General features: G+C 39.9%; 3 protein-coding genes across 7 annotated transcripts; 2 read left to right on the plus strand and 1 right to left on the minus strand.

Annotated features, from left to right (window-relative positions):
* Positions 1-479: 479 nt before the first annotated feature.
* On the plus strand, positions 480-44901 carry JADE1 (jade family PHD finger 1). 2 transcript variants are annotated; one of them, XM_058023780.1, is made up of 11 exons: positions 480-561; positions 9497-9574; positions 23267-23349; positions 26625-26782; positions 29694-29881; positions 33791-34002; positions 35180-35347; positions 36477-36593; positions 38810-39340; positions 40922-41039; positions 41516-44901. In XM_058023780.1, exons 2-11 carry the CDS (start codon positions 9523-9525, stop codon positions 42421-42423), a joined length of 2535 nt encoding a protein of 844 aa, XP_057879763.1. In that variant the 5' UTR covers positions 480-561; positions 9497-9522; the 3' UTR covers positions 42424-44901. The 2 variants fall into 2 exon arrangements, with proteins under 2 accessions (XP_057879763.1, XP_057879762.1); XM_058023779.1 differs by lacking the exon at positions 480-561 and adding an exon at positions 817-886.
* Positions 44902-45628: 727 nt separating this feature from the next.
* On the minus strand, positions 45629-77428 carry SCLT1 (sodium channel and clathrin linker 1). 3 transcript variants are annotated; one of them, XM_058023783.1, is made up of 21 exons: positions 77314-77423; positions 73745-73812; positions 73049-73101; positions 72161-72230; positions 71298-71353; positions 70798-70930; positions 70008-70130; positions 68500-68544; positions 67132-67202; positions 64628-64718; positions 64375-64466; positions 63603-63780; positions 62555-62653; positions 62008-62079; positions 61284-61358; positions 60655-60800; positions 60171-60363; positions 58619-58815; positions 50563-50641; positions 49390-49485; positions 45629-47606 (listed from the first exon to the last, which is right to left on the minus strand). In XM_058023783.1, the coding sequence occupies exons 2-21, from the start codon at positions 73796-73798 to the stop codon at positions 47538-47540; spliced, it is 1992 nt and encodes a 663-aa protein (XP_057879766.1). In that variant the 5' UTR covers positions 73799-73812; positions 77314-77423; the 3' UTR covers positions 45629-47537. The 3 variants fall into 3 exon arrangements, with proteins under 3 accessions (XP_057879766.1, XP_057879765.1, XP_057879764.1); XM_058023782.1 differs by having other exon boundaries at positions 47550-47606; positions 49311-49485; positions 73745-73807; positions 77314-77428; XM_058023781.1 differs by having other exon boundaries at positions 47550-47606; positions 49311-49485; positions 77314-77427.
* A 324-nt stretch (positions 77429-77752) lies between these two features.
* Positions 77753-83468, plus strand: C5H4orf33 (chromosome 5 C4orf33 homolog). 2 transcript variants are annotated; one of them, XM_058023785.1, is made up of 6 exons: positions 77753-78039; positions 78606-78803; positions 80141-80201; positions 80404-80455; positions 80557-80756; positions 81609-81678. In XM_058023785.1, the coding sequence occupies exons 2-6, from the start codon at positions 78623-78625 to the stop codon at positions 81616-81618; spliced, it is 504 nt and encodes a 167-aa protein (XP_057879768.1). In that variant the 5' UTR covers positions 77753-78039; positions 78606-78622; the 3' UTR covers positions 81619-81678. The 2 variants fall into 2 exon arrangements, with proteins under 2 accessions (XP_057879768.1, XP_057879767.1); XM_058023784.1 differs by lacking the exon at positions 81609-81678 and adding an exon at positions 81733-83468 and having other exon boundaries at positions 77770-78039.
* Positions 83469-143800: the final 60332 nt, after the last annotated feature.

Raw genomic sequence — 143800 nt, forward strand, 5'->3', positions numbered from 1 at the left:
CGTGCAGTTTTATTCTTGCCCCGGCAATTATGCGCTACGCATGTGGCCACGGCGTTTAACTCTTGGTACCCTCAGTTCCTCTGCTTGACAAAATAGTGACTCACGCGTTGTGCGCGGGGAGCCAGCGCAGCGCTACCATTCCTGCTTGCGAAATCGCCTTTAAATCTTTCTGGAGAGAAGCCTTAATGGTCGCAGGGTAAGGCCAGCAGTGCCGCGGGCGGGATGCGGGTGCAGACACGTATCATTTCCCAGCCGCTCATCCGCATTTTCCAGCCCGCTGGAACACCACGGGCGGGAGCCGGGCGGCCGCGCTCCCCCGGGGGCTCCGCGGGGCGGCGGGAGCCCCGCACGGTGCGGCCGGGCCCGCCAAGAGTTAACGGCGGCTCCCCCGGGGCCGCGCCGCCGCCTCCCCACGCCGGCGCTGCATTATTATTATTACCGCTCCCCCCTTCCCCTCGCCTTCCAGTTTTGGCAGGGGATTAAAGCAGCTCCCCCCTGTGGCAGCAGTGACCCAGAAACGAGTTTGATTCACGGAGTCCTTCCTCCATAACAAGTACAAACGTCAGTCAGAGGGAATCTGTGTGTGTGTGAGAGAGAGAGTGAGTGTGTGTGTGTGTGTGCCGTGCGTGTGTGTGGCGCAGCGAGCCGCTCTCCGTGCCCGCTGCCCGAACTCATGCGGCGGCCCCGAGCCCTCCGCGCAGGGGGAGCCCGGCCGCGCCGCCCGCCCTCGCCGCCGCCGCGCCGCCGCCAGCAGGTAACCGTGCCCGCCGCAGCGCCAGCCGCGGAGCCGCCAGCACAGCCATATTTGATGGGGTTTTTTTGTCGCTCCGGAGGCGGCGGGAGAGCAGTTTCGTGCCGAAGGTCGCTGCCTAGTGGAAATAAGATAGTACGTCATTAACATGGCGCCAAGAGCCGCGCCGCTCGGTACGGGGCGAGGGGAGGCGGCCGAGTTGCGGCTCCGCTATCCCACAAGCAACTTGTGCGGGGCTGTGGCGGGGCGGAGGCGGGAGGGGAGGCAGCGCTGCCGCCCGGTGCCGGCTCCGGCTCCCTTTTTGTTCCGCTGCACCGCGCAGCTGCCCAGGTGCGGCGGCCAAGTGAGGCAGCCGCCGGTGTTCCGTGCCGTGCCGTTCTGCTCCGTGCCGTGCCGCCGGCCCTGCGCCCCAGGCGTCGCTGCAGGCTGCGCCGCGGGGGCAGCGCCGGGTATCGCCCGCCGCGGAAAGTAGGGAGCGTTGGAGCAACTTGGTAGCCAGATGGCAATGGCAGAGCGCAAGTCTTGCTCGGATAGTGATGTGTAGGAAGGGGGTGGGGGAGAGAGAGAGCCATGGCCACTGTGTGGCACCGTGTTACCCAGATGCCCACGAGAGCCGTCGCCTCTCGCCGCGGGCGGGGAGCGCTGTGCGTGGGAGAGGAGGTGTTCGGTGTGCGGGAGCAGCTTTGCTTCCCCCCCCTCCCTTTTCCCCTTCCTCCCCAGTCGCAGTTGGATTTGGCTTGTGTGGGGGAAAAATGCTGGGAAAGCATAAAAACTGTTCATCGGTGAAATTAAACAGAAGTTGCCTTTCGGAGCCGCAGCCGGTGTGCCTCCCGCTCGATGGGCGCCGGGCTGTCAGAGCTGGCCCCGTCCCCCCAGACGGGTGCGCGGTGTCTCCCGCTGGAGAGCGACTTGCCCGAGCCCCGAAGTGCACGTGTTTGAGAGTGGGAAAAGGCGGGGAAATGCGCGGGGCGGCATCGGGGCAGCGGCCGGCAGGTGCACGGCGCCCCCGGCCGCGGGGGCTGCGGCGGGAGCGGCGCGGGGGGCGCGCACAGAACTTGGGCAGGACGCGGGGGGGCCCGGCCCCTCCCGGCGCTGCCTCCCGGCCAGGCCGAGGGGCGAACCCGCGTGGCCGGGCCGGAGTTTGTGGGCGAGGGAGCGGAAAGGCGGCCGGCGGTATCGGGGCGCGACCGTAACATCGCGGGGGGAGCGCGGGGAGCGGCGGCGAACGCCCCAAGTTGCTCGGGCGGCGGTCGGGGCAGCTCGGCGGTGCGGCTCTTGCCCCGGTGCCCGGCGAGCGGGACGGAGCGGGGCTGCGGCATTGCTGTGTAACGGGCCGCTCTCCCCGGGGAGGTGAGTGCGGCTCCAGCCATCGTTCCACTTGTTCCTCTTAGACAAAGCCACCCTGCCCGGCCCTGGGCTCGCCTAGTCGCCAGCTCCCAGGAGAATTTTGGCGGTGTTCGGTTTGTGGGTTTTTTTGGGGGGGAGGGGGTGGAGGGGGTATGTTTTGTTGTTTCGGTTTTATTTGCAGAATTTTTTTTTTTTATTATTTGCTTTTCCCTTCCCGTTCGCGCCCGCCCGTTCGTTCCCGATAGGATGATTTTGGGAAGGGTGGAGGCAAAGGGTGTTTGTTTGTTTGCACCGCCTGCTGGTTGGTTTCCTGTGACAAGAGGTGATAACACAGTTTCCAGAACTGTCTGGGAGTGGGAGGAGAGACGGACAGAGAAAATGAGCTCGTCTCCGAGCCGCCGCTCCATCCGCCGTCCCGTCCGCCCCCGGGGGGAGGCGGGCGGGGAAGGTGCCGCGGCCGTTTTGGGCAGTGACAGCGCTTGGAGCCAGCGGCGGCGAGCCGGGGGCACCAAGTTTGATTTGCAGCCGTGGCCGAGCGGATTGGTGCGGCCGGCGGCGGGGAGGAGCGGCTGCCGGCAGGCAGGAGAAGGAGGGGGCGAGCCGGGCTGCTTCCCATGGCAGCTGGCCGGGAAGGTGCCACCCCCACGGGGGAGGTGTAGCCCGGCCGGGAGGCTGCTCCGTGACCTCGGTCCGCCGTGCCCCGCTGGCTCCGGGGTGGCGGGCGCGGAGCCGAGATGGGATCGCTGCGGGAGGAGGAGAAGGAGGATGAGGAGAGCCGCTCTGAGCGGCACCCGGCCGGGCAGCAGCCGGGGATCGGCGTGAGCGCGGCTTTGGAAGTGAGTCCCGAAGGCTCGGCTGCTGGCAGCCTGCGGGAAGCGGCTCCGAGCCCGCACCTGCCGCCGGCCAGCTTCTCCTGCCGGCCCTCTCCGGCTCATCGGCTCCTTCTGAGAAAGTTTATTATCTCACCCCGGTAGGTGAGAGCCGGGGCATCCTGTCAGCCCCCACACCCCTTCCCAGTGAAACAGGCCGAAATTCCAGCAGGATTTAGCGACACGTCTTAGTTGACGTTTTAATGTCAAAGGCTGAAGATGCTTTTATGCCAGCCCCATTTTTCTGAGAAACATTTAGCTGTTATTTGGAATAATTTCCTTTTAAAGCAGGTGCTGCCTTTTGACTAAGTCAGAAGCTGCCCACACTTGCAAACCTAAAACCTTCATTAAAGTTATGCCAAAATGTGCTTGTTATGATTCTATTTCTAGAGGTTTCTCACACTCAGTGGGATATTGTTGAAACAGCAAGGATTGTATGTTTTAGTGGCAGGATTTTCCCTCTGGCTTCAGATACCACTTGCTCCCTGCTTTTGAGCTATGTCTAATACATATGTTTAAAATAAAATAATAATAATAAACTCCCCTTTCCTCTCACAGCTGCAGTTTTCCCTTCCAGCTTCTCTGGTTTCATTCCCAATTCACAGAACTAGTAAAAAAATCCAAACTTCCAGTGTTTCCTCAAATGATTTCTCCATGTGTTTAGTACTGCTGCTTCATGCTCCTGTTTTCAGCTGGAGATGACCAAGGTGGAGGAGATGAACTGCAGTGGCTGCAGGTTGGGTTGCATTAATTCTTGGAACCCAGTTTATGCATTGCTCAAGATTTTGGATGGTCAGGTTCTCTCACTCCCCCACAGTTTGGGAATAATTTTCTGGCACTGCTCAGGTAGGAAGTTGACATTATGAGCTGGCTTGCACAGGTGCATAAATGAGCACATGGATTCCTTATGAGTGTTGGTTGATATGGCCAAATTGTGCTTTTTTCATGTATTGATAAATTTTGAATAGGTGTGCTGAATTTAGTAGAAATATTCCCTGTGGAGAACACTGTTGGCGTTGTTTGCCAAGTACTTCTTTGTTTCGTGAGACTTGGAAGATTTTCATCCTCCAGATTTAAGGTCTGTGACTCTTTGCACTGTGGATGGTGCTCCATAATGAAATTGAAAAGTTTTAGCTGGATATTAGTAATACAACTTATTTCTGATGTGCTTCTTTTCTTTTTTTTTTTTTTTTTGGTTTAGGTCTAGGGTAGAAGCCAAAAAGCTTCTTGTGATGTCAGGTGTCAGTGAACAAGGGGTGGTGTTATAAATATGCTATTTAAAAAGAGCCAAATAATAGAAGCCAAATGTCTGCATCTTCTACCCATTTTATTAAGCTGTGTCACACTTCACTTCCATTTGTACAATAGGTGTTCTGGAGCAATTTCTTGTGTACTAGAGATAATTAGGTCTTCATTTCATTGCAGTTAGTGGGTTACTTTGAGGAAAAGGCAGTTTTTCAGTTTTTCTTCAGGGTGTACATCTGTCATAACTCTGCTTTCTTCCCATTCTGTCTGTGCAGCTGTTCAGTGCAGTTTGTTACAGTGACACCCGTTAACATGGTTACAGTTAATTGTCTGTCAGAGTTTGAATTATACACTCTTTTACCCAGGGGTTTATGCAGCCCTTGAAAATACTTCACTAAGAATTGTGCTGTGGAAAACCTTTGACCTGAGGATGTAGATTTTCCCATGTATAATTTTTTTTTTTTACAATCTGGTTCTGTTTAGCTATTTGCATAACAAGGACTGACACACTTTACATCTTTCTCTTTGATTGCCTCTCTACTTGAGGTCAAACTGAGTGAAGATCTATGTGGGGTTATTAACTGTGCACATGGATGTGTGTGTGCACACTGTTGTCCTAGTTTCTTGGGGTGGTTTCTAGAGTTCTGCTCTTTGCATTTTTTACACTCTTATCAGTGCAACTCCAGTGACTCCAGTGTGGGAGGAAAAAGGAAAAGTCTTGGCATCAATGTCCAGTGGGGTCTTAGGGTTTTTTGGTAATTTATCTCTTGGAGAGGTAAGGATGGAGTAGCATGGTAATGACACTGCTAAAAATAGTGAATTTGCTGTGCTGTGTCAGGTTGCTGAGTCTAACCCATTGCACTGCATCTGTCATCAAATACTGGGAACTGGACAGCAAAGCTTCCATGCCTACCTGCATCTAGTTGTTTGTATAGATTGAGATGCTTGTTGCTCAGCTCCACAAGAATATGTAAATTCAAATGCTGTCGTGTGGCCTGACATTGATTATATTGTATTATTGTCCAGTCATTTCATTTGCACAGCATTTACAAGTGTTTTGAAAAAGGCTTCCCATGCTCTCCAAAATACAGAAGTCAGTTTCAGGTGGTGTAATTTTGCCTTCAAAACCAATTTGAGCAAAGGCACCATGGAAGTCCAGAGTTACATTCTTATGTTTAAAGTTTGTATCTAATCATTGAGCAAAACCCAGAGCTTGACTTGAAGGGCAAGCACGATTAAAAAGAGTGGAAAAGCAACTGGTGATGTGTTTCTGTAAAACAGAGCAGCACCTTCAGCCTCTGGAGCAGCTCAGTAGGGCATGCTCTAAGCTGTGCTTGGCCTCAGCAGTGCTGCCCTGGTGTGGCCAGCTCATCTGAGGGTGACTGGGGGCTAAAAAGGCATGGTCTGTGTCCCATTGGTGCATTTATCATGCTGGTGTGACTGCATGAAGTGCTCTTGGATGCTTTGCTGCCTATGAAATTGGAGTAACATTGCCAGCAGAATCGTGGCTGTTTCTCAAAAGCTGTGTTTGGCTGAAAGCTGGCATTAGCCTGAGCCCAGTTTGGTTTCTTCCCAGTAAATTGGTGGATGTTACACTGGTGTGTCAGGGGAAAACATCATCGGGCGTGCTGTGTTTTGGTCTGACTGATTTCTGAAAGGATGCTTCTAACAAAAAGAAACAATCCTCTTTCGAGGAAATGAAACTGAAAGTTTATATATAAGAGTTGCTGAGTTATTAGGAATTCACAGGAGTCACTGGAAACTCACAGAGAGTGTGGCTTGGTGGGGCAGCCTTTGCCAGCTTAGGGTTGTTGGACTGCAGCAGCTTTTGGAGTGCTGGGCTTTCCCTTTAGGTGAACAGTGTGTTGGGCAAGCACCCTTTTGGGCTGGTGTAAGGATTTGGGAAAATCTCAAATGTTTGATGGAAGATCCAGGGTTCACCCACAAGCACTGCTTGGCTGACTGTGTCCTTTCTTCTGAGAAAGTCACATTCTTTCTTTGGTTCATTCTGAGAAGGGGTTGGGGAGCTCGTTCTGTGGCCTGGGTGGCTGCAGAGGGTTTTTGTGGGAACTTCAGGGCTGGACAGCAATTATGTGATTGCAGGCACTTAGGAATTGAGCTCAGTCATCTGGGTGTCTCTTCCTGCCCTGCAAGTGTTGCATGCTGGGGTGCATAGCTTTTACTCCTGCTATTAAAGCTGGCCTCCAATGTTTTGTGGCTTTTATGCTTACATGGGAATTCTCTTTGCTTACAGGCATAGTGATTGTAGTGTTTTCCTGCTGGAACAGGGCAAAAACTTGGAGTATCAGTCTGCATCTAACTCACTATCCATAAGCCATGTTTGTTTTTAATGTGCACTTTTTAACATATTTCTTGTGTGACTTTGAGTCACCGCCACCACCTGACAGAAACCAGGAGCATTTCAGTCTGCATGGTTGTACGTCTTGTTAGCTGTTCCAGTGTTACCTCTAGAACATGTGTTAGATATGAACATCTGGTGGCAGCAGTTTAAAATTATTTTAGAGGTTGAAAAAAAGCTGTTCTTCTAATGACTAAAGTTCCAGGGGGTTAATCTTACAAGGTTTGAGTCTTGCTCTAAGAAGCCAAATGCTGTTTTCTCATCTGTGATTTAGCTCCCTGTAAACTCAGGTTAGGTTCAAAGATGGGAAAATGAGATCTCTTAAGTTTAATTTTTTTTCCCCACACAGATCTATAAAACAATCTCCCAGGAGTTTCATCAAATGGGATATTTCTTTTAATGTTACAATTGAGAACACAGGCTTTTCAGTGTGGCCAACTTCAGATGCCTGACTAGAGTGGACAAGCAAATTAGCTGCCTTATCTAATACTCTGTGCTCAGGAAAGTGGTTTCTGCTCTGGATTATTTCCTGAAAAGCTCTGGAGAGTGCTTAAACTGTGGGAGGTGTGATTACCACTCTTTCCTTTAAACAGCAACCAAAAAGGAGATGTTGGGTTTTTTAAAGACACGTGGTAGGAAGAAGAAGGTTCCATCTTTTTCTTTATTTTTTTTTTGAATTTGCAGAAAGTATGTTAGGAGAAGATCAACTCAAAATGCACTTGTCCAGAAATATGTGAAGGAGCAGAACTCCAAATTTTCTTGTTTGTTGCAAGTTCACGGGTGTGTCTTAGTGTACATAAACTCTGTTGTTTTGCTTATCAGTGTATTGTGCTTTTCAGTCCATATGGGAAATAAACCAAGAAATGAACCAGAAATATACAAATTACACTTTTGAGATAGAACAAATTTCCTGAATTTTCTTCCAAGTTTCCTTTACTTTGTTTATGGGAGATTTTTGCTAAGTGAATATCTTCTTTTACATTGCTGTTATTAACGTGTGAACTAACAGAACAAGTACCTTACAGATAGATATTCATCCCTCTAGTTTTGGCCTTGTAAGAACTAATTGATTTTTCAGCTCTGTTTTAGCCTGTTTTGGATCTGAATATTGGCTTTCTGTCTTTCTAAGTGACTGTATAGGAATTTGGCTCTGGATCTCTTAAATTTATACCAGATCTGTATTCAGTGGGTTTTGATGGTCCTGGCTGGTGTGGGTATTTATCCACTGGCAACATTTCCATCTCCCATCATACACACAAAGTTCTGGCCTGCTTCAAAGCAATTTTTGGAGAGAATTCTTTTAGCCCTGTAAAAGGCTGCCACTGATGATTCTTTATTCTCTGGCATCAGACACTGTATGTGAACTTTTACTCTATGAAGTGGTGACAAAAGGTCTTGGTGATGTGAACCATTCAGCTTCTTTTTAGTGAGCAAACTTTGCAGTTCAAAACTGTTACATGTTTCAGTGACAGGTGTGTTAAATCCCACTCTGAAAAGTCAGTCTGTGGGAGGGAGGCTTCCCCCCAACTCTGTTTACAGGTGTAATATGAAAAAGGAGGCAATCCTGCAATGCTCTTAGCACTGTATTAAGTTCTCTGCAAGCAGATATTTTTGTGCCTTATTGTAAATAGTGTCAGGCTTTTTTAGTTTTTTTTTTGGTTTTCTTATTTTGGGTATCAGTCTTATAAAAGTTGAAGGCATTACTGAATTTCTTACAAAAATTGAGCTGTGCTCTCAGTGAACAAAATTGGAGCAGTTAATTCTTGCACTGAAGGACCACTGCAAGGAGTTTTGTTGAGAGGGTTTGAGAAAGTCTGAGCTCACATGGAAATAAGGTTAGATTTTCTGCACTTAGCTAGAAGCAAAGGAATATTTTGGCATCTGATCTCCAAATCTGTGTGCAGAGGTGGGTATGAGGGATTTGCTGCCAGCAGAGTGCCCAGACCTTGCTGTGATACCAAGATTGATATGTGATAAGCAAAGACTCAGGGGTTTTGATGTGCATCTAGAGTCCTTGTCAGTTTAACTTATGGTGGATATGCCTTTCTGGACTTGTCTTGTCGTGTCTTTGCCTGCTCTCCAACTTGCACTTTTTTATAGCTTTTTACATGTAAATACTGACTAGCTATTTACAGTTTCCTTGTTTTTACTGAACTTGGCTTCATTCCACAGGGAATACACGTGAAAATGTCAGTGCCATGAGAACACCACTTAGAAAGATTTGGAACTTTTGGCCCACGTGCTCATGAATTTGGTATTGGTAGAAATCTGGCAATTTGGAGGAGCCTCTGAGTAATCATCTGAATAATCTTACTCCCAAAGAACAGTTAGTGTTAGGCATGGTGCTGAAATGTCCCTGCAGGAGGAAGTAACCCTCTCATCTTAGAGGGTGGTGCTTTCCAGGGCATAGATGATGCATGTTTAGTTAATCTGGGAAAACTGGGCTTGCTACTGCTGATGTTTTGTTTTTTATGTGTAAATGGATGACTTTAATCTCAGATTTCGTAAATCTGGCACTTTAAACAGGAACAAAATTGCTCCAAAAATATATTAGCCAAAGTAAATATTGACACAAGCAGGAAAAACGTTATTGTATTGCGAATCTAGTGGCAGAATAGGCAGGGGAAGTTAAGCACATTGGCTGCGGATATTTAGTGATTTTAACGCCTCTCAGGACAAAATTCAGCTTTTTGGTGGGGGGAAAGCATGGGTGGGACTGTCACTGCCACTCTCCAGTGCTGTTCACCTGCTCCTAGGATAACAGCCTAATTAAGCACCCTTGAGAGGTTCCCTGTTCATCTTTCAGCTGCTGCTGGAGTTGTTTGTTTTCCTTTGTGTGCTGTAAATGCTCGCATGCCATCAGAAGCGCAAGCTGCTGAGTGTGTGTCATTACCTGGGGTTAAGTGCTGTCTCATTGCTTCCCAGGCTGCCTGCTGTTTCCCGGGGAGATCATGAAACGACATCGGCTTCCTAGCAGCAGTGAGGACTCTGACGACAATGGCAGTAAGTGCTCCTTTGGTGGAGAGTGCAGGAGGTTACGAGCTGGAAAAACGTGTCCTAACGCAGTGCTCCATGTGCCAGAGGCATTGTGCACATTGGTTGGGCTGGGAGCGATGGGTGTTGTAATGATCTCGGTCATTGTGAGCACAGGTGGACTGCAGATCCAGGATCCCCCATTGAACTAACATTTTAGTGAACAAGATAAAACAAGAGCTAAACTGCAACATGTAGCTTTAAAGAATAAAATAAAAGAAGAGCTTTTACCAATTAAAATATGAAGCAGTTAATCTTGGAATTGAAGTTCTGAAATAGATACCATTGACTGACCTGTTACTTCTTACAGTGCTTGTTTATATTGTCATTTGCTATGCAATATAAACCTTCTGCCAAACTTGAAAAATTCTCTACAAATTCATGTCCCACAAGAAGTCAGTGGTCATCTTGGAAATCTTGGCAAGCAGCATAAATTATCATTATAAGGACAGAGTGAGCATGGAGATATCTGCCCATGGAAGTTTGCATAAGGATTTTACATTTGCTTCAGTCTTCTCACACAGTGGGCAAGTATAGTGCTTAAACTTAAGCAGAAAAGAATTACAGACCCTAAAAGTTGTTCCTCACTGCATTTGAAGATTTTCTTTGAGGAGTTGCTTACAAGAGTTTGAATTCAGCAAATCACTAATTTGGACACAGAGTATATTTATGGTTTTTAATTGTTCCTGTACTGCTGTAACTAGCACACTCTGCCGTTCAAATACGTACAGTATAAACCTTCTGTCAAACTTGAAAAATTCTCTACAAATTCATGTCCCACAAAAAGTCAGTGGTCATCTTGGAAACCTTGGCAAGCAGCATAATTTAATCATTATAAGGACAGAGTGAGCACAGAGACATCTGCTGATGTTGTCCATGCAAGTTTGCATAAGGATTTTAAATTTGCTTCAGTCTTCCCACACCCTCTTACACACTGGGCAAGTATAGTGCTTCAAGCTTAAGTAGAAAACAATAACAGAACATAAAAGTTGTTCATCACTGCATTTGAAGATTTTCTTTGAGGAATTGTTTACAAAAATTAGAATTCAGCAAATCACTGGTTTGGATACAGAACCGTATTTATGGTTTTTAACTGTTCCTGTTCTGCTTTAATTAGCACACACTGTGATATCTCTTTCTGTCTTGTGTTTGGATTCCAGGGACTGATAATCTTTCATTTAAGCAGAAAAAACAAGGGGTGGGGGGGGGAGGGGAGGGACAAAATACTATTTTGGGGAATGTGCCAAGGTGTCTTATTTGCCCAAATGAGCAAGTAGATTGCACTTGGCAATACTGCAGCCTAGCCAGTTGTCAGGGAGGTTTTTGTGGTTTTCATTTGACCTATCTGGATGCACATCTTTAAGCCTGGGGTTTTTTTTTTTCTAAAATTTCAGTCTGAAAATGATTGGGGTAGTTTCCTAGGTGCTTTTGAATGCTTCACTCTGAGAATTTACCCCTGTGGTACACTGTGGCTCCATGTGCTTCACCTGCATGCATTTCATAGGTGTGTCTGTGCTGCCTCTGCTCAGGTATGGCCAAAGCTGCCTCTCTAAACAACCCTGGGCAAACTGGTGCTGAAATCCAGTAGTAAAGGTGAAGGGATTAGAGAAGGTAAGAACTAGCAGTTTGGTTAGGAGTTCATCCAAATAAGGATTGAGCGAAATCTGTTAGAGGTGAGGAATTGGGCTTGGTTTTGGAGAGCTACCTGCAGCTGGGGGATTTTGGAAGAAGAAACCCCAAACCAATCAGACATGTTTTTATTGGTTAGAAGTTTAGTTGAGGTTATTAACATTGAAATCTGTGTACTTCCTTGAAGGTGATATGTACTTCCCAGAAACAAAGTTGTGTTTTTATTTGTAAGGTAAAGTAGCAGCGCACATGATGTCTTCCATTAAAATTTAGCTTCACCCTTTTTTCATTCCTTAGCAGCTTTATAAAATAGTGTTTCATATTATTAATCTTTATTTTCACTCTCTTAGCTATTTTCTTTAAGCCTTTGATCTCTTCATGTGCCATGTGTAACAGCTTTTACCAAATAAAATATGAAGCAGTTAATCTTGGAATTGAAGTTCTGAAATAGATACTATTGACTGACCTGTTGCTGATTACAGTGCTTGTTTGTAATGTCATTTGATGTATGACTGTTTGGAATAGAGCTATCAACTTAGTGAATTATATTTTCCACAATATCTGTTCCATAGATCATGATATAAGAAAATGAGTTTGAAAAAGAAAAGGAAACCTCTTGCCCTTTTATGATATGTCTATTTTAAAGCCTGGTTATTGCAGATAACTTCACTGAATGAATTGCATGGCAAAGGTAGTGAGATTTTAAAAGTTTTTTCAAATATTATTTGAATATATACCATTTCCTTTGCATTACACTTGTTCTTTCCTTGATTATGTTGATTATGGGTTTTTTTTGGATTTTTTTTGTTTTTTTGCCTCTTGTTACTGGGTGAATTAAGATATAGGTTCCTGCATACTCATTCTATTTCTATATACATGTTCAGAAGGAGTGTTTAATGTGGGGTCAGCACTTCCAAGGCTTTTTGTCATTCAGACTTCCCTGAAAAGACTGACTGACTTAGCTTAGGTCCTTTCCTCTTTTCCTGTTACAGGAGATACCAGTGGTTCCTTGCAACTCTATTTGAATGTCAAGGGTGTCCCCTTACAGGTTTCACCTTCACAGGATCTCTCTTGCCTTTGGTAGAATTACTGATTACTCTTCACTATGTTTGTTTCTGTATTCTTACTTTGCCAGTAGTATCTCTGATCCACTGTACTTGCAGTAGTCTTAGAAGGGGAAGCAAGTTTCTCCCCCCAAAAATATGAAAATTTCTCTTGATTTTTTTGTGGTATGTATTGAAGGCTTCAAGATTTCCCCCCCCCCCCCTCAAACAATATAAAAATTTCTACTGATTTTTTGTGGTCTGTATTGAAGGTTCCAAGTTTTTCACTGGGTGTTTTTCCTTCTCACAGTTTCCACAGCCTGACAACAATTAAATTTGACTATTCTGGAACAACAATTACATTTGACTAATCTGGGTGTTTCAAACAGACATCATCTAATTGAAAATCTGCAATTTTAGTCAATTCCTGGTTGGAATCCTGTTGGCAAATACATGCTTCCCTTTCAGTCAGTGGTGTTTCCTGACCCTCCAGTGGACTTGTTGCTTCATGGTTTTTGAGCTTAGGGCTCAGCCTTGCTCTCTCTCATCCTAAATGAGGATTGTGCCTCCAGCTGCTGCAGTTGTGCAGCTGATTTCTGCATGCTATGCTTTACTAGGCTGTGATCAGGCATCTCAGATTCATCATGAGGGTCACTGAGGAAATGTGGTTGGACTAACCTGAATGATGGTGATTTTTTGGACTAGGCTTGTGCAACCTGGAAAATATTTTGAAATCTACATTTTATTCTCTTGAGCTCAGGATCCTGAATATTTTGAATGTAATAGTAATGATGCTACTAATAATGGAATTTATTGAAAAAAAAAGGAAGTTGTTTTTCATTAGATCACTGAACTGAATCAGTTTCCTTGGTAGTCACAAGGAAACAAAGCTCATACCCAAGTGCTAAAAATAAATTATTCTGGAGATACAGTAGTTCTTCAGAGGGAGAAAAAGGTGCTCTCATCTTGTGAGATGAAAGAAGGGAGAATGGCTTTCATTTAGGGGCAAAATAGAGCAGAGAAGAAAGCTTAACAGCATGGCTACAGTCCTGGAGTATGTACATGTATTTACTGACTCATGTAAGATATTTTAGTGTGGGTGTATTTGTGGTTTTTTGCAGAATTTTAAAGACTTGCAACCTAAAGTCAGTACCCTTGCTTTCCTCATCACTTCTTTGCCCTCAGACTTGATTATTTTCGTAAAGCTAAGCTCCAAAAAGTATTTCTTTCATGTACTTCAACCTAACTACTAGAACTTGTTAAGCTGTGTCCCCTTAGAATCAGAATTCTAAATCCTCATTTCAACACAAAGCCTAAATAGCATATTTGAAGCACTGGGCAGGAGGTGTCAGTGCCAGGTTTGCCTGGCAGTTCTGAAGTGAGTCCCTGGATATCTGAGCATGTTCTCAGGGATTTCATTTTCTGAAATTAGAGGTCACTATTGAACATCTTACCCGTGAAATATAACTGAATGAAAAATGACTGCAGGCATTGCTCTGGATGTTGAACTTTTGTCTAAATACAGAGGAATGGTGTTGAGAGAGGAGGCTTGGGGAAGTGCCTAAGAGTTTTTGCTCCTGAAAGCTTTTCTTCTTTGCTCACCTGGCAGAGCTTGTTTGTTCCTGTGGCCTTCCAGATAGTGCAGTACAGCAGCTATAATGGACATTCATATTAGCCAGGCCCTTCATAAAAGCCTTGTGATGTACATGCTGCATTCTTCAAAGCCTGCAGAAAGGAGATCAGTAATGTTCACCTCAAATCCATGACACTCCTGATTTCTGGTGGCTGGCTTTGATAGTTTTTAAGCAAATTTTGTTACACTGCATTTCAGCTTGCTGCTCCGTTGCTAAACCTTCTCTTTATGGTTTGGGGTCTCACTCTAATTAAATGTTAGATAGTGAAGCTGTTTCAGCTTTCCTGCTCCGTGTTTGACACCTGGCTTTTTAGTCTCATTGGTCTGTAAATCTGCAAAGGTGGTTTGTGCTGAATATTCCATATGCTGTTTCCTGGTGAGATCAAGTTGTGCAGTGGAGGAGTTCCCATTTATAGCTTCAAGGCATTTCTTTTTTGCATAAATTGGTTTGACATGTGGACAGCTTGTTTTTGAGAAAGGTCTGAAACTCATGGGCATTTGTATGAGGGATATTGTGTGAAATCCAGGCACTCCTTGCTGTCCAAGAGAGTTTGTCTGCTGTTTTCCATGAGCAAGGAATTCAAAGCATGATTTCATTCAGACTTTGCTTGCTTTTTCATTAATTCTTGGAGGGGTTATCAATTTATCACACTCCTACATGCAGAGTGTCCAAGAGGAGAACTGAAGACACTTGCAAATGAAAAATACTTCCCAGATTTACAGAGTTTCATGTGAGTTCTGAGAAATGAAAGATTTAATACCTGTGGATTATGGAATAGAGTTCTGTAATTTAGGCAGACCCTTATTGTATCATTGCTAAACAAATGTTATTTTAAAGTTAAACGAATTTTGCCAATATCCATTGCACTGACTGAATGAGGAGAATCTTAGATTTAGAAAGGGCTTTGAATCCCAGTGGGTTCCTGTAGTGTTTGAGATGGATCCCAGGGTGCCTTCACAAAGGTTACTGAGTACATAACCTTGGGGGTGTGTGTCATTTACTGTGGAATTGCAGCTGCTGCTGGCCTGAAATGTGGCGATTGCATGTGCAGAGCTTTGTGCAGGAAGGAAGCTTTTTTTGTTTTTCATCTGAACCTGCCAGGAGGGTAAGGGATGGTGACAGAACAACAGAATGTAATGTAGTCACAGTGCTCAGAATTCGGGCAAAGCAGCAAGAGGAGTGGTCACTGTGTGCCTTTGAAAAAGGGTTGGTGAGTGATGGCAGATGGTAAGAACCAGCATCTTACTGGGAGATTAAACTCAGAGTGGGGCAGAGTGGCTTGTGCTGAAGTTGCTGGAACAATCTGGAAGAATGGTTGAAAGGCTTATCTTGCCTGATAGGGTATCACATCTGAGAAAGGGACTTGCCATAATGATCACCATCATTTGACAGGAGGAAAAGTGCCAGGAGAACAGCAGCTCTGGACAGGAGGACAGCAGGCCACAAAGCTTTTCAAGGAATTAGTAAATAAAGTCCCCTGGGAAAATGTTTTTGCAGGTGCTGGGGTCCATCAGTGCTTGTCAGTTTTTAAACACCACCTTCTAAGGGCACAGGAGCAGGCAATTCCAGCAGGCGAGGCAGAAGGCTGGGCTGAGCAGGGATGTCCTCTTGGACGTAAGCCAAAAAAGGGAGGTGCATTCTGAGTACAGCGAGGTCAGGTGACATGAGAAGAGCACAGAGATGCTGCTTGCCACTGTAGGGAGAAACTCATGTGGCCAAAGCTCACGTGGAGTTGAAGGTGGCCAGAAATGTGGGGAACAATAAAGAGTTTTGTTAAATACATCAATGGCAAAAGGCAGTATTGAAATAGCATCAGCATGTTACAGGGTGAGGATGGTCACCTCACAAACAAGAACAGGGACATGGACAAGGCATCACAGCATCCTCAAGGAACTAGCTGATGTCACTGAAAAACATTTCTTGATGATTTTTGAACAGTTTCAGGAATCCTGAGACATCCCAGCTGACTGGAAGCTGTTAAATGTCATCACAATTTTCAAGAAGTATGAGAAGGAAGATCCCAGAAACTACAGCTCTGTCAGTGTCACTTCAGTAATCATGGAAAAAATCAGTTTAATCTGGTAAAGTCATGGAAAAGATTATTTGGAGAGGTATTGAAAAACAGCTGTAGGATAATGCAACCAGCCAGCACAGCTTTGTGAGGGGAAAGTCCTGCTTGTTGAATCCTTCTACAGCAAGGTGACCTACTTGGTTGATCTAGGAAAGCCAGTAGATGCAGTCTTTTTGGAGTTGAGCAAAGTTTTGCACACTGTGTCTCATAAGATCTTTCTGGACTAGATGTCCAACACACAGCTGGATAACCCTGTCACAGAATGGGTGAGCCACTGGCTCATGGTTCAGGCACAAAGGATTATAGGGAGTGGGGTGACATCAGGGCTCCCTCCTCGCCCTGTGCTCTTCAACATCTTCCTAAATGGCCTGGACAGGGAGCTGAAAGGAATGCTAAGCAGCTGTGCCAAGGACACTTCATTGGGAGGTGCTGTCAACTCCCCGGAGGGCAAAGAGGCCCCGCAAGAGCTCAGCAGATAAGAGAGATGAGCAATCACCAACCAAATGAATGGCAATTCGGACAAGTGCAGGATTCTGCACCTGGGGTGGGGCAACCCTGGATGTACAGACAGACTGGGGAACGAGATACTGGAAAGCAGTGCCACAAAAAGGGTCCTGGGGGTCCTGTTGATGGAAAGTTGAATGTGAGTCAGCAGTGCCCTGGCAGCCAGGAGGGCAGCCCTGTCCTGGGGACATCAGGGACAGCATTGCTAGCTGGGCAAGGGAGGGGATTGTCCCCTCTGCACTGGGGCGGCCTCAGCTCCAGTGCTGGGGGCAGTTCTGGGGTGCCACAATATAATAAAGACATTAAGCCATGAGAAACCATCCAGAGAAGGTCCACAAGGATGGTGGAGGGTCTGGAAGAGTGGCTGAGATCACTTGGTCTGTTCAGCTTGCAGAGGAAGAGACTGAGGAGAGACATTGTGGTCTTCAACATCCTCGTGAGGGGAAGCAGAGGGGCAGGTACAGATCTCTTCCCTCTCATGAGCAGGGACAGGACTCAAGGAAATGGCATGAATTGAGCCAGGGGGGTTTAGGTTGGACATCAGGAGAAGGTTCTTCACCCAGAGGGTGCTTGGGCACTGGAACAGCTCCCTAGGGCAGTGTCACAGCACCAGCCTGACAGAGTTCACAAAGCATTTGAACAATGCTCTCAGGCTCATGATGTGACTCCTGGGGAGGAGTGCAGGGCCAGGAGTTGGACTCCATGATCCTGGTGGGTCCCTTCCAGCTCAGCACATTCTGTGATGCCATGATTCATTTTTGGAGAGGCATATTCATTTTTCTCTACAAGACTGCTAGATTTGAGTACACCTAAGTCCACTGGAGTTTCAAGGCCTTGACAACATCATGTTATCAGCCTGTGAATGGGAGGTGCTCAAATTGACTTTGATAACCTGTGGTAAACTTGATTTAAAACTTATGGTAAAACATGGCTACCATGGGAATTGGTCTGGGGCTCGAGTGGCACTTGGGTCTTGTGCTGAAAAAGAAGATGAGGTCAAGGAATTCCACACTGCAATAAGAGTGACCTGTGCCTGTGTGTGTTCTGAGATGCTAAAACTTGAACCCGTGCTGCTGAGGAAAGGGATGACAGGTGGTAACTTGTGTTAAAGTGCTGTGGCAGGGACCTGCAGGGATGGCTCATTATGTGTGTCAGAGACTGAGCACTTGTGCTGTGGTGCTGTAAAGCACTGCAGAGATCTCATGGATCCACACATTGTTCAGCAGCTGCAACTGGGGAGTCGTCAGCTGATGGTGAATTTCAAGGAGCATTGCTGTTGACAAGAGATAAAAGGCTATTGCTTCTTGTGTTTTGATCTTGGATGAGATTATTGTATTATAATGTGCTATAAAGATAAGGAAGATAGATGGGCAAGCCCTCCAGCACCAGGAAAGTGAGAAAGGAAATTTGGCTTTGTGAAATTCTGTCTTAGGTGGTGTTTTCTTGCATGCTGCTTTCTGAAGACTTTGGCCCAGCCAGCTCCTTCTGTGCCTAAGGTAGTGGAAACTGCCCCCAGAATAGTTTGCTTCTATTTGCTTTGTGCTGGAATTTGAGTCCAAGCAGGGAGATATTTCTAAGTGCTGCTGTAAGGAGCTGTGGGCCAGCACTAAATGGAGAGATTGAACACCTCTGTTTTCTCCCCGGGCTGTAGATCTTTGTGACAGCGTTGGCAGCAGCACCTCGTTGGTCTCAGAGTGAGCTGCAAAGCAGCACAGGCATCTGCAAGGGCTGGTGCTAAGCAGGAGTGACAGGCAGACATGGATCTGTGTCAGGGCTGCTTTGCTGTGTCGTGCTGCCTGCTGGAGCAGGGGAGCAGCAGTGGATTTACCGTGGGAGAAGTGTAAAGAAGTGAGGCTTTGAAGTGTTCAGAGGCTGCAGCAGCAGGTAGTTCTGCAGGGACACAGCTGGGTGCCTCACAGGTGGCTTTACAACAGCCTTGTGCATGATACCTAATAGCTGAGACTTCTCTGCTCATGCTGAGCAGTGTATTAGTTGTGGGGTAGAATTCCCTGGGGCTTTGAATTGTTTTATTGGTTCCAAGCAATTTTCTGTTTTGATTGGATTTTTTTTTCCTTGGGATGAAAACGTATTCTTGACAGATCATTTAATAAAATGATGCAGTTAAAATTGATTAAGTTTTTCCTTTTGGGAAGCCTGTGTTCTTCACAAGTGGGGAAAAAGAATGCACACTCCTTGATTGCTTTCTTTTATTATCAGGAGGCGTGTGTGTTACATACACCCCGTGGCAGTATTATAAGAACACTGTATTTACAGTGTGAAGTGTTCATAGCAGCTTTGGGGAACAGAAAAAAATTCCTGTTTGAGTCTGAGAAATCCTTTGCAGCACCAGTGGTGTGTTAGAGCTCTGCCTCCCTTGCTGAGGATGACACCTTTTTCATGCTTTGGGATTCCTTTTTGCTTTTTTCCTTTAAGTAGATAAATGCAAAAGGAGAACTAAGAGCAGGTAATAGGAGTAGGATCCCTCTCCCGTTGTTCTCAGTGATGAAATCCTTTTAAAACGCACAAACACATTGATTATCTGAAAGAATCTGAACTGTGAGAGAATCCAAATAATCTTGGTCTCTCTCCTAGAGTGATGATGCTCAGTAGGCTACTGTGTTCATCCACTCATGTAACTCTTAATAAGATCCCTTTTATCTCTGATGTCTAAACAATGATGGAAATGCATGTTTTGGATGTCTGTATTTGGCTTCATGCCTTGGACTTGTGTATTTTTCATATTTACTGTTTCTCACATGGCTTATGGTAGCATGGGCTCTCTTAACATCTCACTGTTTTTCCATCTGCTGAGAAACTCATTCTTCCCATGAGGTATATAATGGTATCTTACACAACTTTTATATCTTCCAAATCCCAGTGATTCAGACTTGCCTTACGATTATTGAAAAAAAATGAATTCTGTTTTACCATAACGGAGTTTAACTCTTGTCTTGATCTTTAGGTGCTTTTCTAGTCTTGGTGATCCTAATCCAGTTTGGGACTAGGCTAGTACTCTTAAAACTTGATGAACACAGTGATTTTGGATACTTAATGGAAGAGAATGATTTTGGTGAAGTGTCTGGAATCTTCCTGAAATCACTGAGCTAGCTTCATGTGCTTATTACAGTACAGAAGAGCTGTTTTTTTTTTAAATCCTGTGTTTTGTTTTGACCAGAGTAGATTCTGCCTTCTGTATAATCCAGGGGTGGTTCTGCATGCACTCAGATGTACAAATCAGATCATTAACCACTGAAGGAGGTGTAATGGGCTGTGAATTGCTGCTTTCAGTGAAGTCCCTTTTCTGGATTTAGTCTGAAAATATGGCAAGGATGCTTAATAGACAAATAACATCCTAAATTTTCCTCCTGCACTTCTATTGGTGTAGGCAGAGTGGGTGGACGGCTTATTAATGAGGGCTTTGGGAAATTCAGTGCCTTGGGCTTGGCCCTGGTGAAGACAGTGACATTTTCCCATTAGCTTTGATGGAAGCAGAATTGAAACTCTGTTTGGGATTTCAGAAGTAGTTAGATTCAATACTCTCATGGGCTGGATATTTTGCTGTCATTTGGCTGGCTCTTTCAATTTCTTCCTTTCTTGTCTAAGCAGTGGTGCTGGTTTGAATCTGAATTCAAGGCTTACAGTCTGGCTTTGTTTATTCAGTGAGTAAATGTTTTCCCTGTTGACGTGGAGCCCTTGCCAAAGGTCATCTGCTAGCTGCAGTGTGTAGTAAAACCTCAGTCCCATGAGGAATTCTTCCACTGTTTTCTCCTAGCATTTATGTAGTTTGCACTGCTCAGAAAAATCCAGCGGCCCCTTCAGTAACAGTGTTTCCACTGTGAGTTCACCAGTGTTGTGTGCAAGGAAGAGGCTGTTACAGAACTACCTGAGAAACTTTCTTTCCTTATTCAGTGGAAAAAAACCCCTTCATTATAACAAATGCTGAGGAAGGCTGGCTGTGTTTGACTTGTCTCTTAAGCATGGAAATTTTATGTAGTGTGCTTTCATACACCACTTAAAAAATCCTTTAAAGTGAAGCTCCTGTAGTTTTGATGATAAGAGTTAGTTGCCCTTTTGTGAAACGTGGAACAGTTAATTAATCCAGTGACCAAACCCTTGTGTACATGGACACAGAAGGATGCATTTAAGACACTTGTTCTGATGTGTAAGATGACACAGTGAGGAAATGGAGATGGGTGATATGGCAGGGATTGTCTTACTCCTCACCTTTGTAGCTTCTTTGTGGCATGAGAGAGACCTGGAAAAAGCTGCCCATACTCTTTTTTAATTCAGTTTATGATCAGCTGTCATCAGAGCTGAATTAAAGGACACTGGTAAAGACCCAGAAGTACATCACACTGCCACTAGACTAATTTTGCCACATGCTTGCCTTACTTGGGAACAGCTGTGTTAAAGCCTCCAGACTCATCTCTCACCCATGGCATTCACATTCCCTGAACATAATTCTTTCACCCAGGGTTTTTCTCCTGGGAAGCTGAAAGGCAGCGAGAGAGGCCTCAGAGAAAAGAAAAACAATTCTTATCTCATTTGCTTCTCCTGTGTTTTGCTCACCCGGAATTTGTTTGGAGATTGTTTACCCACAGGTGATTGTTTCACTGCATTCTACTGTGGGTTATTTTCACTCTTTGGCCAATCAGGGCCAAGCTGTGCTGGGACTCTGGAAAGAGGCACGAGTTTTCATCATTATCTTTTTAGCCTTCTGTAAGTATCCTTTCTGTATTCTTTAGTATAGTTTAGTGTAGTGTTATTTAATATAACACAGCATAATAAAGTAATAAATTGGCCTTCTGATAAGATGGAGTCACATGCATCATTCTCTCCCCTCGCTGGGGTTGCCTGCATTTACAATACTCACCAAAACTTGAATCAAACACCCCTTGCCAATACAACTTGTTGTTCCTAATTCTTTCTCTTGTGAGCAGGCTCTCTCTCCCAGGTCCAACAGTGTACAAAACCACTCAGATCCACAAAAGAACTGGAAATTTCCAGGTGCTGACTTGTGGCAGCTAGTTGGCCAGATATTAATGTCTTGCCAATGGAAAATATCAGAACCCATGAGAACTGAATAGTAATCTGTGTGGGTGTGTATGTGCTGTGTGTCTTCTAGGGAGGCTGTTGATTAAAGAAATCACTTCTGTCTGAGTGTTAAAATGTTAATATTTACATTGCTGCATTACAGGAAATAAATCTGGATTTTTTTGTCATGCATTTTAGCTGTACATCTCAGAGTTTTTGTGAGGGATTTTACTTATTCCCTTCTGACCTTAAGGAGAGTTTGAGGATGGTCTGATAGGATTCTCACAAGAAATTTGTACTCCTGCTTGTGTTTCTTCTTCAGTTTTCAAGGGAACAATTGGTAGTTAAATGATCTTGGAAGTCTGGCTTTTAATAAAATGGCAGTCAGTTATTATTTTTCTTTCTTTTTTTCCCCTTCATAGAAAGAGGGAAGTGTGCCAATAACTTCACTGTCTCTTATATTAAAACACTAATATTTGCTTAAAAGCATCCTCTCTGTATTCTTATCTCGAGAGATAAGATTTTTAGCTATTTCCTGGGAACATTGCTTCAATTTTGACCATTATGCATATTCTGTGTAATGTCTGTTATTCATTGCTGTGTTCCAGAGAGGTTTTATCAGGGCAGATTACTTAATGTAATCACTAGCTGAAAAGAGAAGACAAACAGGTAACGAAAACCAAAATGTTTTCAGTCATACCTTTCCAATTAAGATGTTGAACAGCTACTTAACTTCTACAATGGTTTGCTAACATTTTTAATAGAGAACTTATCCCATCCTGTGCTTTCTGATCCTCGAGAGGTTTCTGTGGGCTGGTGTGAGGTGGTGCTGCTCTTGCAGACTGTAGCCTTACCCATTTTACTCCTACCATGTTTATGCACAGACAGTGAAGGAATGAGCAGTGTGGGAAGCCTTTTGCATCAGTTTGCTTCAATTTGTCTACAATTAATGTCCAGATCTGCAAATTCTGAGTTAATGACATAGGACTTAGCTTCCCTATCAGATAGGGAAGTCAAGTCCTTCATCTCTGCAACCCAGAAAGATTTATTGGCTTTTTATTTTCATTGCTGCTGTGTAGTTGGCAGTGGAAAATATCTGCTGTACCTGTGAATCTTACTGTGTTGAAATTGGTTGACTTGCACAGGTATAATACATTCTGGTGTCAAAGCACTATCTTGTCAAAGGAGTGCAGATTCTTTCTCTTTTTCCTTCCCTCCTGTTACAATATTTCTGAAAGCTGACAGAGACTCCGTCAAACACTTTCAAGGCAAAAAGGTATAATTTGTTTGGAATGTAGTGGATAATTATGCAGACAAAAATCATGCAGCCACACTGGGAGATTTGCTGGGGAGAAGAAACAACAGCTTGCTCTGTGGGCTTCTGCTGTGTGCGTGTGGCAGTGCGCTTCATTTTGCAGCAGAAATCAGGTAACCAGTGTAGCTATCTAGGACATTAGCTTCAAAGAGTACATCCCAGGCTGTTGGCAGAGCTCCTGGTCAGTTATTAATCTGCAGGAAGTCATTTATTGATGCTCAGGGGGAAGGATGCTCTGAAGTGGCTTTTTTGGAATGCTGGGTGGAAGGCAGGAAAGTGCAGTGCAGCCAGGACAGGCACACCTCAGCTGGGAGATGGGAAACAAAACACACCCAGGAGAGTGACCACAGAAATTCAGGATTGAGTGGCTTTTGAAAGAGTTTCCTGGGGGTTTGTCACAGAAGCCTGCAAATTATCATTTCTGTATCCTAGGTCTGTCTACCTGGTCCCAGCATTCCAGATCTCAGCGTCGCAGGACTTCGTGCTCCAGAGATGAGGACCGCAAACCTTCTGAGGTATTTCTGGAATTTAGCTTGCATTTTGTTACATCTCTCTAAGTGTCTGTACACACAATATATCCATCCATCTTTTCTGGTAATGGATCCCTTTTTTCTCATTTACTTTTTTTTTTTATTTTTTAAATTTTTTTCCCTCCCTACATTTTGGCTGGCACATACTTCCCCTCCCTCACCCCTTCTTCCCCTCTACCCCCTGCCCTGAAGATTACAGAGTTCAGCTGTTGGCACAGCTCCTGCCAGCACCAGTTTCTATCTGTGAATTTTGTTGTAGTCTCACACCCATTCAGCATAGCTGCAGAGTCTTTCTTGTGCTATTTTAAGCATCGGGGTTTATTTGCAGCTTGATTTGTGAACAGTGGAAATTTACATTAGGTGCATTTATTTCATAGTTTGTACTGGGGCTCTGTGTGTGTGATCTTTGCTAAAGTGCTTGTCAAACTAGAAATCTGCTTCTTGACAGTTCTGTCTCGTCTAGTGCTTTGAAGAAATGCTATCAGGGGAGATAAAAATCTTTGAACTTTCCAGGTTGGATCAGCTGTTAGTAACACACAAAATGTGATCCATTTCTTTGGAAATGTTCTTGCTGAATCTTCCTGGCTTCAGGCAAAATACTACAGTGCAGACTTTGTAGAAGCTGCAAAGAAAGGATTAGCTCTGGGGGATGGAATTTCTCATTTATTGCACTTGCCCAGGACATGTATTCCTTACACATTAGTGGGTGGTGTTGAGGAAAAACTGCTTTATTAATCTCCCTAATGACAGTGTACCTGAGTCTCAGAGAAGAGTTTTCACAAGGAGAATGCCATTCAGTGTGAACTGTGCCTAGTACTGGTGGTTTCCAAACTCCTTTGCTTGTTGGCTGTTAAAGACCTTTTGTTTTTTGCCAATGTGGAGATCCCTGGTGAATTTATTCTTGTTAACAATAGATTTGTTTTCCTTAGTTACCTTTCATGCATCTCTTAGAAGTAGCCCCTTATACCTCCTTTTGAGAACCACCTTGTGAAAGGCTATCAAGAAATGATCTGAGATAATTAGGAGTCTTGCTGTTGGGTTTTTTGTGTGCTTCTGCTTTCTCCTCTCCCTTACCTTTTGCTGTCAGAATCTCTGCAGTTTTGTGCTATTCTCTTCTGTTTTCTCAGTCTGGATGAGCTTCTCTTGTGCTTCCCTTTAGCTCTGCTCTCCAGCCTCTCCCCACTGCTCTGTCCCTGCTCACTGCTGGCAGCAAAGTGACACTCAGGGACTCCCTGGGTGAAATCCTGGGCTCATTGAACTTGGTGGCAGAATTCCCACTGACTTCAGCGTGGCCAGGGTTTCACCCTTTAGCTTTGAAGTGTTCAGTGCTTCTGAGAGCCAGCGCTTCTGTAAGCTCTGCTTTCCTCCAGGCACTCTGATTGCATCAGCAGCCAGAGCAGAAAGAATGGTGTCATGGGGCCACTGGCCTGGGAAAGGAGTTTCTTGGCTGTCAGGTGCTGCATTAGCTTTGCTGCTGAGGGAGCTTTGTGACAAATTTATCCAAGAGCCTGAGTTATTTTGGCTCTGAGATTGAGCAAGGTTTGCGTCCCATTTTATATTTTTAGTCTTCTCTTAATTTGACTTTTGATTGCTTTAAGTCAAATCACTTAAAAGTGCAGAATCCCCTGGCCAGCTGTGCTTGTTTGTTTTGTGAGCCCATTTACTTTGTGGCTTACTTTTCATTTCTTGATTGAAGCCTCACAGGACTCATAATTTAATTGTTTTAAACATCTCATTATATTTCATTACCAGCATTCACCCTGTTCTTCCTATGGCAGTCTTTTTCTTTACTTTTTAATGTTGGCAGTTTTTCCTGAACATGTCAAGACAAGTGTTAAGAAAAATGTCATGATTTGATGCTATTTTAATGACAAAACCAGAGTAGAAACAGAAACATATGTAGACAGAAGTGGGACAGTATGTGTGTGTTGGGAGGGAGGAGAGGTTTTGAGATGTGGCAAGGCAAATCACACTTGAAAACATTGTCAGAAGTGTAATTAGCCATCAGATAGACTAAAATACTTCCCAAAAATCCTGAGTTTTCAGGTGTGTGATGGAAGTGGCTGCCTGGGTTGCTGTCTGTGCACATCTGGTTCTGCCTCAGCCACACACAGCAGTGAGCTGGGGCTGAGGTGACAGCATGGCCATTGCTCTGGGGCTGGGAGGATGGGTCACTTTGCCCCCTGAGCAGCCTCATAAGGAGTCTAGGAGCACTGCCCTGAAAATCCAGAGTTTTTTCTGCTGTAGCTGCAGTGTGGGGCTCTGTGGATGCTGGTTCTGACCACCACTGACTGAGAAGTCTGCAGAGAGCTCTACCTGTCATCTTCTTGTCCTGGTGGTGCTAATCTTCTTGTCACCTTGCTTTTTAACCCTCTCCTTTGAATGAGGCATGGAGTAGTTAGAAATTAGCGTTGTGGAGGTGAGGAGGGCTTTGCCTTTTGCAGGGAGCAGGAGGTGGGAAGGGCTGGAACTAGTGCCAGCAAGTGCAGGCTTGTAGCTGGGATGCCTGTGATAGCAGCACTTGGCTGAAGCTGCCATAGGAGTGAATCCCTTTTTTATTCCATTCCGTGCCTTGTTGAAGACAGCATGGGCTGCTTATTGGTGGCTGCTAACCCACAGGTTGCCAAACATCCTGCTAGCTTTAGAGCTTGATGCCTTTGCAAAGGAAAATTACAGCTGTGACACAGAGGTGTCTGGAGCTGATTGAATAAATAGCTGTGCTGAATGGGGAGCTGCCTCCAGAATTCCAGTTTGGTTTTATTTTTTATCTTTTGGGTTATTTTTATAAGTACTTGCACAAAGAGTCACCTTCTTAGAATTTCCTCTTGAGGCTGGTCATGGTGGAGTCATGCCTTGATTTCTACCACAGGGAATTTCTAGAATGTCTTGGTATGAGTCAGAGCTCCAATAATTAAAAAAAAAATTCCAAAAAGCCTGGGAGCAAAAATGAATTTTTTTTTTTGTGCTGCTTGGAGCTCCTGCAGCTTTTATTGCAGCCAGTATGGAGATGAAAGTGAGTAACACCTTTTAGAGCAAGTGTGCAGTGCAGGAGGAGCTGCAGGACGTGCAGTGCAGTTAGGTGAAATCATGCAGTCAGTATTTGTGCCCTCAGCCACCCCTTTCCCTGCCATGAAGCCAGTCCTTGTTCTGCAGTGGGCTGGTGGCACAGTGCCCTTGTGTTACCCTGAAGCTGTCAATGCTCAGTATCAAATGTCAGTGTCTCTGTTTTTGTTTTTCTCTCTTGGTGTCTTTCTTTGCAGGTGTTCAGAACGGACCTGATCACTGCCATGAAGTTACATGACTCCTTCCAGCTGAACCCTGATGAGTACTATGTGCTGGCAGATCCCTGGAGGCAGGAGTGGGAAAAGGGAGTTCAGGTGCCTGTTAGCCCAGGGACCATCCCAGAACCAGTAGCCAGGTACCATTTGGAGGAATGGGAATAAATACACACATGTTTGTGCTGCATTACCTTGGCTTCCTGAGCTTGGTTGCACAGGAAGGTCTTGGTTCTCAGAGATGAACCTGGAATCACCTTTTGGAGTGGTCAGAGAGGTCAAGAGTCAGGCCTGTTCTGCCCATGTGGAACACAAATGTCAAAGGACTGTTTTTGGCAATGGGATGTGATAAGAGAACATTAAAAATAGCTTCTATTTTTAATCCAGACTTGAGCTCACTTATCATTGCTGGAAGAGCCCTTGGCTGGTGTTCCTTCTGCTTATTTCCAAGCCATAGGTTCTTTTCAAGGAACAGTTGGACAAACCAGGCTTAAGGGCTAGAGAAAACACAGCATTTATTTTGTTTTCATAGGGCTTTTTTTGTGATTTCTTTTATTAACCTAAGAAATTGATTGTGCAACATTTCAACTGTTTTAAAAACCATCCAGATGTTCATGTAACTAAATAATGTGAGATTTTCTAGCTCTTATCCAAAAGCCCCTTATTTTCCTTGCCATGTTTGTTGCACATAGATACTATTTCCTGTTGCAAATTAAACACTGCAGTCCTAAGGGCAGGAGTGTGCTGCAGCCCGTTTTATGCTTAGTAGGGATTGGAGAAAATAAGAGCAAGGATTTTTGCCATTTAATCACTCTAGATCTCTTTGAGTCAGTCCAGACTGGCCCATAAGGCATTACCAAACAACCCACCACTGCTGGTGGGACCACAGCAGCTCAGTCCTTGATACACAGCAAAAAAAATTGTGATGATGGAGCACTGATTGCTTCTTGTAAGGTCTGTATCTGCCAGCTTTAGCCTTGGATGAAGGCCTCAGGAAAGTTTGTTAGTGTTGATTTTGTTCTGTGCAGCCCCTGCAGGGTGCCCCACTAGGAGGGGCTAACCTGCACATCAGGGAAATCTGTCCATCCTTCTTCTGAAGGATTGGACCTGGAGCTCCAAGGACAAGGTGGCATTTTGCCCTCTGCTCTGCAGTGTAGGAGATGGGAACCCTTTCCCTGCTCCACACTGAGCTGTCCCAGTCCCTGCAGAGACACACACACACACGCTGTACATGTGCACTCACACTGCCTGCTCCTCTTTGATTCCTCTTTCAGCATCTCCCAAGGCTGTGGGAGGGCCACACACTCCTGAGGAGAAATCTCCCACGGGATCCCTGCCCTGTGTCTGTCAGGAGGGGCTTTGGTGGCTATAGCAGGCCCAGGTACTCACTTGGGAGAGAGCTGTTCTCTGCCAAAGGCAATAGAGATGTTGCCCCAAGTTTAAGATGGTGAGAGGCAGGGAAAGAAGGCAGCACAGGGGTAGGTATTGGCACAGCAGGCACCACTCCTTGTTTTCTACTGTTCACCTGCTGGTCACAGGGGCCCTTTGATGCCTGGGTATTGTTCTCTTTGCTCCCTTACAGAACACTCAGAGAGCCCTGCCCTGGTGCTGCTGGAGTGCAGGAACAGCTCTGAGCCTGAGCTTGGGAGGGAAGAGGGTGGTTCTGTGCATGGAATAAGCTATAGGCAGATCATAGAGCCAAGGCTGTACGGGGAGAACATAGCAGTGAATAAAAGGCCGTGACTGGTGAGGGCAGATGAGCAGGAGACAGAAGTGAGGCTGTGTGGAGATTCACTGTGAACATGTGCTCAGAATGACAATTCAGCTCAATGACTTTCAGTCTGTAGTAGGGGTTGCCTTTTTTTTTTAACTTCTTTCTAGCAGAAATAAAGCCAGGAAGGGGAGTTGTTTTGAGGTCAGAGTCACTGTGCTTGTTTCTTCTGTGCTACTTCTGTGGCAAGGTGCTGCCCAGAGGTTATGGTTTCCACAGAGAGGTGCTCAGGAAGGAATTTATGATAAGATTTGGAGAGAAGTGCCCAGTTTAAAGTACATTGTGAATGCACAATAGTCTGTAACATTTGAACACTGTAATATGACCAGAAACAGTTTGGGCAGCGCAGCTAGGCTGGCAAGGCCATTCACATTTGTATTTTTCACAACACCTCAGAAGCTCCAAATTCAGCATTTGGCTCTTGCTCACCATTTCTCTGAAATAAGCTAGAAGAGGGGAAATAAGCTAGAAGCTTGAGGGATATGCAAGACTGAAATTGGTAGAGGATTTACAGAGATCTGTTTGTGTAAATACAGCAGCAGCAGATCAGGGTTTCTGCTGGGAGTTAACACATTGGGGACAGAATAGAGCGGGGTATGGAGGCTGTCCTACTCCTGGTGGGGTTTAGCTGTTCCCAGTGGAGAGTTGTGGCAACACAGGGTGGTGCAATCTCCTCCCTTTTGGCGCCAACACCCCAAAAATTCACCTCCAGTGGTAGTGCAGGAGGCAGGCATTTGACAGTGTGGCCTGTTGCTCCTGGAGGGACTAGGGTTGTGTTGTGAGGTGGGTTTCATCCAAGCTCAGTGTCAGTGTGTGCTGTTGACTAAGAGAAAGGGCAATGTCCTCTACTGAGATAGCCAGAAATGGTTTTTTTCATTTTTTCCTTGAATGGTCTTACGGTCAGTATTTTAGTTAAAAAAAAAAGTCTTAAGCCAGAGTTTAATGTGTGTATATATGGCAGCCACTATGTAATACAGCATCCCTGCTTTGGCTTTAAAATTTTGAATTTCAGGTAAGAGCAAGCACAGCTGTCCTCTAATATTTAATTTAATTTAAAATTCTGGCAATGAATTGGATTTTTAGACAACTCCAGATAAACTCTTACCCCAATGAGTTCTGGAAGTGCCTGGAACTGTTTTCCCACCTCAGTGGTGCCAGGTGTTTGCTGGGACAGTTAGGTGGCAGTCGCTGCTGCTTGTTGGTCACTTAGAGCAAAGAATTTGAAATTCTCTAGAGCTGAGCCTCCCAGCACTCCTCACGGCTGCCTGCCTCGTCTGTTTCAGAGTGGTGTCCGAGACAAAAGCCGTCACCTTCACACGGCCCAGGAAATTCATCGTGTCCTCGGGCGCGGAGCCGCCAGAGCTGGGCTACGTGGACATCCGGACCCTGGCAGACAGCGTGTGCCGCTACGACCTCAACGACGTGGACGTGGCATGGCTGCAGCTGGCCAATGAGGAGTTCAAAGAAATGGGTGAGCACTCAGGGATTTGCTGCCTTCTTGTTTCTTTTTGAAGTTGGCAGTCTTAAGGATAATTTCAGGGGGTACCGGTCGTCGGTTCTTTTGGGTTTGGATTGAAGGTGCTTGAGACAGTAATTTGTGTTTGGACTCAGGTGTTTATTATTTCTTACCAGTAAAACAGTCTCATTACTGTGAGTTTGGCAGCTTTTCATTAGAAGGTACAAAATAGCCAACAATCTCTTGTTACGAGGTCTTTTAAGACTAAACTAGCCAATTAAGAACTGATACTTAGTTTATTTTCCTTTTTAACCTGATAACTGATCTTTGGAAGTATGCAATGCAGACTTTTCTGCCTAATGCTACCCAATATGCTGCCCAAACCCATGAAGAAGAAACTTAGGATGACACCCTGTGCCCTCCATCTTGCTTCTATTTACAACATACTAAAAATCCCAAAATTTAAATTTCTCACTAAGTGATATACTTACACTACTCTCTATAATCTATTTCACACTTTTGTGGATTTTAGTGTGTCTTGAAGTCTAGGAAACTTTATCCATGAATGAGGGTCAAAGTCAGTGCTCCCCTGGGGGTCAGGACACTCCAGAACAGACAGAGAAATATTCCCAGTGCCCTGGGTTTCCACAGGCAGCAGTAGGAAGGAGTTGATGTATGAGGAGGTAGTAATCATGTGGGCAGAGCTGATGTGATTAAGCCCTAAGACAGATGTTGGTAACTCCTGTGTTGTATCTGCTTAGACCTGGTCAGAATCTGGTCACATGTTTTAGTTTTTTTTCTCTGCTGCTTTCCATCTCACAAAGTTCCCAGTTTGCCATCCTGGTTCTCCAAGGGAGCATGAGAGAGACCACCCTGGCAGTTTTTCCAGGTAGTCCTATTTCATTATTTTAGCTCATGGTGTTCAGTGCAGAGAAGGCAAGACAAGTTGTTTGGCAGCTTTAGAGAATCTCTGCCAGCTGAGTGGCACAAGGAATGGATCAGGGAGGAATTCCTGCACTGATTTATTGGAGGGAGCTCCCAAACCTCACTGTGACTGTGTGCTGTAGTTCCAAAACATTGTTTGGCCGAGGGAAAATGCTGTGCCAGGTAGAAGAGGTTTGGACATGTTGGTGAACACCTTTGGTTTTTGTTTTGGCCCTGTGGCACTTCCCTGCTTTGGGCTGCAGTTTAGTCAAACATGTTTTACCTGGCTGTGGCCCATTGCTGGCATGGCTGAAGAACTGGTAAACCACAAAATGACCATTTATAATTCTGTTTCTCATTCTAAACCAACACATGAAAGAAACAGGTGATGTCTTGTAAAAAGCCAGGCCTTTTTCCAGATCTCACATCAGCCCTGCTCTGGTTTAGTGTTGGGCTTAGAGGGTTTCAGTTTATGGTTCCAGAGTTTAGGTTACCTTTCCAGTTATCTTCAGGTGAACAGCAGCAGTAAGTTCCCTTGGCTTTCCTTGGGGGAAAAATGTACTTTTAATTGTTTCTTTGGTATCCTTCTATCCAGTCTGTTTTTTTGCCAAAACCAGATGAGGGCTCCTGTAGTGGAGTGTGAGCAGCACAAGAGGGGCAGATTTGTACTTCTGCAGGGAAGCCCCATTCTGCTACACCAGCATAACCTTTAAAGGTACATGCTGCACATAGCACACTGAACAGCTAGAATTTGTTGGATCTCAGGTTTTGGTGTAGTTTTTTGGGGTTTGTTTGCTCTAAATCATTACCCACTCAGTTCTGCTGTATGCAGAGGGAAGGAAATGCTCATGTCAGTACCAGGCAGTGTGTTGGGGGTCTTGAAAGATGTACATGGGTGCTTGGTCAGACACTCCACACTGCAGATACTACAAATGGGCATTTGAAAAGTGAGCTGCTTCCTGATCTGCACCTGGAGCACTTCCTTACGGTCTCCCTGGGGCCATGAGTTCCCTGTGTTTCCTTTGATCCCTGTAGGAGTGCTTCAGGTACTGAGAACATGCAGTGGTTGTTGTAAAAGGATGACTGTGAACATCTGAACAGGAGCTGCTGCTCCTGCTCCCCTTTCTGTGACCCTTGCAAATGCACAGGCCTGTCACTGTCAAATTTTCTGAAAAATCCCTTCACCAGGATTTCTTCTTCTGGGAAGTTGAGAAGCCTGAGAGAAAAATGTAAAAAATAATTATCTGATTGCTTCTCCTGTGTTTGCTGCTTTGGAATGTGGTCTGGACATTGTTTACCAACAGGTGCACATTTGATTGGTTTCATGTGAATTGTTTTTACTTAATGACCAATCACCATCAGCTGTGTCAGACTCTGAGGAGTCAGTCATGAGTTTTATCATTTATTCTTGTTAAGCCTTCTGTCTGTATCCTTTCTCTTTCTTTAGGATAGTTTAGTATAGCATTAATACAATATAATATAATAATCAGCCTTCATGGCTGAGAGCATGGAATCAGATTCATCTCTTCCCTTGTCCTGGGGACCCTAAAAACTCAACACAGGCAGTCAGTCACGTCTCCAAGGGTCACTTACAAAGTGAGAGCAGATAGGATTCAGTTGGAAGCTGGTGTAAAACCTGCCATCATCTGCTTTGCTGGTGCAGCAGTTCTGGGTTGCGGGGCAAAATCCTTTCATCAGCAGGATTTTGGATGTTCCCTCTTGCTGCTTTTCACTGCTCAGTTTGGGTAGCATGGGATGCACTGATCCCTGCTGCAAGGATTTACCTGTCAGCAAGGGAAGCTGGAAGTACTTTTGTAGAGTGTTTGTCTTCTGATCTGGAGGAGCTAGAGAGGGTTTTTATTCTTTGTTTTGTGGGACTTTTTGGCTCAGTTTTTCACAGGGAAAGCTGAAAGGAGAGTTTTCTTGTTAAAACAGCCATCCTGAGGTTGCCTTCTCCTCTCTGTACTAGTTTCAGCTAGGACAGAGCTAATTTCTTCTCAGTAGCTGTTACCAGGTGATGTGGTTTGGATTTGTTATGAGAATGGTGTTGATAACACACTGATATTTTGGGGTCTGTTCCTATCCTAAGTCAGGGTTTTTTTTTTCCTTGTTCTTTCCTTTTTTCTTTCATGCTTTGTCAGGGAGCAGGTGAGCAAAAGCAACTGGGAGGGAGCACAGCCAGGACAGGTGACCCAAACTGACCAAAGGGATGTTCTCCATGACAGAAGGTCATGCCCAGGATATAAACTGGGGGAGCTGCTTGAGAAGGGAGGCCTTTCAATTTCCAAACAAATCTGAACTATAAAATACCACAACATAATGGGTCTGTAACTGTGTGTCATGAATAATTTTCTGATGGATGCTGTTGGAAAAGAGGAAATTTCAGTTTAGATATTGCATTTAGTTATTGTCCCGTATTTTGATGCTGCTTTTATTACAGTTTCTCACTTTTTAAAACAAATTAATTTATTGTTGTAGTCTCTGATGGAGACCTCAGTTGGGATTGCATCTTGTTGGGGTTGGAACTTGTGATAAACCAACAACTGTTGTTAGAAATTGCAGATTCCCTCCAAGTATCATAGCAGGTTTTCTCATGTATTTTCTCCCCCTGCTCCATAACTTTTGGTTCAAAATACTTCCAAATCTTTCATCAAAGAGTCAACATCTGGGTGGCAGAACTGGAGCAAAAGCTCTGGTCGTTGGATGGTGCTGTCCCAGAAGGAAAAATGAGAACAAAACTAGGACAAAATCAGTCTTGGAAAGTTTTTCTTAGAATTTGAAAGATTTGGACACTCCACTTTTGTTAGTTTAATACAGTTATAAGACAACTTTGCCATTTTTTAACAGTTTCCCTGGTTTATGCTGGAACAGGCATGATTGTCTGGAACTGGAATGAAACGTGTCTGCATGGGGATTGGCTGTTCAGAAAGAAGGTGGAGCTGGTTACGGTGTTGGTTATCACTCTTTTCTTCAAGTATGTGAACAGCTGCTGTGTTTCAGGGATGCTGGAGCTGGATGAGTACACCATGGAAAGGGTGATGGAGGAGTTTGAGCAGCGCTGCTACGATAACATGAGCCACGCCATCGAGACGGAGGAAGGGCTGGGCATCGAGTACGACGAGGACGTCGTCTGTGACGTGTGCCAGTCTCCAGATGGAGAGGATGGCAATGAAATGGTGTTCTGTGACAAATGCAATATCTGTGTGCACCAGGTATGGCAGCAGCGCGGTGTCAGGTGGTAGCAAACTTTCCTAAAAAAGAGCAATCAGTAGGGACACAGGTGGGGTTTATTCCAGAGAGCTGTGCTAAGCAAGCACTGCTGTGTGTCACCTTTCTGTGGTAGTTCAGAAATGTTCTTCATGTAAAATATACAGTTTTAGCCTGTTCCCATGGATGCTTCTTACTCTGGCAAGTGCCTTCCCATCAGCCTGTCGTTCTTTCCCAACTTTAACAAGTTTCTGTTGTCATTCAGTCTTTGGAAACATTGCTGGTTGAATATGAGCCAGCAATGTGCCCTGGTGGCCAAGAAGGCCAATGGCATTAGGAATTGTGTGGCCAGCAGGAGCAGGGAGGTCATCCTCCCCCAGTACTCAGTGCTGGTGAGGCCACACCTTGAGTGCTGTGTCCAGTTCTGGCCCCTTGGTTTGGGAAGGACATTGAGATGCTTTAGTACATCCAGAGGAGGGCAATGAGGCTGGTTGGGGACTTGGAACACAAACCCTGTGAGGAACATTTGAAGGAACTGGGGTTGTTTAGCCTGGAGAAGAGGAGGCTTAGGGGTGACCTTATTGCTCTCTACACCTTCCTGAAGGGAGGCTGTACACAGCTGGGGTTGGTCTCTTCCACCAGGCAGCACTGACGGAACCAGAGGACACAGTCTCAAGCTACATCAGGGAAGGTATAGGTGGATATCGGGAAAAAACTCTTCACCAAAAAAATAAGTACTGGAATGCTCTTCCCATGGTGCTAGAATCACCATCTCTGGATATGTTTTATAAAAGACTGGACATGGCACTTGGTGCTATAGTATAGTTGAAGTGTTAGGGCATAGGTTGGACTTGATGATCTTAGAGGTCTCTTCCAACCTCAGCATTCTGTGATAAAGGACTAGGCCTGTGTACAAGTGACTATGCCACAAGATACACTGAGCAAAGTTGGTTTTTCAGACCTGTAGGGTTTCTCTGACCACATCAAACCTGCAACTTAAGTGCATTAAAGCCAATGGTAATTGGGATCGAGGGCTCCGTAAGGATGCGACCTTTTGAAAAACCTGCCCTTAATTATTTACCATCCTCCACTTTTCCCTGTGAGTAAAAATAACTCGGAGAGACGTGTGAGGCTGTGTGAAAGCATCACTGAGGTGTTTGCTGCGCTCTCTTTGCCCCACAGGCGTGCTATGGGATCCTGAAGGTGCCCGAGGGCAGCTGGCTGTGCCGCACCTGCGCGCTGGGCGTGCGGCCCAAGTGCCTGCTGTGCCCCAAGAAGGGCGGCGCCATGAAGCCCACCCGCAGTGGCACCAAGTGGGTGCACGTCAGCTGTGCTCTCTGGATCCCAGAGGTGAGTGCTGCTTGCTTCTTGGAACCCTGAATGCTGAGAATTGCAGACCTTCTGTGCTGAACCCCAAGAGAAAACTGCTTTTGACCTGAGGCGAAGTTTCCAAAATTGAATTGTAAAAATTGTAGAACTGGGATTACGGGCGTGTAGTTTGAATAGAAGTGTTTAATGTCACAGGGTGGAAAACTTAAGAGTTTAAGGTTTTAGAATATAGTAATATATATAAAGCGAGATGGAGGTTTGGTCCTTCTTCTTCACCTTCTTCTTCACCTTCTTCTTCATGGGTTTGGGTGGTTTTGTGTAATTGGACAGAAAAGTCCGCATTGCGGACTTCGAGTGGTTAGTTTTTGGGTTAAAAGTTAAAATAATTTAGGTGTCCAAATTTCTTAATTGGACAGTTTATCCTTAAAGGCCTTGTAGAGAGAGAGATACAGCTGCATTTTTTAGTTTGTTAGAGTGAAGTGCTGTAGAACTCACAGTTTGTGAGACTGTAATATAGATAAAAATTATTAAACTTCTGAGTGCAAACAGGAAATACGGTCTTGCTCATTTAATCCTGACCCTGGTAAAAAAAGAAGCAAAGACTCCACAGGTGCTGTTCCTGGGATTCTGGGAGAGGAAAAAACCTCCTTAAAGCATTATTCAACTTCAAAATGAAGCATAAAAGCTTCTTGGTTAGGTAAAAAGTCTGGCAGGGGATGATGCTTCACCTGTAAAGAAACTAATTAAATCCCCTCTGTCAATCAGAATTAGGCCTTGGAAAATGAGGCCTTTGCTGCTGGCAAAGCTCATTTAACAAGGACACCAGATACCATTTCACTTTGTAAACAGAACATTAAAGGTGAATCAGGAAAGTTTGACTATGAGAACCCACAGGAATTCTGTCAGATTCAAAGTGTTCATCCTGTATGATAATCTTAAATTGGTGGGCTTCACCTTGAAATTGGTTGGTTTGTTCACAAAGTGAGAAACTGATTTTTTTTTAAAAAAGAGTTTTAGATCCTGATTAAATGAGGAATTTGGGACACACTAAGTTATATATACAGACAAGGAATATGACTTCTTTAATAAAATTTTTTATTAGGTTAACAGTGTCATAGTCACTCCAATTTTTTGACCATTTTTCTCTTAGGTGAGCATCGGAAGCCCTGAAAAAATGGAACCCATCACAAAAGTTTCCCACATTCCCAGCAGTAGGTGGGCACTGGTGTGCAGCCTTTGTAATGAAAAAGTTGGAGCTTCTATACAGGTAATTTAACCATATAAATATCCACATGTGTTTTGTCAGTTTTTAGTAGATAGGAAATGTGTTTCTCATTGTTACTGTGGACTTCACTGACCTGATCTGCATGAGAGCATTTTACACTGGGCAGTGTTTCTTGTGCATAGTTATTTTGGGTTGTTAGCTGTAAGGCACCTGTAGACCCTTTACAGCGGAAAACCATTCAATAATCCTTTTAAGAAAAATTTAAAAATCTATAAAGACTGAGAAAACATATTACCAAACCTCAGATTTTTGAAAGAGGAGACACTGGGACAGCAGACAAGATGTTGATCTCCTTTACTTGAGAATAAATGATGAGGGAGTGTAAGGACAGGTGACCCATTTGGGGCAGTGTTGTGCTTGTGTAGGAAAAGACAGTAAAAGGTAGCTCAGCATTCTGGTGATGCTCCTCATCCTCAGAGCACTTCCAGCAGCAAAACAATCCTCAGGAAGCTCCCAGAGACAGAGAGGGATGGTACTACAGTCTCATAAGGAGGCTGAAGTAGAGCTTTTGCGTCTGGGGCTAGCCTGGTGGTCAGACCAGCATTAGGACACAAAAATGGCTCAAGTCCTACACTGTTTGAAATGAGTTTATCCCCATTTCCCCTTTCTCCTCTGCCCCACATTATTTGATTGAAGCTGCCAGGAAGAGCTGTAAATCAGCAACACAGCAGCAGTTCCAGTGAAACCTATCACAGGCCACTTCCATGTGAGGAATGTATGAAATAGTAAGTGTTAACTAGAGAAAATAAATCTGTCCACAGCATATAAATTTGCAACCATAATCCCTCCTTGCAGAGCCATCCCCTTCCTCTTGGCTGCTGTTAGGTAGCTGAAGCTGTTTTTGTCTGTTCTCCAGGCCACCTTCTGATATGTGCACAACAATTAGGAAAAGTGGCAGCTGGAAGTGTGTCAGGCTGGTCAGGGAGCAGCTGCAGTAAGCTGGGAAAAGCAAGATTGCTTATTCCCCCAGGTTCAGCAGATTTCCTCCCAGTGAGACAGGCTTTCCTCTCTTCTCCCAACAAAACATGAGCTGCAGTAAGAGCTAATTATGGCTAAAGCACTTCTCTCTACTGCCCAGTGTTCCAGTTGGGATGCTCCTGGCCTGTGTTAGTAGGAGAGGAAAGGGCAAAAGATGCTTCGGTATTTTTAAATTCCTTTTATATGTTGCTTTTATTAAAGACTGCTCATTTGAAACCTGTGCAGTTTAAACCCTGCCATACCTTTATAAGCCATCTGGCTGCTGAGCAGGAAAACCCAGAGGGGAGAGAGATTTGGCTACTTTACAAAGCACTGTGCAAACATCCCAGTGCACTGTATTGCTCTTTCAGGGTCGGTGGCTTGGGTTAAACACAGTTTTGTTTCCTAGTTAGAAACACTAATGCTCATTTCCACTTCAAATCCTGTGCACCAGAGGTGTGAGTGGCTCCAAACACACATGTATGTGTTTGTGTATACCTACATATTTATATGTATTTAAACCTTTCAGCTGGTGGCTGGTGGTATGTATGATAGAATTTTGCAAAAGGAAATGAGATATAATGGAAATGAAGTGCTAAATCAGCTGAACTAGTGCCCATCACTCTATGATGGCTGAATTCACTGAGTAGGAAGAAAAATGACAACATTTGAATTTCCTGTTCTCCTCCTCTCCAAGGTGAAGTGAAGGCTGTGAAATGAAGTAATGGTTGACAGTGATTTAATATTTGACATTATAAAATTGGGATAATGGGGAAAAAATTCCCTTTGGTTGAGGCCTTTTGGATAGCATGGATCCAGGTGCTGGGAAAGACTTTTAATTAAAACTCTCAGACTGGCCTGGAGCCACCACAATGTTTTTTCTTCCCCCTGGTGCTGGCACATTCCAAAGGCGAACGCTGTACTTCAGTAACGGTGTGCTGTGCACAAGTGGCTCTGGTGTCACTGGGAATGTTCCTCTTGTGGCTTTTTGTGCATGGAATAGTGTGCTGGGGCTGGAGGGGGGTTAAACACTCCTGTCCCTCTGGGCCACTTGATCGTTGGCTGGCCTGAAGGCACTAAGTCATGACCCCAATTAAAGGGAGCAGGGAAGCACGTGCAGCTAGAAGCAGGGCGTGGTGACAAGGTTCTTCCAAAGCAGCCCCAACTTCTCCAACAGCTCTAGGCAGTGTGGCTTCTTAACTTTTCTATTTAATTGGTTAATTGTAATTCATGTTCTCTAGTGTTCAGTGAAGAACTGCAGAACAGCCTTTCACGTCACGTGCGCCTTCGACCGCGGCTTGGAGATGAAGACCATCCTGGCAGAGAACGACGAGGTGAAGTTCAAGTCCTACTGTCCCAAGCACAGCTCCACCAAGAAAGGGGATGCTGAGACTTTGAGTGAAAGCCCAGCTCAGGAGAACAGGAATGGGATTCAGGACACCGCCCTTCCTGCCCACATGGACCCTTTCCACAGCATGGATCAAAACCAGGAGGAGGCCCACAGGGTCAGCCTCCGCAAGCAGAAGCTCCAGCAGCTGGAGGACGAGTTCTACACCTTCGTCGAGTCTTTGGAAGTGGCCAAAGTGCTGCGGCTGCCTGAGGAGCCCGTGGAATTCCTTTACCAGTACTGGAAACTGAAGAGGAAATCCAATTTCAATAAGCCTTTGATTACCCCAAAGAAGGATGAGGAGGACAATCTGGCTAAACGGGAGCAGGATGTTCTGTTCAGGAGGCTGCAGCTCTTCACACACCTCCGGCAGGACCTGGAGCGGGTAAGCCCCAGCGCTGCCCGTGCTGGCCACACTTAGCTGAGTTCCCACACTGTGCTCAGCCTGAGTGCAGCTCAGCTCAGAGCTGTGCTGTCAGGCAAGGCCATTAACACTAAATTTCTCCAGAGCACAGCAATTGCCCTTTATACACAGAGGTCAGTCACGGGGCCAGCGGGTCTTGGCGTGTAGCATTCAATCACCTGCAACTGCGCTGTCATGTTTTTGCTCGTGCCTTTTTACTGATTAACTCTGACTGTACTGCACCCCCAGCTGAAGCATTTTCAGCCTTTAAGGGCTTTCCATGCTCCTTTCACCCAGTGAAAAGGATGATGAAACTTACCTTGTTTTGCAGCAGATCTGTTTTTCTTTGGCATACCAGAGTGGTATGATCAGTGTATGTGTGGGAGGTAAATGATGTTTGATTTATTTAGGTCTTGAATGTTTGAAGAACAGTTCAATAAGATCAGTTTGGTGTTTCAATAAGTACATCTGATCCTGGATTCCTTTCTTTTTGGGGTAATTTAAGAGCTCTTAGAGCCAGAAAGAACACTGAAATTAGTTTTTCACGTCCCTGCAGCACGTGGCTCATGTGCACCATGGACTAAAGCTGGCTCAGGAGGTCCTACCTCAGTAACCTGTAGGTGAACCAGAGCCTCTCTTTCATAATACTGTCTAATCTTTAAATCAGGACAGCAGGTTCTCATGGATGTACTGCATCCTTTGTAAGGGATCTTGATGCCTAATTACTCTTACAATGAATTGCTGTAGTTCTTGATTTTTCTCCTGGTTTCAACTCCAGCCCAAGGACCTGCTGTAGCTGTTCAGATGGTCCAGATCCTAGCTGTTATCTGGGATCTTTGGTTCCTGCTCCCTGTGCTCAGGCTTTCTTGTCATCTTCTCTTTGATCAGCTAAATAATTAGAGTTTGTAACTATGTTCTCTGGATCTTAAATTACTGTGTGTGAATCCTTTAATTTCTAAATGTGATGTTAAAACAGGATACGTGATTTTAGTAATATTTTAATGTTTTATTACTCTGTTCCCACTGATTGTTCAAGATAATTTGGATTTTAAAAAAGGGACCTTTACAAAAACAAACACACTTGCTACATTTCTCCAGATCAGGCCACAGGGTTGTAATTCATAGGGCACCACCTTGCACCACTGAGAGAGGAGCCTTAGAATCATCCACCTGTGCTTCTCAGTCATTCCCTCACCTGGGAAGTATTAAATACTGAGTACATTCTAGGATTTCCAACATTTCCCTAGTTTTCATGTGTATGTGACTCAGGTGTTGGTAGAAGTTTCTTCTGTGCTGTGGTTCTCCAAATCTGATGGGATAATCTGTCAATTAAATTGCCTGTCAATTCAACAGATAATTTGTCAGTTAAACAGACTCATTCTCTAAGAATTGTGTTGAAGGCAGTTAAATTTAAATTGTGTAAATTCAAATGGTTTAAATTTTAATTGTACACCATTTATTTAAAAGGTGTGTAGTACTCCAGCTGAATTAATTCAAAACACAGGTAGGGCAATATCCTGGGAATACAATTCCTGTAAAACCCACGCCCTTGCTGTCTTCCAGGTGCGTAACCTCACTTACATGGTGACACGGAGAGAAAAAATCAAGAGATCTGTTTGCAAAGTTCAGGAACAGATATTCAACAGCTACACAAAGCAGTTGGAACAAGAAAGAGTTTCAGGTATGCCTCAGTGTTCCCTTCCTTGTGTCAGAGCACAGGGACAAGGTTTGCTTACAGGCTGTGAAGGACAAGCAGGGCCTCATTTGTTCTCATTTCATTCCCCAGAAAGATGAATACCTTCAAAATTCCTGCAGTGGCCAGATTATCCTTGAACTATTGAGTAACTAATAAACCATATTTGAGATAGCATCAGGGAGATCCACTTGCTGTTTACTTTTTGCCTCTGTCTCTGAGGACAGAGGAGTGTTAGGACTTGTGTTTGCTACAAGTGTAATTAGGAGCAGGTACAGGAAGATAAAACCATGACATAGCCACAGAGCTGTGACCTAAAAGTACAGGACAGGCAGCCAAATACCCATTTCTGATGTGAACACGTCAGGCATGAGGAGCAGAGTTAAAACAGGTACACTTCAAACTGGTGTTTATCTCCACAGCTGTGGGATTGCTTGACTTGAACTTATTTTGCTTCCATGCAGGTGTGCCTTCCTCCTTCTCCTCCATGGAAAGCACGGTGCTGTTCAACAGCCCGTCGCTGGGCCCCGACGCGCCCAAGATCGAGGACCTGAAGTGGCATTCTGCGTTCTTCAGGAAGCAGATGGGCACTTCTCTGGCCCACTCCTTGAAGAAACCCCACAAGAGGGACAGGGTAAGAGACAGGTCTGGCAATGACAGCAAATCCCTGCTGGCACAGCCCAGCCCTAGGGATGGAGGTGCAGCTCCAGGCAGCTTTTTCGGTTTTGACAAGCCCTTGGCCGAGACGCGGGTCGGGTCAGCACAGCAGAAGAACGGCGTGGTTCTAGCGGAGCACAGGAAGAGAAGGGACAACCGCCCACAGTGCGAGGGGGCCAAGGCAGAGCTGAAGGAAAAGACTCCTAAACACAACCACAAACCCCTGAGACCCACGGAACTCTCTCAGAGGCAACTGGAAAACAAAAGGGCTGTCAACCACTCGGGTGGGAGGTCAGCAGCGCCTGGCACTCGGAGGGATATAGTGCCTAAATGTAACGGGGGTCTGGTCAAAGTGAACTCCAATCAGACAGTAGTTAAAGTGCCTACCACGCCCACGAGCCCGGGGAAAAACTGGGGCGGATTCCGAATTCCAAAGAAGGGGGAGAGGCAGCAGCAGGGGGAGAGCCTGGAGGAGGCCTGCCGCCAGAACTCGGGCTACCCCTACCTGGGCAGCGTGGGCAGAGTTGCAGCCAAGGAGAGGACAAAGAGCAAGTTAAAGCCTGACAGCGAGAACGATGGCTACGTCCCCGACGCCGAAATGAGCGACTCGGAGCCCGAAGTGGCTGAGAAGAAGTGCAGGCAGCAGAGGCTCAGCCCCAGCAGCAGCATGGGCAGGAGGACGGACATCATTCGCAGGAGCATCCTGGCCACCTGACTGCACACAGGGTGGGGACACCAGAGTCGCACTGCCTGCAAGCCAACTTCACCTTACCCATCGGTGGGAGAGAGGAGCATCCTTAGAGCTACAGACTGACAGAATGGAAGCCCATTTTTCCTGAGTTGTATAAGTATGTTTACATGCACTTAAAGCTGTTTTAAGCTCTTTGATTTTGTTTTGTGTTTTTGTTTTGTTTTTTTCCTCTCTCTGCCCCATCCACACCCCCTCACCCTTCCCATTTCTGTGAGAAGGGTGAATCTCCCTAATTTGCAACTTTCTTGAGTAAGCATAAGAGTGACATTGCTACTAAAACAGGAGTTGGGATGCACACAACTCACAAAAATCTTTTACAAGGGGCTGGGGGAAGGCAGAAGGAATCAGGCTGCATTCATCCCTTCTAGCTAAAAGGCACTGAAAATTTTACTCCCTCCCCCTGACTTCTGGAAAAGCACAAGCTCTTAATTTAACTCGTGCGTATTGAATGGAAGATGGTTGTTAGGCCATCCTGCACTGCACTGGTAAGTCCCATGACAAATGCTCCCCATCCCTGGGCAGGGGCTGCTCTCTCTCCTCTCTTTGCAGAATGTGTTCTGTTGTGTTCAGTTGGAGCACGGGTGGCAGCTCAAACCCCTCCCTATGCTCCAGAGTTTACATGTCAATGATGACCAGGCACAGCCAGTTGTTGCACTGGAGGAGGAAGAGGAGGAGGAAGGGGCAGGGCTTGAGATGGGGACTGACACAAAGGATGTTCCCAAATGGCTCAGTTCTGAGCAAGGGGCAGGTCTGGGGGTTCCAGCACTCCATGGAATAACCTGTCACCCATGGTCAGGCATCTGCCTTAGGGAGTGTGATGACAATTCCTGACAGAAATTTTCTATGGCACTAGGCAGGAGGATTTCCCAAAGGCCACCACAGATGCACTAATGATATGTACTGGGAGAGTCAGGCTTATGACACTAAAAGGTTGCTTTAAATGGACACAAATATATATTTTTAAATAGAATAAAACTCAAAGGCAATACATTGTGATTAGCTCTTTACAGTCAAGCAAAGAATAAACTATTTCATTCTATGATGGATTAGATTTGATGGAAAAGGGAACTTGTATTCTGACTGTGTACTTTTTTAATAATTGCAAGTGGCAATAATGAGTAAGCTGTGAGCAATAACATGAACAGGTTGTGAGGATACTGTTGTTTTGTACTGAGTGCACACACTGCAGTGGAGCATTAAGAGCCTGTCCATTCTGGAATTTTTCATAGATGTAGGAGAGGTATGTACTGGTGAAAAAGCAGCAGCAGCAATGTGTTAAAGACAGGCATAAAGAACCTCCTTCTCCTCCCCTTTCCCACTCCCAGCCTGCTGTTATGGCATCCACTCACCATGGAATGCCTGACCCTTGCCTCCCCAGGAGGGAGCACTGACAACACAGAATTCCTCTGCCATAGGACTGAGGATTCAATTAGAAAGAAAAAAAGGCTTAACACCCCATCTTGCTATGCAAGTTAATGTTATCAATTAAATATTTCACCAGAATGCATCCCTCTTTTAAAACTCTGAAGTCTTAACCTTTTGAGCAAGGGGAATTTTATGTAAGATAATACACTTTCAAAATCCTGTTGCTGGTCCCAAGAATAAAAGACATGATTTACAGAGGTGAAAGTCAGGCAGGGCACTGGTGACTGAGGATACATAGCCATGTCTTCAAAGTATAAACAGGAGACAGAGAAAAGGTAAAAGCCAGTAAGTTCTACTCAACATCCAGCAACATTCTCCAGACAGGCACTGGTATTTTCTGTAAGAAAGAAGCTCATGACCACACAGGAATTGTCAAGCCATAGATGAAATAGCCTAAATTTGGATTCTGAGTAAACCTTTAACCTCACCCCCTTGGACAGAGGTACCTTGTTAATTTGCACTATATGATGATACTTGTGTTGTGCAGAGTGAATGCCTTAGCTGCTGTGTGCCCTGGCACTGAGGGCAGGAAGCTTTGGGAGGTTTCCAGTGGAGCTGACCCCAAACCAAAAAGGCTGTGGTACGAGCAGCTCTGTAGGTTCCTTTTGTCCCTGTGCTTAGCCCTCAGCAGGAGGTGCTGCAGGTACTGCAGTGACAAACCCACCCCTGTGTTTTACTGGGATTTGCTGGATTTCTCTTTCCAAGTGTGACCTTTCCTTGTGCTGACTGACCAAGAGATCTTTGATATGATCCGTGTGTTCTGTCCAACCGTAGGCTAGCTGAACGTCTGTAGAGTTGCCTGGAATGCCATTTGTTAGGTTATAAACTCACACAGATCTAAATGAAGGGTTCATGTTGTGTACAAATCTTGATTTCAGAAGTTTGAGACAATTGTGATGACGTTTGTAAAACTTGTACAGATTTTTCACTATGTGCCTAGCTTTGGTGTCCATTCAGCTGAAATTAATTAAAAAAAAGGTGCATGAAGAGAAACAGAAATAAAAAAATATATGTAGAGATGACTATTTTATATTACATGGCCCAATCCTGTATTTATTTTCTCCCTTTTTTGAAGTATTTCTAAAGACCTAGTTGAAACAGCTGTATTTTTTGTTAAAATATTCAGTAGAATTGTGCCTTTTGTCTGTATGTGAATAAATGCTGTACATTTTTGCAGTATCCTTGGCAGCAGTGGTTTAGACCTCCCTGTATTTGTATTTGGGTTCTTACAAAAACACTTCACTGCAATGGTCTGAACAGCTTTCATGGATTAGTACTGGTATCACCATGCACATTGCAACTGCAAGATTTTGTAAATTTTTAAGGTTTTTAAGGTTATTTGTTACTGACAGTTGTGCCCATCCCATCAGCAGCACACTGAGTGGTTTTCCCCCTGGCATCCTCACAGAGATGCTGCTTACCTCAAATTATTTACATTTGTAGACAGAGGATGTCCTTGCACAGTCCATGATCTCTGTACTTGTTCCACTGGAAAAGGAACCTGAGGTTTGAACCTGTGGATCTTTGGGATAATCAGGCTGAAAGTTCATCCATACTCTGAACTGGCTGGGGTAATGCATTACTGAGGGAACATTTTCTTGTACAGCAGGATTTCCAGATGAGGATTGCTTTAAATTCCAGGTGCAGAAACATGGAATGGACTTGGTGCTGAGCAAGAAAAGGCTGTGAAAGGACACCCTGAGCAATCCATCTTGAAAAAAACAGATCTCCCAATTTAGGAGCAGCTTCCTCTAGCCACCTCAGGGAAATAAAGGAGGTGTTGGGTGTGTGATCAGCTCCATGTCACCACATTCCTCTCTGTGACCAGGACAGAAATCTTTTCCTTTGCTGTGTCATCTGCGGGAATTGCTCTGCTGCCCCTGGCTTTGTGTCACCCCTGCAGTTCCTGTTCTGGCAAACAGCCACCAGGCAGGAGCTGCACCCCAAGGTGAAATGAATATTCCCATAATTAACATGGAAGCCTGCAGGTGCCCTTCTGGGCCTCCAGGAACAAATACCCAAATCCTGAGGAGTGCCTGCCCCTTCCAGCCGGGTTTCACTTCACAGCCAGAGCCTGCCTTTGAGCAGTGAAGGGGATTAATGGCTCCCACAAAATCTTCCAGGTGGCCTGTCGTCATCTCAGCTGTGCATTATGCAAATGGAAACAAGGTGCCTGCCACTTGCCTGCCTCTGTATCACTCTGCTGATGGATGAAAACCTCACCCAAACAGACACTTGGAGCGTCTGAAAAATGTATCCGTGTTGTTTTGGAGAATCTTCCACATCTTTTAACCAAAATTGAGATTTAGAGATTGCAGTGGATACAGGCATCTATCAAGAAGAAAGAGCAACCACTCTAGGAACTAGTGGCATTCCCTGCAGCAAGCAGGAATTGTTTCTGAGGGTGGATCCATCTTGCAGGCTCTACCTGAACAGCCAAGATTTCAGGAGGCTGCACAAAGTCTTGTCTCCACAGGGGGGATCTGCTCAACTCTGTCCTCTGAAATGCAAACATGGTGAAGGTCCACTGCCATGGACACAAATGAGACATTTCCATCAAGTACTACCCAGCAGCTGAATGAGAGGTCAGAAACCAGAACTGCACTCTTCACATTGAAGTGGAAGGACAAGCAATTATGTCAGTCAAGGCCAAGATGTGAGCACTTCAAAATCAGTGCAACACCTATCAAATGCTTGTACTATATGCCAAAAGAGAAAATGGACTTTGGCTGTAATTGTATAATGATAGCTATGACCTGTCTCAACTATCAAAAATCCCCATGTACAAGAGGATTCCCACATCTTGGCATCTGTACAGCTGAAACCCACTATTGCAAAGGGCATAAGGGCTGGGTGACTTCACCCTGGTGCAAATTGAAGTAAGAGAATGGAATTTCCCAGATACGTCCAAACCAAGGGAGCAGACCAACAGAAAAGCAAGGAATTGTAAAAGAATTATGAAATTAATAGTACATTAAGAAGAAAAAGCACAACTGTAGGAAGATGACAGAGCTTAGGAATGAGCTGAGTAGCCACAGCAGCATTTTCATTATCACCTGCACCTTAGGGCAATCAAACCAAACCAAACTGAATTCTTTACACTGGAAGGCAACAGAGGCATCATGCAGCTCAAACAATGGACCAACCAAAGAGCAACTCTGGCACTCAAACACTGACCAACCAGAGAGCAACTCTGGCACTCATGCTGTAATGAGTCTAATTATAATTCACAAAGGATCTTCAAACTGTTCCCAAGTTACCTGCACTATACAGAACAATTAAAAAGATACTGACTGCACATGAGCAAAGTCAAGATGAATTTCAACAGAAGTGTTATGTACTCCCTGTACACAATCTTGTCACAGTTGGAGCTACTGGATTTTAGACCAAAAACCCTGAATGTGCCACAGCACTGTGCCAGATTTTTTCATTTGCTACATTAAAGGACTTGAATGACAACATTTTGCAGACTTCTTCCAATCTTTATTGTCCATACAGAGACAGGATCTTCATCCACTCCTTTTCTTACCAGAATTTGTTTTACAAGCCTTGCTGCGCTTTTGACTGTAGTGCTCCAATATGAAGTTTCTCCAGCAACCCTCCTAACTCCCAACATGAGTGGGAGTTGATAAAGGAATGATAAAAACATGTGTTTAAATAGTTTCCAGATCCAGATCCTTCAGGGAAGCAGCTTTTTTATTCTGTGTAGTTAGCAGGCTGAGCTGTAATGAAACAGAAGCAGGTGATAGCTTCATAATAATTCTTTGTAGGATCAAAGTAAGAGTAACAGTAGAACTTCCATACTGAATGTGTCATGAAGGAGGGGGAACAAGCACAGGCAGTGTGAATTTGGGATAAACAGCAGAATTTACAATGTACTCTGTAGATGACTACTGCTTTTGTCTTGTTTCAGACCCCAGAGAATACAAGATGATAGGTAGCAGGAACTCACTTTAAAAGACACCTACAGGATAGGTGTTTTAAATTTGTGCAAACATTGTCTTGTACGTTTTATCTTTCTTACTGAGTCACTATTACTTCAGAATAAGCTAGGATTTACAGTCAGTGAACTGACCACAATACAAGTGTAATTTCTAGGCTCCCTCCTAGTCCAGCTCTATATCTGATACAATTTTACAGTGAAGGTGGATAATGTAGTGAAGACACACAATGAAGAAAGCAGCCCTCAGCCTGCAGGTTAGGAATAGAGAGAATCATTGCTCTGATGGAATTCACATGTGAACATTCAGCCCTCTGGGGCCTAGGAGAGAATAAATACCCAGACTCAGAAGAGGGGACATTCTTGCAGCACTACTGGAGACCTTGAGCAGGGACAGTGCCAGTATGTGTTTTTTTTTGGGGTGGAGAGAAAAAGGAAGGGGCTTGGCACAGCAGTTCTGAAGTCTGGCAACAGCATTTGGGCTGCACAACATCAAATCTCTTTGTTATCCTTGAGAGAAACCTGGTGAGGAACAGCTAATTACCAATGTTTCCAGGAACAGCAAGACCTCTTCCTCTGTGGGCACCAAGGCCAGGAGTTTATTCCCTTGAAATGTGACATAAGGATGTTTGGGATTTTATGGGAAGACAGCATCTTAGAAGCATTAGAGCTAAACAGACCCACATAACAAACAGGAGGTTAAAAAAAAAAAAAAATTCATCTTTCAGAGCAAATCTTTAGCAGCTGAATAGACCTTGTCATGACAGAGAGCATTTAGAGCCAGGACCCACAGCTTATGTTATGACAGCTTGGCAGCTATGCCCATTTATTCACTGCTGTTGAGAAAAAAAATGCCATTTGTCCTAACTGAGCAATTTAGGTCAGCCAAACATCTCTCCTCTCTGCAGCTCACATGGGGTCACCCACATTAACAAGCTGTAATTTGCAAATGGTTTTCCTAAATCACTGTAAAAAAAAAAGCAGGAGGCAGAAAGACCATCTTTACTTAATAGGAGGCCAACTTGAGTAATGAACTTCCTTGGCACAAAAACTGAACTCAGTGTATAAACCACTGTGGGATTTGCTTCAAGTTGTACAGCTGAAACACTATGGAAAAACTGAATACCAAGAGGGATCCACTCTCTCTCCGTTACCTCTCCAATGGCCTGGAAAGAAACAAGCATTTCCTACTCTGTCTGCACAATTTTTACCGCTGCAGGAGCTGCTGCAGCTGTTGCACACAGCCAGTGGTAACTGCAGTGGGTGCACCCCAGCAAACAGGAGCTACAGTTATTTAAAGTTTTTTTTGTCTTTGCTAACTTGCCATGTACACCTTCATTCACACATTTTGAACCTTGCAGGTTTCATTCATATCAAATTCCACAAACAAACCTAAGCTGTCAAATCAACATCCTGTCAGAAGGTGACATGTCCAAAATCCAAGCTTGTTAAAGTCGTGTTGGTAATAATGCTCATGAGTGATCACCTCTGCCTCAGGAATGATGCACGGTGAGTACTTTTGCACATTCCAAGTGCCTGGATAAGACTTTTTGTGGGCTGGGTACCTGCTGGGATGCTGTGGCTGCTCTCTGTTCTGCCTGGCTCAGCCGCCTCTGCAGCCTGTCGATGTATTCCCGATACTCCATCATCAGTGTCTCATCCTGTGGAAACACAATCTCTCATCACACTGCCAAGTTCTTTTTCACTGAAGCCACTCATTCACTGGATAAAGTAGCAAAAAGAAGCTTAGCACAAGAGGAGTTTCAGAAGTGGAACTGTTTTTCCCTTACAATAAAAGCCTGAGGACAAACTGCTGACACATTATAGAGAATTTCCAGCTCAAATGTGACATCATCTGACTTTTCCAATCAATCAATCAGCAGGGGAACTTTTACTCATTTCACCACCTTGAAGCAAGATGGATTAAGGCTAACATTTTAATTCTGGCTATTTAATCCATGCAACTTTACAAAGTAAATGTTTTAGCTATTTAGCTCAGAAGAAAGAGGAATACAGTAGATAATACAAATGGAATGATAAACCTGCTACAGATCTCCTCTCTTCCCTTCAAAGGGTCAGTAAAAAGCCTTTCTTAAACAGCCTTTACTCACTTCTCATATCATTTTTGTCCTCTAAATAACACAGCACTACAAAAAAAAAAAAAAAAAAAAAAGCAAGAGAGAAGGACTTACCCTGGATAGAACTGGATGTTATCCCAGATTTATAAGGCTGACAGGAAAGCCCTTTCCTAAAGTGCCCATTAATTATTGAACAATGCACATTCCAAAACAGCCCTGCCCTTCATCTTTAATGGATAATGCTTTTAGCTATATTCATATATGGACACAGAATGTAAATTCCGCATACACACAGCATGTGGAGAACTTGGTATCTGAATGTGCCACATTATCCATAATCCCTGTGTGCCTGGGATTCACAGGCAGAAGTCCAGAAACATTTCCTGAAATTTGTCCAGAATTGCTAGATCAGTCACTTAGACAGAAAGATGATTTCCTCTTTCACTTCTGTAATTTGAGAGTAAAGTTCATTTGTCCTTCTGCCATTGGAACACGTCAGTCAGCAAGAACACAGTGAGGCTTCCCAACTGTTACTGCCTATCCCTGTCAAAAATCCTTAATTTTCTCTAAGCCATCAACATAACTCACCTAAATAGGTTTCTGCTAAGATCTTAAGTGTATGCACACTGAAAGTAGCTGTCACATCAGTCATTATCTTACCTCAGTTACCTTCTCATTTGCTATTTCCAGCTGGGAAATGAGCTCCTGGCTACGGAGTTTTTGTTGACGCAGCTCACTTCTGGGAATCACAAGAAAAGATGCTGATTGGCAAACAGAGGTACTTCAGTTATTGGAATGTCATTTCATAGATAGTTCCCTGAATTGTGGAGGCTTGTGGTGGGTTTTAATTGCAGGGTTACTCTTGAACCACCCATTTCAAAAGCAGCACACAGCACTTCTTCATGCTGTGCATTCAAAAGTGTAATGGCAGAGGAACAAGATGCATTTGTTGGAATCAGCAAGACTTTGTCAAGAGCACTTGACATTTTACAGGGTTTTTTTCCCCTGTTTATTGAGTCTTATTTTGGAGGCATGCTATCTAGTATGCAATAAATATAAGCTACATTTTGCACAGTAAGTTCAATATTGAGATTAACATTCTAATTAGTGTTCCATAACCAGACCTCAGTGTAGGCATTTTTAAAGGTGCTTTGAAGTACCTAAAAATAAATCATTCCATACTTTTGAGACAGACAACAATGTGACACTTAGTGAGGAAAAGGAAAATACCACCTACTTCAAAGCAGTCTTTTTACTTTTATACTGAATGAATTTTAGTGATCTTCAGTTTACACAGTATTGAAGACAAAAAACATCTGGGTTATGACAGACAATCTCTGAGCTAGTGCCTAAAGGAAACAGTTATAGCCTTCTATGAGGACAAGAAGAAGGATGACTAAAGACACAACTCCAGTAATTTTGGCCAGGGAAAGATGCAAACCTAAGTGAGCTGTTCTAACCTCTGACCAGTCTCTACCACCTCACCTGTTGCTCAGACTGCATGGGAAGCTAAAGCCTTTATTCTTTTTGAGGGAATGGAGGTACGGCAGCAGATACTTTAACCTCAGGTTTTCACCTTAAAGTCTGCTATTTTAATGATGGTACTTGGTTCTCAACAGTGATTTGCTTTTATAAACTTTTAAACTTAGTACTTTGTAAAAGTTTGAAAACTGATACATGGCATTTGAAATACAAGGTTGCAATATATGTGTAACATAATGTCACCACTACAGCTGGTAAGGAATTTCCACTCACCTGTTCTCAACCCACCATCTCAATCTCTTCCACCAGTCCCAAAAAATATCACAAGAGCTTCAACAACTTTGAACTTAGAAATGAAAGTCCATAGGCAGAAACTTCAAGGTTGTTAAACAGTTAAAACCACATCTATAGGTTATACCTGTTATCACATGTGAGCACTTGATATAAAAGTAAGGATTAAGATTGCAGGATCAAGTGCTAGTGTGTAACACTGTTTTTGTAATTTGTCCTCTGTAATTAGTACCAAGCATCAAATGAGGCATTTTCAATATAGGAGACCAATTTTTAGATGTCCTAAAAATTGTGAGTTACTGAAAGGAGCCTGTCTCCTGTGCTTGTGCTGAGGTGTGGAATTAGCATGCTTAGCAGCACAGACCATAAACAGAGTTTACAGGCTCATACACAGCTGTGATCAAGAAATTATTTTTATAATGAGATCACACTGAACACTTATTTAAAAGGAAACAGTTTAACCTTGTAAGCATCAGGAAATGTGATGGCTATTGAGCCAGACAGTTGATTCATTCTGAGTGTTAGCCCTCCCCCAAACACAACTTATGAGACCTCAATATTAGAATTGAGCAATAACCCCAACTGCTGGATAATTACAGCAGCCCCCACTGCACATTGTGCTAAGTGAGTAGGAAACAAAAGGTGAGCTTGCAGCACTTCAGCAGACGGGTGATAAATCCACCAGCTGCAGCAAGTGCTTTCTGCAAAGCTCTCATGACAAATATAGCATGTGCCAGCTGTTTTTTTGGTTGAATTATACTATAATATGCTTCAGTTACTCTTAGTAATTATGAATTTTGTATCCTGCCAGTACCTGCAGCTGTCTCTCATCCTGGTAAGATTTTTTTTCTTTAATTAACATCTTAAAATAAGCAGCTATGGCTGCCAAACATTGCACAAGTGCAGCCAAGAATAATGTTTCAGAAAAAGAGGCAACTTCCTCATCTCAAGATGCCATGCAATTCACTCCCTCTACTAAGGAGAAAGCATTCATGGCTAACACTTCATATATTGCCACCAAAAAAGGTCATTCCTCAGAGGCAGACTATTTTCAATCACAGAAAAGATAAAAACAGAGAACTCCAAACCCCACACATGCCTACTGATGAGTCAGGGACTCCAGCTATGACAAAGAAATGTGTCAGAGGCAAAAACTGGAACAAAGACACCCAAAATAGCTGCAGTCAGATGGCTTAAGCTAAGCAAAGTCTTTAAATATAAAAACAATATAGCAAGGATTCCCTTTTAAGTACTGACAATTATCATGCAAGTGACTATTAAGGAAATTAAGCCATTCTGTATAGTTACTCAAATTAATGGGTTTATGCTACAAGTGTTTTTTATCCCCCCCCCCCAAAAGTTATATCTTGCTACACAATAATGGCAGATGAATGAGATTATTAATTTGTTTGTTCACATTGTATATTGTTACTGCATTTTATTACTTCTGTAGTTAGAGTTCAGATTTTAAAGCTCCTCAAATGCAGTGTTTCATGGAAGCAAACCTACACCCTGTATAGTTTAAGCCAATGTTTATAAATTGTTTCATGCACTGTTTTTTAGAGGAACAGACCTGTGTACACCTATTTCTACTCCTATTCAAGGTGAACTGAGCAGTCATCCATGTGTCTGACAGGCCAAAGCAATATCCATGGCAAGTTGAGAGAACTGTCAGTTTCCTGTCAGGTTTTTAAGTTAGGGGATTGACCTTTCTCCCTGTCTGCAGTTGTCCAGATCTAGCCCACTTGAAGGGCATTCTGGGATGATTCAGTCATTGGATTCAATAGAAAACTTTGTTTATCCATGTGAATCTTATTGCTCCAACCAGAATCATGTTCAACAAAAATAAGCTCCTGGTGTTGGCCACTGCTGCAGAGTCTGGCAAGGGTTTATTTGCTTACCTGCAAAATTCTCTATTTACCCCAAATTTTCATTCTCAGGGTAAGGACATAAAAAGCTACAAAAAATACTGATATTGCAAAAAATAAATGCCAATGAGATGGCAGATATGATTAACCATCTTTTGCATTTATGCATTTATGTACAGACCTGTAAAGGTGGGCTTTACAGAACAAATCAATCATCTTCCCTTATGTTTAAAACTTGCAAAGTCTGTCACTTCATTTTATTTGAGCAGATGCTGGCAGACTGAATTACCCTGGTTTTGCCTGAATTCTGCTGTCAGAACTGTCTCTTTCAACCCTTCCCACTCTACCCTCTGTTCTGCTGTTACTGAGTTTATTTCCTTCCAATTTACAAATTTCCTAAACATCCCTTTGGTATTGTTGATTCCACTTCCTATGTGCTGTGTCATTTCTTCTTCTCAGCTGAAGTCTGAAGAGCTACAGAGCTTCACAGGGATGCTGTAAAGCAACAAGAGCAGTCTCATCCAGATGTGGCCAGATGTGGAACCATTCTTCTGGATTATAGTGCTTCACTCAATGCAAGAGCCTTTAAAATCTTGTGTGTGCTTTCCTCACTTCTTTCAAAGGTAAATTCTTTCAAATGAAGACAAGAAAAGTATTGGCATTGAGTTTTTTACCATGGCTGTCAAAGGCAGATCACCTTAAATTTTTGGGACATTCCCACTGAGAGCCTAAAGCTTTATAATTGGAAGCTCTGCACCCTGTAGGTCAGCAATAACAGCAACATGGATTGTTTCTAGTTCTTATCAAATTCAACAGCCATTTGTGGAGAAGTGACACTGGAGATCAAAATGGCTTTTTCAACACTAAGTCTGATTTGGTTATTTGGATTACATGGACAAAAATCCACATATACAGGACCAGGGGAAAGAATCAGTTAATCTGATTAACATAAAATACTTAAATTATTCACCAAGACTTAAAAGATCTTTTCATGTCATGAAAGAAGTTTGACAGTTTTATAAAACTTCTATACTTCTGTTTTCCAATTAAATTCCTATAAAGAATATGAAGGATGACTTTTTTTTACAACTTTTTGCAATGATCACTCACTTTATACTATTTTACTACTATTTTATAATTGAAAGCATTTGCTGGCTAAGTTCACTTCAGTACATATTAGCAGTCCAAGTACATTTACCATGGATGCAATCAGGGGTCAGAGCAGTTTGGTTTCTGACTCTGCCAGAGCAGCCACTGTGGGAATAAAGGGAATAAACTTGGCAGTGAGTTGTTGGCTATGCTGCCAAGAGAAAAGTTTGTATCTGGAATGATGACCTGTATGACAAGGAACAGTGACCTCCTTAGACACCTTCAGGGTTGACTGGGACAATGAAAGTGAAGCAAAAGTGGCTCCTTGCCCTTCTGCAAGGTGAAGATGAGGTCTGTTACCCAGAAATTCTCCTTAAGATGCATGCAGCAGGTTAGGATGCTCAGAGGCAAGAAAGCTTCTCATAAATGAAGACTGTAATACACTTGTATGAAGGAAATGTAAATGTAATTTAGTCTACAAGTACTCAGTACACTGCCTCCAGTTTCAGCCCTGGATCTGAATTCCAAGTTCAGTTTTATCAGCAACAGTTCCATGTTTAACTTGAATGAGACCCAAAGGTCCAGAAAAGCACAGTATAATTTTCAGTGAAGCTTGGAAGGATCAATTTACTTATCAACACTTCTATCTACAGTTTTTTCACTGATCCACTAGATTCTTAGGTTGTTTACATAATATGCTCTACCATTACAGTTTGCAAAATTTACTTTTACTTCTTAATTTTTTTTTCAGATCAAAACCCTAACATTCACTAGTGCTGCTTCATTCTTTAGAATTATTTAATGCTTCCTTTGTGCATATGGATTACACCTCACCAACAAAACCCTGCAGACCTAGAACATGACAAATGAGCAGCACAGAATGTGGTAAAGTTAGCAGCTGCTGCTGGTCAGTTTAATAAAAAGCCAAAAATGCTTCAGTCACCTTCACATGGGAAATGAAAGCAATGAGGACAGGACTGGAAAACCACCCTGACTTTGAGGCAAAGGAATGGGAAACACCTACACCAACAAATGGGACACTGAGTCAGTGTTTATGGGAGCTGCACTACCAGCAGCCTCCTGGTGCAATGCAATCCAAAATGCTTCCCCCACACACATGGAAAGGACTTGGTTAGGAAGTTTATAACTTCCTAAAAAACCACTCAGCTATAAAACACATTAGCATGCTGCAAGAGTAATGATTCTTGTTAAAAACTGTATTTTTGTTAAAAAATTGAATTCTGCTAGATGTCACCAACACACCCTCTGCATTTGCTCACCTATTTACAGGGATCCTTTGTTCCCTTGGACCCCACCACGAGGCTTGGTGAGAACATTTCCTGCATTAGCCTCAAGAGACCTTTCAAACACAGCATTTAATTAACAATAGATTAATTAATCTATTACCAGTATCAGTCTTATTTTGTGTTGTTAATGAAATTTCCCCGATAAATGCATTTGCTGCAAAATTATTGTGCTTTTTAAATAATCAGCAACTTGATTTTAGTTCCCAACACAGTAAGAAGCTACTTGCTGTTCTGTACCTGCAGTCAAAATGTTATTGTGATAGATGAAAAGAAATATGATAATTATACATTTATAGTATAAGCAAGGACTGTTGTGCTGAATAATTACTACAATGTAAATTCTGGAGCTGATTTTCATACCAACTGCATTCTGCACTACATTGCTGAGTGTCTGGCATATAGGGTGAAAAAACAAGCTGGCTTTAAAATTTCCAGATAATACTGATAAGGGTCAGTCAGACTACTTGTCACCATGATATCAGAGCATCAGTGCACAGATTTAACATCAAATTCCAGAAACCTTCCTGTTTCTGTTGCCAGCTTCCTTGCCAGGTAGAGCAAATGCCTAACAAAGACTTTTATTTCTAGTTTGTCCATTATGAAAAGGCATAACACACAAAACCATATCATAAAGTAACTGACTTAGCTTTTAGATTTGCACCAAAATAGCTACTGAAGTCACATAAATAGGGACATTTTCAAGATTTATTACCCACTTTTCATCCAGGTTCACAAAGCAGACTTCCTTGTATTTTCTATGTCAGCATTTTGCTGCAGATAAATAAGGTCTAAATCTTTTGGTCTGCTGTAACAACATTTTAACACTGAACAGTAAAGATTTTAGAGGGAAAACAGCTATATCACAGATAACTTTAATTATTTTGGAAGTCTGCAGTTTTCTCCTTTTAAGTGGAACTTGCTGAACCACATCCAGGATGTAGTGATGAACCCAGATGCTCAGCTGTGAAGTTTTGTATTTTGATTCACAGAAAATAAACTACAAGTTTGAGAGCTGAAATTTACCTTAGCATGAAAGATTGCAAAATAATTTTCTTCTCCAGTTACTGCATTTGCAAAAGAAGCTAAAAAAGTATCAGTAAGAGCCAGGTAATTACATAGAGTGAAGCTACACCACTAGAACTGTCAGTGAATCAGCTCCCAGTGTCTCACAAACAGGCTCAATGCTCTTGTCTTCTGAAAGAGGCTTTTCCCTTTCCTAAAGAACTGTTTAATAATAACCTTTGCAAAATGCAGGATGTTTTAGTGGAAAGTAAAGCCAGCCTGTACCTGAACAGATAAGGTTAAAAGCCCCCTGTAACTGTTTGCTTAGGGAAGGAAAAGATGAGCATGTATTTCACTGCAAAGGTGGATATCCAGGTTAACAGTAGTGGCAAAGTAGATTTTCCTGGCTTGTGTTTAGAGCTGGGTTCTAATTCCACTCACACCACTGGAATTCTGACAGCCAAGCTATGCTTCAGGAACTGTAACTACAGAAATTGCATGGGGTACTGGAAATATGAGTGAAGCTGAGAATTGTGAAGTATTACATTAATGATAAAACATGAAAAAACCCCAGGACTACCCCAAAGGAAAGGAAAGGTAGAATTCACAGGTTCCCAGTTTTAATAGGGAAAAGCTTAGCTTCCATGTTAACATGATAGCAAAGCAACTTCTAAAATCACTCTCAGCAAAGAACCACATGAGTGAATCACTTTAAGTGATTAAAGGGCTGCTTCAAATTTATCAAGTTAACAGAGATACACAACCTGAATTCTTCTTCTCAAATCTACTGAAAGATAATGCAGTGTTATATTCCTTTCTAACTACTTTAATTTTAAAGAAATTACACTAATGAAATAAGGCTTCCTATTTTAGCAGTTATTGTGGACCAGTGTGTCAACCTCCTCCAAGTTTTAAGCACTTTTGAAGAAGAGGAGATCTTGAGGACATAAACTTCTCTGCAGTTCTATAAAAACACCAGGCTGATTTAATCTCAAATTAATAGCCTACTTGAGCTAACTGTCAGCATTTCCTGAGCCTAGAAATGAAGCACAGGGGACACTTGCAAAACTGAAAATATTCTTGTATTCTGCACTGCAAAATACAAGCATCAGCTTAGAAATATGGGTGAATTAAGAGAAAAGTTATGCAAATTATATTATGTATAAGTTATACAAATGCACAAAGTTTCTATTGTATTTTTTTCTCAGGAGAATCACACAACCCATTTTTATCTTCATTTATAACAGCAACTGTGCAGTAGAGCACATTAGATGTACATTCCAAGAGGTTTTTGTCCAGTTTATTTTACAAGTCTGGAGATTCACTCCACAACTGATGTTATGGCTTTTCTGAAGAGGTACAGAAGTTCTCATAATCTGAAGTTAAAATTGTCTGAATTGAATGTGCTGTATCTTAAAGGAGAAAAATGAAAAGTAATATATTCCATTTGCTTTTTGTCATTACAAAATCTTACACATTATCTACAAGATAATGAAACAATTAAAGTTTTTCTTCAGTGCTGACTTCAGAGAGCATCACAGTTTAGATCACTTTGTTTTGATGCAAGCACATCTTTGAGTCTGGATGATTTGCTCTTTATGGGTTTTCACCACAAGTTTTTCACCCCAAACAGCACCTGACCCACCCTTTGCAGAAGGAGAACAAAACTGCACTTACTTCAGCTTACTGATCCTGGCTTCTGCAGTTTCAGTGAGGTTCTTTGTTTCTTCTTTCCACCTGTTTGTTGCTTTCTGCTGAGCTACCAGGAGACGTCTGAGCTCAGTGCTGGACTTGTGGCTGGTGTCCTCCAGCTCCCTGAGTCGAGCTTCGTACCCGTGTTCTTTCACTGCATGCTCATGCTCCATTGTGCTTATCTGAAAAAACCCCACAAATCCAGCACAATCTAATCTCTCACTCTTCACCTTTTTTTTATATTTGTTTTACAATGCCTGAGTTAAATTTATAAATGTTTGTTGAAAGTGTGTAAGATACAATAATTAAACTTCTAATTATATACTCAGAGCTAGGTGTTCCCAAAGCCAATTTAAGCAAATAGGACGACTGACAATAAAGGATAATGAGCTGTGTATGCTTATTTTTGTAAGTAATCTTTATTCTTCTCCCTTGTGTTTCCTCCACAGAAACAAGCTGGTTCTTTTTCATCTAGCTAAATGTGTTAGGAGTTTCATAACTGCATCTGCAACCCTTTGTACATCAGAGGGAAATGAAATCAAGCAGTGAATCTTATCTGTGACTGTAATGGAAGCCTGCCTGATTAAAAATGAGACAGACAAAAATTTAGTATATGCTTTCTGTGCTTCACATCCACCACCTCTCTGCTACAAGATCCTCATCCTTTGTTTAAGCAAAGGGTTCTGGACTTGTACAAGAGTCCCTGCTCAATTTCACAGCTTGCTTTATCTTGTAGTGCAAAGTGGAAGCCAGATTTGAGCTGGTCCCCACTCACACCTTGCAAAACTGCTTGCTGAGGGTTGTCTTCATTGCTCCAGATCCTCAGATCCCTTTCTTTGGTATCTTTACACTGCAGAGGGGAAAGGAGCAGCTTTCAGAAAGCACATCAAGGAGGAAAGCTGTTCCTCCATCCAGGAGCCACAGGCACCCTGAATCTGTTAAGGTTATTACTGATTCCTTATCCCACCTGCAGCCTGCTCAGCATTTAATGGAAAATATTCAAAAAGAACATTAACACTGGTTTTTTTTTTTTTTTTGCAGCTAAGCATAGAGAACAATTTCCTCTGCCCAGGAAATAAGAAACAGTGCTTGAGAGCCACACTGTTAAATTATTTATTAGTTACACACTGTCCTGTCAACATGTCAACATGGTGGACACACAAGTAGAGGAACACTGTGGGCAAAAAGTCAGACAGACAAAGATTTCTGACACATTAGAGACAATAAATAAACAAAGATTGGGAACTGCATTATTTAATCTATTCATTGCTTATTTAAAGCAAAGAACATTTGGGGTCTTCTTATCAAGGAGAATTTAATACACATTAAAATGCAATTTAATTAGCAGAGATTGAGTTCCCCCATGGATTCTGAGGACACACAATGCAACAATAAAATACTTTTAAGCAGCAACCAGGATGCATCTGGAAACTCTCAATCTTAGTTTAAACATTATATGTTCTTTTCCTTAAAACTGCTGCCTTACTAAGCAAATATCAGCCTTGCATTTCAAAGAAAAGACCAAAAACAACCATACCTTGATTTTAGCTTTTTTTTGAGCCTCCACTGCCAGTTTTCTCAAACCCTCCATTTCATTGTGCAATTGTTCATTCTCCTGCTGAAGTTTCAGTCTTTGTTCACTGACAAAGGAACTCTTTTCTCTTTCTGAATCCAGAGTGCTTTGCAATTTACTGATAACTTCCTGGCAACGGGATTTCTCTTCCTCAGAGCTAAAAGAGAAGGAAAGTCTGGCTGCAACTGAAGAACTGAACAACTACTGAACCAGAGAATGAAAGAAATAGACTGGGAGCTATCAACAAATCAGCAAAGAATGTTATCATGATGATGAAATTGATAAAATCAATCTTAGTTTCACAATTGTGGTATCTTAATACTATGTCTGCTACTGAATGAAAGGATTTGACAAAGCCCTATCAACACACATTGAAAAGTTCAAATAGTCCAAGTGGTTTCCACTGCTTTCTCTTCTTACATCTGTAAACATCTGTAACATCACTTACTTCATTTCCAGCTGTTTCAATTTATTTTGTGTCACCTGCAGACCCCGCTGCAGGTCATCCTTGGCAGCTTCTGCAAGTAAATACTTCTGATGCAGCTGCTCCAGCTTCCTGCTGTCAGATTCGTGCTCTCTGTGCTCCCTGTAAATCTGAAGAGCCAACTCACATGTCAGTTTACTCCTCATTGCATCCTCTTTCCCCATGATTTAAAATTAAACTGTATTTCTAACGTTGTTGCTGCCACTTGAAAAAGAGGAAAGATTCCAATGATCTGATCAGACATTTATTTTGTATTCTGTCCATTGATCTTAACTGAAATATCTACCAGCATTCTTTTGGTTATGCTAAACATCTCTTTTACTTTTTACACTTTTCAAAGAACTTTCTTTTTCAGTTTGGTGTTGCTGCTTTAAAAGACCTTCTGGATTAAAAAAAAATAAAATTTGTGGATTAAAAAAAAAAAAGAATACAAACAACCTTAAAGTAAATACATGAAAATTTATAAGAACATTTACTCAAAAATAAAATAAGAAATTAAGGGAGAAATATATGAAAAATGGAAAAAAAAATCTATGTATTTTTTCCTTCTGTAAAGAGATCTTAAATGTGATGTAAAAATACAATTGCCTTACCTTTTCAAGTTCTTCTTCCACTGCTCTCTTTTCTCTAATGGCTCGTTCAATTTGACTTTGTTTTTCTGCACATTCCTTTTCATAGAAGTAATTTTGAAATAAGATTTAATAAATCAAAATAAAAACTCAAGAAGTGCTGAAGCCAAACATCACCCAGTGCAAATGCAGTTCTTGATGCTGCCATGGATGCATTTGATTTTGTTTACCTGCTCATTAATTTCTCTATAGCATCACTCAATATACAGACCAAGACACATCAAATGAAACCTTTTAAAAATAAATTTAATGCATAAATAGGTGCATAACCACTGAATTCTTCTGGTCACCTGCATAATTTATTACAAGTTGCTGGTCCATTCAGAAATAGGATGTCTGTGATCCACAGACTTTCTGTTAGGATACTTTCTCAGCTTTCATATCAGCTTTCCTTTCTACACATACAAGATATTCATGGAAGCTGAGTTCAGAGTCTATGAAAGAAACAGGGATACTTCAGAAGTGCCATCACATGGGAAATATTTTCTAGAGCACAGATCTCACTGTCAAAATGCCAGTGAATTCATCTCTGGAGACATGCAGGATGTAATGTGTACAGCAATAGAGGACTGTCCTACACAATTACTCATTATTGACCTAAAATACTAAATTCTAGTGGAAGTATTTGATCAGCAAAAGTCTTAGAATGTTTTGCTACTGAAAATATTTTTATCACTCAACTCCATACCATCTGAAGAGCTGAAACTTCTTCTGTCAGCCGAGAAAGCTGCATGTTACATTGCTTCTTTGCAGTGTCTACCTGGGACCAAAATAAAACTCCAAAATTAGTCTCACTAACTTCTTTTCCATCTTGCTTTTTGACATATAGATGTAGTATAAAGGTGGTGCCTGTATCTAAAGCATGGAAATATCCGGGACAGCAATAACTGACAGCTCTTATGACATAAATGTTAGAAGAATTATTATTATCACTCCTTACTACTTTAATTTAATTAAGGGTGTTTAGGAGACAAAAAAGCACAAATGAAGACACCACAAGTGCCATTCACATCTTCACAGTGCAGCCTTCTCCAAGCCAGTGTCTGCAGAGACACCAACACTTTTGCTTCTTGTTTAGAACATGTCTGGACAATAAATGCTGAAGAGGATGGTGCTATCACCATGCTGCCTTGCCACTGATATTATCCAAACTCTTGTGAGAAAACCGCTTGTGATGACCATGCACCAGAGGAAAACAAAAAAATCTTCCCATCTTTCTGAACATCAGAACTTACTTCCTTTCTAATTCTTGCAGCAGTATTTTCTGCAAGTTGAGACATTTCATCCTGCAGTTTTTTGATCTCTTCTTCCTTTTGTTTCTCCCCAAAGAGTGCCTAAAAGAAAAATAACAAAATGAAAAAGCACTGATATTTCAGTGTGATACTAAGAGCACCAAGAGAAAAACACACATTGCTCAAAAAACATTTTCTTTTCCCTTTTACTTTTTACACTGAGGCTCAGTAACACTGACACTGAAAACATGTGGCACTAAATGCACATTCTTGTAAATCAGAACCACACAAAGCATTAGTGTCAGTAGATGCCTTTTTCTATTGGGACTTGGAGATTTTGGCTGAGCATGGAATTATACAGAAGAAAGCACAAGAACCCAGAGCAAAATTTCCACTTCAGTCTCCTGCAGAGCAAGGAGAAAACAATTTGAAACACAAAGTGTTAACATATATGTATATTAATGTGCATGTTTTTTAATCTGTTCATTAACTGAACATGATTTTTTTTTCTTACGTTCATTGAATTTTCTTCCCAATTTGAAAAATTCAGGATGTTTAAGCCAGAGGAGTAAATTAAGAATTGTCTGCTTGGTTTTGGCTGCTTAAGCCTTGTTTTCATATCAATATTTTTGGCACAAACGTTTTTCTGTGATAGTTTAACCACACATTGTATACAAAAGTTTCTTTTAAGGCCCTCCAATGTCTAGGTTTCTTTGTCGATGACTCTGTACTTTCCTTGTTTCCTGTGTCTTGTCTTTAACAGTTATAAATTCATAACAGAACCTTCCTTTTTTTTTCCTGACACCAGTACTGGATAAGAAACCCTGAACTCTTGTCAAGAAGTCAGGAAGATTCATATTTAGGTACAGTGTTATCACTTAGATGACCTTGATCCAGGCACTCAACATATGCTTTGAGGTTTCTACTGTATGACAAATCTGAGTGATGAGTGGTCACATCCCAGTTTGCTCTCTGTGCATGACTAATTTTAATGAAAGCAGCTAGCTTGTATATTCTAAATACCCTAATTTCTAGGAAACACCTGACTTACCTGACTTTTTTGCAGGTTAGCTTCTTCCAAGAGCTGTATGCAATCTTGGACTTTGGCAACAGCATCATATGTCTCACTTTCTAGATTGGCAGACTTGGCCTGAAGCTCTGTGATCTGTTCCTCCAGGGCTACTTTTTCTGTTCTCAGCTGTTCAGCATCTTGAACAGCCACACACAATCTACAAGACAGCAGAAATTTAACAATGTGATGGTCAATCAGGACACTGATCCATTCAAACTGAGCTATTAGTAAGTATCTATTCATAAATTGCCCAAATTGCATTGTTTTCTGCTTGTTTTTGGACAGAGTGTTTTGAGTTTGGTGATCAATCAAGTCCTGGAAAGAAACAGAATTATAGGAGTTAACTCAGATATCTAATCTCAGAAGATCCTTTGAAGAATCCCAGTGATATCCTGGGATACATCACTGAAAATGTTCTATATTAAACCAGAACAGAACAGCCCCAGAAGAAATAAAGTTTTCCTCTGTGGAGGAAACTGAATAACTGGATGTGGGCAATGAAGTTGCAGCTACAGTTTTAGAGAAAGAAAGCCACTGGTAATTTCACAACAGCTCAGGAATTCTCATTGTTTAATTATGATTGTCAGTATTGGCAGGCATGAGAAGGGACAAGAGAGCCTCAGAAGGATTATCTTTGTTACTTCCTAACATGTTTGCCACAAAACATGCAAGGACAGACAACCCCTCTATTTTTGTAGGGTATAAATTTTTGCATGTATCCTGTTAGTAACACACAAGGAGCTCTCTTTACCTTATTTCCAGCTGTTTTATGTTGGACTGCATTTGCTGCAAGCGTTTGTCAGATGCTGTTTCTCTCTCCTGGGCAGACATCCTGTCTTCTTCCTGGAAAGAATGAAAGTATTACTCAGTCCTGATCTGAGCTGAACAAAATAAAGATATGATCACATAAAACAAGCTAGATAACAACTTGCAGTTCATTTAACATCAGCATTCAGAAAATGACTGCCCACTCAGTTGCAACAGAAATTCCTTTCTTAGAATACCTTTCTCTCCAATTGGCTCTGAAGCTTCTCTTTCAATGCCATCATTTCTTCAAGCTTAGCATTTGCTGCCTGCCCATCTATTTTGGCTTGCCTGTATACAAAAAAACCCATTTTTAATAGAGGGGAAAAAAATGGCTCAATTAAAACTTTGTCACAATAGCTGGGAAGAGCAGAAAAACTCCCCAATACTGTTCTCACAGGGCAAAAGAGGTTTTCCTCCTTCTCCCTATGTGGCACAGAGAGAGAGGAATACCAAACTCCAAAAGTCCTGTGGGAATTACTTCACAGATTATAAGGAAGGAGTATGCATTGGTTAAAGAAGGACTAGGAAATCAAAAACTTCAAGCGATTCAATAACTTAGGTATAATTAGTCACAGATATCTTATAGAGAAGTCTTTTTCAAAATTACATTTCACTTTTTAAAGCAACAGGACTAATTAAAACAATTATTATGCACTTTTGAAGAATTCAGCTGATATCCTGAAGGAGAAGAGGGGGAAAAATCCCCAGGAATAGTTGGTGAATCATGTTAATGACTAGTGGCTCTTCATCCTCAGTAGAAAAGTCTGCTGAAAAAAGCAACCCTGCCAGTCCTGTGACTTGGGAACAGAAAGACACAGAGAGAGCTGCACCTGGGGTGTAACCCAATTATTCAGGCTGCAGATCAGGCTAAATTTAAAAACCAATGACTGACTCTATCATAAAGGTAAAAGTGAGCAAACCTGTCTTAGATTAGCTCATGCAAACTGCAGCACCAATGGTCATGAAAGAAGCTGGGAAATATTTCATACTTTTAACAATCAACTTCAACCAAATATTTCTTGTAGAAATACTGATTTTGAATTCAGGGCATGCAAGTCAAGAGTACTGTACCTACATGAAAATCTTAAGCAAAATATACAATCCAAGCAATTTTACCCAATTAATTGGATAAGTTAGTTTAGGGTTACCGTTTCTTTAAGATGCAAAAACTACAATAAAAACATTATTCCTAAAGAAATGGTCTTCAGTGTGGGCCCAAAACTCTGACCTTAGTCCATCTGAAACAATGCATCTTTCTCCTACAAGAAGTACTGGAAATTCAGGAGGACATTAAATTGCCTCCTGCAAAATATTTTAGAAGTGTTGTAAAGCAAAATATAAACTCAAAAGGCAGTGTGAGAAGGGAAAAATAAGAGAAACATAAAAAGGTCATATATATTAGAACACCTGAAGTATTAACAATGCATTTTAAACAACCAAGTTCAGGGTTAGATAAAATTCAGAGGTCTGCATTTTACAGGCAACAAATTGATTCTAAAGATACAGCTTTTATTCTTTATTGTACACTATATCTTTGACCTAATTTTGGCAAGTTATCTCTGTTTAGGAGCTTTAAGATTCTGAAATGCAGATCCATGCCCCAGCTCTGCCAAGTTTCTTAATTTGTGTGTTTTATCCAGGCCATACAAAGCTAAATTAGCTTTGTATGGCCTGGATAACCTCAATTCTCTGACACACAAGTTGGTTTTTTTAAATCTACTTTTGCTTTCCTGACTTAGTACTCTATTCCCATAAATCATGTAAAACTATGGAAAACATGCCAAAGGATTAGAATTGTCTGCACCATATGTTATATAATCCATGCAGATTACATCTTCATGTTACAGAAGCAGCTGGTGAAAATATTCCAGACTTCCTGGAGAGACACTGCAGCAATTTCTAGGGTCAGACAGAGCTGCTGCCATTAACTTTGGGAGTAAAAAACTGGTTTTAGGGGTGCAAGGACTTCAGGCTGATCTGAGAGGAAGGTGAGCATGTATCAGTGTCTGTAACTAGAGATGGATAATGACTGAATTGCTTATTTTACTTTCAGTTCATAAATCCACTGTTGAATGAAATAAAATTTTAATTTGACATCAACCATCACCAGCTAAAAGAGAAGAGAGACACCGTAAACTGGCATTGAATAGACTTGAGCTGTAAACACAAATAATTATGAAATTTTGTCACAGATATTTCTCCTTTCTCTTGATATACTTCAGGAATGTAATTAACACTTCTTTTGCCTTTAACTTCCACAGAACCTAAGGTTTAGAGCTCTTTATTGATAAGAAGTGAAAGGAAATTTTATTAAAAAAATTAAAACTTGGAAGCTTGTTTGAACATACAAATTTCAGAACTGTAATGAGCAACCACATAACTGGCTTTTGAGCAAACTGTATTCTAATGAAGGCCTATCTTCAGAATTAGTTGTGATGTGATACTGACAATTTTTCTTTTAAATCAAAGGTCAAATGTTGACTGTTTCAGGGAAAAGCTGGACCAAACAACACTAACTGGAAATATGTTACTATATATAACACTAATGATGTCTGGCAAACTTCAGAAACAGCTACTGAAGCCATTTTAACTGTGAGGGTGAAATTAGCTTGCAGTACAAACAAGGCCCATGGCACAGCAGCAGGTCAGGAAAAGCTCCAGAAAAGATGTTCATTATTTTTTTAATCTGCCTGCTTCATACCTCAGCTGTTTTCGTAGCTGCTCTAGTTCCACATCTTGTTCTGTCACAGTTTTCAGAAACTGCTGATTGGTCTGCAAAATAAAGAGAGATTTGTAAGATGTTCACTATAGCATTGAAAATGTTACACATGCCTTACACTGATATAGTAAAGATGGCCACAATGGCAGGCAGCACTCAAAATGCACAATATTCTCCTTGTCTTCCCTCTCATCTATTAACTGCTAATGTTTTTCTTGCTTTTTTGACTGTTGCTAAGAATTGTTTTCAGGCACTTGCTACTTCTAAAATATCTGAGTGCTAACACTTCATTTCAAGACCACCACAGAGTACTTAAAGTAAAAACCTCATCTTGCCCAGATCTATTATTTTGGTTTCACTAAAAACAACAAAATATCAGATGAAATGAACTCAGATAATCAATGAGATCTTTCTGCAAATTTCTGCAGTTTACTTCAGTTTTGACTACCCTAAGTATTTTAACATCAGCAGTGAACACTCTTGCCTCAATACTGAATCTCATTTCCAGAGCATGAATAAATATGCTGAACAATTCCAACCTGAGCACATTTAGGAAACACAGCTGTTTTACCTCAATAAAAAATGTCACTAATTAACATGTCTCCTCACTTCCTATTTTTCAGTTTGTTGGTTCACAAAAGGGCTTCATGCTTTATCCCATGACATCTTTATGCCTTTGGTAGCAGATGGTGCCAAATGTTTTTGGGATAATGCAAACAAATGGATTATCTTTATCTTAAATATTGTCTTAACTCTTTTCTCTGATGGGAGAAAAAAAGATTTCAGTGATAAAAACAAGATTAGACTGTTAGAATAGGTTAGGAGTCTTTTTGCCAGTATTCAAAACAAACACTCAAAAAAAATCATACAGGAATCAAAAACAAACTGCCCAGTCAAAAACCTCACCCCTTCTTTCACCTCAATTTTTCAACAAAAAGCTACTGGAGAGATTCTATTAGAACTGCTTGTCAATTTTGGAAGGCCTAGACTAAAGCTTATTAACTAAGAAGTCTCACAGTGTAAGGATGTGGATAAAGCACTGGAAGGTTATTAGAGCTCAGCAAAATGTGCAGAAAGGTGACAAAGACACTGAAGACAGCAGTACCAAAACAGGAATGGATAAAAATGTGCCAGACAGAGCATTTGCAAGAGGGCATAATTGAAAGAAATGTCTCCTTTGTGAAGACATGTGTGAAGTACACTAGCCACATGCTGTAATTCTGAGTGAAGTCTGCAAATTTGAGTGGCACCAGGTATGTGTGAAGGCCTTTTTGCTGTGGTTTTGTACTTTGAGGGTCTGTTAGGAAAATAAAGAAATTACTAATTCACTGTTCAGAAGGTTTTACTCACCACGTGCAGTTGGCGAGTCAGCTGCTGGATGCTACTCAGCTGATCCTAAAAAGAGAATTCAGAGTTTCTTATCATTATTACAGTCAGAAGAAGTGAATAATTAGAAAGCTTCATTGTCACCTGAAAACATTATAAAAAACCCCTATACATGTAGCAGGAAATTCAGTGTGTTTTCATAGATTTCAGCTAGATTGGCTTCATACCCCATGAAATTAGATTTCCTACTGAATTATCTATCTAATTTTTCCTGGGTCACAAACTGCCTCCCTCCAAACCTCACATGCACTTACTATGAAAACATGAAGGGACACATGAACAGTGCTTTTAAAGAGTCACACAGACTGTGGTGCTACTACAAGCATTTTTGCTAAGCAAAGTAACAGACTTTGCACCCACTAATTAAAAAAATGCCTGTTATGGACATTTTAATTTGTTCTTTGCCCTACAGTCCTTATGATGTCCCCTCTCCTCCTTGCCTTCTGTCAACTCCAATTCTACTTGATCTTACCTATTTCTATTTACCTCTGACAGCTGTTTGCTGCTCCTTCATTGAAAGCTAAACCTAAAATAAAAGTTTATTTAACTGGAGAGCTGTTTTCTCTGGGAGATGTTTAAGAATATAAGGCTGTTTAGCCTCGTTCTTGTCAAGGTGGAATTACAATGCACCAAAAATTTAGTTACTAATAAGGAATGGAATCTGGAAACCCTACAACAGCTACCAATGGCTCTCTATACTCTACTGTGTATGTTATTAGTACCTGACAGTGCAACACAAAAATAATTAATAAAAGAAACAGGAGCAGAAATTTGGAACTACACAAAGATCAGAGTCCTCTTAACTACTCCTTGAAATAATTATGAAATTTGACAGAGTACAACAGCTGCACAGACACTTACCCTTTTTCTCAGAAAGGATCACACTACCAAGGTGAACTTAATACCACAAAAAACCAAAAATCAGTAAAAAATTATTTCTGAGGTGAGCTGTAGCTGTGCCCACAAGTGAAGTGTTTTTGAAAATAGAGAGGAAATATTAAAAGAATTTGTACATTCTCTCCTAGGAATACATGTAGCAAAGTACATAAAAGTTTCTATTAGTTCTTCACACACTTAGCATCTTTACACAGCTCATCAGAGCAGAACAACTTTTCTAAGAATTTCCTGAAAGGCCTTCCCCAGACTCAGCAGAAGAGAAACAGGCTGCTAAACACGAGCTAGCATTAGACAAAAGATTAGTGAACTTAATTTTTTCACCTGTTTGCTTCTTTAATGAATAACAGCAAGAAAGGGTGACTGCTTTTCCAGCTATTCAAAGGAGAACAGATACAGAAACACTTTCCCCTCAGAACTCAGAAATCTTAAGCAACTTTTCCAGATGTTCCACCATCCTGAAGATTTCCGACCGTGCAATTCAAACACAGGATTATTTATATACACGTGCACATTTTGTGTACACACATATATGTACATGAAAAAGAAAAAAAAGAACAAAAAGCAATGAGAATTACACTCTGCTTTTTCCTCTCAGCTATGAGAAGGTGTGTTCTGGTCAGGCGCTCCTGGTACTGCTGCTGAAGCCGGTCGTGCTCCTGGGACAGCGTCTGCCAACGCTCCACTGCTTGGTCTCTCTCCTAATTTACAGAAAAATATTCTATCACAGCACCTTTGTCTTCATCTGGCATTGGCTAAAAAGACAGGTCTTAACTTCTGTTGTAAAGAAATGCCATTACTATACTTTTCTCTGCACATATTATTTTAAAATTTAAATTCAAGTGCAGAGAAAGAGATGCTTGGAAGTTGAAATTCCACTTCCAGTTGCTTTTTTTTTGAAGAGTTCAATCTTTCACAGGTCTTTAAGGTAGGCCTGCAGTATAGACACTATTCAAATACCAAAATTCAATTGATATATTGTAATAAACTGAACAAAATTCACTTGTACTTTTACACTTAGATACTATTTTCTACATCCCACACTTCCCTCCTCATATCTCATTACAATAGTTTTGATTAAAATGACAAGTTGCTACAAAAAGCTTGAATTGAACAAAATATTTCATGGAGTTGCTGATCATGAATTTGACTTACAGATGATAAAATTACTGACACAAATTAATATTAAAAATTATTTTATGAATCTAGGAAAGAAGCTTCTTCAATCTTTGAGCTCAAGAGGGGCTCAAAACAGCCTCAAGGAACTCTGCCCAAATGATTTCTGAATCAAGAAATAAAACAGCCTCCCCTAATCTGCCAAGGCACAACAAGAGAAATAAAACAATATAAATGTCTCATCTCACACACTTGCTTTGCCACACGTAGCTCCTCTTGGAGGGTTCTCACTGTGCCTTCATCTGCAGGAATATCACTTTCCAGATGCACAAAAGGAAGAGCCTGCAGTTGCTTCTCAAGAGGCTCTTTCAACTCTGCATGCAGCCTGAAATTCAAAGAACTAAGTTCAGCAAGGTATTTCTTTAAAAGGGATTTTTTAACAACTGAAATATACTGTGCCTTCCACCTGTACATTTTACTTCCTTCCAAGTCAAATTTCAATATATTCAATTGTGTTCTATAAACAAAATGGACAGTTTGAGATAGTGTCACATCTAGGTCTTTTAGTGACATGGTAACATCTCCTCTACCTGGTGCTGTAATCTGTATGAGCACTTCAAAACTCTAATGTTAGGCTCCTGAATTTACTAAGTAGAAGATTTCAAAGATATCAAGGTTCTAGGAAATAAAATCTTTTAATGTTTAGAAATCATGAGAAATGGCAGCAGCAACATGGCAGTGCAATTATTTACCTTTCATTTTCCTTGGTGACTTCTTCCAATTTTTTCTTCATCCCACTCATTTGTGCCTGATACAAAGACATTCAAGAGTTAGCAGTCATTTAAGTAACACAAACTCTGGTAACACTGTCAATTCTGTATTTCTGACGGACATTGTAAAAGATGGACAATCTAATCCAATACAATACAGGAAATGAAAGTCAATTGATTTTTTAAGGCAAGTCACAGGATGCCACTTGAATTTCATGGCTGCCAAGTCCTGTTACACCTCAGAATTTATTAGTTATTAAGACATTAAACTTAACCTTTTGAAAGTCTAAGGGCTCTTACAGATTGATTTTTAATTAACTCAAGTTTTTAGGGGTAGAGTGGATAACTTATCTTTTATGCTGCAAGCATTTGATGAAAGCTTAGCAATTCAGTGAGGAGAAACTCCTGTTATTTGCACCAAACTGGCTGTTTTGTTTACTAGTGCAAGGAAGCCATAGTGCTTCTGTTCCCTCCTGAAACTGATCAAGCTGCAAGACTATTTGCAAAATCCTCATGATGGACAGATCAAACCAATTAAATGCATTAAACCAAAAGCAGTGTGGAACTTCTGCATGAAGATCACAAGCAAAAATTGCTTTCTGTGTACCATAAGTTTCAATATCACTTATATTTTCAGTCATGTGAAAGGAAGATGGATCCCACCTCAACCCCCAGGATGACACTGTTGCAATTTGGACAATCTCCCAGCTTTTCACAGAAGCTCTCCATTCATCCCCTTGAGGCAGCCTGCAGTCCAGCAGCTTTGTGAAGCATGACAAAAAGTAGTGCCCACATAATCACTAAAAGGAGAAATTTCCAGTCTGAAATGTAGGGAATGCCCATACCTGATAAAGCTGCAGCTGCTCTCTCATTTCCTCCACCTGTTTTCCATACTCTGTGATGAGAGCTGACAAGCTAAGAAGTTGAAAAATATGATCAGAATAAGTTTTGGAAATGCTGAACTGCTCTGATAATTAACTAGTTTTAAATAATTTTTAATCTAGAGGCCAGAACAGAGCAGTCACTTTTCTTGAGTTTCAGAATCAAATGAACAAATTTAATCACTACTTTAAATAATGATTATTAACAGCAAGGGTTCTAGATAGCAGAAATAAAACATATAATGGGATATTATAAATGACCATTAATACAATATTAATATTTCATTGAGTCACACAGAATCCCAAATATTAAAAGACTAGACTACAATGCAGAACACTGTAGTTCTACTTCTATACATTCTCCCTCCTAATATTTTTATAACTGCTAGCAGTTCTCTGAAAATTCTATATTAAAAGCTAAGAAGAAAAGCTAGGTTATTTTTGTAAGAGTAAATTACAGTGATCATGAAACCATTTACTGATAGACAAGTGTCAGTCGAAGAGTGCCAAAAAATTTTTTTAAAAACATCCCCCAATCTCAACAGACAGCAGTTACCTGTGTTACCTAGATCTGTGCAGTCTTACCACAACTTTTGTTTATTCGCTCAAAACTTGGACTAAAAATCCCTTCATTCATCTCTCATCCTTTATTTTACAGCTTGTGGCAGTAAAGTCAGTAATTTAATTTACTGAATAAACACAATACCACCTAGAAAGAACTTTTACAATAACACCTCTACAGACACATGTATACAGGACCTAGTTCACCTGGATATTTATACTCCTGTGAGCACATAACAATTTCCTTCAACTACACTGCATCATTCCCATTTATCACTTGGAATCAGTTACCTTTGGTCCATCATCCTGGATCCTGATGTGCCGTCACCACCAAGGGCATGCTCCTGTAATGGAGTAATAATTTAATCATTAGTAATTGCACATAAATGTATGTGTTCTTAAACTTTCATATGAAACCCAAAACTGTCTGTACTGTAATTTGTACACAATATGCCACAGAATTACTTTCAGGTTTATGTTCAAAAACCCTTGAGTGCTGTCCCAATATGAAAAAATAATAATATTTTTTTCCTGGGCATGCTTTGATTTCAAGCATAATTACATCTGAGGGAAAATCAACTCAATCTTAAAAGAACAATCATGAGTTTGTGTAAGAGCTTGGTTAATTTCCATGCATCTCAGCATCAGGAAAGCACTGAAGCCAGAGCTTCTGCACAAGCTTTCAGACAGGCTTAGGGTACCCAGCATAAAAAGCTACCTCAACATGAGGCCAATCTCTTAGAAAAGTGAAGTAGTGTACAGAATTACAAATCAGGTGCTCTTTCAGGGATAAAACTTTCAGAAATGCACCAAAAAATACCACAATCCATTGTTAGGGCAGTTTTTTCTGCTGTTGCTCTGTTGTATGAAGGACCCAAAACAGAGCCAAACAACCCTGAAGTGAGCTGTGCTCCATATTTGGAAAGTTGTTTATCACAAAACATAATAATAAAAAATTTTACTCCTCCCTTGCCTGAGTTCACATACCTGCTCAGCAGTAATTCTCAGAACCTCACTGGTTTCACAGTGTCCAAGTGCCATTTTTAGCCTCTGATCTGAAAAACACCACATTTGAGAATCATGGCTATAATGCAGGCCTCAATCTAAATAAATGGGACTGGCAGTCAGAAATATGTTTAACAATATAATGCTTCAAGGGCAAAAAAAAAAAAAAAAGTTTCTAAAATTCTTCTATTTAGCACAACTGTTTAAAAAATACTTTAAAAAACCTACAGGAACTGTAGTACTACTACTACTACTACTACTACTAATGAATTCCATTCCTGTTATATTCAGTTTTCTTTAAGAATTATTTTTTGCTCTGTTTTGTAAGAATCTGAGTAACACTTTTGTAACTGGAATGGGTAACAAAGAAGGAAAAACACGTTGGGAATGCAATGGCTGTATTTTGATTTAAACAACTTCTTGCCTATTTTTCTCGCTACACATCCCATGGTTCTTTTCCTAGTTCTAAACTTCTAAAGGAGGATATAGGAAAAAAACAGTGGGCACAGAAAGGAGATAATAGCAAAGGAATGCCAGGAAAGACAAGGGGAAAGTTGCTGCCCTTGCAAGCTACAGGTACAAAAAGGGACAGATTTTAAACACTTATAGAAATTCACTTCCAACAGTAAAGCATTAAATACATTCTGAAAAAAGTTCAGCATTTACCACAAAAGTATGGAATGGAGGATTATTATTTGTAGGTCTGGCTATTAATATTTCAAAAAGAATTCAGGCAAAATTCAACCTTCTTTACAGCTACATATTTAACATGACAAATACTCTACAACATTAAGTATAATACTGGTTAGAGAATCTCATTTCAGATGCATTACACACATTCAGTGTTTTACAACTTTGATTGTACATTTGTGAAGAAAGAGAAACATTAATCCATGCATCAGGCTCAGAGTAGGCCTAAAATAACTTGGGGGCTCAGCTGGCATTGAAGGCAACTTCAAATCTTGTCCTGTGAAAATGTATAAATATATTTAAAAAACTAAATTAAACTCTTTGATAGGAAAGGGAAAAATTTTAATTAATAATTTAAATTTTATTAAAGAATAATAAAGTACTGGAATGCTCTTCCCAGGGAGGTGGTAGAATCTCTGGATGTGTTTAAAAATAGACTGGACATGACACTTGGTGCTATAGTCTGGCTGGGGTGTTAGGGCATGGGTTGGACTCAATGATCTTAGAGGTCTCTTCCAACCTAATTTTTCTGTGATCTCACAGTGAATTTAGTCTGAGTTCTACTTAGATTCCAAAGACTTACAAAATAAGCTACAGCCAAAAGAAATATATATGAAAAGGCAACATGTAGGGGCATAGAATATAAGTAAATAAAGTAAGTATAGAACGGAATTGAATGGAATCTTACCCCTTTAAGGAGTTGCAGCTGGAGCAATTACTAAAGATTAGGGCCAGGTTGATGTTAACAGGCCACAGCTGTGGCCAATAAGAGCAGTGGTATAAAAGAGTGGGTTGGTGGGATCTGGAGTCAGATGGCTGCTGCAAGGAGCAGGAACAGTCAGTGCTTAGAGGAGCTGCCTGTGAGAAACATCGAGGAGCTATGGAACTCTGGTGATATGGAACCTTTTTAATATAATGACAACAGCAACGTTCTAATATTTGAAAAAGTATAATTTTTTCATGCTACAGGATAATAAGGACTCTTGCAAAGCCCAAGAAAGATATGGATTTTTGAACCAGGGTGACTGTGTTGTCTCAGACAGAAGCTTTTCTGCTGTCCTTGGAATCAAAAGTGGGCTTTTCACCTTTGCTAGCACGTGGAGCTTGGTACCCAGTGGAATTCTGAGGTCTGAGTGATGGAGCTGCCACACTGCATGCACTGTGACCTGCTGCTGCTGTGCTGCAAGTTTTCCTGCAGCACTCCTTGGGGACAGGGACGTTCCTTGGGACAAAGCTCCTACCCCATCTCCAACTCCCAGGAATATAAACTCAGCAGATGCGAATTTGTTTGGCCAGTTATTTTGTTGGTAACTCAGATGTACTCTGATTAAGTCATATTAAATCCATCAAGTAACACATAACTAAAATTACCAATTTTAATCTGTAAAGCAAATTTCGTGAATAATAGGCAAGAGAGCTTTCTAAAGTGTAGGAAATGCCAATCACTTGTTTTTAAAACTTTAGAAGTTTAATAATAATAAAATGGTTATAAAAATAGCAATATAATTAGAATAATAATAATTTGGACAATTGTGATTAGGATGATAAGAACAAAGAGGTACAGATGGTCTGAGTACCTTTTTCTGGGCAAGATAAGCCTGAAAAAGGACGCACATTAACAGAGGATTAACCCTTAAAAACAATAACAATGACAATGTTGTTTATAAAACATATTTATACACCTCATCCATGATACATAAATTCCATTCAAACACAGAATTCTGTCTGGGCAGTGTCACTTTCTTCCTCTTAATCCTGAGAGTGTCTTCGGAGCTGAGCAAGGCAGGAAGAAGTTTGTTTCTTCTGATAATGGAGCAATAAATAAATTTTCTCTGAAAGATTTAGGCGTCCTCTGGCTGCTATCTCGGTGCAAGTACCTCAATCCTTTCTTTAAAAAAACCCTCACATATACAGTTTCTATTTTAACATTATATTACAACCTAAACCACTACTTAAAAAAATTAATACAGCATAACTTTCTAACACAACACATATAATATTCATTTTTATGATTGGCTTTTTGCAAATATTAAACATGAATTTTTCACACTGTGGTTTCATTACTTTGAAAAATGCATATTTTGATTGGCTTTTCTCAAATATTAAAATGAATATTATATGTGTTGTGTTAGAAAGTTATGCTGTATTAATTTTTTTAGGTAGTGTGTTAAATATAGTTGTAGGTTGTAACAAAATGTTAAAATAGAAACTATGCTATGTAGGATTCTTTTTTTTTTTTAAAGAAAGGACTTGCAGCGAGACAGCAGCCACAGGACACCCGAGTCTTTCAGAGAAAAATAATTTATTGCTCTCTTATCAGAAGAACCGAACTTTTTCCTGCCTCGAAGGTGCTGTCAGGGTTCAGAGGAAGAAGTTGACACTGCCCAGACAGAATCCTGTGTTTGAATGGAATTTATCCATCATGCACGAGGTGTATGAATATGCAACCGGTTGTTGTTTTTAAGAGTTAATACTTTGTTAACGTGGATCATTTTTTGGGCTTATTTAGCCCAGAAAGAGGTACCCAGACGTCCGTAACTCTTTGGTTCTATTGTCTCATATTGTCCTAATTCAAATTGTCAAAATTATTATTACTCTAATTGTATCACTATTTTTATTACCATTTTATTACTACTAAAATTTCAAAATTTTTTTAAAAAGTAAGTGCTTGGCGTTTTCCCACAATTTCCAAAGAGCCATTCCTACAAAAACACGTGCTTTTGGCCATCACCTCATTAACCGTTTTAATTGCTGCGGTTTCGCTAACTAAAAGCACTCCCCTCACTGCGAAACCTACGGAACGCAAACCTTCAAAACCTTCACAGTGGCAGCGAATTTAAACCCTCGTTGCCCGCACTCACCCGGCCGCGCCTCGCTCCCGGCTTTCCCCGAGAAAACTGCACGAAGCCCCGGGGGGAAGAGGCCGCTTGTCCGGCTGGAGAGGAAGGAAGGAAACCCGGAGCAGGGCCGGGGGAGGGAAGGAAAGCCAAAGCGGTACCGGAGAACGGAAAGAAGACCCAGAGCAGTGCCGGGGGAGGGCAGGAAAGCCAAAGCGGTGCCGGAGGGAGGGAAGGCGGCTGGAGCCCGCTGGCGCTGAGGGCGGGACGCGCTCCCCTCAGCCGCCGGGGCCGCGGGGCGGGGGCAGCGGGCAGAGCCGCCCCTCCGCTCCTCCCAGAGCCCGCTCGGTAAGGAGGCAGCCCCGGTACCAGCGGAGCCACAGCCGCTCCAGGGCCCTGTGGAACAGCCTCACAACCGCTGAGGGCCGGGGCAGGCCCGGCCTCTCTCTCCGGGCCGGCAGCGCCGCCCCCGTCACGTGGGGAGCGGCCATGGCGGGGCCCTGGGGCCGGGTGAGAGGAACGCCTCGTTAAACTCTGTTTGCGGGGTGTTGTCTGCTTGCTGTGGGTTAAAGATGGGCTTTTAAACTTCCCTTCGCTGGTTAAAGCTCCCTTCGGCGCTTAAATTTCCCTTCGGGAAGACAATTGGGCTGTGGCCGGAGCAGCTGAGCTCTGCCCGCTGGGGGCTGTGGGCAGGCGGGAGCGGCCGCTGCTCCCGGGGAACCGGCGGCAGGAGGAGAGGACACAGCCCAGGTTGGACTTTAGGAGTAATTTCTTTGTAAAAATAGTGATTCGGCTTTGGAACGAGCCGCACACTGTCCCTGGAGTTGTTTTAGGAAAGGCTGGTTGGCAATGACTGCAAATGAAAGCTCTAACTAGTTGTTTCATTTCCTTGTGTCTCAAACATTAAAAGTTTTCCTCTCAGTCTGTTTTTCTGATGTTAGCAAATCCTCTAAATTCATGTAGTGGAGGCCGTTTTGTTTTATCTGTCCTCTTGTTTAATATTTCTGGTGGTTTTGGAAGGTATTTATTTAGATGTGTGAAAAGCCTTAAACTTTACGAGATGTCAGTATAATTTGTAACCCTGCAGGTATAAACGCTATGAGAAACGGCATTTATGTAACTATGTTGTTACAGATAGGTAACATTGTTAGGTTTTTTTTGTTACAGAGCTAGTTTGTTTCAGTTCTGATGTTTACAAACGTGATTTGGTAATTGACCGAAGTGTGTGTTCGTTTTTTTTTTTCCTGGGCAGCCAAAGGGCAATTCATGCCGAGGTGGAATCTGAGATCTTCTTTGACAGAATTTCTCTTCTTCAGTTGTGTAGTACCCGAAGATGGAATTCCTCATTGAGCACACCTGGGATGGTTTGCCTGTGAGCCACGAGCCGGTTTCAATTGGGCTGAGGCCGGATAATGCAGGATTGCTGATGGAAATTCGGGCTCCTTTCTTTAATGACCCTCCAGCACCTCCTGGAGAGCCAGGGAAACCTTTTGGTGGGCTCTGGGACTATGAGGGTAAGTGTAACTCTTCTGCAAATATATCTGATTTCTGTAGACACTGATCTTTCTCTGTATTTCATATGCCTGGTCTTTTTTAAAGTGACTTCTCAATCTGTGATAGTTCTTTTTTTTTTTTTTTTTTGTTCAAAACAACCCCAAAACTGGAGTTCAGTAATCTGTGTTGATTTCAATGATTTAAAGTTGACTTCCTGATCCTGTCAATAGTATATGCACTCAAACTTAGGTTTTGGGTTACTGATGCAACTTGTGAACTATCAGAGGCTTGACATATTTAAGTATCAAAATAATTTTGTGGTTTATATATATAGATTTAAAAGCCTTTGTGGAAGGAGAAGTGAAATCCTAAAGATGGATTTGACTTCTGCTTTAAGAAGTGGAGTGTTTTAATAATTTTTCCAGAGTTCCTTAGAGGAATAGGGAGGTGTGAAACGCAGAAATTACACCTCATGAAATGCAGTTCAAATTGTACCTAAATGAAATAGGGAAAACTCTCATGGTAGTGCTGGGTGTTTTCTCCTTTCCTGTCCATACTGTCACTTTTACCCATTGCTTTCAGTATTCCAAGAATTTAATATTTCTAGCAGTTCCTCACATCCTGATTATTGAGCTATTCTGATTCAAGCTCTACTAAAATTCTCTTTGGTGTTATTATAATAAATATGCTTAAGTAAAAATAAATAAAGATATCAGTAATATCATAATTCAAACTGAAGTTTTCTAATAATGTCATTGCTGTCAGAAACACTGTTGTAATTTTACATGAGAAACACATTGTTGTTCTGTTTTGTGTTCCTGAAACGTGATTCCAATGTCATATGCAGCTTTCAAGTACACCTGGAACAGTAATCCTCTATCCAAAATATCCCTCTACCGGGAAAAACCATTGAAGAGCTAAGTGCTTTCTTATTATTTTGGAGATTTAACAGTTTTAGTTACAGGGTGTGTGCCCTGCTCTGAATGTGTGAGTCTATTTCCCGTCTATTTCCTTTCCCTGCTGCATCAAGCTAAGTGTTTTCAAAACTGGAATTTGTAAAGATAATCAAGTCAGTGCAGCACTTTATAAAGCTCTTTGTGATCACAGCAATTGAAGAGAAGAGCTCCTGAAGCTGGAATTGTGGCACAACATTTTGAATATTTGGTTTGTAGCTACTGTGTATGTGTCAGTAGTGAGTCAGGCTCTGGCATGGCATAGTCAAAACCCATGAAAGCTGAGTTGTATTAATAGGATATGAAGATCTCAGGATGTTACAGAATAGTTAATATAAAACACTTGACAGCTTGTTTGTTTGTTTTTGTTAATTTTTTTTGTTTGATTTGGTTTTTTTTTTCAGTTGTGGAAGCATTTTTTCTGAGTGACAGAAGTGAGCAGTATTTGGAAGTTGAGCTGTGTCCGTAAGTGCAGCACTGATAAAATCCCAAAAGTTAACTTGGGGTTTTATTTTTAATTTTTTTACACTTGTGAGACACATGTATGGTATGAGGGGGGCTAGACACAGAAGCTGGCTCAGTATGGGGAATGTACATTTTTGTGGTGCTATAATGCACTAATAACTTGACATAATTTTAGGAAAACTGTGCTCTGATTCTTTGACAGCCATGGGCAGTACTTACTGCTGCTGCTTTCTGGCAGAAGAAAAGCATGGAAAGTAAGTGCTCAAGTACATTCATAATGACTTTTATTTAACTACTTCCTCATCAAAAGATAGTCAATACCTCTTATTTAATTTTTTTTCTCCTCCTTTAACAGGAACAACTTCCGTTGGAGTTTGAGGTGACCAGAATGGAAACCAGATGGGAGGGTAAAGTTCTTCTCCCTTGGAGTTATTTCCCACCATGCACTGACAAGTTCAATGCATTTGCAATTCATGGCTCGGGAGAGGAGAGAAAATATGAAGCACTTTATCCTGTGCCTCCACACCAAGTGCAGGAAGGACAGGAACCAGATTTGTAAGCATAAAATAAACTCTTCTGTAAAAGGGCTGCACTGTTGTTGGAATACTTGAAAAAGCTGATCTGGTTTTTGGATTGAATGCCCTTAATATATTATACTACTTAGCTCTGGGTCCATGGTGCTGTACTTCATATAAAGCACTGTAGTTAGTGCTTGGTTTCCATGGTAGGTGCATAGAAAATGGCACATTCAGTACCATTGGTATCTGCTTTTATCACCTTTCTCATCTAAATCATGAGTAGGTTGCTCTACGTTTCCTTCTTGACTTCAGCTCTTCCTGGAGTGTTGTTTTAGTGATAATATCACCAGATACCTTTCCAGTAAATCTCTTCTGCTCCTCCCCTAGTGCTCTGAAAGCTTTCACCTCTACAGATGGTTCCATGCTCTGGAAAAAATTGTAAAGGCAGACTAAACAACAACAACAAAAAAATTAAAGGATAGCCCATATCAATAGAAAAAACCAGCAAATTTGGATTTTTAAATTGTGCTTTGAGCCTGTTTATTTTCTTTGTCTGTGAGGCTGAGATGATCTGGTAAAACCTGTTACTCCTGAGCATTTTGTACAAATGAACCAGCTCTAGAGGACACACTATAGCTCTTAAAAAAGTTGTCGGACAACATAAGTGATGGTAGGATAAATATTAGATAAATTACCCTTTAAGAAAAAATAAGCTTCTGCAACTGTATATTTAAAAAAAAGTCTGAGCTATTGTTAATGAAGCATACCAGTTTTCAGTGACAAATGGAAGTTTTTATTTTATTTTATTGCTCTAGATAATGGCTGTAATACCTTTTAAGAAGGAATTCTTTCTATATTAACCCTTTAAAAAAAACCCTTGTCTTTTCAGATGTTGGTAGCAGATGAAGTTGTGTGAAGAGACTGTTCCTTGCTGATATCATTACTTTGTTTGTCTTTGCCCTTACAGATAACTACAAAAGTTAGGATTTTGTTTATTTCTCTTTTGTTTGCAGTCATCGTTTGGAGTTTTTCAAAGACTTGAACCTGAAAGAACTAACAGGAGAAGACTGGAAGCAGCCTGAATCAGATATATGGAAATCTCTCACTAAAGGAATGGATTGAGGCATAAATTTTTGTAGTGTTGGAGTTGGCTGAAGCTGTGTGGAAACAATTTCCTCATTCTGAGCAGAGGTTGTAGGTACCAGATTAGCAAGGCTTTCCTTGGCACCAAAATCATGGATCAGTCTGAAAATCAGCTGCAAAGCTTGTGGATCTGCTGATTCTAAATGTCTGAATGGCTTGGACTTTTTAATCTGTGCAAGAGATGAATCTGCTGCTACCAGTGCAGGAAGAAAAATGTGCTGAAATTGCAGCTGTGCTTTTGTGAGAGCTCTGAAGTCTGACAAGGCCAATACCTGGATTGAATTTTTTTTGTTTACTCTAGTTGCTGTATTTTAACTGCTGCTTGTTTGTTTGTTGACTGCTGAAGGAGATCCTTATGTGCCTAGATTTTTTGCTTACAATCAGGAGGAAGAAAAAATGGATTTTGGAGGCTCAGTACTTGGCCTGCCAGAAGGATAACACTGCCCTTTCCTATATGTTCCTGTGCATGAAGTTTTCCCTTGCTTAATGCCAAAGGGGAAACTTATTCTGTCCCACAGACCTCTCTGTGGAGTGCCTGATGGTGTTTAGGGGCAGAGGATAGATTTACAAAAGGTTTTATGTATTTCAGATGAAGTTTTTGGGACAAATCATGCTCAGTAAAATCTTTTGGTATAGTTGTGTACATGCAAAAGCAGTTTTTTTTTCCTAAGGCTTGTCATATCACTTCAAGAATTTATCTCAGTTGTCTGAGAATTTTTGTTTTTGGCATTCCCCTGAAGGCTGGAGATACTCTAGGTGTACATTTTCTGTGTATGGGCATGAGTCATTTTAACAGTATTGAATATTAGGTGGCAACATCTAATCTGTAAACCGTCACCAGATTTACAAATCATATGTTCCTTTTTTTTGGTCTAGCTTAGCAGCTGCTGCTTGATTGTAGCTGCTGATTTAATAAACACATTTTGATGGTCCCATTTTTCTCTGCTGCCTTTCAGCTTCACTCTAGCTGTAAGTTCTGCCTGAGAAGAAGGGGGGAACATCTGACCTTTGTGGAGAACATCTCAGTGTGGTTAATATCTGAGATAAACTCTGAACTAACATGCTTTGTTTAGCTCTAGATTCCTTCCTTGTACTTTCAGTTTTATAGAACTGTGCTTTCAAATTAGAGGATATTAGATTTTTGTGGTTTTTTTTTTTTTCCTGTGGCAGACTTTGGCATGTCAGTGCACTCAGCCATCCAATTAGATGGCTCTGTTTCAATTAGACAGTATAGGTTCCTTGCTGTAAAGTGCCATCTGTTGAAAATTGTTAGTATTGTACCATCAGTTGTTTGGCTTCTTTTCTACCTTCTATCCATGTACAGTTTTCTAAAGAATGACATCAGTCTGAAATAATGAAAAATTCAATAGATATTGATTAAAGTATCATCTAGACATTGATGCCTCAAAGCTGCTTTAAAAATTTTAGTCAAAACCAAAATGCCATTTGGCAAAACTTTTAGACTTTGTCAAAAAACTGTGTGCAAAGGTTCAAAATGGGTGTACTGCTCTTCTCACTAAAGGTTGTTTTCCTCTGAGGAATGATACTTTGTATGTAAAAGATAGTAAATAAAATGTTTATTTTGCTTGTTTATTCCTACTTCAAACTGCTTTGCATTTGACTTTGGATGTAAATGATGAACTTTGAGGGAAATCGATTATTTTCCCCAAATAAGTAATTTAAAGTAAAACCATCGTCCTTGTAGTATGAAATGCAAGTGCTAGGTGCTCCAGAAAGTGGAAATTATTTGCACTCCCAAAGACCTTGTTCTTTTTGCTTCTTGCCACTAGGTGGGAGAAGAAGGTTGTCTAAACTGTGCCTTGGTTCTGCCAGCCTAGTCACCCTTACAGATCCATTCCTTCTTGCTGTATCCTTGCTTTAGAAAAAGGATATTTCAGTCAAACTGATGGTGGTTTATTTTGGTTTCTTTGAGACATTTTTGTTGCAAGAAACACTTGTCATCTGTGCAGTTACAGTTTAAATGTTTGCTTTCCTGCAGGGCTATTTTCAAAAATAATTTTTGAGGCAAAACCAATGGAAGATAAATTCCACGAGGTGCCAGTCAATCTGTAGTATAAAAGTAGTTGTTTGGTGTTCAAATGATTTGTGTTATTCAGGATTTAATTTTTTTTTTTTTTTTGCAAATGTCATGAATAGTCTCTGGCAAACTTTCCAAAAAGGCTGGTTTGAATTCTGAAGGAATTTATTTCATTTAATAGAGGCTGTTTTGTGAGAGGTGGTGCACCCCTTCAAGGGTGAGGCTTCAGTGGTTCAAACAACCTGCAGTGAAACAACATGGAACTGTGGCTTAAGACGGATAGAAAATTTGTTTTCAATACAAAAATGTAAAAAAAAAAGTAAAAAATGTAAAAAAAAAATTATGTATAGAAAACTTGAATGGTAACGTTACTGGTAGAAGTAATTTGTACCTTTAACACAAAGCTGGAGCAACTTCAGCTTCTAAGATTTCTTGTAGTGATCCTACACGTTGAGTTTTTTTTGGATGCAAAAGCCTTTAACAGGAGTACAATTTTTCTCGTGTCTTTGAAAACTTTAAAATATTTTTTCTGGTATGCCAGGTCAGATATTAGAGCTAGGAAGCTCTAATTTCTTTCAGGACCATATATTTTTTGATTGTTGTAGTTAATACAGCTCCTGCTTTATCTGTTCCAGTTATTAGATACATGAGTGAGTTGATATTTGTACTGGCCAGCACCATGATGATAAATTACTGCTGAATGTGATGTGAAGTACTATGTTGCTTGCAGTTCCTTTCTTCAAGGCTGTTTTGTGCCTCTGAAAGGCACAGCCCAGAGTGTTTTGTGTTTTAATTTCTGACCATGTAAAAATCCTTTGGAAATGTGAATGGCACAGTGCATAATTTGCTGCACATATAGTTTAAAAGAATTTTTCCCTGGTACCAGGGCAATCTCTAAAGTGGAATTCATTGCATTTAATTATGGTACTTGTAGAATAATGATGCTGAAATTTGATAGTTAACCTGCATTTATTTAGTTGGTGATTCCTTTCTCTTTTTCTTCTGTTGAGTGCTTTGGTTTACTACAGTGTCTCTGAGCAGTGCTTCAGCAAAAGTACAGGGAGGTGTGTTAAGCCTGATTTATTTGCACAGGTTGTATAAACAGCTGTGTATAAACATATAAACAGCCTCAGTGAGATCAATACAACACTCATCATAAACTGTATTGCAGTTAGGCCTTTGCCCATCTACTTGTCTGTCTGCTGAAATTAGTATTGTCAGGAGAATTCTGTTCTGTTCAAGCTTGTTTTCATTAGTCTGTTCCTAAACAAGTAAAAGCCTTGGCTGCAGGGGGTCTGTGGGAGGCTTTCCAGTGATGGATCAGGAGGCACTGTTTGTGTCTGCACTGGCTATGAACATACCAAAATATTTTCCTGTTTCATTTTCAGCAATTATGCTGTAGACTCTCCCAAAGTGTGTATGTAAATACGGTCTGCCAGTTCCGTAGTGTATTTGCAAATACAAATGTATTTTTAAATGTGGTAGACCAGAGCTATTAAAATAGCTGAGGTAAACATTACTCAAGTAAAATTAAATTACCACGTCCTTTCTGCTGTTTTGAAACCAGCCCAGCCAGACTAGTCCAGTGGCTTTCTTGGAATATGGAACAGATTCTAGTGGGGGAGAAAAAAGTAGTTTTCAGATGTTACCTTTTTATAATACAGAAATTCCCTCTGTAGAGCACATTTGTTGACAATTTAATCTCGCCTTTCATTTCATGAGTTATTTCTCTTGAACTCAGCCTCTGCAGGCAATGAAATTTATATCTTGGTGCCACTAGTAGCTGTCATAAAATTATTCATCTCTAATTCTAGGCAATGTAATTGGTTCACTTCTTACTGCTGAGTTTGCTTCCTTCAGCAAATGAAACTGTTTGGAAACTGGTACTTTCTCAGTGCTTTATAGCTTATACAAGCCATAGCATTTATATTTAATAGTGTCTGGCACTTTAAAGAACTGGTTCTTGTTTTAAAATTGCATATTAGTTTCCTAAATGTTAACAGGGTAGGCTGTAACCTCTTATGCCAAGTATCTGCTTTAAACCTTTTTAATTTCAGCAAAATATTTAGTGGTTTCAGAGGGAGGGTATTTCATGATGTCAGAAGACAGAACTGTGGTCTTGTAGCTCCTTAAATTCCTATGACTTCTGGAATAAAATGTTGGGACTTGGTGAGAGGTCCATTGTCAGGAGTCTTTTTGTAATTTCTGTGAAGCAGCTTTTCAGAAGAGCACAGCTTGAGAGGTGAATTCTCTGCAGAGTCTGCTGGGAGCAGGAATCCCCCCCTGGCAGGCAGAATTGCCAGGGTTTGACTTTGTCAGTGGGAAGTGTTCTTTGTGCCTGGCAGGGGCAGGTTCTGGGATGGGGAATGCCCTTTGATTGGGAACTCAGGCTGGGGCTGCCTTCAGCCGTGCTGGGAGCAGAGCAAGGTGATATTTCCCTTTACTCTGCTGCCACTGTGTGCTTGAGAAGGTTCTGTGGACTCAGTGGGAGGCTGACTGGGAAAGGTACATGGCAGAAAGATGAAGGGATGGGTTTAGAGTATATAAAATCAAATTAAAGAAATCCTCTCAGCATAAATTTGAATTTGGGAGTGTGATAAGATAAGCATGTGCTCTCTTCCTTACTCTTTTTTAGGCTTCTACCTATGCAAAAAGGTTACTGTGCTGGAAGGATTGTTGGTTGGAAATATTGCAGCTACTCTGGTAGCTGGAAACCCAACTGAAGGAATTGTTTTGTGATTCCCTGCAGTGGTTTCTCATTACTTACAAGCTATACTAGAGCTGTGTGCTAGTAGCTGGGGGCAAAGCAGAGTTCCTTGCTGATGTTCTCAAAACTCTCTTGCTGAGCAAAGCTAGTGAGAAGTGGAAGCAGAAAGCTGCCAGAATTCAGGGAATTGGGAAGCTCAGACTTTGCTGTTGTGGGCTAAGTGGAAACCATAAATGAAGAGAGAACGGGAAATCTCCACATGTCTTGCTGGTAACAGATTCATTCTCTTCATGCTCTCTGTGGGGTGGAATGAGAGTACAGCATAAATCATAGAATTGTTAAGGCTGGAAAAGACCTCTGAGATTAAGTCCAGCTCTTAAACTAACCCTGCCATGTTCACCACTATCCCATGTCCCATAATCACATTTTTTTGAATGCTTCCAGGGACTGTGGTGATTGTACCACTTTCCTGGATAGCCTGTTCCAGTTTCTTGAAGTGGGCAGGCAGTTGTGGTTCCTATGTGATCAGCCTCTCAGTGAAGTTCCCATGATACATGTTGTTCAGTGGAGTGTAGGATCATACAGTCATAGGCTAGAAATTAAATATAAAATGTGTAAGGCTGCAGAGCACTTGCTCACCTCTGAACTCTTGAGTAGCTGATGCCACAATGCCTTTCTGTGCTCCTTTATATTCTTGGATGGATCCCTTCAATCACCTCTTTTGTGCTGAAGACAATAGGTGGAGTGCTACCAGCCTGTATATCACAAATCACTGTTCAAAGTAACATTAATCATATTTCCTTACACTCTTAAATAGGTCTAACTGTCTTATTTGTATTTTGAAATTGTTGGTAAAACCTGTGTACAAAGCAAGAGTCAAGTCTTCCTTTAAGGGATCTCATGCATCAAGCTCTGTCAGATAATTGTTAATATTGTTCTTTGAGTAGGAAGTGGGGACTATATTTTATCTGTTCAGATATTGTTGATGAGATGGTCATTAGAGAAGTCTGGCATGAAGAACGGTTTTGGATTTATAGTGCAGGCTGCTGCCTAAAAGGAGACATCTTTATCTTGCCAGTGCCTTTGGCTTGACATGTGCTCACAGTAGAGTTTTTCAAGTCACAAAGTTAGCCTCTCAAGACAAGGGGAATTTTTTTTATATACTGGAATCCTTCAGACTTGAGTCTGTTTCCACATGCTGCACCTCTGAAGTGTCAAGACTTATTGAGATTTAACGTTTAGGATTGGAAAAGAATGTCTGAGCTAATGAGAAGGGGATTTTTTTTCCTTTTTATTTCTGCACCTGTTTAGGTATAATAGAGAATTAAATGGACTGCTTTCCATACCAGTTAGTCTGTCTATTTGATGCTTGTGTGAGGCCCTCCAGATTAATTAGCAGGTTTAGTAAATGATACAGGAAAGACTAATCACATTCTGCATGTGTTAGCTTGAGTGTGCCAAGACTTTGCTTTCACCCTCCTGAGTCTACAATGCCTGAAGTGCTTCAAATCCTGATGGCTTTGCTTATAAGATTGCAATTTATCTGTTAAAATGAGGGTTATTGCACAGGTTCTGTATCACCTGCACTGACTGACTGCTTGGTGCTCACTGTAATGTGATATGCAGAGTAAATAACCTCTCTGGTTATTAACACCTTCTCACTCTATATATACATATAATACATCTATAGATGTTTACATATGTATAGATGTATTCTGAAAGTCCTCTGTAATTTTCAACAATGTCTGTTGTTTTTTGTGATGAAATCTATTTTTTTCCTGATTAGCAAGACCACAAAAACCTCCTTAGAGAAGAGTTTTGTCTGAAGATCTGTGCAGCTTTTCTCCTTTCTGTCTTTAGCTTGTGTATCAACATTTACATCTCAAAATGTTGGTTTAGCCAAAACAGCCCTTAAAAATTGCCTTTTAGTCAGAAGAATTCTCTGCTCCATATAAACTTAATAAAACATCTGGGTTTTTTTTCCTCCACTTGTAGAAAGATCATTTAATTAAAAATTGATGGTGCTAATTGACAAATGTGATGATTCCTTTAAACTGTTAAATATACTGCTATTAAAATCAGTCATTTCTAAGTACAAGTTAATGGCTAGTTTATTAGAACTACTAATTGCCTAGTTTTTCAGCAGATGGAATGAATTTAATTATGGTCATAAGGACTGGATTTTTTAAAAATGAATTGCAGGCATTATGCAAAATGAGTTTTTTTGGTTTTCAGTAGGGCACACAGTGGGAGACAGTTTAGAGAACAAGTAAAAAGTAAGGAATGTTTTCCCATTGCCCCTTGGAAGATTCAGGTTTGAAAGTTAATGTTAAACTGCCAGTGTCTTTTCTGACTTAGCTGTGATGTTCCCTAAGCCTTATCAAGAGTAGAATTAATTGTGGGTGATTGTGTGTCTCTTCAGCATCTAATTAGAACATCCTAATTAAAAGCTGTTTTGTGAAGCCTGCTTTCCATTGGATTTGTGTTCCATGTTCCCTGAGCCCTCTACTGCATTAGAAACCACCTAAGAATCTCAGGTCTTGTTAGAAGAGTTTGTAATTGCTGTCAGACTCTCATTTTGCTGAGTATCCATCACCAGCTTCACACAAGTGGAGACAACAGGAATCCACTGAGATTTTATTCTTTAAGAAAAGCTTTCTTTGCTTGTGTACCTTTCAGTAAACTGTGTGCTTGCATTTGATATCTTAACAGGTTTTCTGAAGCAATCTGAAGCTTTTCATATTTGCTTAAGCTCCATTAGCACTGGTATTGAAGGCTGTTTCCATATCTCCTGGTGAAAGGTTGGCAGAGCCTCAAGTGATGTGTGGATCTGAAAGGCTGGGTGTTAAAAGCCATTGCACACTGGAAGAGCTCTAATTTTGAGGAAACAAATGATGCCACCTGTTTCCCAATCTGGAATGCTGATATTTGTGATTGGCTGTGTCAGGCCCTAAATTGCAGTGAGCCCCCTTGTACAGCACAGTCCTTTGGAATCGAGTTAATTTGGAACGCTGAAACCAGAGAAGTCACACCAAATTCTGCAGGGGGCATGGTAGATGATGAGATTGTAATTTCAAATGTCCATTCTGGCTTTGTTAAATTAGTCTTGTTGTTCCCAGAAAACTCTGTTAGAATTACCTTGCTATAATGTTTTGGGTATGGATTAGATTTAAAACATTTAGACTAAATCAAGTTTGGGCCTAATTCTGGCACTTGCTGGGCATCATCTGGATCATTTTGTGATCAGTAAGAAGTGCAATCCGGTATTCTTATAATTGTGGATTTTCTAATGATGTAAAAATAGGTGAGACCCATAATGGTAAAATTAATTTCTCTAGTATTTCTTCTTTTATTGGTTTTCCAATTAACAATTTTTGTTCTTTTCACTATCTTGTCTGTAATCTTTATTTCCTTCTGGTTTCAAAAACCTGTAAATTTCGTTTAATTTGTTCTACTGTGCTGAAGTTAAGCAGTGAAATTATGTCCTTTGAGTAATAACAGGATCCCTCTGTACCCCTTGTAAATTGGCTCAGATTATCCAGTAAACCAGAAAGCTGTTGAGTATCTCTTTACGTTCAAGTTCACACTTAAACTCCATGAAATATAGAGCTGATTTTCCCCTGTTAATTGTGACAAAGTCCAACCTCACAGTGGCACATTGTGCAGAATGCAAAGATGTTTTTTCAGTAGCTCAGACTTTGAGCTAACTGCACACTTAAGTTAATGTTTTTAGAATAAGATGATGTATTTTTCAACAAAATATTTGATCTCATCTAAAGGGCTTTTTTTTTATTTTGTATCCTAGATTTTTATGGAGGTACTTTTATGCATGTCTGCAGCATTTTGTGTTTCTGCAAGTACATCAAGTGAGTAAAAGTGGAGCCCACTGCTCTTATAAGCACATAAATATTCTTTATCATCCACCACTTTCTGTCCTAATGGGTAGCACTCAGGTTGTTGCAGGTATTGTAATATCTAACTATGCAGTAACCAAGGCTAAAGAAGAGAGTAATTTTCCTGATTTATCTTAATGTTTTATATTTGTCTCTGCTTGGAGAACACGGTTGGACAACTTCATGATAGTCCTTTGTTTTTAATGAGACTTTGAGAGAGCTGTAGAAGAGAAAACCTTTATTGTTATGTTACCTTTATGAGCACTGTCCACAGTAAGAGTGAATTAAACATTGAAAAGCAGTTATCTTTCAGGGTGGTAGTGGTTTAGACATGGCTGCCTTGACCCAAAATGCCCACACACACACTATTTTGTAAGTTTAAAACATGGAAACTAATTTGTACCCTTGCATCAGTGTTTGATTGAAAAACCAGTGGTTTTCACTGTGAAAAGTTGAAATGGAAATTTAAAATGGAAAAACTTAATGCTTTGATGGAAGGCTTGCACTTCTCAGTTTATACATAGACAGGGCAGATTTAGATTAAATGGAAGGAAGAAATTCTTCGCTGGGAAGTGATGAGGCACTGGAATAGGTTGCCCAGAGAAATTCTGGGTGCTCCAGCCTGGAAGTGTTCAAGGCTGTGTGGGATTGGGGCTTTGAGCAACCTGTCTGTGGCAGAGGTGTTGGAATGAGAAGGTCTTTAAGATCCCTCATAAAAAAATTATTCTCTGATTTTCTTTTCATTAATTCATTGAAAACTTTTGCCACTTAAGAAGAATGAATTCTGCACTATTTAATAGGAGTGGAAGAATATATAACCATTTTATCCAATACCTAAAGAAGAGATTAAACTGATTCAGGGACCTGATTTGTAAGTAGGAACAGTTTATTTTTGTCAAAAATCAAGACTGGGCTTTAAGGCAAACGTAGGGGTTTTTTTCTCCTTTTGACTTTAATGTGTTTTAGGTTAAATTACGAATGGAATACCATCTGCAAAATAGAGCCTTTCATCTAATGAGAATACACAGCATCCTTTGTAAAGTTGACTATTTGCATACAGTTACAAGGAATGAATGTTTTAGGGGAAATACAGAAGGTATATACAAACAACTGGGAGAGAATATAATATATTTAGCTGTATTCCTTACATGGAGGATCCCATTGATTTCAAAGGTCCAGGGCTGATTTCTAGTGTGCAATGGCCTTAATTTCAGAATTTGAGCAGAATGCTGTTGGAGACAAAGCTACTGTGGGAGCTTTTCCTTCATTTTAGGCTTGGTGGTTCCACAGAACCTCAGAATTTTCTGGCTCCCTGAGGACCCTAAGTGGTCTCTGGTTAACTCTATTAGAACACCCTTCCTGCTCAGTCCCAGTCAAAAAACCATATTTATGCTGCTTAAAAAATAAATTAGTATTTTGATGTGTAGCTACCTGATTGTTGGAATATAATAGCATTTACTTTTTTAATGTTACACAATATTACTATACAATTGTTATTCTACAATTCTGGTTTGGTTAATGCCAATTAACTCCTTATAATGACTTGCTACACTAATTTAAAACCCCATTGCATTTGAAGTAAAATTGAATTTTGCTGCCCTGAAATGTGTGTCCAACACACAGCAGTATTTGGCAAGGTATGTCCTAGAGTACTGTGGTAGACTTCCAAGTGGCTTCATATGAGAGCCAGAGACTAAATTCTGGTTTTAGCACACCTAAGAGAATTTAATTTTTAAGTGGAAATGGTTAGTGGAGCTCATAGCATTTACTTGTGGAGAGTTTTCCTGTTCCTTGTTGCCATCACTAGCTGCCATTTGGTGTATTTGAAAATGTTAAGTCAAAAATGGAATGTGGGAGGGATCTGGGAGCCAACTGCCTTACTGTTGTGGATGTGGATAAATCAGTTCCTACTGTCAAGTAATGACTGAAACTACATGAAAATAACCATCTGATCCAGCTTGTTAAACCGTGTTGTCTCACGCTGAAAATCCCAGTCAGGCAAATGTTCAAGTTCTAGGGGGCTACACTTGAATATTTCTTGTGTTTTGCCTTGATTGTTATGAATTCTGACTGCAGAGGGATAAGCGGGGCTTTAAACTTCTCTTCTGGGCACAAAAAACTTTCCTGAAACAATCCCTTAATGGAAAATACTTGAAATTATTTTTCCCAATCTTCTAAGTAGTGATGATATTACTATTAAAAAGCTATAGCTTAATCTCTCAAATTCAGAGACGTGGTTGTTCATGTTCTTTACTATCATTTCTAAAACCATGATTTTTGTGTCTATTCCAAACATTCTTTATGTATAAAATAACTGCTGCCAGCTTACCCTTTCTTTAAATGGAGTACAATAATTTTATGGAATAAAATAATTTTCCAGAACATCAGATCATTTTGCCAAACACAATTTTTGTTTTTCATTCATCAAAAACCTGCTGCAACTTCTCCCCGTATAGGAAAGGACTCAGAGCTTTGTAAGAGCTACAGTTTAATTAAAGCCATGATGTACCTGCTCCTTTCTGTTACAGATTTTGGCTTTGCAGATTTTCATGCTGTATGTTTCAGAGTAGCTCTTGGGAGTGATCTTGTGATGCTGCTAAAATTGGATTATTTCCAGTGGCCAAAATGGAATTCCCTCTAAGGATATTTTTCAGAACCATGGAGAGACTGCATAGATTCCTCACTGTTTGTAACATGCAGGTAGGTGTATAAAGGAAAATAGGATGACTGTTTATTCTGGACAGTCCATACTTATGGTTCATGGTAAAAAGCTAACTTTTCTTAGATCCATATGGATCTAGAAATAAATTACATATATTTCATATGTAATCTTACAGGATTATATATACTGGAGTGTTTCAACTTTCTTTGCTCTAAATAGAACCTTCAGGATGAAAATCAGTGGAGAATAAACTGAGTCATGAACCATAAGATGCAACTCCCTGTTTTAGTTTAGGAGTACTGTTCTACAATTTAATGTTCCCTCTGAGACTCTCCAGACCACAAGCCACTCACTGCTCACTCCTATCATGTTTTTAGTAACATGGTTTTAGGGAATGATTTTTGTAGGTAGCTGAAACGAATGGTTGATAGTCTGGCTTCTTTCAATCAGAACCAAAAAACCTGTCTAATATTGAGCTTATTATTGCTGGATGTTGCTCTATCAAAAAATCAGACATGGATATCATTACAGGTAATGACCCAACTGATGGTTATCTCTTTTGCTGTAGTTAGTTTAGTAGCACCTTTTCAATGTGTTTTTGACTTTTTTGTGCATTTGAGGACCCTGTCCTGGTAATGGAGTTCCTGCAATGTTGTGGGTCAGTTCCAAGAAAGCCCCAAAATGGTAACATTTAGACAGGTTTCAGCATTGTCTTGTGCCCTGTGGCTTGGGCCAAACCTTGGTGTGGGGTGTGGGTTCAGCACAGCTGTTTAAAAGTCAGCTCTGTGGCTGAGGGCATCTTGAAGCCTTTGTCTCTGAAATTCTCTGTAGTGCCACTTTAAGTGTAAGTTGAGGAACTTTAAATGAAAGTGTGTGAAGTTTTCTTTGCAGAGTGTTATTTAACTAGAGGGATTCTGGATTAATTTAGCAGCCAGGTCTGTTCTTTCAGCCATAAGCCATGCTGTCAGGGAAACTTAATTACACTTTAAGTGGGATGCAAATGAGTTGTGACACTACATCATTTCACATGAAAGGTTCATTACTTACATTAACTGCACAATACTCTCTCCTAAGCATAGGGCTCATTGCAATTTCTCTATTTTTTTAACATGGCTACATCTGAATATGGCTTTTACTTTTAATGTGTCTTTTCCTACTATGTGTCCTTACTTAAATCATTTAAGCTTTAAGCTGGTGAATTTATTAAATTACTTGAACCTGAGTGGCATAGAAGATACTACAGGAAGACCTTTAAAGTCTTCCAAAACTCCCACTTTGAAATTATTTGTCTTCTTCTGAGTTTTCATGTGTAGCATACACCTTGATATGACACATGCCCTTTAGCAGGGACATACATTTCTTCCCTCTTCCCCAGAAAAATTAGAAGAAAATAGATGCTATTATTCTTAGCACTTCGCCATATTTGTCAAGTCACAGTAAATAATGATGATGGAATGAAATGTCTTTCTAATGACTCGGAATTATGGAGCTTTGATTCATGGCTGGTTATTCTCAAGTGAGAAAATAAGATATGGTGATATGTCTCAGACTCCTAGACCAGCTCCATATTCCTTGGTAGGTTTCTGCCATTTACCAGTTCTCCCTATACTGGTGAAAATGGTCAATGGGAGAGCAGGGGGAAGGAGTCTTGAGTGCTCTTGGGGCTTATGCTATTATGAATAAATTAATTTTGTTTGCAAGTTCACACTAAGCTAGATTCTAGTTAAACCCTTTGTTGCTGCTTGAAGGCAAAACTCTCAGGTACTATCAACACCCCACTGCTGATTTCATAATTGCCAGTTCTTTTAGTAAAATAGTGATATTTTGAAATATCACTGAATTGAGTGCTTGTGAAAAATGCTCAACATGATACCCTTGGGAACACCTGGCAAGCATATTTATTGCTAATTCCTGTGGGTTCCTGAGGAGCATTCTGTATCCCTGGCTGGGAGGGTGAAGCAATGATTGTGTGTCAGGTTCAGCCTGTATAGAGCAGGCTGTTTTCAGGTTCAGCCTGTATAGAGCAGGCTGTTTTCAGGTTCAGCCTGTATTGAACAGGCTGTTTTGAGGTTCAGCCTGTATTGAACAGGCTGTTTTCAAAAGCAGAGCTTTATCTGTGCCTTTGGTAGCATCTCTCAAGCAGTAGGATCACTGTGGAATGGAATTCTTCCTTGGAATCCATGGGCCTTCCCTCACTTGTGGTTTCATTGTGACATTGGGAAAAGTGATACCTGAACAAGTTCTAATGAAAGATTTATTATGTCTGCAGTCTACCTCAGTCCTAATTTTATGCACCTCTGAAGTATGGCTCATTAAGTGCACTGCTGCAATTTTAGGAAGGGTATCCAAGTTCACAAATGCTGTTTGGCATGCTGCTGTGGCCTCAGCAACAAAATAACTTGCTTTTCCTTAGGGAGACTTTGGGTATCATCATGCATCTCTTAATTTCATCTCTTTGCCTTCTGTTAAATTAGAACAGAAGGGAGATGTTATTACCTTCCCACTGAGTTTGAAACTGTGTGGTTTTGTGAAACTTGTGAGAATGATTACCCAAAACTCATTGTTTTTAAGTGAAAATGCACCCATAACTAGTTTCTGGCCTGAAAACTAGTTCATGTATAACTTTGACCATACCATCAACAAATTTTGACCTTGCTGCTTTTTTGAAAACTTGTCATTCCATGATTATCCCTTTAGTTTTAAAGGTAGAACACATTAGAAAATGAAAACAGAGCTTTTCTGAGGTGTTTACTCTTTCTGGTTAGGTTACATATTTATGGATGTCCATATATTCCCACTCCCAGCAGGAGGACAGGTTTGGCAGTTTCCTTTAATAGCAGCCTTTAAGAGCTGAAATATTTTGAAATATCAAAACTTGCATTTAGAAGCTTTCCAGGGATTACCTGGTGTGGTGGTTTTTGGATTTTTTTTTTTTTCAGTGAAAAGAGAATTGTGCTTGATGGTTATTTAACTTTTTGGTGTTATCTAGTATCTTCTTATCTTTAAATAATAATCAGTGAGTTTGAAACCAGAATGCTGTTTATTGTGCATTCCCATTTCTGGGAGCAACCTGGTTTGAATGGCTGAAAAAGGAGTTGTCCAAAGTCTGTAGTTTTCCCTTGAAGCAGGAAGGAAAAGAAGAGAAAAGAATTAGAAGGCAGAGGCATAAGAGTAACTATGAAATCTGGGACTTTTGGGGAACATTTTTACTTCCCCTTCCTCTCCCTTCCCATTACAGCAGTTAAGTTCAGTTCTTGAATTCTATTTTGTAATAAATTTAGATTTTTTTTTTAATTACACATCAGATTATTCTTTATTTGTGGTTAAGGTAGTAAAAATGCCTTTCCAGTACCTGTGAGAAAAGAGCTATTCCAGTCAGTGCATTAACAATACTTGGATGTAAAACATTTGCCCCATTACCAATTATTTCTGGGCAAATCATTAGAATTTATGGACTACCATGGGATGATAATTGCTAAGAACTTTTGAAAAAAAATGCCGATAGTTTAAAAAATGACTGGGAATGAACGGGATATGTTGGAATAATCTGATGTAATCTTGAATAATCTTGGAATAATCTTGAACCTCTAAACTTGTTTACTTATATTCAGCTAGATAGTGTCCTAGAGGCCATCTGAAATGGTTTTGCCTGTTTTGTATGCTAAACTGCAAAATATTGATAGAGAAGTATTCCAGTCTCATTTGATTATGTGCAATCTTTAAGGGGGGAAAAAGACACAAGTGGAACATCCACTTTGTGAAAAATGAAATTCAAGACTTGGAGAGCAGCTGTAAAAATATTCCTAAGGAAGCACATATTGGGGAGAAAATGGACTGTTCTAATAGAACATGAACATTAAAATTTAGCTTTTGTGTCCTGGCCTTTCTAAATCATATTGGCTAGGGTGGACATGAGTAAGGGGAGGCAAATGGGAAGAACATGTCACTGATAAAGGTCTTGAGGCAAAAAATATAGCAAGGAAATTCTTACAATTATTTCAGGCACAGCAGTTATGAATGGGCCAATTTATTGTTTACAATGTGCTTTTTGAAATATTGAAATATTTTCCCTTTTCTTGCAATTGTTATAATTTCTGAAAAAGATACCATAGTATTTACTAGCAACAATGATAAGAACATTTGAATTTGGAACTAATGGAAAAAAAATTACTTTCCCTAAAAAAAAAAATACAATGTTGACTGTAAATATTATTCAAAGTGTTCTACTGCAAATATTATTCAAAGTGTTCTGAACAAAAGCAAGTGTGGTAAATGAGTAGCTTGTCTTGCTTTGAATAGTAGGCTGTTAAAATCATAAATATTTACATTTCAATAGAAGCACTAGGGTACCTCAGTGTCTTTAGAACTAATTGTCTGTAACTGGAAATGCTATTTTAAAGTAGCCTTTATAGCTATTATTTTTTCTGCTGTGAAATTGCACAGAAGGTGGGGAAGGTTACAGATTAAAAGTAAATTGCAGGAGACAGGTGAGACTAGATATTGCCACCACTGCATTGAGTGGTGTTTTATGCTAAATTAGTTTAAACAGGACTGTCTTGGGACTCTCACCTCAATGAGGTTTAGCCTGAAATAGGAGTTGCACTGTGCCTACAGTGGTCACTAATTTAATTTTTTCCTTCGTGGCTTATCTTGATGTGGGCTTTTTTCCCATGTTCTTTGACATCATGAATTTTATGCCTGTGTTCAGAGAATTTAGAGACTCTGACCACCTCTTGCTGCAGTGGTGTGAAATTATAAATTACACTCCCTTGGGTTTTTTGGGGTTGCTGTACTCCTATGAAAATTATTTATAAAGCAAAGCTAAGGAAGGATTAACTCCTCCTTTGAGCACAAAGCAATACTGTTTCCACTCAACCTCATGTGATGAGGACAAGGTTTCAATGTGTCAGAAATTTGGATTAATACTCCACACAGGAGACTGGAACTCTTATCTACATTAGCAGAGTAATTAGCTGTCCTGTCACACCAGCGGTGTAAATAATAAAAAGAAAAAGTTGCATTTTTGTATTTTAACAAATGAGATAAGGCTTACCTGAAAAGGATGAAATTGATGATACTATATGGGAATAGAGTGTATAAATTCTGTTAGGGATTCCAGAAAGCCTGTTAGCCTTTAATCAGGATGGTAAAAGCATCTTGATATCCTTATCTGTTCTATATAGAAAAAAGAAGTTGATGTCAATAACAAAAAATTGTCTTTTCTTGGGAAGTCTCAGTTTATTTACTATTTTAATTTCTATCTTCTCTGGATTTACAGGATTTTTTTCAGTGTAAATTCTAATATTCTAATATTTATATCAGAGCATGTAAAAAGCAAACAAAAAAAAGGCAGCCTATAGGAAAATGATCCCAAAAATCCTTTTTACTTCATGGTTTGAATTTCTTTAGCAGCCACACCCATTTCTCAATGTGCCATGTTGATGATGTGCTGATATGCTGTGAATTATCACAGGTTTTCCTTTTGAGTAAAATAAATAAATGTTACCTTTTAGTATCCTCAAAGTTTTAGTTTTTTAAAAGGGGTTTTCAGGAAATAATCATGTTACTCCAAGGTCCCAGAGCAGTATTTCCATATGGATTGATTTTCCAGGCAACTGAGTCTTTACTCTGAGTGCAGTTGTTCTATTTTGATATAATATCTGTAGTAGTTCTGAAATATTGGCATCTAATGGACTGTTTTCTGGATTGAGGCTCAAATTTAATCAGGTTATATACAAACATTCCACTGAATTTTTTATCTTTTTTTCCTCTCACCCTGCTCTCCTCAGCTATAAAGGAATATTACATTTACTGTGTACAAATTAATAGCTGGTTCAAATTCTGGTCACACTGGGGAGCCAGGGAATTCTATCTAAAATTGAGGAAAAGTAATTGACTTCCAAAAGGTAAGTGTAGTTCAGCATTGTTGTAAAGCCAGTAAGAGCCTATTCTCTGCATTTTTATGCTTTGATAAATTTGTAATGATTGGTACAAGAAATCGATGGAAATCATATTAAATACTTTTTTCTGGCAGGATTATTGCAGTTTTAGAAGAACCCAGTGAACACACACCTCATTTTGAGCAACAGATGTCTTTAATAAGTGTAAGAATAAAGTAAAAATGGAGACAACTTACCCTAAATACATAATTTTTAATGATGCTTGGCAAAGTGCTACATCATGGAAAGATGTTTGTGTTTCTGTTGCAGCTTCCATCTCCACAGGCTTTGGCAGAAGCCAGGCAAAATGTGGTTTGTGCTGGTAAATTCTGCAAAAGTCTAGTGAATTACAGACCCTGCTTAAGTGTCACTAAATTTGTCTAATAATTTCTATGATGAACAGTACCTGTGCTGATCTTCTCTGCAGAGAAAGGATCCAGTGAGTGGCACAGTCCACTTCTGCCAAGGTGTGTGATTTGTTCATTTCCCCCTTGCTGTCTTTAATCAGGCACAGAAAAACCTGGAATATATGTGTTAGGCAGTGGCATTAACCCTGTACTTCTGAGTCAGAAAAGTTCTTAATGAAAATGAAAGCCCTATTAGGATATGACCTAGCTTTCACTGAATCTTATTTTTATATTGAAATTAATTAATCACTTCAATGAGCCTTTCTTCAGGATGGTAAATGATTACTTAAAAATCTTATGTTTTTGAAGGTCCCAAAAGATAATAAAATAATAAAGATATTATTTTTGGAACCAGTCGATCCCATTAGCCTTAGCAACTTCTTTTGCATTGTTTATATCAAGCAGATATTACTAATTGTACAGCATCTTAAAAGGATTTCCTCTAGTCTAATGTTAGACTTAATTTTAGGACAACTTTTCCATCGTGTACAGCTCCGCACTGTGACACCTCACTATGGCTTTTGGAAGAGTGAATTTCTTAATGATGCCTGATACTCCATCCACTTGAACCTGATCCTCTCATGAATAAAAGAGGAGAAAGGGCTACTACCTTCTCATTGTAGAGGATTTGGAACCTTTTTAAAATTGCAATTATTGCCTGCTTCTGAGGGTGTAGGAGTGTGTCTTGAATGACCTAACACAGCTTTAAAAAAGAAAAAAATAGTCCTAACTTTATAAAATACTTCCAGCTAAGAGCTGCCTGTTTACTTTTTCTTGTCCTGGAATTAGGGGCAATAATACTCACAAAAGACTCTGCAATGAGTGTATGCAATAAGTTTTTTTTTTAATAGACTTTGCTATGTAATTTGCTAAACAGGCTATTATTTTAAACACCATTTTGCTTTTTTCTAAGGAAGAAGCACCTGTAAGCTCTCCTCACCCCCGTGCTTGTGTATGCTGTCTGCAAACAGAGTTTTGGGGGTTTCCTTTTTAAATGTAACCAAACCTATGCTTACGATTTGAAATATTGGACCTCAGAGCAAAATAACTTCAGGCTGGTGAAAAGGTTTTTTAAACGTCGAGGATAAAATCCGGTGTATCCTGGAGGTGGCAGCAAAGTACACGCAAGGGAAGGAAGGGGGCCAGGAATGCAGAAAGGAGTGAGAGATGAATGCTGCTCTGCAGTGCTGCTGATGGCTTTGAGTAACTGCATCAGCCTCTGCTAGCTTCAAATGACAGAGCAGGTAAATAGAGGCTTGATGTATTTATCTATTATTGTTTGAAATCATCTTGGGTTGCTCCAAGTGCACTGAATTCTCACTTCAGCGCATCCATTTTTAGCAGAAGATGGAAGTTTGCATATTTTCCCCTTTCTTTTCCAGTATCATTTCAAGCAACTAAGACAAAAAGCCCTTTTGATTAAATTTTTTCACTTCTGTCTGCCAATCTGGCACCGTTCAAAAACCTATATTCACTAGTCTGCCTGCAGTTTTTTTTTTTTTAAGAGCTTTCCTTAATCTGGAAATATAAGTATTTCAATCCCCCTTGGTTTTTTTATGTCTTCAGCATTCATAATGGTGTGATTAACTGGCAAGGTGATTCATACCCTAATAATGGATTGCAAAGGACATCATATTAGACATCCTGTGAGGCCTCTTTACTTCGAAGCATACACACAAAAACACCCCAGAGACATGAGTTATGGCTGCTGCAGCTGGAATAGCAAGAGCTGGGAGTGCTGGGCAAAAACATTATTAAAATGAAAAGCAGAAAACCCGTGGCTGCCAAATTGCAGCTGTTGGTTTCAATGTCCAACTTGTTTGTCAAAAATACTGGTTTGTGGAATTGATAAAAGCCGTGGTCAGAATGTTCTACAGGGGTAGCAGCCCAAAGCAGGGAAGTTCATTTTAGACCTGTCTAAATGTTTAGGGGCTTTTTTTGGTAAAGAAAATGGTGTAACTTTTGGCAAATGCACAGCTCAGGGTTTGGTTTGTTGTTGTAGTTTTGGTTTGGTTTTTGGGTTTGGGTTTTTTTTTTTGGGGGGGGGGGGGTTAAAAAAAAAGGCCTAGCAGTATGGAGCCATTCATTCATTTTATTCATAGACACAATATAGGCAGAGATGGAGCAACTTCTCAGTTCCCACTTCACCTGTGTGTCTCCTGTATGTCTAAATTCCAGCTTGTGTGAAAGGCTTCAGGGGATCTGATGTCACATTCAGGAGAAATTTGATGTTTGTTCTTTGGGAAGCAATAAGCACACTAAAACATAGTATTGAGGGAAAGAATACTGCCTAACAAGAAAAAAATAACAGCTTTGAGGTCTTGCTTCCCTCCTTTCATTTAGTGATGGGAATGCTGCAATAACAACTTGATGGGATCAGAGCCAGCACAGGTGTGTGTGACAGGGAAAGGGCTGTCCCCTCCAGCTGTGACCTCTGTGCTGGAGCTTCCATGAAAATCAATAAGCAGAGCCTATTCCTTGCACTGTAGGGGTTCAGTGGTCTTTCCCAATGTCTATTTTAGGTCATTGGAAAATGTCCTAAAGGAATACCTTTAGGTGTTCCCAGGTATTCAAAGGTACTCCTAACTCTTGTTTGAAGAGGAAGGAAGCAGAAAGCCTGGCAGCTTTCTATGGTTAGGAGGAATGGGAAATGGAAAAGCTGAGCAGTTGTGGAGGTTTTTGCCTCCACAAGGCAGTGCTTCTTTCTTGCTGAGTTAAAGTGCAGCAAAGTTGGATTTTATCTCTGCTCTGTGTTCCTGCCCAGTGTGTGTGGCAGCAGCTGTGACAGTGTGGTTCTGAACTGTCCCTTTGGTGGCAGGTGTGACTGAAGTAGCATCTCTCTGCTACTCTTTCCCCATAAACATCTTCTTGCACTGTTTCCTATTTTATCCACTCACTGTTTCATCCAAAAATGGCTTTTTGTGAAACAGAGGAGTCACAAACCTTATTAACACTGTTTTTACATTTAATGGAATAATAATAATAGAATTACTACCATAATATAACATGTGAAAACATTGTAGCTAGTGTACATGAGCAGAAAGAAATCCTTGTATTTTAAAATACCAAGGTAAAACCATTAGAAAATTATTCTAGATCTCCTCAGAAGATTTTAATTTTTATTTTTTAGGTGATGCCATGGGTGGAGTAGTAGCTTCAGAGAAGGTTTATTAAAGAATCCTTCCTGCTGCTGAGTCATGAGGTGCTGAGAAGTCCTCCTTGCTTGAGGGGTTTAAGATTGCCTAAAGTTTAAGTTTTCGGCTTTGTCCCTCAAGTTTTAGTAATGGCAAGTCAGATATATTTATGAAAGATGAATTACTTATTATGGCAAGTGAACAGACAGAAGATCTTAATCAAAATTTCTTACTACACAGCATAAAAGCTAAATCCTCTATAACATAAAATGGCAGAGGGCACTTTATTAAAGCAATAACCTTAAAGCAAGAATATATTAAAGTTAGCAAAAGAAACACTGAGCAGAGGTTTTGATGTATCTCACCACACTGTTTCATGGAATACATCCTGATTTATGCTATTTTCTTCATAATAAACTCTTAATCTGTGTTTAAAAAAACCAAACCAACACTAAAATTTTTCCTGAAATATGTACTTCAACTAAGTTTTTCATCTCAGGGAGATCTGTCCTGAAGTCCTTAAAAATGTTATTTATAACTTTTAGTTATTCATAAGCTTTTAGTTTAGCTTGTGTGATATTGAAGATCACCTAGATCTTTAGCTAGCTTTTATATTGAGTGGTTCACTCAAGAGAGGGAAGGACAGAATGACCAAATTTGTCTCAGATGTAAAGTCATGCTGTTTAACATTATTAATCAACAGAACTGAGAAGTGTGTTCAACAAAGTAGAGTTTCTTTCTGCAGGATTTCTCTTTTTTACTGGAGTCTAATCTTGTATTCAGGGTTTTTTTCCATTTGTTTAAAGGTGCACTTTATGATAGATTTCAACTTCAACTGCTTTCAAATGCCCTGAGTTAACTCACAGCTCTTAATATTTGAGGAAGAGATCTTTCATGTTTTCTCCCTTTTGAAACTTTTGCTGGCACCAGTGTGTGTCAGAATTATCTTAACCATTTCCATGCTGGGATTTGAGATGCAGCCCATGAATTTCTGTTTCACATACATCTGCATCCTGTGAAGACCCTGTGACACTGTTCCTTGCTGACACATCTCATTATTTTGAATTCCATCAGATTCAGTTCCTCTCTTAATTTCTCTGCACTGAGAATTGCTTCACTGCAGTTTTATTCTGTGGATCTGTCATGCCACCAAGGAGGGTCAAGGAATATTGAGGAGATGCTTTGTTCCAGGGCAAATGAGCTGCATAAGGAATTCAGATTTCTCTTTCATTGTGCTAATCACTGCTATTTGTACCATCTTTCTAAACAACATGGCATGTGGCAAGAATATGTCTCAATGATAGTTTGGAACATATTATCTACCCAGCTTTCCTTCAAGGAAACTCAAAAAATTTCCTCCTCCAGTTTCCAAGACAGTCACTATCAATCAAAGTCACTGCCTCTTGATTATCTGTATAGAGCAATATCTGAATAGAGGAATTTTTAATTACTATTAAATGCTTGCCAAGCATGGACAGAGGGGGAAAAAATCAGTCAAGTTCTGGTGTAGACACTAAACTGTAATCAGAGGACCCTTGAGAAAAGTAAATGAAATAAAATAAATTTAGTTGTTTAGAAAAGCAGAGGTGGGAAAGAGGACTTGAGAGGACAGCAGAGGTCTCCTGTACTTTATGGTCCTGTGTGCAAGCTCCTTTCCCCCTTGTGTGGAATATCTGTGCCTGTAATTACAGTGTTGGTGTGTTGGGAAGGAGAACTACTAAAAAATGTATTTTACATTATTTTATTTTGGATCCTTATGGTTACAAATGAACACAGTTTTCAGACTCTACTTTTATCAGTGTTCTTTGCCCTCCTGTCTTTTCAGGTTGAAGCACCTCGGGTTGCCTAAGTAGGACCAGATGGAGGCAAAAGCTGGGTTTCAACCATAATATAATTTCTTTTGTGTTGTGGTTTTCTTTTGCTTTGAGGATTTTTTTTTCTCTCTCAGTCCCTTTATTTATTTAGTAAGAAACTACAGAAGTATTTGGAAATGTGGACAACAGGTCAAGTTTTTATTTAAGGTTTTTACATCGAAAATACCTTTGTTACATGTTTTATCCCTTGAATTAGGTCCTGCAACACATCCCTACTCTGTAGCAGAGTTGGATTTTAAACTCCTGTTTGAGAGAAGTTGATTTCCATCATCTACCTCCTTTGGTGCCATTAGGAAAACTTATGGGATGCACAGATATAGATCCCAGGGATGTGTGGCATTTCAGCCACAGTTGTGTTTGCAAGTTTTAGGATTTTTTCCTTCTTGCTTTGTGTAACTTTGGGGTGTCTAAACATTTAACTCAAATTGGATGGTTAGATGCTCAAAAGAATTGGAAAAAACAAATGGTAAATGAAATTATAGGAAAAACAGGAAAAATGGATAACAAGATGTTTACTGAAAACAAAAGTGTATTATTTCCCCATTCAGAGGGTGCTGCTGGAATGCTGCAATTCACTAAGTTATATTTCTTGTTGAGAAAGAGATATTAAATGTAATTGAAAAATAACTGAGAAGCATTTGAGACTTTGCTCTTTTGCAGTTTGGAGCGAAATCAGATTTTGAGTCATAAAAGAAGTGCATAAGAATAATCCACTGATCTGAGAGGGTGATAAAAGATCTTTTGCTTTCTTTTTTCTAGGATAAATTGCACTCAAATGTACAGGAATGCCCTTTTCTAGTTTGAGAGTAAATGGATTTGTATAATAAACATTTCTGTAACATTCAGCTACATGAGCCCAGACAGCTCAATTAGGGCTGTGCAGTAAAATACAGCTTCTGTGCACTTTGTGAGCATTTTATGTGACTGAAAGCCTGTTAGCAAATAAATCTCATACAAAATAGGTCCTGTCAAGTCCTTAAGGAAATTGAATTGCCATATATTTAACTCATAGATCTGTAAAGCAAGAGGTTTCTGATGTTTAGTAATTTAATTATTTTGCCAAATTTTACCTCTCCCATTAGAGCCTCCTTTATTCATTATTTTTAATATATTGAAAGCTGTGCAAAAGGGGATGGAAGTTACTCACACAAGCTGACAAAGGTAGAAAATATAAAATTAGGCTTGACAAATTTTTTTCTTTTCATAGTCATCCATAAAACCCAGTCTCTCAGGTAAGTGATGGGCTAATGCTTTTTCAGCCAAGAGTTTTAGCCAAGCTTTTGAAAAAGAACACATTTTCCCTCATAAAGCTTTTAAAAGAGTGTTTTGATCATAGAGATATAAAAATACTGTTACATTTGTATAGCATTTTATCTTTAGCAGAACATAGATATGTGTAGCATAGTTATACTTAAGCATGATATATTCTTTATTTTCCTCTAAAACTCTCTAACTGTTGATGTACAAACAGGGCAGGAATTACTGTTTTGCTGGCGCCACCATTCCACAAATGTTCAAGAGAATTGGAAAAAACAAAGCTAAATGAAATTATGGGAAAAACAGGAAAAATGGACAACAAGATGTTTACTGAAAACAAAAATATATTATTTTTGAGGTTGAGGTTTGCTTTTCTTGATATATTGCATGGTTTGCTTTAACACTCCATGAGACACTCCATGAGATGACTTGCTCACCTTCAGTTATCTGACAAAAAGCATCTGTTTCATTTATCCAGTGGTGAGCAGACAGGTGACTGCAATTCCCTATCATGACATTTTTTGTGAAATGGGATGGAGTGCCCTCTGGAGATGGATTTTTTTCTCAATACTGATGAGTTCTTCTCAATAGTGGCTCCAAGGACAGCCTAGAAGTCTTGCTTACCCACTTGGTTTAACTTCTGGCCATAAAAGTGAGAAAAAATCAGCCCTCTCTTTTCACTTTCCACCATGAAAAACTCAAGGTTTGATGGGGAAAAATACAGATAATGCTGAAGAGATGCCTTCAAGCAATACCAAGGATTTGTTCCCTCATTTATAGAGTAAATATTTCAGAATAAGAGTCAGATTGAACCTTTAAAAGAAAATTAACTGTATCATACTATCAATCCTAGGAAGAGTACATTGTCTAGTTCAGTATTTCCCTGGTGGAGATGAAGATGAAATTCATAATTTGGTACCAGTTGCATGCCTGACAGGTGGGGGGGAAAAATGAGGTGAATTTTTGTGTGAGCTGCTTGAATTAAATAGATATTTAATTCTGAAGAAAGATTTGGGCAGGCAGGCTATCATTACTATTTTAGATGAGATTTCTTCCAAGTATTTTGAATGATAAAAATGGAGTGATATTTTGCAGTATCCTTATCACTGTGTACAGTGAGGTGTTGCTATCAAGATGATGCCTCAGGTTTTAGCTTTTATATTTTTCAGATTCTGTGCCGCTTTAGTGTGTGGGTCTGGGTTTCATATGAGGGGATGATGAGCTCTCTTCATGGAGTGTGCAGACAGAACAATTCCTTCTCTAGCTGGGGACCAAGGACAGCCAATCCAGATCTCAGGCCCAAGAGCACAAACAGTGGCAGAATGAAGAGAGGAAAACAAGAAGGATGGGACTTCATAACCTAAAGCTGTAATTGGACAATAAACTCCAATATGCAAATGGACCAGAACTTATATGAATGTGAGACCCCATGACTGGTTGTCCATTTTGTGCCCATTTTGCTTCATCTTGGGTGTAGCCCTGGCTGGGCTGTTGTGCTGCCCAAGGTGGATCCACTGAGGCCTCCAAATAAATTCCTATTTTATTCTTCAACTTTGTCTAGTCTCTCTTCTAGGTGAGAATTCACAAGGCACCAAAGAGAGCACACAGTTAAAGAGATAAGATACCTGTTATCTGTCTTCCATGTGTTTTACACCAGTGAAATAAGGAACAAGGGGACTCATTTTTGTTAGGAATCCAAGAGCCATCTGCAGGCAGCCCCTGTTACTCTTAGGATCCCATTGCAGCATAAACATGCTAGGAACTGTATCTAACATAAGATGGATGCTCAGCAAGTGCTGATGATGGTTCATGCTGCTGCAGCTTGAGTATTTCAGATCTGTCTTGTCACAGTGAGGAATTGCTGTTGGCTCTAGGGCAGAAGGCAGATAGGAAAATCAAAGTTTGAGACGCTGTTTCAAACCAGTAGCTCTTCCAAATGTGTTTGCAATTTACATTTTCTATTTCACAAACAATGGGAGTACAGAGAATATTTTGGCAAATATAATTTTTTAGAAGGAAGGTCAAGTGATTATGAATGCACTTAATTTTTCTCTTTTACTGCACAGCAGGGAAACCATCAGCAATTCTGAGTGCAAGTAAATATTGAAATGCTGCAATTTGCTTTTGAAGAACCAGTCAAATATTTACTGTTGTATATAGCGCCTGCTTTTCCATTACTTGCCTCATTTATTGAATGCTTCAATTATACATTCAGGAAGGTGATTTTGTGTTACAGAAAGCGGTTTAAACCTTGCACTGCTGGAAATTGTAGTTGAAGTTTGAAAGAATTTAAAACAGGATCAAATAAGCTAGTGTGCTGCTCTGAGCCACTAATGCTGATGTTTTGCTAATGAGGCTTGTTTGATTTACAATCATTCTCTTTCCTTACAAGGGTGTGGACACACCACCACTTTTTCTTCTTGATGAGTCCACTTTGCTATGAACATCAAGTGGCATTGATGATTGTAATGGTTTAATTGCAGTTCACTATTTTTGATCTTTTTCAGCACGTTCCTGAATAAACAACTGGGCAAAGTCATTCCTCCTTTTACATGCAGGTGCCTCAGGCAAAGGTTTTAAGGGAGACCTAGAGGGCCTTTATACTTCTGGGCCTTTATATCCAGATGCAGGTATTTAAATGAAGATAGGAACAATTGTATAATATAATAATTTTATAAAAATGTTGTGATGAGCTCTGCAAAGGAAATGGAAGCTCTAAATAAGGTAAGGATAAACAGTTGTTGGCTGTTGTACAGGTCATAGCTCTTTTACATATAGCTGGGTAAGGTTCTTATATTTGATCCCCTGATATGTTTGATGCTGAGAGAGGAAAGTTATTTTTATCTAGTGGATAAAAATTTGATAGTCTATTTGATAGTTGGGAAGAGCTTGGACCTTCCTGCTACTGAAGCTTCAGTGCTGTGCTGATATGCCCAACAGGAGAATGTTGTTTTGTCAGCATCTCTCTGTAGTCACTCAGAGGAGGTGATAACACTCCAGAAGTCATTCATTCCTCTGAGAACCTGAATTACTTTCTGCCAGTGGTCTCTTGGTTGAATATGATTAATCTCAACCTCAACACTGTAGGATTTGCACAGAATGATAGTCTTCTCCCTAAATGTAACATGAGAATCCCTGGAATCCCAGAGCTTGATGAAGATGCTAGCAGAATTTGCAAAGTAGCTTTAATTTGAGACTTAATTTTGCAGTTCATCTAGTGAAGACTCTATTCTCTGAAGCATTTTCAGGAAGCCATTATGGATCTTGCAGTTGGGACAGTGTACATTCCTTGAAGAAGCTACTGAAGGAATTGGCTGCTTAGAGTCTCAGAATGTAATAGAGGCATTGCTTCTTTTATTTAGACATCTATGAATGTAAACTGATGTACAGGTCACTGAAAGGGAAAGAATCCCCTAATTTCTCTAATAAGACTCAGCTTGTGGAGAGCTGGTACCAGAATGAGAGTAATGCAGAAATAAAATTTCACAATTGAAGCAGATAATAATGTGGAAATAGATAGGGAATTGAGGAGGAAAATAAAGTTACACAGAGTTCGGTCCATTATTAAAAGAGTGAGAGGAATATTCAGTGCAGATATCCCTTTTCTGTGCTTACAGTGTATTTCTTAAGGTATTCTAAATGTTTAACAAAGTTCACACTGCAGTAAAGCTTAAACCCCAAGCACCAAGCATTGTGCCTTCCTAACAATATTCCCTGTTGACCCTGCAGGTTTCTTGGCAGGAAGCTAATGGAGAACTAAAGCTGCTTTTGGAAGAGCACTGACTGCCCTCACTTGCCCTCCTTTCCTGGAAAACCGTGCCAGTGGGGCTGAGGAATGAGAGAAAGCTGTGGGAGAGTGAAATGACTCTGTGCCAACTCCTTTGTGCCACTAGGGCAGAGTTCCTGTTCATAATTCAAGCCCTGCTAAGGGGGCTGCTCGAGCATAAACCCTTCTGTAGCTTTCACAGAGCCTGGTCACAATGATTTTGCATAGAACTGATTTATTTCTCTGATGTTTTTCAAAAGGCAGCGTTCAAGTAAACATACTCATTCTGTGGAAACAAGGACAACAGCCAGGGAGAGAGAGTTTTCTGTAAATATGTATGAAGATGGTGCTGCTCGATAATAATACCAGATAACTGATAATTTTGCACATAATCAGTGCTGTCACTGAGCTAACCAAAGCCCTTCAGAAATTAGATGAGCAACTGCTTCATCATATCAGGAAATATTGCTGAAGTATGAGGGGCAAAGGAGGCTGTGATTTGAAAGAGAATGTTCTATTAGGCCACGGATATTGATGCATTCGAAACCAAACCATCCAGATGGAGCTGTGTCACTCACAACTGTGAGTGTGTTACAAACCTTGATTTTGAAAGCAAACTGCTCTGTTGAAATTAACAACCTTTGCTTAAATATACTTGTTGAGAAGGAGTGCTTGAGATTGCTTAAGGAATGACTGGCAAGGGTCTCAGCAAAGGAAGGGATTTAATATTAAGTGACAGCATGGAAAAGCTTGTTGGAAATGTTCTCTCTGCTACTTACTACAGGGTTAAGGCACACAGAGGGGAAGAAGCAAGAAATAAAGTTCAGGTAGTCAATCCAAGCAGCAATAAACAGAAAACTATCTGTATGTGTTTAGGTGCATGTGACAAAGGGAGAGAAAGGGCAAGGATAAAAAGGAATATGGCCTGACAGCAGGCTTAACAGCACTCACCAGTACTTCAGCTGTAACTTAACAATTGAAAAAAGGAACAACACTTAACATTTAGTTCAGCTTCTGACTCAAATTAAACTTACTTACAGGCCTAAAGTCCTTAGATGTCTAAAGAACTTAAACATTTGAGAGAGCAGCATTTATCCCATGTTTGCCATAGCAAATGCACATGTGTGCGCACACAAAGAGTCACTGCAAGGTACCTGGGATGCACCGCCACAATAATATACATACATAAAACAATATATATAAAATATATATGCTTTACAAACCTTTGGAATTCATAGTGTTTTAAAGTGCTTTAAGTGTCTTTGTGAGGTTATGTTAATGGAAAATAAATCTCCTAGATTTCAGACCTAAAAATATCTCATGTGGTAGTCACCTCCAGGATTTTTTTGCATTTTTCTTTAGGAGGTTACTGGCCTGTGGAAGTCCATGTGCTTCCAAGGCTTTAGCATCTCAGAACATAGATTGGAAAGGACCTCAAAACAAGTCTGTCTAAAGCAGGTTACTCCCTTCCTTAGTAAGAGCTGAATTCAAGGAATTTTTTTCTGACTGTTGATATTACAATTATGCAGATTATTTATGGCAATATATAATTTATAGTTCTTATGTTATATGAAACATGAATTTCATTTTTTTAGTTACTAAGGAACACTTAAAATCATATAGAAGCTACTATTGTGTTTTCCAAAAGCATTTATTTCTTTTCTGAACTGGATGAGCCAGTTCTCTTGACATCACTCAAGCTGAGTTGAAATAGAATACTGAAAACAAAATCTCCAGGATTCCATGTGCCAGGATTAAAGGCAAAGCAAATAATGCATAGTGCAATCAATATTAGAAGCAAGTGTTTCTCTTGAGACTAGGCCAACAGCAGACAGATAGAGTTCAATGTACAGAAATGTAAGCTTATTAAAAGTAGAAGCAAATAAATAATCTGGGAAATACCTGCTAAGTGAAACAATCATTCAGCACATTAATCAAGAAAAAGGCTTAGGGATTATTCTGGAAAAATAAATGTTGAAAACATGATCTCATTGAACTCAGTTTCACTAAAACAGGCAAATTGTATATTAGGTTGTATTAGGAAAATGAGAAGGCAGAAGATCAAGGAAGGTTACTGTGACCACGTAATACAAGCTACCAATCTTGCTGAACAGTTTTATTATGTGAAATATATTTAATAAGGTGGCCAAACAAGTTGTTCAAATCTCCTTTGGTTAGTCTGTCAGTTTAATTTATTTTGTCATCCAAGCTGGGGATTTGTTCTTCCAGTGATTTGTGCTGCAGGGAAGTACATGAGGCTTGTTGCTGTTTTCCACCCATAGCTGTATGAATAAGGATTTCAATGATGTTGTTGATTTTTAATTATTAAATTGTTCTGCATTTTAATCTGGATGCCAAATTAGGTGTATCCTGAAAGTGTAATTTCAGTGTTTTACCATGAATGGGTCGTGTTAATTGGTCCTACCTGGTCACTTGTGCTTAGTTCCTCTTCTGGAAAATCTCTGCAGGATAACAGCTGCAGAGGAAATGAATGTTCCAAGCTGCATTCCTCCTCTGTAAATGTGTAGTAGATAAGAGACACAGAAAAACACCTCATTCTAATTCTCTGTTATGTAGTTACATTAGATATTTGAAAAATACATGCTTGGTGCATTTCTGCACTTATTTCAGGCTGGCAGCTCTTCCTATATCAGATGTCAAGCATCCCTGTTTTGTCCTTGTCTCTGTTACAACACTATTTGAAATTCTGGGATACGGCTCTAGAAGCACTCAGAAGTGAATAAATGAATATATTATTATTATTTTGATACTGATAGCATCAGTCTTAAAGAAAGGGGAAGTAAGTCAGAGCAATTTTCAAATCGCCAAAAAAACGAGAAAAAACATAACACAAAAAGCTCCATGAAGTTCCCAAATACAGTGGCTGGGCTGCCCCCCAGCAGAGGATGCTCAGCAAGACCTTGCATTCCATCTTCATTTAATTGCTGTTGCCAGTGTCAGTCTGCAGAGCAGAACTGGCTTCTGCACCAATTGCAAAACATCACAAATGGGTTTCTGACTCGGGGAGGTTTGTGCAGATGTCGCCAGAGGATGTTCTGTGACGGAAATTAATTACAGGTGTTTAATTTCCCATCTTCCCCTCTCACGAACATCTTTGCATGATGGCCTTTGCATTGCTGTCATATGGCACACTCAGTGCTTTCCTGTGGCTTTGCAGCAGCACCTGCTTCTGTATCACTCATTAGCAAATGGGAAACTCAGCAGACAGGAGAGCTGAGGCATTTTAGCTTTGTAGCATGTTTTCGCATCTTTGATGGAGATGACAATAATCCAGGCAAGATATGGCCTGAGTGAGGACAAAAAAAACAATTTGGAAAAAGAGATGTTGAGGGAGCAGTGATTGCTGTAGTATTTATGCAGGGAAGAAAGTTTTTATCTGTAAATCTTATACCCAGGAAATTCTGAATTATGCAAGAGAAACTTCAACTGTGGGAGCATTGCCTTAGCCCAGATTGAATCCAGAGCTTTCTGAAATCATGTTATGTGTAATGCAGGCCAATATAAAATATGGTTAAAGCTCACTTTGTTCCTTCCATCCTCAAAAAATAACATTTTTTTGAGGGGTTGATTCTATTCCAGGCAAATAGTGGCAAAATAATGCAATCAGGACACTACTGTTGCTTTTGTAACACCAGGAACTGCATTGTGCCTTATAGACAAAGGAGGAAAAATGGTAATATTCCTTCCTTGAGGGTTTGATTATTGATAAATATGAAGCAGAATACAAGTTACTGAAAGAGGATAAAATGTTGGGGATTTATGGGCAGAGACTGGAAGGCAGCCTGGGGTGAAGAGATGGAAAGAAACATGTTATCTCTAAGGGGAGCTCAGAGGGATGACTGGAATCAGTTACCCAGAGATTTCTTGCTTTTTTTGCCCTGACCAAAGGGATGGTGCAGAGACATGTTTTATCCTGGCGTGGAGATTAAATATATAATTTTAATAGACACAGCCTCTGACTGCACCGCACCCTTATTTACTTGTGATGTTTTATTCAAAGCCACATTTTCAGGACTTGCCCTGTTGAATCCCAGTGAGCATGCTTGGGGTGAAGAAAAAGCTTCTGTGTTTTCCATATCTCACAGGGGAAATTTCACTGTCTTTTTAGATATTGTTTGTGAGACTTGAAAACCTGCAGAGGCTGGGGGAGCATGGAAGTAAAGAAGATGGGCTTTGCCCTTTTAAAGTGTATCCAATGCCATTTTTTTTTATATTGAGTCTCAGAAAAAATGGAAATCTCATACTCCATATACCTCCCACTGCTACTAGAATCTGTTTTTCACTGGGCTACATGAGAATGGGGTCATGCCATACTGTGTTTAACAAACTAGGATGCTATTTTGAGAAAATTCTTTCTGACTCCCTCCTAGGATTTGTTTTATGTAGTGATAGATTGAATTGACATGTCCCTATAAATACTGTCTCTTACTGAGACACAAAAAAAGCTGGTCAAAATACTCAAAATTTATTTTCCTTTAGCTCTGAGTTCTACTGCTTACTTCTGAAACTTCACAGTTTTGCTTCCAATGTCCAGTGTGGATTCATTTAAGTTTATATGATTTTTTTTCCCCCTGGATGGCTTCTATGCATACATCATAACCAACACTCCTAATGTCTGCAGTGCATGGCAAGTATGTGCTTCTTGCAGCAGAATTAGAAGTTATCCTTTAGCATAAAATATCCATTAGTCCAAGGCAATTGTATAGAACACTCTTTTGGTACCAAGTTATAGCAGGCCCTTGACACTTATTAGTTGTTAATCTGATTTAGAAGAGTAGTACCATCCATTTTCAAAATAATTCCTAATTTTTTTATTTTTTATTGTGGTAATTCAGTTTTTGAAAAATCCTTGAATGTGTGATTGCATGTTTTGAGCTCTTTTTGTGTGTAAAAAGAGTTTTAGTTTCTATAGCAGAGCATGGAATGAATAAAAAAGACAGTGACTTGTTATGTATTATTATATTATATGCAGAGGCTTAGAAGCTATCCTCAACATTACTTAAAACCATATAATAATGTCCTTGTAATGTTTGGTGCTATCAAAGAACTTGGTATAGGAGCAGATTTCCCCCGGGTTTTGTTGGTAGAAGAAAATGGAGAGAGAGGGATTTCAGTAAGATCTGGATCTTAAAATTCTGATTCTTCTTCTTCTGAAAACGATGAGGGGGCCAACCTTGCATTGGATTTTATGATGGCATTTGCTCTTGTCATGTTTGTGTGATTTTTTTGCTTGAGATAACCCATATGCTATTTACAACTCTTTGACAGAATCCAAGGTATGTACCCTTTTTTAGTTGAAAAAAAAAAAAAATTGCAAGTAGAGCCTGGGACTGATTTCACTATAAATTATTCTTTTTTCTGGTTCTGATTGTATGTTCACATATTGTGTTTCCTCCAGCATGTACTTTTTGGCCCTTGTAGACTCAGTTTGTAGTGAAAATTATGTCCCTTCCTACAGGTGCTTGGCTCTAGGTCTGATTTTCTGTAGTATTTCTGCAAGATGTGATTTGTTGGTAGTGCAGCCAAGAACACATGAGCACCACATGTTATAATCACATTTTTGTCCATGAATTTCCTATTTTTCAGGAAACTGGAGCTTCTGCTATTAATTTGTAATCAGCTTTGTGAACAGTTGCAATTACACATTTGGAAAATGCATCATTTTGCTTTTCCTCAGAAGAACAGGTGAGTGTAGAAAAGAACTATCTTGTAATGGCCCTGAATGACACTTAATTTAATTCTTCTTCTTCTGGTCTTATTACTTTTATTATATTATAATTACTTACTTGTTATATTACTTACAAGCATCTTTGTATGCTTATTTGGGTTCAGTTGGATGGATTTTATTATATTGGTGTGTCTGATTCCTCTGGCTTCAAATCACAGTTTAATTTATAAACCCCTACATTTTCAGTGCTGTTGTGTGAACACAGATGCCATGTAAGCCCATATCTGTTTCCATTCCATGCATGTGGAGCTGAAATGGATTTGGAATCTTTATCTTGTACCCCTGACAGCTTCACTTGCCTTTTAATCTCTCTCTCCAGGATTTACAGGGGCTTTTCAGTTTCATGCAGCATTGTGAATAACTGCTATGATATATATATAAAAAATGTTTAGAAAAAACTCTCTTTTGTGGTTCTCTTTTTCCCTATGTGGAGCTCCACTTCAGCCCTGACACAGAGCTTCTTATTTTGCCAGATATACTCCATGGCTGGAGAAGTCTGTGCTGCAGTGCTCTGAATATCTACATTGGGTTAGGCAATGTGTAATGGCTCAGTTTCAGCACTGCCCAATGGAGAAATCTCCCTGAAAACTTCAGTTCTGAACTACAAAAGTATAGAATCCAGGACACCAGCCATAACATGTGACATTAAAACATGTTTTTCTGAAGTTTACAAAGTTATCTGCTCCTTTTAATCAAGTGTTCTCCATAAATCCAGCCTTTGTAGTGCAAAAAGTAGTGCACATTTATTGTGTGTAGTGCACATTTACTCTGTGTAGTGCACATTTATTACATGACAATAAATCTCTTCTCTCAAAAGGAATGATTTACAGGAAGAGCTGAGAAAATGAAGGTATTCAGATATTAATGGTATGATAATTTCAGCCCACATCACTGCAGTAATCTGGGAGATTTTATTTGGAAAATCTTCATTTTTAGATTTAGCTTCTACTTTTTTGAGCAAAAGATTTAAAGGGCATAGGTTGAAGTCCAGAATATGAAAACCACTTCAGGTACAGAGTAGATGTGACTGAGATTAAAATAATAACATTTCTGTTTGGATGCAGCAGCACAAGACCTTAACACTGTGCTGCTCCCAGTTACATAACTGGACCATGAGAATTTTGGAGGGAAGAAATTATTATTAGAAAATTTAACATAAATCCACCCATTTAAAGCACTGAAAGTATTTTCCCCTTCTCTAAAACTTTCATTTATGGACTTCAGTTGTGGTTCTAGGCTTAACTTCCCTCCATGCACTAGAAGAAATTTCAGTTTATTTAATCCCAAGTCATTTTGGCATCTCTCACAAAGGTAAATGAAGAGTTTGTAGTGTTGCATGCTCTCTGCATAGTGTGCAACTGGAAAATAACAATGCCTATTAAATGAAAGCTAAAAATGTCAAAACCAAAGAAATTAATGTTGTCTCCTACATCTTAAAAGTGCATATGGTATATATTAAAAATATAACATTAAAATATTCAATTGAATTAGTTTTAAAATTAAAAAATGCATAAAAATATATTAGGAAAAGGTATTTTACTCCAACATTAAAAATATATTCAAAGAATTAGATCCAATTTTCTTGTTCCTGGGAGAATTTTAACTTTTAAAATAATGCCACCAAAGGATCATTGATAAGCTTTCATCTATTGATAGTATTGTTAAAGGCAGTCACTGAGATGGGGATTTGGATAATTTTAGAGATGAATGACATGCAGTTCTAAAAAATGCAAATTCTGCCCATGTTAACAGCTTTAATAATAACTCAAGAGTAGGATAAAAACCTTAAGTCTTCTGCATTGCATGTCTGCAACAAAAATTATAATTTGGCTTTTTATTTTTGGGTTGTACAAAACTGAATATACACTTATGAGTCTGAAGCCACAGAAGCTGCCCTTGTAAAATGAGAAAACAGTGCCAATGTTCTTAGAGTGGATCTAGGCCTGTAATGAATTTCAGGGCCTTTTCTCATATCTCATGCACACAGAAAGAGCTTTTATTGACTTCTGAGGAGCAGCAGATTGCAAAGGGTTAATCCAGTTTGAGGATTGCTTCTAAAAATGAAGAACTTGAAGCTGAAATGAAACAACATCAAAATTTGTAAATCAAAAAAGTTTTGACTCTTTGTAGTGGAGCAGGATTATTTATATGCAATAGTTCTCACTTTGTGGTAGTGGTAGTTTAAATAACTGTGCCTTTTCATTTGACTTACATGTACTTAATGATTGGTTTGCAAAAAAAAAAAAAAAAAAAAAAAAGCAAAAAAGTAAAAGTTGGTGTGACCAGGCTACAGACAGCCTTACTGACTCAAAATTCAAATATTGGAAATGTAGGATCTATATTTCGTGTATAGCTTTCAAAGTTTTTTTTTTTTTTTTTTTTTTTTTTGCCTCAGTGTTTTTCTGGCTAACCCACTTAAACCTCTTTCTCAAGATATGCTGTATGGATTACTGGATGAAATCTTCTGTACAACTCCGTTTTCTCCTTATGGTTGCACTGTATCTTACACAATGCATGGGATAAATACTTTCCTTTTCGCCTCCTGCTGGATTGCCTGTAAAAAGCTGTCACCAAAAGCCAAGATTTAAGAGCAGAACGTGCCCTGGTGAGAATACAGGGAGGAACATCACTCTGAGGCAGAGCTGGGGGTGCAATCACTCCTCAAGTCTCATTTCAGCCCCCAAAGTGTCTCCTTAGGAAAGTTTCTAGAAACAGGTTTGCTTAGGGGCAGTTTTTCACAGCCCAAGAAGGGAAAGGTGTAAAGAGTTATTCTGTTTTTTTTTTACTTGTCTGTTTTCATGCCTAATTGTTGCAAAAAAATAAATAAATCTGTGTGTGCAGTGGGATCCCAGGGAGCTGCAGAAAGGTGAGTCCTGCAAGGAGCTGAATCCACAGAAATGACACAACTTTTCCCCCTGCCCTCAAATCAGCTTAGAGTGGTTAAAAAAGTGTTTCAGTTAAAAAAGTAACAAGATTTAATAGAAGAAAATCAGCTGAATATGAGGAGTTGATATTCTTTTTTTTTATTCCTATGTAATATCAGATAATAGTGAGAAAGTGATTACGTTTTAACTAAAGGAATTAAATAAAGCTCCGAAAACCATAAATTAGAATTTAACTATGCCATTAAACCCCAATTTAATTAGCAAGCCATCATTACCAGATAATAAAGAACTAATACAAAATGCACAACAATTTCTTGTATACACAGGGAAAAAAAAAAGCAGTAAATTTCATTGAGCAGATGACTTTCTGTTACATTAATAGAGGAAAAAAATGCTGAATGGATGTTTTAGTATGTAATGAGGATGAGGAATTAATAGAACAATTGGACAGCCCAATTTTAGCCATAAATGATTTTATAGTTAAGGAAGATCTAGGGAATACCAGAAGAATATTAACAGAAGAAAATGTATGCACTTGACTTTCTTGGCATGAAATTTTTTGGGCCTAAATAGCCAGTGAATTTATAGTATTTATTAAGCTAACATGCCTTAGAATTTATTCATAATTTCAGAAGAAAACAGTGAGTTGAAGGGTTCACCAACTTTTCTAGAGATGCATGCCATAAGAATACACAGCATGAGTGTATATTAAAAGGTGCTGCTTTTCCTGAGAGAAAAATACTCTTCAGGCTGATTAATACAATTTTGTTCTGCTGGATTTGTGTACTAGCTGGGTAGAACCTGCTCCAAGTTTTGCAGATGCCAGCAGACATTTGGTGACTGCAGTTTGCTGCTGCTTTTGTTTTTTTCTGTCAGAACTTAAGCTTGTCCCTGCTATGTTTGCAGCACATGTCAGGAAGGGTCAGAGTTTTGTACTTCTGGATGCCTTTTAATTAATATTGCTGTAGGTAGAACTTGCCTTGGTGATGCAGCCCAGTGTGGGTTTTTTGGCATGGTACCACCAAGAGCCAATTGCTGCAGGAACCACCAAAAAAATTCATTTATTTAATTGCAGTTTCCTCACTGTGCTGGTGCCAGTAGATGGCAGTCGGGTACTTTGCTTTTACCAGCAGTCAGCTGACGAAATTATCCTTTTAATTTGCATACAGTGAATACTGTAGCTAAAAGAACGGCTCTTTTAGCTTGATAATTCCCACAGTTTTGCTTCCTTCTGGCAGGAAGTCCACCCCTCCGCCTTCTCCTCTGCCTGATGCCAAGATTGCAACTTTTACCTTCTGCGTGGAGCTGAGAGCAGGTATATGAAAGTTGCTGTGCAGCCTGTCCCCCTGGCACTGGCAAAGACTGGATAATTTATAAGCTTCATGTTTTAAAACTCATTCTGTCTGAGTAATTTTAATCACCCTAGCTGCAATCCTCCCTGTAGCACCATGAGGTCAGGCACTCTCCTGCCTGAGTGGCTGCGTTGTGTGGATGGCTAGGGATGAAACAGTTCCATGCTCAACCACAGGAGCATAAGGAATGTAATTTGTTGTTCAGGCCCAGCTCTTATAAGCTGTTAGGCACACACACAACTTCAGGCAAGTGAGCTGGAGATACTCACGGATTTAGTTGTCTGTAGATTTATGGGGTCTTTGAGTAGGGCTGGGGCGTTGTTTGTAAATTCATCTGTAGGACACTTCTGTTGTAAACAAGGTGCCCTGATGAAGGCAGGAATGATGACTCTGACTCCATCTTATCAGAAGGGTAATTTATTACTTTATTATGCTATATTATATTAAAGAATGCTATACCGTGCTATACTAAAGAATGCAGGAATGATACTTACAGAATTCTAAAATGATAATGATGAAAACTCGAGGCTCTCCAGAGTCCCAGCACAGCTCGGCCCTGATTGGCCAATGAGTGAAAATAACCCACAGCAGAATGCAGTGAAACAATCTCCTGTGGGTAAACAATGTCCAAACACATTCCAGGTGAGCAAAACACAGGAGAAGCAAATGAGATAACATTGTTTTCTTTTTGTCTCGCTGCCTTTCAGCTTCCCAGGAGAAAAACCCTGGGTGAAAGAATCATATTCAGGGAATGTGAGTGCCACACCCTTCAGCATACTTCAATCACTGTGGATGCACAGAGTTGCTGTATTAAGACGAATGATTGTATTTGGAGGAAGAATATATTGATATCTTAAATATTTTTCTAATGCCACTTCTCATTCTGTCTAGGTGTGACTTTAGACTGGAGGCAAAGCTGGTGATATGTATTATACACTCTGAGTGAAATTTTATTTACATGGGAAATCTCCTTCTGAAACCAGATGGTCAACACCAGAGAGCAGTGAATAGACTTACCTAATCAAGGTCCAAGTTTGCCTGCTTTTTTGGCTTTACCTCTCTCTCTCAGCTGCTTTAACATTGTAACTTTAGTTGGCATTCAACTACCACTTCTGTGTTTTCTGAAAGGTTAAGAAAAAGCTAAATATGGGCTTAAAGCAGACACTGATAGGCTACAATATACCCACAGAATGAAACAATCACCTGTGGGTAAACAATCTCCAAACACATTCCACAGAGCACAACAGAGGAGAAGCAAATGAAATAAGAATTGTTTTCCTTTTCTCGGAGGCCTCTCTCGCTTCATAACCCCAGTAATTCTCTATTTAAAGTTGGGCTGGATGAGAACGTGCATAGATGTACTCTGCCATACCATTCCTTTACTGTTGCTGTGAAAGCATCTTAATCTGAAAAAGCAGTAAGATCAACTGAATTATATCATATTATAAGATATATATAATTATATCATAGCTAACCCTGTAATTAGTGGTTTGGAAACCAAATGGGCTTCAGAGTGCAAAAAATGTGGGCATATTTTATCTCAGAATTAAGGTATTGCGCAACATATTCTTGCTTTGAGATGCCTTTACTGGTGTAACTGGTGGAAATATTTGTACTATTTGTACAAATCTGCAAGTGCTGTTGCAGAATCAGTCCCTGGATTGTTGTGGCATGTCAGGCCTGGGCAGTTGACATAATGCACAACCATAATCACCATTTTTGTGATTAAAAACCAGGTGACCACCCATAATGCTAATGGGCTTTTGCCACACAAAAGAAATACCAATTAAGGTTTTTATGAATTATTTATACATTATTACTCCTCCTCCCCATTCGATTCTAAATCGAGGGTTAGCTTTAGATCAGAGTTCTGTGTGGAGATCTGTGACCCTTCTGAGCTGCACATGCACTCATTAGCTGCAGGCACATGTGCACATGGGCTGGATTTCTCTCCTAAAGCTGCCAGTCTATTAAATAAAGACCAGGTTCCATCCTCAAAGCCCTGCTGCTGTGTTGCTTCCTACAGGAACGTGCATTTTTATGTTTCTAAAAGCTGTCTCGGCCCAAGGATTCTCTCAGGTTTGAGGAAATGGCCAGCTGTCAAATTAACAGCAGTGTGAGGGTTGCTTTTTATTTTACTTTGATTTCAGGCAATTAGTATTCAGCCTCTAGCAGTAGTCTTATTATCCACAAAATTTTAAAGAAATTTGCCATACTCCATGTGTGTGTTTGTGCTGCCCAGATCTTCTGGCTGTGTGGAAGAAATGAGCAAACTTTTGGGCCAGGTTTCACTGGCTCTTTCTGTCAGGTGATGCTGAAGACATTACAAATGCATCGTAGACTTTGGGATCAGTTTGACTGTAAAAAAAAACCCCAAAAATCACAACAAACCATTGCAACCAATATTTAGCCATTAAATGGACAGTTCTCATAGAGTATTTTTGGTCCAAACAAGCTTTACATTGTTTGAAGTAAAAACAGAACCTGCCTTTGCATGAAAAGTATGTGCATGAGCCCTAGAAATCATTAGAGAAAAAAAATGCTTTGCTTTTCCTCAAAATAACTGAAGAGCAGAGCAAAGCCTTTATTAGCTCTTTCTTCCCCAAATATTTCTGGTTTTGGTACTTTACTGGGGCCTTTTATTTGTTAACAATTTTTTTGATTTCTGTTAAAAGTCAGTTTAGTTGCACTGTTGAGATTCCAGGATGTGTTCTTGTCTGTGTCATGTGTTCTGTGGTTACTCTGATTGCTGCTATTGGTTTGACAAGCCAGAGAAATATTGGTTCTCTTTTTCTTAGTGAATTCTGGAAGGTATTTTTCCTTTTTAACCTTTCTAAATTGGATGAAGGAGGGGAAAACTGGGGAGGCAGACAGGCTGCAATGGAAAGCTAATCAGAAATCAATCTTGTGACAGTTACTACTGTAGTACTGATGAGTAAAATATTCAGAAATAACAGATTCTCACTATTACTGGCATGGCACAGAGAGTTTGGGGTCAAAGAGCTGTTACCAGTGCTTGGAAGCTCTCAGTAGTACAAAAGTTACTGATATAATCCTGACAGCTCTGGGATTTTGCATTCCTTAGTAAATCCTGTCTCAGATGTCAGGGTTTGGATTTTATTTTTCCCTTTCCTTCTTTACAGTATGTTTACAGGATTCACAACAATATCTTGGGATTTGTTCTTCTTGTAAAGCCAGTAAGAGTGATGTGGTTAATCTTCTCCACTGTGTTCCAAACGTACACCCTGTTCCTCAGACTGCCTAAGTAAGTATTTAGTATTAACCAATATACGTCTCCTTGTTGTCTGCTTTGCATCCTACTTTCCCAACTCTCAATTTTGTAATCACAGTGACACATGTATTCTGAATGTCACTTTTATAGTACCTAATCCAGTGTGGTATTAGCATAATCTCCTTTAATTTTTATGTTAAATATTTTTTCTTCCCTACTTTTTAATATGAAAAAGACCCAATTGGATAAAAGTCGAAGAAATTCACATATTCTTTTTAGTTCTCTCTTCTGGCTACTGTCTGAAAAAGAAGTGCTAGCAGGAGGGCAGCTTTTTTAGAGAAACCTGAATTTACTACACACAGTTGTGTCCATTGAAATGCTAAAAAGCCCAGCTTTTCAGCAGTCACTTCCCTGTCCATTGAAAATAGAGTTCCCTTCTGCTGTTATTTCATCCACAGATTCAGTATCTTACCTTTTTTCAAACTGAATTTTGTAAGCCACTTCTCTGCCCATGATTTTAGCTCAGCCAAATCCATGAGAATTTCATTGCTTCCCCGTTGTGCGTTTGTTGACTCACCCGTTCCGTGCCATCAGCACATTTCATTGCTTTGCTGCATTTCCCCCCACCTCGTGTTGATAAAGAAAACAAAATCAATACCAATAATCAAGTACTCCACAAGTCAGCTTCTTCCACTTGGGCCTGCCTCGAGTCAATAAGCACATTCTGGCTCTCTTCTGCTCACTGGTTTTTATGCTCCCAAGCACCTCATCTCTTATGTCTCACACATTAAAGTGAGTACAGGGCAGTAATTTGCAGCAATCATGAGAAGCTGGATGCTGCTTAGAGTCAGGTCTCCAAAAGGCTGAATGAAAGGTTGTGGCAGCCCTTTAAAAAGCAGAGAAATTTAGAAGGGTTATCTCTAGAGTTTACCTGTAAAGAACAGAAGAGCATACCTGTTCCCTGTTTGTTTATTCCTGTCTTTATATTATGAGGCTCTTCTGTATAGCCTATATATATACACATACAAATATATATATATGATAGGGCATGATGATATTGGCTATTTCTGAGTATGATGCTTTGATTTTAATATCAATTTTCATGGTTACGTGATGATATTCTGTCAAGATCTAGCTCAAGATGCTCTATACCAAGAAGGCAGGTTCCTGACATTCATGCAAGAATGGCAACTTTTAACTTCAGCTAAGTGATAGACTTGTGGTTAGTCCCTGCATTGATCACTGAAGAAATCAGGCAAACAACATCAAACTGCTGCTTTTGCTTTCTACAGAGCAGACCCAGCCTAATTTTCAAAATATTTAAATTCAGTACAGAAATACATGTCTTAAAAATCATAAAATGTTATGTTGCAGCAATGTAATAATGTTTTACCTGGCATTTAATATGAAGCCTACTTAATTCAGGCTCCAGCTCAAATAAGAATTCTCAGTGAATGAATCTATGAGAAAAGAGCTTGTGAAAGAAGGAGAAAGATTTATGTATGCTTTTCTTTTTGCTAAAATGAATGAAAATATCTGGCATGAATGAATATGTTCTAGGAATTTCATTTTGAGCAAGGACTGGATGCTGACATAACAGTTTCCTTTAAGGAGGATGCTTGGTCTTATTGTACCAGTCATTTTACAAAAAAAGAAAAAAAAAATAGTGTGGCAGAGTCTACTCTTAGAAATAGAGAGTTTCAGTAAAAAAGAAGGGAAAGTCTGGAAGCCAGGGGAAGGAAGCATCAAGATGTGACATAAGCTGATTACAGTCACACTGTAAAGCAGTTTTATTTATGTCCCTTGAAATACAATATTTTAAGACAGCCTTCAGAAAAGGCTGAGAGATCCATATCTTCATGAAGCCTATCCTATTATATCCAGTTGCAAGTACAAATCAAACAGAATTTCAACAATGCCCTTTGAACTCCACAATAAATTCTAGACACAGAAGAGATGCTATCTTTTAATTTTCACAATATGGATGTTCTCTTCCCATCTATAACAAGCTGATGTACTTTTTTCTGATAGCAACAAGCCTGTCTATTGGAAATAATGCCTAAGACAACTTCTAGTGTAAAATACACCAGATGAGCTGCTGGTTTTCGTGTTGCAAGCATTATGGGCTGAATTTATTTGCCTCTAATAAAAGAAGAAAGCAAAGAAACCCTGTACTCATGCTTCACCAGAAGCAGTTCTCTGTCTAAAACTCTCTTATTTTTGACATTTATCTGATCCAGTTTGAATACACTATTACTATAGGGTGAGCTGTTATTCTTTGTCGTTCTTTCAGGACTGTCCTCAAGGTCTCTGGACAAGATAAGAAACAGGGAAACAGCAAAAAGCTCAGTCTAGCCTTGTGTAAGTGTGTGCACTTTCACAGTTACTATTCTTATGGCTGTTGTTCCGCCCCTCAACTGCACAGCTTAATTGTATTTGTTAGCAAAAAAGAAAAATTGTTTTTTAAAGGTGCATTTGGGTTTTTTCTCAGGACAAGCCTCTTGGCTGTGCTCATTGGCAGAAACACCTCCTGCATTTTGCATCACATTTGGACTGGGAGATCCATCCAGTCAGGCATCTGATTCAGTATTCTGTGCTCTGTTTCCTAATATTTGATTGAAGTGTTGGATTCTCTCTCTTCATAAACCCATCATTCACAACTGCTGTGCTCTTCCATCCAGGAATCATCAGTGTCAGCATTGATAGGGACAAGAAAGACTGACAGTCACCTCACTGAAAGCACTTCTTGGCTTAGCAAACCTAACTGTATTCAGTGTATTTCAGGGAAAATGAATCTAATTTCCCTGATAAACCTTTTTTGAGGTGTTATATTTAGTCAGGAAATAAGATTAAAAGTAATTCAGATAATCTCATAATTGCATAATGTATCATGTTTAACAGATATTTAACCAAAGTTTAGCTACCATTATAACTTTCTGTGTCATTTTCTATCATTATAATTTAATAGTCACTAATAGTAGTGACAATTAAGTCATTACTACTGCCAAAGTGGGCAACCACAAAGCACCTAACCAGCTAGCTAAAGGAAATAAGCACAAACTAACTTACTACTTTGTATATCTTAAGTTATTTCAGTCCAATAGGATTTCACAAAGGAAGCAATCACAAACTATGCTGCACTATAAAAAATATCCTGGCTGCCTTTTTAACTAGCAGTCCTCAAACAGGTCTTGGTTTTGAATTTTTCAGAGTCAGTAGACAGATGATGGCTGTTAAAAGCTCTACACTGCTCTTTAATCAGAAGGTAAATCCATAAGTGATGAAGACCAAGAGCACCACAAGTCACTCTTGAGTGTTTTTGTGACACAGCAGTAATGAACCCTCCATTTTGAGGTTCGTTAGTGACACAGTTGAATTAGTTGCTGGCTGTACCTTAAAATAATTCCTTTTGTTCCAGATGCATTCAGCCAGGTAGTGTCAGCTGCTTTGGGATTGTAATTGGCTTAGCTGCTCCCAGTGAGGGACACTCCTCCAGTTTTTATAGCAGCTGACCTGACTCATACACTGAATGGAGTTCTGTGGCTTTTTGGTCAGAGAAAATTAAATCAGTCAGATTAAAGGTAGACTCTTACTAGTAACATGTTCTGTGGGTGCCTTCACGATATAAAACGTGAAGAAAATAAAATTTTATATACTCGAAGGAGTAAAATAACCAAAAATCTTACCCTCTATAGCACATTGTTTCTTTCTCTCATAGTGACAGGCAATATCAAAAAGGCAGCTGCCAAGGACAAAACATGTCCTTTAAAATGTAAATTGTTTAGGAATGAAACACCTTTCTACAAAGATAGTCACTTCTTCAAAGAAGCTTCTTTGAAACAAAACTCTGCAGATACTGTACATCATTTCAGGGGAGCTTATAAGTGAGCCTTTAAAGCTTGCTCCCATGATTTCCATAGAATTCATGGTAGATTATATTCCAGGATATGATCTGCTTTTTGTGCTGATTACTAAAAATTGGTTAAAAAATTAATAGATACAGTGAATCTGAGTGGAGTTCCTACCTCCCCCAACATCAGAATGGAAATATTTTGACTAACAACCTCTCCTTCAGAAAATTGGCTGTGCAGATTCTCTCTAGATGGCAGTGGAGCTCTGTCAATAACAATTGTGCTTCCTTCCCCCACCCTCTTTCCCTTTCTTCTGGAGACTCATTTTCAGCTGTATTGCTCTATGATTTAACAGGGCTTTGATGCTGTGAGATCTTGGCGGGCACAAATCAGACTTTCTTTTCTAAAAGGATAATATACTGCTTTTTCAAAGTCAATTAACACTTAGGGCAAATGAAATGGGGAGAGCTAAAGGTCAATTACTGAAGGATGGCCACAAAAATTTTTCTGGTTTACACAGCCTTCATCCAGGGATTGCAGATCAGTGGGGAAAGAAAGGAAAAAGTAATTAGCTCATTTGATTTCTTGATGGTTACCAACAAGATAGTTAAATACAGATTATCTCTTTTATTATTATCAAGTGTGGCTGGTGCTAATAATCATTCTCACCAGCTCCAGACCATGGTTTTTTTCCAAGGCATTGTACCTCCATCACAGTAGCTGCGAGGTTGTTGTGGCAATTTGTGCGGCAGGCAAAGGTTAGCAGAGAGAACAGCTTCAATACTTCAGGTTTGGAATGGAGTTAGTAAGCTTTGTGTGTAAAAGAAATACTGTAGCTGGCCAGTCCAGCTATGAAACAAAGAAGAGTATTAAAGGAAGGGAGACTGAGTGCCTTTTCCACTGTCATTCATCATCCTGTTTAAAACAAGCAGGTGAGTTACAACTTGGCCTTTGGAGGTCTGTGGTGCACTTTCATTGGCTAACCACCAGCTTAGTTTTCATGTCATGACTGTGATGTTGTTTTACAGGTGAACCACCGTGGATTTAAAGATTTAATCAGACAGGGTTCCAGCTGCTTAGATTTATCTGTCTTTGTGTTGCTCACCCGAGTCACTCTGGCGTAAGTGATGAACTGAGTAGTGTCAACCACAAACATCTAAATCATTTTGAGATGTATGCCTTGTTTAAAACAGGGAGGTTTGTGTCAAGAGAACATGCAGCTTAAAGGATCCCTCCATAAAAGTAACAAATTTAAAGCACCATTCATAACAAAGTGAGGTAGCAGATTACTCTCTTGTCAGCTTAATGGTGACTACACATGAAAATGGCCAGCCTTGAATCTGTGCTCCCTGCTTGCCTTTTGTGTGGCAAACAGCTTTCCAGGCAAGACTCACACTTAAGATTGCAGTCAAAGTTCATTTCTATCTTTTTTAGAATAACTCTGCTGAGTTTAATAACCTCTTCCTTTGTGAATAAGGAGTTTCTGTTTGTAGTTGCATGAAAAGAAAGAAAGGCCAGCATTACAGGCAGCAGGAGATTATTTCAGGCCTGACTATTCAGAGGGCTTTGCAAGACCATGAGGGCCAGGCAAAGCACATAATGAGCAAATTCTTCTGAGGGTAAATGATTATTTGGGATTCTGAATGGGCCTTTAACTTGTGTGGGAAAATACACTGTGTGTTGCACTTGACTTGCATGCAGGTTAGTGACTTACAGCAGTGCTCATTTCAGTGTCTGAGACAGCAGGAGAAGTAATACAAAGTGCTGCACCTATAAGTCATGCTCTCTTGTTTTCTGGTGTGTCAGAGAGGCAAATCTCTCCTCAGCAGTGAAGTCTAGTGCACTGTCTGCCTGCCCTCCCCACCAAGCTGAATCCTTTTGCTTCCAAAGCTCAGCAGCTCTGCTCTCCAGCTGCAGAGATTTGCTTAATTTCCCTCCCTATTACCAAGGGAGGATCAAATGGGGATCTCTCTTCTTCCTACAGCTACAAACTCTAGCCCACTTGAAGGACATACATAAAGCTTTGTCATGGCAGTGGCTGCTGTTTTGTTGATGCCTGAGCTAACTGGAGAGCAGAGTTCTGCACTTTGGTTTGCCTTGCACAGCCCAGCTCAAAGCCAGACAGTTTCCTGGCAAACATGCATCCTGCTGCCTGGGTGCAGTGTTTTCCCTGGACAGACCTGCTGCTGGAAAGCTGGCAGGTAGGAGCTGTATCTGTGGAACTGCAGGGCTCTTTTGGCAATGTGTTTGCACACAGCAGACACCTGAACAAATTTCTGGGCAGGTTTCACAGCACATGTAATCTAAAGGCTTCTGTGGTACCTCTTACTCTGAGTTCATGTTTCTCTTGTCATATCTACTTATCTTGCAGGAGGTTTATTTGGGGCAGACAACATGATATTTTTGGACTGCTGAGCGCCCAGGAAAGCAGGGCAGGTTCACTGAGCACATTCAGGTCAGTTGTGCTGTGTCTGCAACTGATCTGCAAATGCAACAGAACACAGTGTAGAGGACACACATTGTGGAGAAATCACATTTGTCTTATTGTCCTGGAAAAAAGCCAGCTTTGCTGAGGTGGCCTCAGGGTTGTCACTGTAACAGGGTTGTCACTGCAATGACCCTAGAACAATTTTGGTGAGCAGCTTTCCATGTGTGAACCATGTTAATGCAGTATCTGTTCTATTGTGGGGAGCAAGAAATTCCAGATATACTTACAGGGAAGTACTTTTTCCCACAGTTGGTGGAATTGTGAGGCTGACTCCCCTTCCTCCCTTTTATGAACTTAGTTCTGTTCTCCATTGAACAAGGCATGATCTATCCTGCACTCTTAAAGGAAAAGGCAATTTGGATGCAACTTTTGTATTTGCAGCTTTGAATTGGTAAGCATGTGAGAACAGCTGCTCTTTACTTCAGCAAAATCAGGAAACACAGAGACGAGCAATAATAAAAACAAACAAAAAACAACAACAACAAAACCCCCACAAAAAAAAACAAAAAACCAAAAAAAAAACCACCCCAAACCCTGGGTATCAAAACCAGTCCCTAAAGCTTTGTCTATAATGTCTTTCCATCTGAGCCAGCATCCATTGAAATAAATGATAGTTCCTTTTTTCTATTGTAGACAGAAACAGCTTCAGGCAAAATTGGCAAGGTATGCTAGACCACAGCTTCCCAGTGTGTAATGTTTTAGGGAACTCACTCTCCCACCCAGCACATTGAGGGGGAAATCCACTGTTTTACATACAGAAATAGATAAACTACAAACTTTTAAATTATTGCTATTGATGTATGGCAAAGATTAAAGCATGAAATCTTTATGAGCTGAGGCCATGATTCACTTCAGGCAATCTGCCTTAACAGATGCATAAAACCCAGGATGGTTTATGGCCATGACCATTTGTGATTCTTCATGGTCCTTTTCCTGACCCACTCAGATCCAAATCTTTCTGAAAAGGTGCATTTTATTCTGGAATCCAAAGAGTCACGTAAATGTAGAAAAATTATTTATGATTAAAAAAAAAAGAAGTCTGCAACAAGTCAGTAAGTAATGGATTTGTACTCCTTGTCTCCTTGATCCCTGGAAACAGGGAAGTAGCCCTGAGCTATGAATGTGTGTTCATGGGATGTTTCTTATATTTCAGTATTTACAGTGGACTGTAAGGAAAGTGAGTTTAATATAACAAAATTAATATTTCATTTCCCTTAATTTGATAGAGGGGAGGTTTTTGAGTTTGACAAGGCTCACTAATTAATTTGCCCTTCCAGTTGGAAAATATTTCTTCCATTTCTATTCAGGCTGTGAAAGAAACAGCATTTTTGTTCCTTGGAATATGCTCCCTGGCGTGTCTTGCCTCTTATAAAAAGGATTATTGGAAAAGGATACCAATGGATTATTGGAAATTATTGTTTGTGTGTTTTGGTGGATTTTGGGCTACTGTGGTTAGGTCAAAGGGAATTGAGAAAGCACAAAGGACTTAGATTCTTTGTTTTTGCCATTTAGAAGGATCCTGAAGGGTGATTCTTCAGGAAGCTGTACCTACAGGACACTGAATCAGTTCAGCTTTGAGGATGGAGGTGGAGAACATCAAGGACTGAAGGTGTCTATGGAAAATGTGTTTATGGAAAAGGCTTTTGGTAAGTTCAGAAAAGTTTATTTTCCTTAGATACACCTAAAAGACAGAAAGGACAGACTTCTTTTTCCCCCTATTGTTGTTTTGCAGACAAACCTGAAAAAGGGAAGAAATTTCAGTGGGGAATTTTATGAAAATATTTTGTCATTTTCACATGATGCAATCACCAGCAGACTGTTTTTTTCTGTAATGAATGTGAATGTAAAGGGGAACTGAAGACCCTCATCTGCTATGAAGTAAGATTTGAATAAAACATGAGCTTCATCTTTCATTCAAGTCAGCCAAATAAATGGTTTTAACCCTTGCGGGAAAAAACTCTTGATGTATTTTTATGTCCTGTAGCCAAGAAAACATATAAAACTACTGGAATTTGGAGCTGTTCGTCAATTACTCATAAAATTGAGTTCACTTTGAGTCACATATGGAATGATGCCGGGTTTATCTTATGTAATTCATATAAAGTCTATATCACATTTCCTATGGAATGAGTATCAATCAAGGGAGTTAACTACACCTTCCTTGTCAAGCAGATACAAGTTAGTTTCAGAGGGTGAAATATTGTACTCCCACACTGTTGAGGAAGAGATCAGTAACCTTCTTTCTTGACAAACTTTAGAAAATCTGTGAGAGAATTCATTTGTGTTACTCTTAGCTGAGTGTTACATATTCCATCACGTGTTTGAAAACATTTTTTTTTAAAGGGAGGAGCTTTTTTCTTCCTTTAAAAAAAAAATACCATAAAAATGATATGCAGGAGAATACTGATTGTGTCAGAGTCCTTTCAGATTCAAAATATCAATATTTTCTTCTGCTACAATGGTTTAATTTAGAGAAGTCCTCTTTTGGTAAGAGATTTGTATCTCTTTAATGAAACTGAAGAGCATGAAATGTGGTTTCCCTTCTTTTAAATGAGGCCAATTTTAGAGAAATAAAATGAGACATGAATAAATTGTTGAAGTCACAGTGCATGAAATTAAGAGAGCCCTTGACTATATTGGCAACAAGTTTTCTCTCAAGTGTTTTGATGACCACAGAGCTAAGTGGTTGTGGGCTAATTGTGAAGAGGTTTTTTTTTTGTTTTGCTTTGGTTCCTATGCCTTTGACAGATTTGTTTGCTTCAAGTTGTTTTGCAGATTCAATGGTCTGATCCCACTGTTTTTTCATCCCTGATCCCAGGTGTTTTGAGGCAGGTGGAGCCTCCTGGCTCCAGCCAGGTTTTCTGTGTATAGAAGCATGTGCTTCTTTATTTAAATATCCCTCCTTAACAGATGCATTACTAAAATTTCAATTTTTTTACTAATTTATATAGAGTAATCAGAAAAAAAAAGACAAATATTACTAAAATACCTGTCCTACCACATCTCCCAAGCTCATCTTTGCTTCTTTATTTTTCTACCCCCTGCACAAGGAGGTATATCATGTTCCAAAAGTTTTCCTTTCAGAATTATCTCCCAAGAAGAACTCTGCTTTTTCTGAAGTAAATCGCAGACGACCCTCAATGTCCTCCAGCAAATTTGACACTCTTTCACGTCTTCTGGAGATTCAAGAATGACAGAATTCTGCAGGAAAAGAAGAGAGAGAAATGAAAAGGATTTCTAATAAAAAGAGACCTTTAAAAAGTGGGTGAATCAAATTAATCAAGTTCAAATAAATTCAATAGGGTAAAAAGTGAGAAAGGGAAATTAAACAGTCTAATAATTGAAAACAAAGAGGCAGTAAATTTAAAAATTTTACCTTTTTTGGACTATTTTGGATATATTTTTTAAAATGGAAAAGAAGGCCTGATTTTCTGCCACAAAAACCAAGGGAAAAAAAAGCCAAGGGAAGCTTTAATGAATAGAGCACTAATTTTGAATGCGTACTCATCAGAACACAAGAGAATTCTAGCATTTTTGCAACACAGAACATATCTGCTTTAAAGAATGTGAACAGGTGTCAGGTTTTTCTGAATTGTAACATTTCCTCATTCATTTTAGGCTGGGTGTGTGTCCGAGCTCTGTTTCAGAAAACTAAAAGAAAAGTTTCATATTCTAGATCACAGCATATGTGTGATTTAGCAATCCATTGTTTTTAGCACTATATTAACAATATAATGCTGCTGTTGAACTTCACTTACAGACCTCAGTGGCATTGCAATGCTGTTCTGGTTTGGGATCTAAATCACAATTTCCCTGAAAGCATAGAGAACACATTGATTTAACCAACCAAAGATCTGGCCTCACATGCGCACAACCATACCCATTTAAATAAAAATTCAGTGTGCCTTGTGGAATTCTGGTGGTTTTAGAGATACATCTCCAGCCATGGTTACATTTTTCTCGGTGTTCAGCATAAAAAATTCTTCAAGCTTAAATTGGTCATAAACCTGTTCTATATTGTTTTAGTGGAGAGGGTGGGAAAAGTCGAACTTTTCTTGGTGAGGGTGGAGTGGGAATCTGTGAGGTATGTAAAGAGTGTGGCAGAGAAGAATATAATTTGTTCCTCTAGCTTAAAGATCTATCAGTGTAAGCCTGACTGTAATGTGGAAACTAAAAGGCAAATCAGAAATCCCAGTCTTGGAAATTAAGCATCACTTCATGTAAGAGAAAAATGATGGTAGATCAGAAATAGTGATGCATAAGAATGGAAATAATTGTGATTTCCATGAGAGGATTGCTAGTTTGCAGGATTTAAATTGCATGCAAAACTGGATTTTACATCTCTAATTGAAGATGTGTTGCCTTAGAGGCTTGACTTGACATTGACGAACTTCACCAGAATACAAAGACAGCAAAATGGGCTTTTGTTTGCCTTGGAAGTGATTAGCAAACTCATGCTGTGATGTTGCTTCTGTTCGTAGGAATGCCAGTGGGATGATAAGGTTACTTCTACAGCAGATTAAAGGTGCCAGTTACACAGTGGTGGTAAGAGGTATTGAACACAAACAGGCCATGCAGAAAGACTCAGATTTCCCAGAGAAAAACCTCTTATTTTCTAAGATTATAACAAGTACAAAGGAGGATTTGGGAGTGATGATATTCATGAAGTTTTCTTTTTAATGAATAAAATTCATTCTAGGGAAGACATAAGATGTCTGATTGATTTTATTATTTAAAATTTTTTGCTCATTAGATTAGCAGTTTTGCATGCATTTAGTAGAGCTTCATCCTGTACAGATATAATTTGGGAATCATATAATTTTTTTAGACCATATAATAATGTTTATTACTCATATTTACTGAAATACAGTATCTATTAGTGATTAATGCAACTAATTTTCTGCTTTTGTCTCTTTTCAAGGACCCTGTATGTTTTCCTTTCTCAAATTTGTACATAAAGCTGGGCTTTTATTTGAGGAGCAGAATAGATTGCTTCTACATCTGCCAGGATCACTTATATTTTTTTCAAGGTAATCATTGCTAGGTAATAAAAGATTATATAATTCTAGGGGATGAGCACTTTGTCAATAAAAGTTAAGGCATGATAGAAAAGATAGTGTGAATTCTAAAAACAGGGTGCTGTTAGGCCTGGGATATTGTCCTTTAGATATGGACAAGCCAATGCTGAGCTGTCTTTCCTGAAGCTGGTTTTGAAGAGAGTCAAAAATTTTGTCTTTGCCTTTAGATTCACATGAAAGAATACCTTACTTGTTTTTATTACTTTATTATATATTTGTTTTTATTGCAGAACTATCCTTTGGTATGATTTTGCTACTGCTTTATATATAAGCAAATTACAGAAGCTTTTCCAAGAGAGGTGAATGCTCATGTTAAGAGAAGCATAGTCTCTCCTAGCCTGGGGGCTGGAGATGCAAGAATTCCTTTCTGTTCTAGGTCACACACTCAGTTTTTTGTTTGTTTGAGAAAAGCAGGAGATCAGCCAGAAATTGCAAGGAAACCCACATTTTCCAGTGGCAGTTTTGAGAAATAAACAACAATAATGTGTTTTAGAGACCATGGGATGATAACAGTTTACAGGATTTTCTAGAGGATTTTTTGTAATAAAAAAATAATAAAATAATAATAATAATAATTTTTCCTGACTGTAATCCTGAGATTTATATTAAAAGTTCATCACCTTGTCTTTTCCCTCTTTTGGACAGGGAGAGAAATATGTGCAGATAGAGCAGACCTGCAACAAAAAGTAATGCATGGCTGGTTGCTCAGCACATGAATTTTCTTCTGATTGTAGCCAAGGGTGAATGAGTGGGTTATTTGTGCCCTGCTTGAAGTAAATTTGCATTTATGAAATGGCAGAAACAGACATATTCTCTGGGTGACTGTTCAGTTGTGGGGGGCAGCAAGAAGGGTTTCAGTGACTGAGCTGTCCACGGATCTTGTTAAATCCTAGGGACTAAAAAGGCTCAAAGAACCTTGTTGTAGTTTTATGAAGATCACATTTTTGTCTTCTTTACCTGGTTTTCACTATATCCTGTGTGTAATCCTGTGATTTCTCAGTTTGCTGAGCCTCAAGTATGAGTAACCCTTAGGTTAAACACACCTTAATATTATTATAGACTGAACTCCACTGAAATATTTCATTTATCTACAAATGATGAAGAAAATTTAAAAAAAATTCTGTAGCAGCACCCCTTGCTTTGTCAGGGCAGCAGACACATCTGTGGTGTACACATCTATTACTGTTATTGAACCAAATAAAAATTCAGTGCAATAATATTGTGAGTTTTAAAAAAAAAATTCCTAAGTTGTTCAATATGCATATAAAGATTAGGTGGCTGTATTATATTGTTTCATGCTGCAAGAAGTTACTGTAAGTTCAAGCACCCCTCTCAAATGAAATGCTATTAGAAAAGGCACTTGCTAGCAGCATTAAAATGTTATATTAAAAAATAAGAATTCAGATGCAAATAGACAGTCTGACAGTCTCTCACAGAGGAAATAATGAATGTAACTGATCTCCATACTGTAAAACAAATCAAAACATAGCAAAATGCATTCCATCTCTTGAAAAAAAAAATTTTTTTTTTGCATTTATGCATGCTTTCAAAGTTCAGTAAGGGAAGATGAAATTTATTTTGGCCACTTTATATATTTGGACTTTTTTTCTCTTTCTTGTAGCAGTTTTGATTTTCTGTGTTTCTTTGTCACCTGAGCAGCTCATACAGGTGGTGAAAAAAATTCATAATGGACAGAAGAAAATGTTTTGTAAGGAGGAACCTGTAGGTTCTTCATTAACAATCTCTGTTGTCATACTGGTCAAGGTATTCTTTGTCAAATGGAGTTCAGTATTCACCAAGGCATGACACTCAGTTTTATGTAAGTATTGCTTGGAATTTGGAATTGTTCCAAAACATCCTTTTAGAATGTAAATAACTCACTAACAGTGCTACCTACAGGCTCTGCCTGCTTTAGTGACTGTGTAATGTCAGGGTAAGGAAGAAGGAATTTGTTGGGAAGAGAAGATGGCCAAAGCATTTATTTGCTTTAGGGATCACATTAAAAAATCATGCCAAATTTTATCTCTGGTTTGCCAAGTAAACCAGTACCGAAATATTTTTTCAGAATATTTTTACTAATACCAAAACTACACAAATGCATTTCTTGCAAAACAACTTGAGTAACTGTCTGGGATGTACCTTAAATTATACTATATAGACACTCAAAAGGAAAGGAACATTCAGAAGACAGAATTTGTTTCTCATATATCAAGGCTATCAAAGAGGACACAAATTTATGAAAGGGTTTATTTTACTTAAATAACTAAACTGTGTATAGAGTGATGTAATTTAAGAAATTACTGTATATATTATTAGGTGATTTAACTTCTATTTTAGATAGCATAATGTCAGTGAAAATTATTCCTTAAACCAAGCTCTTTAAGAATATGGCCAATTGGCTGTTTCTTATGTCAAGCTTATTTAATCTATGTAACTCATTTTTTGACTTTTCTTCTCCCATCATATTATATGAAGTACATCCTATTCATGGCTTGGGGAATGTGAAAATAGAAGTACGTGACAAGAAGAACTGCACAAATCCATGACACTTCTTTGCAGCCATCCACAATGGAGAAAATAAACAACTGCTGAAGTGGTTGCAGCAGGTTTGGAGGTAAGAGGACAAAAAAAGAATAATGCTGTTTCCAAATTTTGATATTTTTCTGTGTAGTAATTAGTAACACCATTCTTAGGTAATCACAACCTGTCAAGCACACAATTTATTACTTTATCTTCAGCCCAAAGAAGAAAGGACAAATTTCTAATCTTTTAAATCTGTTTCACTGCTCTCTTCACCTGTTCAGATTCTGTTAAATAGTCTGGAAAACTTGCAGAAAAAAGAGCCAAGTTGCTTTTTCACTACCATAATTCAAGAACAGTATATTCTGAGTCAGTTGCTGTGAAAGCATATCTCTGAGAAATGCAGAATTAGAAATCTGGGTTCATGTTTTCACTGGAATAAACCACACTTTGTGCTTCAGCCTTGTGAGAAGAAAACCCAAGCATTTTCTTGAGAAGGTCCTGGTGCTTTTGAAACATGTGCTGATTAGTAGTGGTGTGTCACCAGCTGGAACTACTTGAACTAGAGAGCACTTTTTATTTTTCCACTCTATATACTGGTAAGTATATTTTCTGCTTGTAATCAATGACTTTTATATTCTGAGTAACATTTTTAAGTAAGAAGAAATATTATAGCAGCTAGAGAAGATATTGATTTTAAGTAGAAAATACCCTTTTCCAAATGCCACTCTAGATGACTGAAATAAAAAGAATATATGTGACATCACTAATATGGCCAGTAGACCTGTCACTTGGTAAAGTAATGAACATGAGTAAATGTGGCTCTTAATTTATCTTCTGTATGAGCCATGGCACACAGACAAGGAGGTATCACATACAAAGACCAATCTCCTTAGCTAGTGAGTGGAAAAATCCCAACTGGATGTTGCATAACAGAGCAGCAGGATTTCTGTTTTGTTTTAGGAAGAAATACAAATACAATTTTTACCATCCTGAAGGCTAACAGGTAGTTAACAGCCCATGGATAAACAGATGTGTGGCTGTACAGTTCTAGTACATCACAGCTGATATTACCTCAGGCTACCCACCATGGCTCTTCTGAGCACCATAATCTGTATTTCAAGTGATCCTTGTCAGGAATACATTCTTTTAGCTACTAATGGAAATACAAGATGGAGAGTAATGGGAGCAAATTTCTTGGAGTTACTGTGTCCAGCTGAGAGCCTGCTCAGGTTTGTAGAGGTCAAGAGAAGAGCCAGCTCTGTTCTAATTACTTTATTTTTTTTGGTCATAAGTGCTATCTGTCTGTACTATATTTTTGTTATCATCCAGAAGAACTAAATATAATTTTTTGTTCTGTTTATAAACTTTGCTTTGTGAAAGCTCTGGCAAAAGGCAGATGAATGAAAGATTTCAATAATTTTTTCCCCTGATATATGACAAGTTTGGAAATATCTTTGCGTTATGAGGAAAAACTTACTTTCTAAACTGATGGACCAGCAATTTCTAGACTAGTAATGTGAATTTGTCCAGTGGGAGTCTTGTTCTTATAAATTCCAACAATCTTAGAGGAAGCAGCTTGAAAATTATGAGAGATCTCACTCCTGGAAAATTATGAAGCTCAACAACCTAGATTTTAGGTAGAGGTTTAAGCAGGCCTTGAAATCTGCTTACCAACAAAACCACCAATGTGATAGCTTAGCACCCTCCCATGTCCACAGCCTGAGTGCTGCACTTTGAAGTATTTGAAACAGAATAAATGTCTTCCCATTTTAATCCCAAGTGTTGTACACCCCATAGGTGAATCTAGAAACCATGAATGTAGGAATATCACAGGAAGAGCTGGGGTGAATGCATGACCTCCCAGTTCTCTCTAAAAGAGGTCTCTGTAAGATTTTATTGTTGTCATAAAAGATTTTCTCTGTAGCTCCAACCCTCTATTTAAAAATTACTTCTGCCTAAATTTTCTAGGTTGGAGATCCATGAGAACTGGCCTGGTTTCCTTCTCTGCAGGTGGCCCTGTGCTCCTGCTGAATATTTTATGGATAATAAACAGGAAAAGAAATGCACTAGGTATATACAGTGAAGGAACTGCTACATCAGCCTCTGTCCATTCAGGGGTACTTCTCTGAAAAAAATATAAAATATAAACTGCAGCTTACTGCCAGGCATTATTATAAATTTTAACCTGCGGTGTGTAACCGAATTTCACAAGAAGAAATCTGTCACTGTGTCAGTGATCTCCTGAGTGAGCAGCAAAGGTGGAATTTCCAGTTAGCACTGTCTGCCCAGCTGGAACCAGATGACTGACAGGGGAAGATGGAGCATGCATGACCAACAATGTTGTTTTGTGATCTGTAAACATTAGTAAATCTCCTGTAGCTACTGAGCAGCTCCTCTGCTTGCTGTTCTGAGCAGCTTCTGTGTGCCTGCTCCTGGGCTTGGCAGAGATCTTTGCCTCTAATACCATGAACATTTCTGGTTTACTTTTATTTCTGTCCTTTATCTGGTTTCTGGGAAGCCATGCCCTGCTGCAGGTGAGGTGGGAATCTCATTAATATCTCTTTTTCCTGTGAATGGCTCTGTGCTCTAGGAAAACAGCACAGGTGCTGCTTACCATGGAACGTGTTTAACCTTATGTTGAAGTCTTTGTTGATCTGAAATTTACAGAGTATATCAACAGAGGAAGACAGGCCCTCAAATATTTAGGAGACTGAAAATATTAAGATGTAAGGAAGTGAAATCTCCTGCCTTTCTTTTTGGGCTCTCAGTATTAGGGCCTTTTCAATGAAGTTACTCAATAGAGTAAATCTGGCTCATGGCATTTCTTTGCACTTTGTTTGAAGCAGAAGGCTGCTGAGCATTTGAATATGTGACCATCTTGGATATGTAAGTTTTAGAGCAAAGAATTAATGGTGTTTTATAACCTCAGTGGAAAGAAGCTTCAGTAGGCTGTTGAAAAAACCTCTTTTGATATTTGGAAATGGAACAGCCAAAGAAAGATTAAAAAAAAAAAAAAGCTACAGGCTTCATCTTGCAAGCTTTCATATAAAGGTGAGATGAAAGAGAGCAGATGGATTTATCTTTTTGCTTAGCAGCAAAACTACGAATCATATTCATATAAACAGATCTCTCAGCCAAATATAGCTTGACAGTAATTCTATAAGATTTATCAAGTCAAGCAAAGTGATTAGGTCTGATGTCAAATAATATGAAAATAAGATATCTCATGTGATTTCAGTATTTCAGACTTGAGTCCATTAAATACAACTTTCTGATGAAAATGCTATCCTGTGTTGCAAAAATTTTCATCTTCATATATTCTTCACACTGCTGCAAAACTCTTACACCATTCAAATTCTCATTTTCAATAACCTTAAATATTACTGAAATAATTTCTAGAGCACAGATAATCTTGTGACTTTGAGTTTTTATTTAATGGTCAAGGAGAATTTTAAGCTTCTGAGACAGTTTTCTTGGACATAAATCCAAAAAGGTCTGTTTTACACATAAAGGCTATGTATAAAATACTCTGGAAATGCAAAAGCTTCAGACAAAGTGCATGGTGTAGGATATTAAATAAGATGCATCACAGTCTTGCTTTTGTCCTTTAGTAACACCCAAAAGTAGGTCTGCAATGCTGTTTAAAAAAAAAAAAAAAGAAAAAAGAGGCATCTCCTGTTCAGGGCTCTCAGATATAATTTATTCTTATGCAATCTCTCTTAGCCTCTAAAATGGCAAATTCCTATTTGTTGAGTTCTACAAACTGTGTACTTAAATGGAGAGCTAGGTTCCCATGCTCTGTGTCATACAAGCTTCTAACCCTTGTTGCCTAAAATCCTTTGGGAGGTTTGACTTTTACAGATTTCACTACACACAGAATTCAGGACTTACTGTTTACCTAAGTCCTGTTTTTATGAGTGATTTAAAGACAGCTTGAATGAAAAGACAAAAATAAACTACTCAAAATCACACAGGTACCTAAATCCTGTTGATTTTACTGCAAGCTGGGTAGATAAATGACTTCTGGATGTGGTTACTTTTAGATTTTTGATGTTGGGTGCCAGCACATTATTAAATAAGGGTTGTGTGGAAGAGTTTTATTGCTTTCTTTACTTGTATTATCTCTCATTACTATTGTATTATCTCTTGTACTATTTAAAGCACAGTGTGCTTTTTGGAAACCTTTTCATGGTTTGTGTAATGTTTGGTTCAGGTGTTATAGGCCTCTGAATGATTAATTGATAGCACCAGAAGAGGAGGTCCTTGCTGAGGAGCCTGGAAGATCAGTGCACCCAGAGTGCAGGGCTAGGGAAGGTGTGCTGCAAAATCCCATTTACAAAAACATGGGCATGCCAAGGAAAAAACTGGTACTAAAATCTACAGAAATCTACCTCAACTATTGTATTTCAAGTGCCCAGTTGTAGGAGCTCTAACAAACTTTTTGACAGGTGGGGTTTTGCTGATATCAAAATATCAAGTCATGTTTGTTCACCTTGAAGCTGCTGACTGTGATTTAGCAGGAAAGAAAAGGATACCAAACCCAGCAGGCTCTTTGTAATGACGCTGATCTCTGGCAATCTCTTTCCTAGTTATACTGAAAATTAAAAATCAAGAATTTTTATAATGGGTATGAAATCAGTGGGAACATGAACAGAATTAGTGATGCTGGAAAGATTTTTAGGGAGAGAATGATTAATTGCAATCCTTCTCAGTGACCTCTTTCCCCATGGAACAACTGTGTTATGAAGATTAGATTATCATGGTCTGGGAATGGTTTTCCCCAGTTTAGTGTTCCCACTGAAACCCTCCAAACCATCCTGGCCAGAACCAGGATACAGATACAAGCAAATTCCTCTCAGCAGGTTTCTCAGGCTCTCAGGGGGATGGTATTTTTGAGAGCAGGAATGTCAAGTCATGCTCCTAATCCTTACCTAGAGTTCTGAATGAACCACATAGATATGCTTCAATTTAAATCTTACAAAATTTCCCAAAAATGTTTCTTTCAGATGAAATCGGGTGGAAATGGCTCAGCTTTTGTTTTTCTGGGGCATATTATAGAATATTTACAATTAGATATTGTCTGAGGATTGTATGCTTGGCTGATACAGAGAAAAATAAATGGGGGGGGGGGGAAACTCCCTGGAAATTTGAATTACATAGATAACAAATGTTTTAATAGTGTTATGATCCAGTTATTAAAATTCTCACAGCGACGTCTCTGCCCAAATTAAGGTGCAAGTGAGACAAAATGGCAAAGTCAGGAGTGCAGATTTTTATTTAACAGAAAATTGTGGATAAATAGAGATAGAAGCAGGGAATAAGAGGACAGAGGGATTTGGTCACCACCTGTTGGATCCCACCACTTGATGCAATTTTGAGGTCTGATAGTCTGTGTTCAACCCACCAGAGGTGACATTTTAGAAAGACTGGAATTAAATCATGATGTTTATTGTTAGTGATGCTTGAATGAAGACAGAGCCTTTCAACCAAGACTGGGAATATCTGAACACGAATTTACCAAGCTACTCAGTGACAAACTCTTCTTGCTTTGTGGTATGTGTATAAAAGAACTTGAAAAATTAATGCTGCTTTTTTCTTAAGTACCTTCAATAGTACTTAGAATCGTAGGAGATTTGTCACTTTCAGAAGGCTTGAAACGTAAATGAGTGACAAATGATCTTAGTAGAGTTTATAAAGGAATAATTAATGGTGCAATATGCTGAAGTGAATATGTGTGTCAGGCTGCAAGTGCACTCATGGAACTATCTTTTATCTTCAGCAATGTCTTTCATGGTGTTCTGAATATGGATGATGAGTACTTAGATCAATTTATTTTGTTAAAATTTAAACTGTGCTTTTGTTTTCTTTTTTTCTATTTTTTAAAAAGTATGTGATATAATCACTAAATTAATTTCCCTTTTAAGAAAATTCTTACGAATCTCATTTTCACACATGCCATAATAATTTTCTGGAGATCAAAGACTGTGATCATTAGCTAAAAGTCTCCAAGGCTTTGTGAATTCCAGACCATGAACACAGCAAATGAGGAAGTGTTGGTATTTGTTGGTGATTTCTTGGCATTACATTGGACTGGACTTACTATTGCTTTGGACCTACATTGCTGTAGATGTCTCCTGAATTGTAAATTACCAATTTGATTTACTGATACCTAACAGCAGATGTCAAAGATAAACACCTGTGCTGATAGAAAATTTTCCTTTGCATATTAATCTCTTAGAAGCCCACGTAGCAAAACTGTTAATAATTTATTTTCTGTCTGCACTACAGAAAGCAGATTTTGAGTATCTGTTTTGCAGCACTGTGCCTTTGCAACATCAGCAAGTGGTTACCTAGCTTTGCTTTATTTTCTTTTTTTTTTTTTTTTAATTTTATGCTCATGCTATTCTTTCCAGTTGTCACAGAAGAATGTGTTTCTCTTTTTACATCCCCTGCAGTAATCTGTTAATAACAAAACCAAAAAGTAGGCCTGCCATTGGTTTACTGTGTTGTGTGAAAGTAGCTGTTGACAGGGTACACATCTGCTGCCTAAAATGACATTTTTTTGGCAGTCTGACAGCTCTTTAATTCTTGTCTCCTTAAGCAGTACTGAGGTCCTCTGTGCACTACAGAAACATTTCATATCAGCCAAGTTTTGAATGCTTACAATATGGTTGTTTAACATGCCCATGGTGTTGTTGTCAACTATTTATTTAATGTTAGGATTTTTGTTTTAATTTAATTTTTGTACTGCTTAAGAGCATTTTCAGAACTCCTATGAGCAAAATCATTGTCCAGAGCTTGGTTAGCATACATGTCTTGCTATATCATCAGTAATATGATCTTTCAAGCATTTCTGGTGATAGTCAGAAACGAATTCATCCAACAGAGAAAATATGCTGGTCTAGCAATGTGTTGGTCTGTCAAGGTGGTTTTTGCTGTCCAGCTTTACTCAGAATAAATACATCTATAAATATCTATAAATATATCTATGCCCTTTCTATGAATATATAAATTCACCTTCTATTTACATTTCCTAACAGAGGCTGGAAAGAAGCTAAAAATAAATAGCTGCCTTTTTTTCCCATTTCCTTGCTTCCCTTTAT

This window comes from Melospiza georgiana, chromosome 5 (assembly GCF_028018845.1).
Source record: "Melospiza georgiana isolate bMelGeo1 chromosome 5, bMelGeo1.pri, whole genome shotgun sequence".
Lineage (NCBI taxonomy): Eukaryota > Metazoa > Chordata > Aves > Passeriformes > Passerellidae > Melospiza > Melospiza georgiana.

Coding starts and splice junctions, on each gene's coding strand:
- JADE1 (XM_058023780.1), top strand. CDS start 9,523: ATGAAACGACATCGGCTTCCTAGCAGCAGTGAGGACTCTGACGACAAT. Junction 26,783..29,693: donor ATCCCAGAACCAGTAGCCAG/GTACCATTTGGA, acceptor CGTCTGTTTCAG/AGTGGTGTCCGAGACAAAAG. Junction 39,341..40,921: donor TCCGGCAGGACCTGGAGCGG/GTAAGCCCCAGC, acceptor GCTGTCTTCCAG/GTGCGTAACCTCACTTACAT.
- SCLT1 (XM_058023782.1), bottom strand. CDS start 73,798: ATGGCACTTGGACACTGTGAAACCAGTGAGGTTCTGAGAATTACTGCT. Junction 71,354..72,160: donor AGCAGCTGCAGCTTTATCAG/GTATGGGCATTC, acceptor TCTTTGTATCAG/GCACAAATGAGTGGGATGAA. Junction 64,467..64,627: donor AGAGCCAATTGGAGAGAAAG/GTATTCTAAGAA, acceptor CATTCTTTCCAG/GAAGAAGACAGGATGTCTGC.
- C5H4orf33 (XM_058023784.1), top strand. CDS start 78,623: ATGGAATTCCTCATTGAGCACACCTGGGATGGTTTGCCTGTGAGCCAC. Junction 78,804..80,140: donor TGGGCTCTGGGACTATGAGG/GTAAGTGTAACT, acceptor TTTTTTTTTCAG/TTGTGGAAGCATTTTTTCTG. Junction 80,757..81,732: donor GAAGGACAGGAACCAGATTT/GTAAGCATAAAA, acceptor TTTTGTTTGCAG/TCATCGTTTGGAGTTTTTCA.